At 41.6% G+C, this 144,179-nt stretch overlaps 1 protein-coding gene across 3 annotated transcripts; it reads left to right on the forward strand.

Moving 5' to 3' along the window:
* Positions 1-9,770: 9,770 nt before the first annotated feature.
* Positions 9,771-103,622, forward strand: EPC1 (enhancer of polycomb homolog 1). 3 transcript variants are annotated; one of them, XM_060006338.1, is made up of 15 exons: positions 9,771-10,038; positions 75,100-75,259; positions 85,862-86,007; positions 86,413-86,619; positions 86,996-87,144; positions 88,045-88,204; positions 89,213-89,389; positions 89,477-89,566; positions 89,650-89,798; positions 91,374-91,726; positions 99,530-99,648; positions 99,729-99,815; positions 100,648-100,789; positions 100,899-101,262; positions 103,259-103,622. In XM_060006338.1, exons 1-15 carry the CDS (start codon positions 10,036-10,038, stop codon positions 103,329-103,331), a joined length of 2,379 nt encoding a protein of 792 aa, XP_059862321.1. In that variant the 5' UTR covers positions 9,771-10,035; the 3' UTR covers positions 103,332-103,622. The 3 variants fall into 3 exon arrangements, with proteins under 3 accessions (XP_059862321.1, XP_059862319.1, XP_059862320.1); XM_060006336.1 differs by lacking the exon at positions 9,771-10,038 and adding an exon at positions 36,599-37,038; XM_060006337.1 differs by lacking the exons at positions 9,771-10,038; positions 99,729-99,815 and adding an exon at positions 36,601-37,038.
* Positions 103,623-144,179: the final 40,557 nt, after the last annotated feature.

Here is a 144,179-nt window from a genome sequence, read left to right on the forward strand (position 1 = left end):
GTGATATCTCACTGTGGTTTTGATTTGCATTTCTCTGATGATGAGCAATGCTGAAGTTTTAAGCAGTATGGTCTCTGTCAATGTATGATTTTTTTTTTTTCATCAGTAACCTGCAGTCCAGGGTGGGGTGGGGCAGTCAGGGAGGGAGTTCTAGACAGTCCAGTTTTTTAACAGCAAAAAGAATAACTTTCATATTGAATACTAGATGAAAAATTCCTTTGTTGTGTTTTTACTGTGACACTTCCAATACCATATACTACAAAAAAACTCCAACCTGGGGTTTTGCTGTTTAACCACTTCACTAGGTCCACAATAGGTCAGTTACCACAGAGCCTAGAATTCTGATAAGCCATACAGGAATAAGAAATCTGAGTGGCCCAAGACTTAGGGTTCATAAAATGAAGATGACTGCTGCTGATGGAGACATGTGCCTTGCTCTCAAAGAAGAATATAAGAAAAAGAATATTCAGAGAGGGAGTAGTGATGGAATATGTGGCTCTAGGACACTGTGTCAGCAACCTGGTTACAGGGAAACAAGTAGAAATGTAAGCTAACCATTTTTTTAAATTAATTAATTAATTCATTTATTCTTTTGCCTGCGTCGGGGTCTTAGTTGTGGCACGTGGGATCTTCGTTGCGGCATGTGGGATCTTTTTGTTGTGGTGCGGGGGCTTCTCTCTAGTTGTGGCACATGGGATCCAGAGCACGTGGGCGTTGTAGTTTGTGGCACGCAGGCTCTCTAGTTGAGGTACACGGGCTCAGCAGTCGTGGCATGTGGGCTTAGTTTACACAAAGCATGTGGGATCTTACTTCCCCGACCAGGGATTGAACTCGCATCCCCTGTAATGGAAGGCGGATTCTTAACCACTGGACCACCAGGGAAATCCCAAGAGAACCATCTTTTTTTTTTTTTTGAGAACCATCTTTAAATGAGGGAAATGGGTACTTGTCTTAGGCACTTGTATCAAAGAGATTATTGAATATTTTTTAAAAGAATTGTATCTGTCCAGCTCTTTTACAGTGTCTATATTCAAATTATCAGATCCCACTGATACAGGAGGGAAGGGGGTAGGGCACAACCCTTAAAGAATGACACAGCCATTGAGAAAAATTGGATACAACAAAAAGTGGTCTGAACAAATTAGGCCCAAGATGGCGGAAGTTTCGACTTCCAGCAGAACTTAAGCCTCATTATACGCTCAATGCAACACATCAGCACCTAAATGACACACCACAGGCACCATGATGGTTCCAAGGCTGATGATAAAAGGCCAAAAAGTGGGCAGTGGCCCAATTCCTGGAAATCCCCGCCCCTTCTCCAGAATAGTTGGAATACTCCTCCCACGCATTAGCCTGTGGAATTACAAAGCGCATAAAAACTAACCATCCCATATTTCAGGGCCGGTCTCACCTTCTGAGACAGGCTGCACTCTGTCTATGGAGTGTGTTTCTCTCTCAGTAAACCTGCTTTCACTTTGCTATGGCTCTCGCCCTTGAACTCTTTCCTGCACGAAGCGAAGGGCCCTCACTTGGCGGCCCACCCCAGCGGCTCACGTGAGACCTGAGACAGGACCATCCTCTCGTGCCCCGTTATCCTGCAAACTCTTTGCAAATGATACTAATAAATCCACTTCTTACCTATCAATCACTTTGCCTCTTGCTGAATTCCTTCTTCGCCAAGACATAAAGGACCTGAGCTTCAGTTAAGTCCTGACACCAGGCGAGTGATTTTAATTAAAAGACGGTGGGTGGGTTCGAGTCCCAGCCCATGGGTTCAAGTCCGAAACTGAGTTTTGGCTGGTTTCAAATCCCATCTGAGGCGTTCGGTTTCAGTTTCACCTTCACTCTGTTACACATTAAAATAGCTTTCTTTAATTAAGGGATAACATAAAATAAAACACATTCAGTGCACACATCAACGTACAGCTCAATCATTTTTACATATATGATATACGTGTACATATATGACACACACATGGACATAGATAAATTCATATCTCATAACTATGTAATCACAACCCAGATTAAGACAGATTTCTTGCATTCCCTAAAGTCCCCTCATTCTCCTTCTCAGCCTGGTACTACAAAGCATTTAAAAAGTAGCTGAATATAGGGACTTGCCTGGTGGTCCAGTGGTTAAGGCTCCACACTTCCACTGCAGGGGGTGTGGGTTCGATCCCTGGTTGGGGAACTAAGATCCCACGTGCTGTGCGGCACGGCCAAAAAATGGAAAAAAAAAAAGTAGATGAATTTAACAGAGAAGGTACTTTGAAGATTACTCACACTAATTGTACTAGGAATTGTATTTGGTTATGAGGAAGATACCCCACAAAGCAGTGCTTTAAACAAATTGGTGGTTTTCTTTTTTTTTTCTCTCATGTAAAAAAAGATGCAGATGGTAGGAAGGCTCCAGAGAGCCTAGCTTCCTTCTTTCTGTTCAGCTACCCTTGGCCTTGAGCTCTCCTCCCGGTTGTCAAATTAGAGCTCCTGACTTCACCCAGGTGTGGTGACCACACTCCCAGCAGGAAGAGGGCGAAGGTGATGAGCAAAAGGCACCTCCCGCTGAGTCAGCCCCCTTCACGGGCTTTCTCAGAGGCTCAACCAATGGACCTCTGATTAAACCTCACTGTTTAAACCTGTGTGGGAAACACAGGTCTGGGTGGCAAATCCAATATAAAATCCAATTTTAGGGGCTTCCTTGGTGGCGCAGTGGTTGAGAGTCCACCTGCCGATGCAGGAGACACGGGTTCGTGCCCCGGTCCGGGAGGATCCCACATGCCGCGGAGCGGCTGGGCCCGTGAGCCATGGCCGCTGAGCCTGCGCGTCCGGAGCCTGTGCTCCGCAACGGGAGAGGCCACAGCAGTGAGAGGCCCGCGTACCGCAAAAAAAAAAAAAAAAAAAAAAAAAAAAATCCAATTTTATTAGGAAGAAAGAAAGGGAGGATGGATATTGGTTAGTCAGTGAGCAGTCTCGGCCACACTGATGGTCTACAAACTGCTCCCGGGAATGACCCTTCTAGAAAATGCCACCTGGCTTGCAGTGGATGAATGCGATCTAAAGTCATCCCACAATGGGCAAAGAGGTTTAAAGTAAACACTCTTAGCCTCTCCGCCAGAGACATATTCAAACATTTGGGAAAGAAAAGGTCTGGTGAGGTGCTGCTTTAAAATACTTTGCCAAAAAGGCATAACTTTCACTATTCCTTTTTTTTTTTCTAGATTGAAGTATAGTTGATATACAATGTTGCGTTAGCTGCTTCTGTACAGCAAAGTGAATCTCACTATTCTTAAGGAAAATATGGGGGAAATCATCAGGGGTAAAATTTAGAGGATTTGTCCAAGACCGAACAAGTAACTAAAGTAATTTGTTAGTGCAGAGTACCTTCATTTATTAGGGCCCGCAAATGGAAATCTGACCATTTCCAAACTGTAATTTTGTTTATTTCTTTTTATTGGATATGTTTCCCTGTGCTATACAGTACGACCTTGTTGTTTTGTAACTCTGTTTATAATCATTAGGATTATGAGCTTTGATTTAAGCTAAGAATATCTTTTTTTGTCATTCTATTTATTTATTTATATTTTTTCTTCCAGTTTTATTGAGATATAATTGACACACAGCACTGTATAAGTTTAAGGTATATAGCATAATGACTTGACTTACATACATCATGAAATGATTACACAGTAATTTTAGTGAACGAACATCCATCTTCTATAAATACAAAATAAATAATAGAAATTTTTTTTCCCCTTGTGATGAGAACTCAGGATTTACTCTCTTAATTTGCCTGCCACATGGGTCTGTATTAAGCAATCTGGCAGGCAGTATTCTCATGTTTAGCTTCCCCTTCCAGATATTTTTTCCCTTCTCTGAAATCATAGTCCTTTATAGCATTATTTCAGATAGACAGAATTACTTTTGAACTCTTTTATTTATTTATTTATTTTTTGCGGTACGCGGGCCTCTCACTGTTGTGGCCTCTCCCGTTGCGGAGCACAGGCTCCGGACGCACAGGCTCAGCGGCCGTGGCTCACGGGCCCAGCCGCTCCGCGGCGTGTGGGATCTTCCCGGACTGGGGCACGAACCCGTGTCCCCTGCATCGGCAGGCGGACTCTCAACCACTGCGCCACAGGGGAGGCCCTGAACTCTTTTTCTTTTAACATAATTTTTTTCAAAGCTCTTACTGAGAGAGCCAACTTTTGGTTTGGCTCAACCCTCCTGAAAATAATAAAATTTAATATTCCACCTATAAATATCTACCGCACATGAAAATATTCACTATTCTAGGCCAGACTCAGGTAGGAAATATACAATTTGATTCTTAAAATATGGAAACCCTTGACAAAAATTTTAAAGGGTCATAAGAATATTTTTTTAAGAAACAACTGGAATGGGATTAAAGTCCACGGTTGCACAATCCCTTATCCACAGTCAAGGATTCTCCAAATCTTTGAAAACTGAAAGCTTCCTCAAAAGTTGTAGTATCTGTTTGGTGACAGAAGCTGACCTGATCTAATATAAGGCTTCTTACGGTCTGCCTTTACCTCATTTAGTGTGACTGATCACATATTTCATTACAATATATTATTTTATTTGATTATGGGGTGATTATGATAATGCATCTATTACTATTTTTTAATTATTTAAAAAATCTGAGTTCCAAAACAAATCTTGCTTCCCCACACAGTTCTGAGAGGTAGAGATCTTAAAAACTGCATTCCTAATTGGTTCACAATTTGATTTGTTTACAGATTCCTATTACTATCAAAGCTCATTCAAGGGATTACATATCATTGATTTGACCTACTTTTAAAGTCTAAGAACCTGCTGTTCTAAGTCTTGGAATCTGAGAAATTGAACACATTGTTTCTGCCCATGTGTGCATAGGATTTTGTTTGCTAACAACCAGTTAGTAAATTCAAAAACAATAACTGTTTTTATTCCAACTATATGAGTTAAGTTCTAGCTTTAATAATGCTTTGCCTCATTTGTTTAAAAAGAAGTGTTAATTGAGCTTCGTTCAACTGATATGAAATGTGAGGTTTTTTGAATAAAAAATACCAGAATTGGGGCTTCCCTGGTGGCGCAGTGGTTGAGAGTCCGCCTGCCGATGCAGGGGACACGGCTTCGTGTCCCGGTCCGGGAGGGTCCCACATGCCGCGGAGCGGCTGGGCCCGTGAGCCATGGCCACTGAGCCTGCGCGTCCGGAGCCTGTGCTCCGCAACGGGAGAGGCCACAACAGTGAGAGGCCCGCGTACCACCAAAAGAAAAAAAAAAAAAAAAAAAAATACCAGAATTGACACTGTTAAAGAGAAGCACAAAACTGAGGCACACCGTTGCCTTAATTCTTCCTTTTGGTTTTCCTAGTAATGTATATGGTCTTAGATATTTGTTTCTTGCTCATATTTCTTTATGAACATAGTCATAATCAATGTCTATAACAATGCAAATGAAGTGTGGATTTTTAAAAATATGATACCAGAACACCGCGATACAGCTATGTAAATTCAAAATTAGCGTGGAGGTTTTTTTGGTCACTTCACCACAGCTTCGCTGGATCTTACCCACACTGAAGCCTTCAAACTCTCAAATTCCAACATTTTACTCTCTAAATAAGATTCACTTTCTTCAATGTGGAACTCCTCTCTGTAACTTAAAAACTTCGGCAGGATGTCACTCCATTTCTGACCTCCTCCGATGTCATTTTCCCTTTCTCTCAACAAGCTGCAGGGCCATTGAGCTCATTTTACTTCCTGGAATACTCCAAGCTCCACTCTGCCTCAGAGCCTTTGCACACGCTGTAACCATTTCCGGGTCTGCTATTTCTCATGCATTTTTCTTCTCACCCTTTGGCTCCTTCTCTTCCTTCAAGTCTATCATCAACGCCATGTTCTTAGAAATAACTTTCCTTATCCTCTTATCTATGTCTTTCCCTCCCTGTTATTCTGGAAGACTGCACTCTGTTTATTTCTTAGTAGCAATTATAATTTGCAATTATGTATCTGTTTACTTGCTTGTTTCTTTGTGTTCCCACGAGACTGTGAGCTTCATGAAGGAGAGGAACTTCCTGCTTGTCCATTAATGTGTATGTAGCACCAAGCATCACGCCTGGCACACCCTAAGCTCTCAAGAACTATTTGAATAAACAACATGAGAATTATTTATCCTATGTCTTTCAGTGATAATTTTTCCAAAACATCTCACTCTACATTTGACTTTTACCAAAACAAAAGATGCTCAGATCACGTGTATAATGAATATTGTCTCAAAAACTCTGAAGAAAATTCGGCCTTTCGGAAGTGCATAACTTGAAATATGTGTATTGTGGAAAATGCATAGAATATTCTATGGACATGCACATCCATATACTTATATATAGATGTACATATATACTTACATTTACATGTATAACTGTATGTATATATACATATATGAATCTCATGCATATGTAAGGGTGGGGGAAGGGATGGGAGAGAAAAGGACAGGGCTGGGGAGGTGGATAGACAAAATAGTATGTAGTGAAAATGGCCCCTAGCAATTTTTTTTTCTGTTGGAAGGACAACTGCGTAGAAATTTCTCAAGAATTGTAATCTACTCTCTTCACTAGATGACTTCTTAAGGATGTTTTCCTGACTGATCACATAAATGTCGTTGAAATCGACTCTCATCAGGTAACTACTGATGAGATTACAGAATAAAACGTTCGAAAAATGTCCTGGTTTAGACAATAAATTGTATAGTCACCCTAGCTATTGCTCTCTAAGAATGTTACCTATTTTTTTTAACATCTTTATTGGAGTATAATTGCTTTACAATGGTGTGTTAGTTTCTGCTTTATAACAAAGTGAATCAGTTATACATATACATATGTTCCCATATCTCTTCCCTCTTGCATCTCCCTCCCTCCCACCCTCCCTATCCCACCCCTCTAGGTGGTCACAAAGCACCGAGCTGATCTCCCTGTGCTATGCGGCTGCTTCCCACTAGCCATCTATTTTACGTTTGGTAGTGTGTATATGTCCATGCCATTCTCTCACTTTGTCACAGCTTACCGTTCCCCCTCCCCATATCCTCAAGTCCATGCTCTAGTAGGTCTGTGTCTTTATTCCCATCTTGCCCCTAGGTTCTTCATGACTTTTTTTTTTTTTCCCTTAGATTCCATATATATGTGTTAGCATACAGTATTTGTTTTTCTCTTTCTGACTTACTTCACTCTGTATGACAGACTCTAGGTCCATCCACCTCACTACAAATAACTCAATTTCGTTTCCTTTGATGGCTGAGTAATATTCCATTGTATATATGTGCCACATCTTCTTTATCCATTCATCTGTTGATGGACACTTAGGTTGCTTCCACGTCCTGGCTATTGTAAATAGAGCTGCAATGAACATTTTGGTACATGACTCTTTTTGAATTATGGTTTTCTCAGGGTATATGCCCAGTAGTGGGATTGCTGGGTCGTATGGTAGAAAAATGGAGCTGGAGGAATCAGTCTCCCTGACTTCAGACTATACTACGAAGCTACAGTAATCAAGACAGTATGGTACTGGCACAAAAGCAGAAATATAGCTCAATAAAACAGGATAGAAAGCCCAGAGATAAGCCCACGCACATATGGTCACCTTACCTTTGTTAAAGGAGGCAAGAATATACAGTGGAGAAAAGACAGCCTCTTCAATAAGTGGTGCTGGGAAAACTGGACAGGTACATGTAAAAGTATGAAATTAGAACACTCCCTAACACCATACACAAAAATAAACTCAAAATGGATTAAAGACCTGAATGTAAGGCCAGAAACTATCAAACTCTTAGAGGAAAACATAGGCAGAACACTCTATGACATAAATCACAGCAAGATCCTTTTTGACCCACCTCCTAGAGAAATGGAAATAAAAACAAAAACAAACAAATGGGACCTAATGAAAGTTCAAAGCTTTTGCACAGCAAAGGAAACCATAAACAAGATCAAAAGACAACCCTCAGAATGGGAGATAATATTTGCAAATGAAGCAACTGACAAAGGATTAATTTCCAAAATATACAAACAGCTCATGCAGCTCAATATCAAAAACACAAACAAACAGCCCAATCCAAAAATGGGCAGAAGATCTAAATAGACATTTCTCCAAAGAAGATACACAGATTGCCAACAAACACATGAAAGAATGCTCAACATCATTAATCATTAGAGAAATGCAAATCAAAACTACAATGAGATATCATGTCACACCAGTCAGAATGGGCATCATCAGAAAATCTACAAGCAACAAATGCTGGAGAGGGTGTGGAGAAAACGGAACCCTCTTGCACTGTTGGTGGGAATGTAAACTGATACAGCCACTATGGAGAACAGTATGGACGTTCCTTAAAAAACTACAAATAGAAGAATGTTACCTATTAAATGCCAGGCGAGAATAGGGATACCAGACCGAGCGTGCATGCGTGTGCGTGTGTGTGTGGGGGGGGTCGGGGGAGGGATAAGTAGAATGCAGGCACTTGCCCACTCCTTTCTTCAGCCAATTTCTTTAAACCCGGTTCTACCCTTGGCTCACTAGAAATTTAGCTGGCAAAGAATTTTATACCGAATGTGTTCAATTAACACGTGTATGCAGTATTTGACATATTTCCATATTTGCTGACTTTTGTGGCTTTACATTTGCAATCAATCATAGCCTAACGTTCATCTAACGTTAATCCTTTTTTAAAGTTTTCAACTTCGTTTTTATTTAAAAGCCCTGTTGCAACCACCAAATACCTGACTCAGCTCGCTGCTAGACACAGAGCGTCAAATTTCCCAGCCCACTTAATTTGAAAGCCTGCCAAGATAGGTGAAAGGCCTTATAAATATGTAAAACAGGAAGTTCAAATTACAGTCAAGTAAATCTCTAGTGATTGATGTTCGTTTCAAAACAGTTTTTTAAAAGAACTAATGAAAAGCAGCACATTTCTAAGACACCCCCCACCCCCACCCTCGCCCCAGACCCCCAAGGCTTCACCGGAGTTCAGCCTGGACAATGTACTTTTAGTACTGTATTTATTTTGGATTTTTACCACTTCCTGGAGGCCTGGAGGAGCCACAGTGGGAGGATCCAAAAAAACTCAGTACCACAGCCATTTTGTTTGTAAGGCAGACTGGTAGAATTCTATCAGCCGGCAGACGTTTCTGAAACAATTTTTAAGAAGGAAAAAAAAAAAAGTGTGCCTATTGTTTGTAATGTAGCCGCTAAAAAGTGTTATTTTATTTTTATTTTCTTTACAAATGGAAGTTGTTGTGGCTAAGCAGTTCTATTTTTTTTTTTTTTTTTCCCAAGGAGTTAAAGCTGCAGACGACATGAATTTTGTGCAAGGCTTCTTTGGGTACCTTCAGGACGTCCAATGGGAAAAAAAAATGTTTGATGGGAATCATTTTTCACTGGCCACATTGGTATCCAAATTAGACATCGATGTCGGTGAATGACCATCTGCTTAAGAAAAGCATGCTATTCCCTAAAAACCCACATGCAAGAAATAAGAGCGTTGCCGGTCGTCAAAGGGACATTTTCCTGAGCTCACGGGCGGTCGTGGGCGCTATTGTTTTGCAGTGTCACTTCATAGCGAGCTCAGACTTTGTCATTTGGGGGGCTGTGTGTTTAAAAGCCCAGTGTAAAATGGCACTCACACTGCATTTTTTTCCGAGCTGCAGGAGGCGGGAGGAGAGGGGGACACTGGCCTCCCAGCCAATCAGGGCCTGCCTGCTTGCCATCGCAAAGTTGTTAACCCCAGAGTCTTCTAAGGCTGCCTCGGCCTCCTCTGCTTTTAATCTTCCGCGGATATTTCTCCGATTTCTCCCAAACGCCCACAGATCCTTGAGAAGCCACCGCGAGCAGCCACCGATCAGGGAAGAAAGTATGACTTTTCATTTACCCAATATTGTGAAGATGTTGGAAGATCCGTGTGCCGCCTGGAGGCTGTTGTTTCTAGGGACACAAGTGTCCAGCCTATATTGTTACAATTCTTTTTCCAGAACTGGCTTCTTCTTCGCCTCCGCTGATGGTAAGTTTGTAATTTTAAACATTTATGTCATTACATCTTTGAACGAGCCGCCAGCTAAGAAGGATTTTCATTGTGTTTCTTCTAACAAAACCAATCTTTGTATTTTTCTTTAGCTTTGATCTCTGCACATTTCCAGCTAATCTTGTCTGGCTAATTTTTACCAGAAGAAAAAAAAAATTAGTGTTTTTTTTTTTTTTTAACCCCATGACTAAAGCTAAATATTTATGATATAAATTATACTTTAATTACTGTGAGCTAAGGGAAACTCAGCTATTTCAAGATGGACTTGTTTTGTGCCAGCATGTTGGTAACGCCAAATATGTGCATATCCTCCTTATAAAAATGATGTATTACCTAATTTGTCCAGGACTAAATGATTAGCAGGCGAACTATGGATGTAGTTTGGTTTGAAACAGGCCTATTGTGGTTTTCCTGATGGATTACTTGGATACAAACTACAGAAAAGCTGCCCTTGGTATAATGAAGGTGGAGATTGACATAACCGGGTTTATATTAAGTTATGGCTGTTACTAAATAGTGGATCTTTTATTTGCTGATCAGATCTAAACTTGTGTTCCATGATAGTAATTCTCTGAGGCTCCTCATTAGATAATCTTTGCAGATCTATCTTGTTTTTTCTCCAAAAATGTATATTTGGGAGACATTTTGTAATTTGGGGCATTTTTCTAATTTTTTTTTTCCTCTTTTTGCACACGGTGGGCGATCTTTTTTGTTTTGCATGGATCTGTGCTGGTGGCGCTGTATAGCTCTCAACAATTTACGTCAGTTTCACTAAAAGAAAAAAGGAGGAAAAAAAAAAGAGGTGGGGCAAGATTTGATCTATTATCCTCTCCCTTTATTTCCTAAAAGAAAGTTCAATTTGGTCAGAGGAAATTATTCAGTTGTGTTAGTTTAACGTTTTCTGTGAACTGTGAAGGGTGAGAACAGACACGTCGTCACAGCCCGTCCGGGGAGCAGCAGGGCCGAGCATGCAGTTTGCAGTTGTGTTTTTTCTGATCTGATTATCTCTAGATCAGAAAATTTTCGATAGTAAGCTGTCAGCTTACCCTCTCTTTCCTCAGTAACATTTTGCATTTTCCTTCTATTACGATATCATCCATTGCTAATGTCTTCAATTGAACAAAACGTTTTGCGTTTTAGCTCACTGAACGTTGTAAAAGTTGAATTTCATTTTGAACCTAGGAATTTCTTAAATAACTATTCTAAGTTTCTCCTGGGAATTTTCTAGGAGTTTGACATATAAGAATGCCTACATTGTTGTTTGTTTTATTTTGAAGTGATACTTCAGTTGGATTTATGTACATCCTTGCTTTAAAAAGAGCAAATATTTTGGAATAGGATAATTTTTTTAAGAATATGGATACAACTGCTTTTAACTTTAAAAATATTGGTGTTTGTATATCTAAATGCAGGGTAAATCTTTTCCATCTTTGTTCTTATTGGGAGTTATCTGATTAGAGAATATGGGATTTAGGCCCAAAGCCTCCCAAGAACAAAAATGTATATTATGATATGACATAGTTCTTACTGGTCTCTGTGAACATTTCAGTTGTTTATGAAGATAGTAAGTATGTCCTTAATTGAAAAAGAAAGTGGGAGAAATCAGTCATTGTACCTAAAAACACATCATTTTGCCAAATAAAACAAACAAAAAAACTGAAATAGTATCCTAAACCACCTTTTCATATGATTGTAGAGATGATTTCTTGAGTAAAAATTTCTGGAGTTATTATTAAGTGTTGTTATTCACTTTGAAATATGTAAATGCTCATTTCACTAATCATTAAAATTTTGAAGTAAAAGAATGTGTGAAAATGAGTAGGAATAGTATTTCCAATTCCTGTGTCCTTATAATTTATTTATCTGTGTAGGACCCTTTCCTTGAACTTCAAAAATATTTATATATGATGCCTATATTTTGTTTATACTCTGCTATAAAAATTTGAAAATGTTCACTGTAACATTTTATCTCTTCAAAAAATTTAAATGCCGCCATCAAGACTGGTTTTGACGTTATAGATTATTTATAGAATGGAATACTGCAGGTGTAAATATATTATCTAACCCCCTGATTTTGCTGGAGTTTAGTTCCCCGAAGTTAATCTACTGAATAAAATATACTGCCCAATATGTTTATTGCTAAAATATTCTCTTATTCAGCTGGTGACGTTTTTCATTTTAATTTGTGAAAACTAAAAATGTTTATATAATGTAGCCCCTCTTTTTAAAAACAGACTGATGCTGTGAAGTCCATATGTAGCTATGCAATGTTCTTTGTTCTCCTATATCATTGACTATTACATCATTGATTATGAGTAACCATTATAGTTACATCTTCACTTTTTAAAATCACCCATAGATATTTATGTTAAAGATATTCTTCTATCTGTGACTCTTACATCACTAAATAAGGAGGTTTAAATCTATGAGGCAAAAACAACTCATTGTTTTATATTATTCTCCATTTTTAAATCCACCTTGGGCTTCATTTTAGCTCTTCATTCTTTGGACGTTAATTTTTTTTTTTTTTTTTTATTGACAACGTTTTGTAGGCATTTAGTTTGAGTTTGGTGAGATTATGATTAGAATGATTATAATAAACTATGTTTTATCAGAAAAAAATCTTTATTTATTAAATTTGGTGTACAGGGAACTAACTCAGTTTTTCATAGTAACAGTTGCTAGATCATGAACAATAAAGAATTATTTTTTTAATCTTGAAATGTCATTTCAGTCAACAATTACACACTTATTTTTTCTTGCACACCTTTTTATCAGAGATAGTAGCAAGTAGCAAAATTGACTATGTTAAAATATCGTTATCATTTTTTTCACCCTGCCCATCCCTCTGAGGGAGGGGGAGGGGTCAATGAGTAGTGAAATGGCCAAAAAACAGTTTGCAGAAAGAAGAAATAAATAATGCCAAAGACACGGAAAATCTGTAAATCAAATTCCAAACAATAAACCTCAGAAATACGAACTTGAAATTATGAGCTTGGTCAATAATGGAAATAAACTGAAAATTTTATTAAGACTTCATTTAGTGAACCAACATAATTTCCTAATTTATTAATTTGTATGCATTAGTATTGCTAAAGATTGGGGAAATTTTCAGGTTAGCAAACCTATTAGGAAAGATGAAGTAACAAAGGGAAGAAACATGTGCAGTGATATCAAGATGACATCATAAAATGCTGAAAATATCAATTAGCCAGAACCAATCTAATACACCTTGGAATAAACTTTTTTAAAAGAAGGAAAGATAGCTAAAAATTTTGCCCTCTGAAAACCAAGTTCAATAGAGACCTGAAACTGTATATATTTCTAATTCCACCCTCTTTTTGTGCGTACTTACCTGTGCTATTTCTTGGACATATCATTACATGTTTTGCAAAGGAAGAGACGGGGAAAGAAAATAAGAGACCAAATGGGTGTTTGTGTTATGACTTTGTTTTTTATCTTTCCCAAAAGATTCTCAAATGGAGACTCTGAAGGGAAAGTAAAGCAAAGATAATGATTTCTTGAAGAAAAAGATGAAAGGAGTATCCTTTATACTTGATTTATTCAGCATTTTTTTCTTTTGGGGGTATGTTTGTTCTAGTTTTTCTTCCTATTATGTGCTATGATGCTAAAGGGCTGAGATACAATATTAAGACAAAGAGGCAAGGATCCCTGCTCTCAGGGAGTTTACAGTCCAATGTGGTTCAACATTTTAAAGATACTTAAATCTAAGATCTTGGATGTGGGAGGTTCCCATCTGAGAATAAAGGCAAAGTAAGATTTCTGGGGTAAAAACTTAAAAAAAATTTTTTTAATCTATTTATATAGGATTTAACAAGTGTCCTTCTGTCCTTCTACTAAAGGACCATTATTTGGGACACAGTGAGGGGAAGATAGCCCTCAGATTTTAGATATAGCCCAAACAGATGCTATATAAATAGCTGGTTAGCTAATGCAAATTCCTATTGCAAAGTGAGAAATAAAATATTAACTTATTCGCTTGAGAAGAAAGGAGACGGGGATCACTCTGGTTGTAGGAATTTTGGATGTGTCCTTGTGAGGTCCGTTTAATGAAAACTTTTTTTTTTAACGTGGTGAAGCCTCATTTTGTACATTTTGCTCTCCTTGTCATGAAATAAATGTCAATGTCAATAAAAATGGTGAGATGAAGCAGGGAAATACAATTATAGTGTTGAAGGATTACATCAGAATTAAGATATTTATTTTTATTTTGAAACCTGAAAATTTTAATGATATTTATGTAACAGAAATTTTTATAATAACCTTTTGTATTTTAATTTATGAAGGTAATATGATTAGACATTTAGCTAATCGGTAATTAGTTAAGTACATCAGATATGGAGCAGGAAAGTCAGACTGCTGTTATATATAGATGAATTGGAAGGGAAGGAACTCTTCATTAAATCTCTATGTGTGGTTTAAGATCACCTCCAGAATAAAGTCACCAAATTAGTTTGTCACACAGCCAATTAAGATACTAAATGTATTATATCATATAGTTTGCTTTTGTACTAACGTAGGATCCTACTGATAATGGTGTGAAAAAATGAGGAGATTTATTATTTCAACTAAATTAATAATCAGGAGGCAAGCCAGTTCTAGGTTGGGTTCAATAGCTCAACAATGTTATCAAGTTCCTTGGTAGGTTCTATTCTTTTACATTGCCGTAATGTCAGCAGTGTCTTTCCTCATAGTCACAAGATGGCTGCTGCAGCTCCAAGCATCATATCCTGATATTACAATTTCCAGAGGGAGGAGAGTTTCTCTTATGTATCTTTTTAGAAGGGAAGAAATTCTTTCCCAGAGGCCCACAGCACACTGCTTCTTACAGTTCTTTGGCCAGGTTTGTAGGAAATGCTCATACCTAAACCCTTCACTGACCGGGAGATTGAAGTTACCTTAATCGGTTTAGCTAGGGAGGATCTTTTGGAAAGGTGAACACCTGCTGAGTAGCCAGTGCTCAATGTGGCTAGCTCCCATTTGTTTTGTATAAACTTTAATGGCTTTGTAAAAACATTCTTCAACGATAAAACATGAATATCTGTTTTCATAGAGAGCAGACTGCTCATGGATGCAGCTAATTTAGAAAAAAATAAACATTTAATTAGAGCTTACTATGTCCCAGCCTCTAGGTTAAATGCTACCTTTATTAAAGATCTCCTTAAATCCTCACACAAACTTTGGGGATAGGATAATTATTATACCCATTTCACAAATGAGGAAACGGAGGCTTAGAGAGGTTTGGCCCAGGTTACACAGTAAGTGAAAAAGGTGGAGTTTGAACCTGGAAAGTCTGAAATCATAGCCTGTATAACTACCTATTCTTCTATACTGTCACACTGGATATTTGTGAATTTATGTTCTGTAAATTGGCATATTTTAAATGCACTGTATGATACTCCTGTTTAAATGAATCCTCTAGTGACTAATTTTATAAATCTAATAATCTTTTCTTAAGATGAGTAGTGCTTACCTAATTTATCAGTTGTACATATCTGAATTTTTGTATTGAATTTGCAGAAGGCACATGTACTGCATCTCATCTCTTCAGGAACATCTCTGAAATTCTTTTAGAAGTTGCATTTCTATAGGGAAAAAAAGATCAGAGAGTAGAGAGTCAGTGAGGCTTTGTTGAAGAGGGTAAATTCATGATTCATAGCACTAGGTTGAAAGAGAATACTGGCTCCTATTTCACAACTTACAAGGTCAATTTTATGTACAAAATGTTTCCATCTTTGGGATGTATGGAAGTTTTCCCCTTGGGGGATTCAGTGTACCTCAAACTTGAGTGTGCACCGGAATCACCTAAAACACAGGTGTCTGGGCCCACACCTGGGGTTCCTGGATCAGTGGGTCTGGGGCGGGGCCTGAGAAGCTGCCAGCCCCCAGGTGCTGCCGATGCTTTCAGTCCAGAGACCACCCTTTGAGACGCTGCTCTAGAGGATCAGATCGTACCTGCCATGGTAAATATTCTGGCTTGAAATATGCCAAACTGTAAAGGATGTCATTTCATAAATGGCGAATATATGAATAAATACATATGCAGGATGAATAGGTGGTCAGGATATCCTGCTTGAGAGCTGAGCGATGACTTGAAGGAGGATTCCTCTTATCCTCAGCATGAACAACACATTTGAGACTTATTTTTCCATCAATTCATATATGTGTGTGTTTTTAACTTCAAAAAAAATTAGTCCATAATTTACCAATTATTTTTAAAACCAAGTAAAAATAGAACTTAGTTGTACTCGGTAGCAAGTTACATCTGAAAAAGACTTGTGTATCTGTGGCATTTTGATGGTTTTTCTCAAGATTTTATCCCACCAGCCACTAAAGCCCCACTTTCATTAAAAGGACACAGTTTTGATGAGACTGAGAAAGAGAGGCCGTCATGCCAATGACCTATATTTAGCTCTGAAACTCAGGCCGCTGCCCCAATGCACTGGAAACCCTCCATCCTCCCAAGACAGAGGTCACAACCTCCAGCTGAAAAACACTCTCACGTGCCAAGGAGCCAAGAGGGCCTTTCCAAGAGTGTAATTGCTTCACTGCTTTGAGACATAAGAAACAAGTTAGGGACTTCCCTGGTGGTCCAGTGTTTAAGAATCCACCTGCTAATGCAGGGGACATGGGTTCGATCCCTGGTCCAGGAAGATCCCACATGCTGCGGAGCAACTAAGCCCGTGCGCCACAACTACTGAGCCTGCGTGCTCTAACTACTGAAGCCCACACGCCTAGAACCCGTGCTCCGCAAGGAGAGAAGCCACCGCAATGAGAAGCCCGCGCACCACAACACAGCCAAAAATAAATAAGTAAATAAATAAATTTAAAAAAAAGAAATAATTTAGTTCTGAAGGCTTTTGCTCATTTTTCATTAAAGTCCAAGAAACAAACCTCCCACATAAATGAGTAAAAAACAGTCAGCCAATTCAATGTCCTTAACATTTCCAGTAGCCTGTGTAAGTGTTGAGTTATCCTTGTATCCACTGGAGGCCTTGGCAAGAAGCTGGGATGAAGTACCCCGAGGAGGCAGCTTTGTACTGGTTTTGTCCAGTATCAAAAAGCGTCACTTAGCACCTGTGTAATAACAGACGCACATCATTTAAAATGGCCAGGACTGCCAGAACTGTGCTGTCCAGGATAGTGGCCACTAGCCACACGTGGCTGTATGTAAATTTAAATTTGAAGTAATTAAAATTAAACATTCAGTAGCTACACCTGGCTGGTGGTTATTGGACAACAGGTTTGTGGAATGTTTCTGTCTTAGTCGTTCAAGTTGCCGTCACAGAATATCATAAACTGGGTAGCTTATAAATGACCGAAATTTATTTCTCACAGTTCTGGAAGCTAGGAAGTCCAAGATCAAGGTGCCAGCAGATTCTGTGTCTGGTGAGGGTCCACTTCCTGGTTCATAGATGTGTCCTCGCACGGCAGAAGGGGAGAAGGAGCTCTCTGGGGTCTCTTTTACAAGGGCACCGATCCCATTCATGAAGGCTCCACCCTCGTGACCTAATCACCTCCCAAAGGCCCCACCTCCAAATGCCATCACATCGGGGGCTAGGACTTCAATATATGAATTGGAGGGTGGGGGAGGACATAAACGTTCAGTCTGCAGCAACGTCCATAGTTGTGGAAAGTTCTCTTGGAACTTCAGACCACGGTAGGCAAACAATGTAGACCAGTGGTTCTCAACTCTGTCTGCACTTAGAATCAACAAGAAACTCAAAAATAAAATGCCTGCACCCCATCCTCAGAGGTTCTAGCTGATCTGGGTGGAATCTGGGCGTAAGTATTTTGCAAAAGCTGTCCACGTGATTCTATCGATATTACATAGCCAGGGTTGAGAATTGCTGAGCGACACTACGGAAGAGAGCCACTAAACCAAAAATTGGGGTGGTCAGTAGATAGTGTTGCTACTTCTCATCTCAATCTTTCAAAAGCTACAATCCATCTTCTAGGAAGTGAGGAAGGTTCAAACTGAAAGAATAATTGGACAGTCCAACCAGTTCTGTTAACATATTCTGATTGCCTAATGAGCAACTTTAGTTGGAAGAAAAATGGATCAACTGCTAGTCTTCAGTTACAAGTTACTTGATGCTCTCAAGAGTGAGTCTTGTATATTGAAAGACTATAGATAGTCTTGTATATTGAAGGACTTTTGGTCTCACTTATATAAACACCTCCCAACTTTTTATATACATTTATACATTTACTACATCTGATTGCCTACTTTGGTACTTTAGCAGACATTTTTAAGTTAAGAAAGTCTTACCTGTCTCATAAATTGAACTTCTAAATATGTTGATTCTTAAGTTCTCTTTAATGTTTATACTTCATATAACTTAGTAGGAGTTCTACTTAAATGTGTAATAAGCTAACCTCTTACTCCATTAGGTCAAATGTTCTGAAACAGAAAAATTACATAGACTAAGAAAACATTTCTGTACTTATCCTAAATCTTTCTGAAGTTGAAAGATTCTTACCTACTAAGAAAAGAGTTATCCTACCAAACAATTTGTGGTGTTGCCTTCTCAAGTTTATTTTTTGTCTGCCTTCTCAGCTAATTGAAGTTTCTCGATGAGCAGAGATTTTGATTAGAACACAATTAGATCCTTGTCTGAGACACTGATGTGACACAATGAGCCTTATTTATGTTCACTGTATCAAAAAAAACAAAAAACTATTCTCAAAGTCTACTTCCCTGAGATATTGAGTCATATCTTTACCTTTTTTTTCAAGTCATGTCAGAATCGTTGGTCCCCGTACAAGTGGCTACATCAACTGACAAATATTTGAATTTCGCATTTCTTAATCTTTTAGAATATATAACTGTCCCTTAGAGACCTTTGAACTTGGCAGGCTTCTACATTCTTTGTTTTTTTTTTTTTTTTTTTTTTTAGTTCTCTTAATAATTTTATCTTCTGTAGATACAAATAAACATGTTTCAGATTTAAGGATTTCAGTTTCCCCCACCACATAAGAACACTCCCCATGGGGACAATCTTGTTTTACTTCCCATCAGCCAAAAATGGAATTTGATAATAGACGTAGCTCAGTAGAAAAGGCAGACGTTACTTATAACTATTCAATTACAATTATGAGAAAACTTAAGAGCTGGCTACTTATACCCATTCCTGTGAAAAATAACAATCATCACAATAATAGAAATAATAGCTACCATTTATTGAGTTTTACTGTGTTTCAGGCACTGTGCTAAGGGCTTAAAGTGAATTATGCTGTGTAACCCTTAAAGCCCTGTGAATACTACCGTCCCCCCAATTTCCAGAGAAGAAGAAAATGGAGGCTTAGAGAAGTACTGTCTCAAGAGCCACAGAATTAGGGAACAGCGGAGCCAAGGTTGCAAGGCAGGCAGTCTGCCTTGGAACCCCTGCTCTTAATCACTGCTACAAGCTACAAGCACTCAAAGAACTCAAATAGAAGTCCCTCCCGTCCCAGGTTATCTTCATAAAGTAGTATGAAAAAGTGGAAGATGTAAATGAAAAAGGCCAAAAAAACCTCCGGTTATCCTATTATGGGGGGAAAACACAAAAACCCTATACTAGTTGATGTTACTTTCCTTTCTTTTTTTTTTTTTTTTTTTTTTGCGGTACGCGGACCTCTCACTGTTGTGGTCTCTCCCGCTGTGGAGCACAGGCTCCGGACGCGCAGGCTCAGCGGCCATGGCTCACGGGCCCAGCCGCTCCGCGGCATGTGGGATCTTCCCGGACCGGGGCACAAACCCGTGTCCCCTGCATTGGCAGGCGGATTCTCAACCACTGCGCCACCAGGGAAGCCCCCTTGATGTTACTTTTCTTAGTCAAGAAAACAATGCCATAGCATACAGCTCAGAGTAAGTCATATAATAAAAATACCAAGAAACAAAATAAATAAAAATGTACATATAGCATCATTAGGCTCACTTTAGTCTAAACAAATATAGAATATTCAAGAATTCTTGCAGGCTCCTACATTCTTTCACATTCTGTCTTGTAGGCAATCAACTCTTGCAGATATTAACAGATTTAACTGACACTGAGTCTCTCTCATGGCTTTCATCTGACTATATGGTCACAATTTCCAAGGCGATTCTATTGACAAGGTTTTTTTTAACTTCCAGATAGCTGACCGGAAGTCTCTCCATACACATTTCTGTTGAAGACATTATGAGAACACTTTAAATACACAGCTTTGACCAATCTGAGTTCCTCGGTCTGCCCTTTACGACGTGTGTAACCTTTGGCCAGTTACTCAACTGTGCAGAACCCCAGTTTTCTCTTCTATGAATCGAAGTGATATTACTTACTCACCTGGCTGCTGTGAGATTACAGTGGGGTTCATGCATGTAAAGCGCCTAGAATGGTGCCTGACATGACATAAGCACTCAGTGTGCGCTTTAAGTTCACTTTTTCACAGTCACTCCTGATTTTAGGGATCAAAATCAGTCTTACTTGGTGTGATGGGAATTAAAAAGACCACTCTATTCAGGTGTAAGGTTGTTGCAATATTAGAGAGGCTCCCTTTGTCCTCCCCCAGGTCCTCTACAAAAAGTCAGTGAATCAGCTATCCTCTCCAAGAATTAAGATTCCTTTGCTAACTGCTCTTCACTCATTAAATAAATCCTTATTGAGCTTCCACTACATTAAAACAACAACTATATGGTGCAGGGCCTTAAAGGATTAAAGGGAGAACAGAAGAGAAAGATTTGGGAATTGGGGTAAACCTCGTGGAGCAGGTACTTTTGACCAGAACCTTGGAAGGTGGATAGGCTTTCAACATGTAGAAATTGAGAGAAGACATGCGGGTAAAGAAAGCGTGAGTGAGCATAGGCAAGGAGGAGAGAAAACACTGTGGCACTTGGGAATACCAGCTAGAAGTCCAGTGTGGGTAGACAGTAAGCTGTAATGCTTGGGGGCTAGAGACTGGGGGGAGATAGACCCATGATGGTAGCTGGGAAACAGCACAGGGAGGACTTGGGAACCTGGATGTTGGTCATTGCCCATCAAACATCAGTTCAAGTGCTTGTAACTGGCCAGAAAATGGTGATGGGTTAAATAGGGAGGAACTACTTCTTTGATATATAAACCTGTTTACGCATTAGGCTGGTAGAGGAAAACTCCAGTGGTCTGGATCTCCGGCCAGATAAGTTTTGGTGGGAAAAGTAAAGAGAAGTAAAATAGGTTGAAAGTTTGGGACAATTTTCAGTTAAGTGTGAACACTGGGCAGCAGGGGGCAGCAGGGGGCAGCACTGAAGAATTGAAAGAATGCATAAGGGATTTATTTGCTTTTGTTTACTATTTCTTGGCAATTATGAGTTTGTATCTATAAGGCTACTTGTATTGATAATAACTGAGTATTCTTTTTCCCTAAATGAATAGAAATGTAAAGAGAAAAGAAGAAAAATAACAGGCTAGCTGATGGCAGAATGACATTACTCTTCATTTGAGACCATAAAAATAGACGGTTGTCTATGTATTATTTCCTTTCAAATGTATGGGAACTCAAATTTCGTATAAAATTTAAAAGTATACATTTCAATTGGAAACACATCTTTATTTGACTCTTTAAGATTTTGTGCTTTTTTGGAAGCACACTTGTTCAGCCACACTATGTTAAAGGAACTAGTGAAACGGGGAAATCTTGAAAATAAAATTTGAGTTAAACAATGAATAGAAATTTTAAGTACACATTCTATTTGACATACCAAATATATGGAATTTCAAATTTTGGTTTTTATGATTATGAAATTTTATTTTAAAACTTTATTCTTTAGATCTAAAATTCAAGATTAGCTACACTAAATTTCATAAGATTTTTCTGGCGTAATTCACCTCTTACTAAACTTTTTAAAAGTTTGGATGGTTAGTGATGTTAAGAGTGGAATATTGGAAATTTCCAGGTAGTTTCTTTTTAGCTCTGGAATTTACCATTGCAAATGCTACATTACACCCAACAGAGAAACTCTCTCTGTCTCTCTCTCTCAAGTGTGTGAGGAAGGTGGTATCACACTGCTTCACACACTTGGGGAGGAACTTTCTTCTCTCTGTTCCTTCGTGATTCTCTCATTGTCTATCATAGATGTTTAGGAGGTCGTGATCCCTGTGTGGGTTCCTCATGTACTGCTCTTTGCTCCCTCGTTTCACCTTTGCTGTAGGTGCTTCTTTCCATGTACTGCCATAACACCATTGTCACTTTAATAGATACATAAATTACTTACTTTACAAGGTTGTGTTAATTTCTGCTGTACAGCAGTGATTCAGATATATATATATATGTGTATATATATATATACACATATATATATAAATTCTTTTAAAAATATTCTTTCCATTATGGTTTATCATAGGATATTGGGTATAGTTCTCTGTGCTATATAGTATGTGGTGTTGTTTATCCATTCTGTATATAATAGCTTACGTCTGCTCACCCCAACCTCACTCCATCCCTCTCCCGACCCCCTCTCCTTTGGCAATCACACGTCTGTTCTCTATGTCTGTGAGTCTGTTTGTTTCGAAGATAGGTTCATTGGTGTCATATTTCAGATTCCACATATAAGTGATATCTTATGGTATTTGTCTTCTCTTTCTGATTTACTTCACTTGGTATGATAATCTCTAGTTGCATCCATGTTGCTGCAAATGGCATTATTTTGTTCTTTTTTATGGCTGAGTAGTATTCCACTGTATATATGTACCATATCTTCTTTATCCATTCATCTGTCCATGGACATTTAGGTTGTTTCCATGTCTTGGCTATTGTAAATAATGCTGCTATGAACATAGGGGTGCATGTATCTTTTTGAATTAGAGTTTTGTCTGGATATATGCCCAGGAGTGGGATTGCTGGGTCGCATGGCAGTTCTATTTTTAGTTTTTCAAGGAACCTTCATACTGTTCTCCATAGTGGCTGTATCAATTTACATTCCCACCAACAGCATAAGAGGGTTCCCTTTTCTCCACACCCTCTCCAGCATTTGTTATTTGTAGAGTTTTTCATGATGAATAGTCACATAAATTGATGGTTGACTATTCCATGATGGTTGAATATTGATTTCCAACTTCATTATGGAAAATCTGAAATGATGAATAAACTTTCGGTTTAAGACAGTTAACCTGAAAAATTAGTTCTTAAATATCATGAAAAGAGATGAAAATAAACCAGTTTGTAAAGTAAATTTATGAAACATTTCCAGTATATTTTATTTCAATCATTTGTAAATCTGAAAATATAAAGATATAAAATTATTTTAAATGTTCCTTTCAAACCAGGGTATTCCAGAATATTCACACAGGACATACCCTGTTTGTTTTTACACAAATTAAGTTCATTAAGGACAATGCCATCTTTTTCTTTGTATCTCCCATGGTTCGTAATACAATGCTTGCACAGAGATGGAGCCCCGTAAATGAAACAATGTTAGGAAAACTTATTAAAGTATATAAAACGTAACCTAGTTTTTTGATGTAAGATTTAAACGTACTCTTCATACTTTCATCATACTTTTCAAATTGTTATTGGTTACATTGTTACTATTATTGTTGTTATTGTTGCTGTTTGGTATTGTTTTCTCAGTGCTTGAACAATAATATTGTGTTAGTTACTTTCTTTATTACATAGAAATTCCCTGCACTTTTCCAGTGGTAATATCAGACTAACTGCAGACGTTTTATTACCAGACTTAATTATTTTGACCATTTCTGCTTCAGCTTTTGTTTCGAAGTTTGTATCTTTCTTTCCATATTAATTCTGAATATTTATTTTCCAGTTTTAATGATATATTTGTAAGCTACATGGATTTCTCAGACCACATTTGACCACACTTATGGCAAGACTACTTCTACTAAGCATTCTTTAAGAACTTTTTGTTTAATCATCAAGTGTTACTAATTACCAACTAACACAGTATAACATCTTGACTCACTCATTGAAATTACTCTCCCTAAGGCATATCTTCTAGGACTTTATTAGCTCTCATAACCTTCATAAGGGCCTTCTATACTATGTAAACATAGAGTCAGGAAATGCTGAAGGCATAGTTTCCATGGAAATCACATATCTCAAATTTAATTTTCTTTTCCTAGCGTTTTACATTTAGAAAATTTCATGTATCCCCATTTTTTTCGACCAACTACAGCAATGGGGAGATAATCATAAAATTTGAGTTGGAAGCATCGGAAGGGATCAGTAAGTCTTAGGCCTTTTTTTCGAAGTCGAAGATACTGAGGTCCAGGGAAATTAAGATCAAGATCACACAGCTAGTTGGTGGCAAAGCCGGGATTGGAACCTACATCTTTTTCTTTTTTTTTTTTGCGGTACGCGGGCCTCTCACTGTTGTGGCCTCTCCCGTTGCGGAGCACGGGCTCCGGAGGCACAGGCTCAGCCGTCATGGCTCACGGGCCCAGCCGCTCCGCAGCACGTGGGATCTTCCCGGACCGGGCCACGAACCCATGTCCTCTGCATCGGCAGGCGGACTCTCAACCACTGCGCCACCAGGGAAGCCCCTGGAACCTACATCTTTTAAAGTAAAATGCTAATAAATATTTAATACAGATGAGATAGCCTAGTGTGAATTATTTTTTAATTCATTGATGACTCAATTATAAAAATGTAACATGGCTTAAAAAGCTCTTTGCTTTTAAAAACTAGTCCTAAAAACTCACGTAATGGAGACAATATTATTATAAAATTAGACTATTTCCTGTATACTTAAAATTGTTTTTTTTTTATTCCCATGGGGAATTAAGAAAGACCATTATATAGAATTTGTTAAAAATTAATGCTGAAGAATCATTGTTTCTCAAGGAGAGCATGAAAGTTTATTCAAAAAAGGCACAGGTTATGGAACAACCCAAGAAAATAAAGGCAAAGAGAATTCTCTTAAGGTGGAAGGAGGGCAGGGGCTTCCCTGGTGGCGCAGTGGTTGAGAGTCCGCCTGCCAATGCAGGGGACGCGGGTTTGTGCCCCGGTCGGGGGAGATCCCACATGCCGCGCAGCGGCTGGGCCTGTGAGCCATGGCCGCTGAGCCTGCGCGTCCGGAGCCTGTGCTCCGCAACAGGAGAGGCCACAACAGTGAGAGGCCCGCGTACCGCCAAAAAAAAAAAAAAAAAAAAAAAAGAACATGGAAGGAGGGTAACGAGATGCTGGAGGAACACGCAATAGTGTCCCCTACAAGCCTGATGTGAAAAAGTGTGTGTGTGCATGCACGCGCACACAGGCACTGGTATTTTTGTGAAGGGAATGAGAAAGGATGGGGTTTGGAAAATTATTCAAGAGGGAACACTTTTTTATTTAGATAGCATTTCTTTTTTTTAAGGTTTGGGTTTTGAATGTTTTTGTTCAAGAGAAAGGAGGACTAAACAGCTAGTGTAAACCCAGTGTAGCGTTTATGTTGAAATGAAAGTAATTTGGACCTGGGTCACCCTACCCGAGCAACCAATTTTCCACCCTCCACTGGAAACTATTTCTTAGTCTATAAGAAAAATACTCAGGTTTTTTTGTGAAATAATATCCAACATTTATTGGAATCTTACTATCACGACAGGAACTGAAGCCATTGTAAGATTTTGTAAGGATTAAATGAGATCGTGCAAATGAAGCACACGGGCCAAAGTAAGAACTCAGTAACTTTGTTTATGTGGCTTATTTGTCTATTCCAAACAATACTTGGAAGTATGCATTATCTCTGTGTAGTGTAGAAGTTAAGAATTTTATACAGGTTCACAGAGCTAGAAAAGAGCAGAGTTGAGATTCACACCCAAATCGTGTCTGACTCTGGAGCCAGCACTTTTAACCACTATATTACAATCTTTTAACAATTGTTCTTAAATCTCCTCCGTATCGTCATCTGCCAGAAACCTTGAATGCTGCTTTAAAGGTAAATTAGTGAACAAAGTCAAGAAAACATTTTTATTTTCTGTTCTAAATGTGGGTTTAGATAAGGAGAAATTTGAGAAAACTATAAAAAATTATAACCATAAAAAATATAATACAGGTACATTTTTTATCTCAAAATAATTCAAACTTATCATAGATTTCCTAAATTTTTATCTTGCGCTAGACACTCTCTCTAGAATAACTGAAAAAATATGGCAAGATAAATTAAAAGTGGTGAAAGAAAGACTATTGAAAAATAAATAAAGTGGGTGAATTTTGGTGTTGTCTTGAAGATTTCCTATTTAAGAAAATGTCTAAAGGGCCCTAGACTAGCGATAAAATCTTCTGTGATCAACTGGACGATTTGAACAGCTGACAGATGTTCTGTTTCAATGTGTTATTTGGGGGCAAATATACCTATGCCCTTCCTAACCAACTATGGTGAAATGGAAATTAAATAACATATTCTTCCTTATTATATGGCATTTTGCAATTGTCAAAGATTTTTCACAATACTATCTCTTTTTTTTTTAAACATCTTTATTGGAGTATAATTGCTTTACAATGGTGTGTTAGTTTCTGCTTTATAACAAAGTGAATCAGCTATACATATACATATATCCCCATATCTCTTCCCTCTTGCGTCTCCCTCCCTCCCACCCTCCCTATCCCACCCCTCCAGGCGGTCACAAAGCATGGAGCTGATCTCCCTGTGCTATGCAGCTGCTTCCCACTAGCTATCGGTTTTACATTTGGTAGTGTATATATGTCCATGCCACTCTCTCACTTTGTCCCAGCTTACCCTTCCCCCTCCCCATGTCCTCAAGTCCATTCTCTAGTAGGTCTGTGTCTTTATTCCTGTCTTGCCCCTAGGTTCTTCATGACCTTTTTTTTTTTTTCTTAGATTCCATTTATATGAGTTAGCATACGGTATTTGTCTTACTCTTTTTGACTTACTTCACTCTGTATGACAGACTCTAGGTCCATCCTCCTCACTACAAATAACTCAATTTCGTTTCTTTTTATGGCTGAGTAATAGTCCATTGTATATATGTGCCACATCTTCTTTATTCATTCATCTGTTGATGGACACTTAGGTTGCTTCCATGTCCTGGCTATTGTAAATAGAGCTGCAATGAACACACAATACTATCTCATTTGTTCTTCGTAATGGTCTAAGAGGGAGGAGAAAAAGCGTTCTCTTAGATCAGGCATACAAGAAGCTCAAGGTCCAGTAACGAAATCATTTCTATAGGCTCATGCTGCTGGTAAATGGTAGGCCTTACATGAGCATCTGGATCTTCCAACATGGAAGCCAGCGTTCCTTCCAGTACATAATGCTGTGTCTCACTACACTATGTTGCTACTTCGAATGCAAAATGTTACATAGCATTGGACTCTTTTTTCACACAGCGCTCACCCTGAGAGAAACTGTAGCAACCTGTGCAGAGAGGCCCTGACCCCCTGGGGAGGTGGCCTGACCAGATTTGGAGATTAAGCAGTCACTGGGCAACCGCCTGGTGAATCAATTGGCAATGGGGGGAGGGGGGACAGCAGAGGTCCTTGTAGATTTCAACATAGGAAACAAAACTCCGAAATGGAAACGAAACAAAAAGATGAGTGTAAGAGTTTACATAGATTAGTTTATATATGTATCTCGGTCTCTGGTTTCATTTGAGGATTTCTTAGTTTTGTTTCCTTAGCTAAGAGTTTTGAAGCCTTTACAATGAATGTTATGTTTTAGACTGTATGTACAAAAATAAAGCTCAGAAAAGTAGAATGACCTATTCAAAGGAATAGAATAAAAAATATCCTTAAAAAAATAGCTCGGGCTTCCCTGGTGGCGCAGTGGTTGAGAGTCTGCCTGCCGATGCAGGGGACACGGGTTCGTGCCCCGGTCCGGGAAGATCCCACGTGCCGCGGAGCGGCTGGGCGCGTGAGCCATGGCCGCTGAGCCTGCGCGTCCGGAGCCTGTTCTCTGCAACAGGTGAGGCCACAACAGTGAGAGGCCCAAGTACCGCCAAAAAAACATAGCTCGTGGGGGTTGATCGTGACTTTTGTGTCAGGTCCCTGCTAAACTCTTTGCATTAATGATTTCATTGAATCAATGTAACAACATAGGTGATAGATTGTATCATGATTCCTATCTTATGGACGGAGAAACTGCAGCTCCAAGAGCATAAGTAAGAGTAAAAAATTAAATTAAATTTAATTTAAAAACCTCTCTGAATCAAAGTTCAACATGCCCTTTTTAGTGGAGACACTTTTGGAAGGAAATGTAGCTAGACATTTTAGTTAATTTAGTATTAAACACCAAATATATTGCCAAAGTATAGCAGCCTGCTCAGTTCTAGTGCCTGTCTTATTTGCACTGTTTTTACCAGGATAAAAATCTTAAGAAGTGTTAATAAAGATACATTTTTACATTTATAAGAACTTTGTTTTTTCAAAGTTCACATGTGAGACTTCTTAAGTAATTAGATAACTTGATCAGATAAAACTTCTATTTCCTTGAATTGCCTAGGTTAGAATTTCCCAAGGTGTGCTTTTATAAAACTAAAGGTAATAATTGATAGTATATGCATGGTAAGGGGTTGCAAGGTGAGATAACTTTGGAAAATACTGTTCTAAGTAAATAAATTTCTGCAGGACTTCTTTGCGCCTATACATTGTGAGCCTGTATGTATTTTAAAGAGAAAGATATAATAGGCAGTATTTCCCTCACTTACTGGTTTTATATGGAACTCTTTATGGAACTCTCATCTTAGAACATAACTTCTGGGATTAGTGTTTTATGAAACATACTTCTGAAAAAAACGCTAAGCTAACATTTGGGAAGAATATTTAATGAGGTGGTACTATCTCAAATTACACTGAGAAGTGAGGACCACAAAATAATATACAGTATTATTCCAATGTTATAAAATAAGAAAGTGAAAAACAGAAACAAAGCCAGAAAGACTGGAGGGAATAAAAACATCAAAAAGTTAACTGGCTAATGAATAAATCTATTAACACCAAAATATGTATCCAAATATATGTGTTACCACAGTGTCCTTGTGCTGCTTGTAGCTAATGAGCCTAGTGTTTGGGAAACCTAATTCAGAAGAAATTGTAAGATCTGGGTGTGGCGGATGCTCTTGTCAGTAACTCACTTCAACAAGTCAGGTTGGTCGCTTGTTTACTATTTCTGCAACTTTAAAGATGGAAGATGTGGTTCACTTCCTCCTGTCACCAGGATTTTGTGAGGACTCGAGAAATAACGCAATATATTCTCTTCTAATGGGTCACGTGGTGGCGCGGTGCTGCTGATGTGTCCCTAGCTGTGTCCTGAGGCTAAGCTGATTTCCTTGCCTTCAGGGTGCTCTCACTCCTGTGAGCGAGTACCTAGAAAAGTCTCGTAAGGAGGCACTTATGAGGCACTTGACCTCGCTTGACTTGCCTGGGAAATGACTGATGAGCACGTTTCAGGCACCACTCAGCCCGTTACTCCTTCAGTTTTCCGCCCACGTTGTCCTGTGGCAATCGGGATTGCTGCGTCTCCAGGGACCTCCTCATCGATCGCCGCCTTGAATAGTCATCTGGCTTCTCCCAGCCTCCTCTGCTCTTCTCCTGGCCCTTCCGCCTCTGCTGTCTTCTAGATGTTGGTGTTCCCCGCCGTTCCATCCCCAGCCCCTTCTCCTCATTCCATGAATCATTCTTCACACCCATAACCACACTCCTCAGGTTTGAAACCATTCACCTGCCCTTCGCATCTCTGGAAGAGAGGAGGAACCGGACCCGGAGTGCTTATCTCGGCAATCGGCACAACGTTACTCAAACTGTCATAAAGAAGAATACATGTAGTGAAAGTAAAAGTTTTATTTCGCTAATATTACGTTTCAGATGAGTATAGCAGTAAGTTCCTTCCTCGGGTCATAGGAGCAAAGGCAGTTCACGCAGTCTGTCTCTTGAATGCCTTCCTCCCTGTCAACGTTTCTTTGTCCATCACCCACTGGTAACTTTGACTTCAACCTTTCAACATAAATTTCGACTTCATTAAACAGCTTTTTTTCTTGTTCCTCTAAGTTTCATCCCTTCACCCCTCACGTACCATTTATACCATACTGATCTGTGTAACACTCAAGTAGTATGTTTCATATGCTCAAGACTGTAGGGCACCTAAAGGTTCCTACATTTCCCTCTCTCCTCCCTCTCGTTTATGTCCTTCTGCGCCTTACATTGGACCCACACGTAGGCTACAGACAGTGTCTATCAGTAAGTGCCAGTCACTGGATTAAATAAGGCAACAGTAATTTAAGGGGCTTCCCTGGCGGCGCAGTGGTTAAGAATCTGCCTGCCAATGCAGGGGACACGGGTTCGAGCCCTGGTCCGGGAGGATCCCACATGCCGCGGAGCAACTAAGCCCGTGCGCCACAACTACTGAGCCTGTGCTCTAGAGCCCCCAAGCCACAACTACTGAGCCCATGAACCACAACTACTGAAGCCCGTGCACCTAGAGCCGGTGCTCAGTGACGAGAAGCCACCGCAATGAGAAGCCCACGCACGGCAACAAAGAGTAGCCCCCGCTCGCCGCAACTAGAGAAAGCCCGCACGCAGCAACAGAGACCCAACACAGTCAAAAATAAATAAATAAGTATATTAAAAAAACAGTAATTTAACAAAATCCAGTTTAGATAAATACTACCAAATACATATTTATTTTTTATATTTATTTATATAAATACATATATATATTTATTATGAGCCTCCGGACGCGCAGGCTCAGCGGCCATGGCCCACGGGCCCAGCTGCTCCGCGGCATGTGTGATCTCCCCGGACCGGGTCACGAACCAGTGTCCCCTGCATCGGCAGGCGGACTCTCAACCACTGCGCCACCAGGAAGCCCCCGTTGCAGCATATTTAATGGGGGGTCACAGAAGCAATATCTGAACTGCTGATTTCTCTACAGAGTTGATTTATGCATGGAATTCTGTACATACTATTTAAGAACTATGGTTTGTATAAAATAAAAACAATTCAGAATATATCCAGAAACAGTCTGCCTCTACCTTAAAAGAATAAAAGGCGAGGGCTTCCCTGGTGGCGCAGTGGTTAAGAATCCGTCTGCCAATGCAGGGAACACGGGTTCGAGCCCTGGTCCGGGAAGATCCCACATGCCGCGGAACAACTAAGCCCGTGCACCACAACTACTGAGCCTGCGCTCTAGAGCCCGTGAGCCATGGCCGCTGAGCCTGCGCGTCCGGAGCCTGTGCTCCGCAACGGGAGAGGCCACAACAGTGAGAGGCCCGCGTACCGCAAAAAAAAAAAAAAAAAAAAAAAATGCTGCAACGCAATTTCAACATTTACTTTCTAACATACAACACATCATAAAGGGCTCCCAGTTTTTATTTTCTTAAATGTTATTTTGGAAGAATTATTTGATGCCATTTCTTTATAGCTTATTATGAAAATAAAAAGAAAGTGAAGGAAAATGATTACTGCAGGTGAAGATGTATTTAGTACTTTTGCACAATGCTCTCAATTAGAGCCCTGTATCATTTTTTTTAATGTTGAGATCATTGTGCATCACACGTCTTGAAGAGATTAACTGCACATTTCCCAAGTAAATACAAGCGCGGTATCTTACTTTATTCTTAGCTCTGTGAGGCTACAGGGATCATGTCTTGTTTATTATTGTTCTTCTGCACAAACGGCTTTGCCTAGCTGTCTGTAACCATCCAGGAAATATTTGTTGAATGCTTGAAAGGAGGGAAGAATCTGGACTCCTGCTACCCAAACTGGTATCAGGATTTATTATGATTATTATTTTTAATCTTTTGGCCCATCAGTGAGAGTTTATCTTCTTTGGAATTCTTCTCTGAGAGTTTAACCTCAGAGGAAGTCGGTCCTAAAGTTAATCCATTTACATGATTCTTTGCTGTCAGCAAACAAATATGCCCACGTCTCTCCCACCCTCAGAAACAACGCAATCGGTGGCCCGACACGTCCCGCTTTCCTTCTCGCTGCCTCCTGCCCTGATTGCCAAGCCTCTCTCTCGGCTCACTCCCAGTTCATGCCTCACTTCACTTTATTATCTGGTTTCTGGGGCTCCACTCTGGAGTCAGATCCCAGGGATTCTGGTCTCAGCGTTGCCTCTCACCAGCTTTGAGAGGCAGGACTTGCAACCGCTCTTAACAGGAGGCACCTCATAGATATTGAAAATTAAGTGAGATGATGCATTTAAAATGTACTTCAGGGCTTCCCTGGTGGCGCAGTGGTTGAGAGTCCGCCTGTCGATGCAGGGGACACGGGTTCGTGCCCCGGTCCGGGAAGATCCCACGTGCCGCGGAGCGGCTGGGCCCGTGAGCCATGGACGCTGAGCCTGCGCGTCTGGAGCCTGTGCTCCGCAACGGGAAAGGCCACAGCAGTGGGAGGCCCGCGAACCACAAAAAAAAAAAAAAAAAAAAAGTACTTCTGCGCTGCCTGGCACATAGTAAATGTTCGATAAGTGGTAGTTACCGTTCTTGCTCATTGAACACTCTAATAGGAGTTCAGAGATGAGAAAGATTGGCGAAGGCTTAAAAATTAGTTTGAATTCACCTAACTACTTACTCATTCTTCAGATTAGGAAATTAGAACCCAGAGAAGTGACGCCGTCAAAATTTCATGAAGGAAGATCACTGAGTTGCATTTTGAAGGATAACAGCAGTAGCTTACATCTATTGAATGTTTACTGTGGACCGGAGACCGTATGAATGCTTGACATGGATTGTTTCATTTGATCTTCAAAACATGCCTGTGAAGTAGCATTTCAGTAGCTAGAAGTAGATGGTCTGAAGCTGGACAGGGAGAACAGACAGAAAGGAATAAAGAAAAAACCTGGAGACAGGAAAGACTTGGCCGGTTTCTAACGCTGGTGATGAGATGTAAAATCCAGAGTGAAGAGCTTTTCTGTCTTACGCAGTAAGGAGAAATGATGTTGGAGAGAGTGAGGCAAAACTATAAGGCCTCGACAGCCATGCCAAAAAAACACCCACAAAACTGGCTCTATCTAATGAGCAAGATGAATCAGTGAGCTGGGGAAGGGAGGATACAGATGGAAGTGGGGCTTCAGGTTCACTGATTTGGGGGCCTGCACTGCACCGTGAATGCCCGAAGGGCAGTCTGTTCTGTATCGTCATATCCCCAGGAATCCACAGCCTCAACAAGCCACCGTTGGTTCCCAGCAGCCACCGTTAGGAGAGCATTAGCCCCGTGGCCTATAAAGTGGAGTTTCATCGAGGCTTATTGAAGGAAGGAGCGAAATCAAGGAGACTTGGACTTGGAGGTTGTTTCTAGGTGGGACGTGATGAAAGCTGAGGTGATGGTGAAGACAGTGGGAAAGGAAATAAGGAGGCAAATCCTAGAAACAATTTCAAAGAGCACTTAATGGGACTTGGGCACATACTGGGCATAAACTAATATCTAGAGCTGCATTTCAGGTTTACCATCTATAGCAAAGTGCAGCGTCAGCGCTCTAGCATTTGACATATTCTCGTTGTTGTTTAAGTAGACGTTTTGTATGTGAGATCAATCGCAATGAATCACGTTGCAAGGTGATGATCTTATGAGCGATTATTATTACCGTTAAAACGTATGTCTCCTTTCTACTCCTTCTCCCTCCACCCAGGTTCTTGCCAGTTTTATCTTATACCTGTGTTGTTATCATCTCCTACTGAACCCTGGCCAAGTCCTCCTTCTCATCTCCACACACACCTGGCAGTAGCCTCCGCCCCGCTTTCTGTCCATAGAGTTGCCCTCTCCCATGAAGACCTTTTCCTCTACCATTTCACTCCCGTTACCAGTTGGAATATTAGCCATCCGTCAGAACCGAATCACACGCTATCTTCCCCATAATGTCTGATCAACCCACCTGGAACTGACTGCCTTCTTTCTGAACTCCCAGAGCACTGCAGGCCACCATCCTGCCTGGTCATGGTCATTTTGTTAACGGGGTGACCCCTTAGCAGGATCTTATTTGTATCCCCGCCATGATGGTACTGTGTGTTGCCTACTTATTCAATAAAGATTTGTGGCGTGAATCAAAACTGTTTTAAATACCGCACGTCCCTTCCCAACCCAAAGCTTCCCTTTGGGGAAAGGCTAGTACATACAGCTTTACATTAGCATGTATCTTTTGCAACATGGCGAATGTCATCTCATTCTTGTTGTGGGTACTTAGAAAAAAAGGGAAGTTTGAGTTGGGAATAGAAAAAGTGAAAGGCAGTGCAGGATTAGCCATTTTTGCAAGGGACCTTTGGGTTGGATAAAGGATGCTGAGGAAAATTAAACCAGAGCCTTTATTGCTGCACTCCTGCCCCATAGGAGGGAGGGAAGTGAACTGAATGTAAGAGGCTTGGGACTCCAGCCTGTGGGTCTTTGGGAAGCAAGTAAGACCTACAAGTCAGAAATCCAGGGCATTGAGCTGGATGGGGACCGGTGGCAGAAAGAAAATGTCTCTCGGCAGGCAGATCACCTGCAAAAGGCAAGCAGAATTGGAAAGCATGTCTCTGAACCTGCCATGGAGGGTGAGTCTAGAATTTCTAGAGAACAGGAAATTAGTCGTATAGTGCCCATTATTACTTGTGTAAGATATGGAGAATGTTATCAATAGGCTCTTATTTTAATGAAAGTTATATATATATATATATATATATATATATATATATATATATATATATATATATTCACTTTCTTGGTGGTTCACTCATGACTTAAGACTCTATTTTAGTTCTTAGGTTCCTCAATCAACCGAATTCTAGTACTAGGATTTTCAGAAATCTAATATAGTAGGCTGGCGAGGACTGCTGTACTAATATCCAGCCAGTATTTTCGGAACTGTTCAACCTGGCTAATTAAGTGTCATGGTCCACGGTGCGGTGAGGATCCCAGAATGTGACACGCCCACTCAGGGCTCTGGGTTTTCCCACGTGCTGCTCCCCTGGCCCAAGATACCTTTCTCCTCTTCATTTTTGCAACCTTGGCCCATACTTACCCTACACCCCGATATCATCTCCTCCAAAAAGCCTTTCCTGAATGCTTTCATTAGAGCCACTCACTCCCCACGGATTGGGTGCCACTTCTGCCTGGTTCCAAATAGCCTGAGCTCTCGCCCTCACACTTACCCCAGGTGTGGCAGTTGCCATCCGCCGGTCCTGCTCCCACCATGTAATCTCCTCCGGGAGTCCTGTGGGTGCTGAGTAATTAGCAGCATACTTAGAGGGCCGTGAAGTCTCAAAAAATGTTTGTTCACTGAATGAATAAATGCATCGTCTTAGTATAGGACATGTAGATGAATGTCCATCTGCTGCATGGGAGGTAAGCTGTCAGTATTAGAGTTTGAGGATAATTTTGGCGACCTGCAATCCGTTTTCTCCCCACCCCAGAGGGTGGTAGCGAAGCCAGCCTGAAAGATAGCACTTTGTTTCTGTGCCTTAAGCCAATAACAGTTCCCATCCAATTCAGTAATTAAGAATAGTGATCATTTTTACTAGGTATCCCCCGGGGAGAAAAGTGGAGATACAGGACATTTTTGTATCTTGGCAAGTATTTGAAAATTTGCTGTCAAACCTATTAAACCCACCGCAACAGTCTTCCGGATTTTTAAAATATTCTACTGCAAAGAGCTCTCTAGATACTCATTTTCGTGTGTAATATAAGCCACATGGTAGCCATCACATCTATCTAAATTTCTTCAAACAATACATCTTTTCCTCTTTTTTTAAGTCTTCTTTTTTTGGTTTGACAGGAGCATTATAGGGTCTTCATATAATTCAATTGTATAAAGTTTTTCAGAGGACAAATGATAAGTGTCAACCCATGGCTATGTTGAAGCAGCATTTTCTTCCAGTGTAGAAAAATCATCCGGCTCTCAAATTTTGAAGTGTCTTGCTTTAAAAAAATTTTCCCTGAAGGTTACGGTGTCCAATAATAATTATTCTCTTTGCTTCCATGACAATAAAAGAGTGCGGGTCGATAAAATGCAGGATGAAAAAAAAAAAAACCCACCAAAGCCCTACTTTGGAGCAACGTAGGACGCCTCCTGTTTACACGGAGCGCAATGATGGGAACTGACACAGGATCCACGCGGAGCCCATCAAATACAATCCAGAGTTTCATTAGACGTAAAGATAATGGCTGGTAAAAGTTCCGGCAAAGTAGCATCCTGCCGCGAATGCCGTCTGCATTTTCGTCATAAGACCTGAAGCGCCGCGCCGGCCCGGGCTGGGGGCGCCCGCTCTCCCACTGCCGGGCCGGGCCGCCGGGCAGTGACAGGTGCCCGGGCCGCCGCCGCCGCCGCCGCCGCCGCCGCGCCGCGCCGCGCCGCGCCGAAAGCCGGCGCGCGAGGGGCGGTCGCTTCCCTGCACCCTCGCCTGTCAGCCAACGGCGCCGGGCGGGAGCGAGCGCGGGCGGCGGGTAGCGGGCGCGCAGGGCGGGGAGGTCGGCCGTGGCCCCCGGCGTCCGAGGGCCCCGCGCGTCCCGGCCCGGCCTGTTGGCGGCCGTGGGGGCGGGGGCCGGGCGGCCCGGCGCGGGGAGCGGGGCCGGGCGCCGGGGGTTGGCGGGACGCGCGCTCCGTGCCGGCGCCCGGCCTCGAGCCCGCGCCCCCCCCCCCGCGTGCCCGCGCCGCTGCGCGATGCAGTGTGGGGAATGGCTGGGGTTGGCTGAAGAGCGCACAGTGGAGTTTTAATGTCCGCCATGTTGGCCATGGCGTATTGAGGAGAGCGAGCGAGAGAGGAGCGGAGCGGTTCGGCCTCCCACCTCCCGGCGGCTCTGAGTGCCCGGACGGCGGGCTCCGCGCTCCGCCCCTCCAGTCCCCGGCAGCGGCGGGCGAGTGGGGACCGAACCCCCGGTTCTCCATGATCCCGCTGGCCGGGGCCGTTTCCCCAGAGCGGAGAGGTATCTGCTGCGCCTGAGATGAGTAAACTGTCGTTTCGGGCGCGGGCGCTAGACGCCTCGAAGCCGCTGCCGGTTTTCCGCTGTGAGGATCTGCCCGACCTGCACGAATACGCCTCGATAAACCGGGCCGTGCCGCAGATGCCCACCGGAATGGAGAAGGAAGAGGAGTCGGTACGTGTTAACTCCCCTGTCCGACCCACCGCCGGGCCCCGCTCCCTCCGCTGCCTGCGGCGGCGGCGGCGGAGCGCAGACCCACACAAAATGGCCGCCATCTTCTCTCCGCCGCCGACTCCCGTCGCCGGCGGGGCCTTTACCTCGCCGCCCCCGGCCTCTCCCCCCGGCCGCGGCGGCCCGGCGGGGCCTCCTGTTGGGCCACCCGCTGACCCCGGCCCCTCGGACCCGGGCCCCGCGGAGTTCAGGCGCCCGCAAGGCACAAAGGGGTCACGTGACGAGGCTGCCGGCAGCCATTTTGTGGTCGGAGCGCTTGGGCTGGGCCTTGTGCATCCGGAGAGGGAGCGAGCGGGCGGGCGGGCGGCGGGGGGTGCGGCGGCCGGGCCGCGGAGGCCCCGCCTGCAGGCCTCTCCGCGGGCCGCTGGGTGGCGCTCTGGGGCCGGCTCGGCCTTCGCGCTCCGCCGGCGCCGGCAGCGCAGGTTCCGGGCGCTTGGGGGCCGTGCTCTCCCGGCGGCCGGGGAGGCTGGCGGGGCCGGCGCGGCCCACGTGGAGCCGCCAAGGGGCCGGGCGGGGGCGGCGGGAGCCCTGCAGCGGAAGGTCGCGGCTCCCGAGCCGCCCGGATCCGACTTAGGTGGTGCGTCCTCTTTGTGGGACTTGTACCTCCATCCCTCTCCAGTCCTACCTGGTCGGACTCCTCCTCCTGACTTTTCCTTTGATCCTTGAGAATATGTTGCGGGTTTGGGGGAGGGTACTATGTGGCTCTTCTGGAGCCTGTAACGTTATTAGTTGCTTCCCTAATAAAACCTGAGTCCGCCCGATGGCTGGGTTTCTCGAGCTAGGGGAGAAAGGACCCCATGTAAGCAGGTGTTAACAGATCTACGTGTTGGAAGAGGGCTTTCTTTCTTACCCGCCACCGAACTCAGGTTAAGTGAACCCCTTCCTAGAAATCTTAACCTGGAGGTGTTTCGGTTGGGTGGGCTTCGGCATGTAAGTGTCGACGGCTCCCGGACGCCGTACCGCAGCGGCAGCTCTCCCTGGTCGTGGAAGTTGGGCTCAGACCCACGGATAATAGGCTCTTCCCCTCGTTCCCCCAGGTCCTTGGCAGGGTCACTTGATGGCTTCTCACCCTAAGGAATTGCATACCTTGGTTTTCAGGTACAGCCACTTAAACAGGGGGCAGTGTGTTGACAGTTCCAGGAAGTCGAGGAGTCGCTGGATTGGTGCTACAGTTTTGTGGTGGAAAATCGTTCTGTCATACCTCTGTTTGGTGCTGTAAGAATTTTCTAAATGCAGAAATCCTGCTCTGTAATGTCGATTTCGAAAAATAAAGCTGTTTAAACTCTTTGGGTTGTTTGACCTTTCAAAGTCAAATAGTGGTGACCGTCGCCTGCTCCTTCCGAGAGTAGCGTCTTAGCGTGTGGAGTAGTTGAGATTGTCCAGCGCGGTCCTGACCTTTAGCACGTTGCCTGTGAGACACCACCTCTCAACGTTTTACTTGTATCAGCGGCAGAGTAGAATGGTGCCGCTTGTTTATTTTTAAATAAGTGATTTGTTTTTAAAAATTAAAGTACTTGTGACTGCAGAATCTCGTCTTTTGGTTTTATTTTTGTTTCCAAGTTTTGCAGGTAATACTTTCAAGTGGGGGTGTCGTCGTTACCACTGCCCTGGAAATTAATTGGTAGTTCCTGTTTTGCAGCCGAGGAAGGGGAGAGCTTTGATAAGAACAGATAACCCTGCAGTACACTTTGAAATTCAGTGAAGTCTTGCTCCTCGGAGCACATTGGACTGTCCCAAGGGCCCCAACCTGAAATCAGAGCTGAGCTCAACTGAAGTATCAAGGCTTATTAGGTTTTTACGGATCATTTCTGTTCACTGAAATGATTTTGACATTTTGTAGTTCATTGTTTTCTAACACGTTGAGTCCCTATTTTTGAGGGATTGTTTTTTTTTCCCCCTTCAGACTGACTTTTCCCATTGTCCGTGTAGAATTTGTTTCACTTCACATCCAACCAAAACTATGACCAGTGAAACATAGACTTCAGGAATAGACACTGAACTGAACAGAAGAATGTAAACAGTCCCAGGCAAACAGCTGCTGTCCAGTCCTGCGGCTCGTGCTGGCCGGGGGTGGGGGTGGGAGGAGGCTCTGTAGATCATAGGATTGAAAGTAGCATGTTAGCGCTGAAATGTATGCCAAGCACAATTAAAGGTAATTGAATTCCGGGTTAGCCTGAGGAGAAGAAACTTTTTGATAATTTGCTGAAGAATGATGTGCTTCTTATAAAGGCGAACTCATGCCTCCGATTGACATGTCAGGGTCAGGAGCGATCTAGAAACCTGAATTGAGTGTCTGGTTTAGAAAATGTGTAATCCTATGTTGATCATGAAAGATAGGGCAGAATTAGATGAGGACAGTATTGTATATATGTCACCTCACTAAGAAGGCATTTTATGATCAAATATATCTGGAAAATTGTCATGTAAACTGTACCTGCTAACTGTTACCATATTTTGTTTCTGTGGTAAACGTGGCAGAAATGCTAGGTCTAAACATAGGGAAAATAACACTTATTAAAGTATTCCCATTTAAATTTAATTTAAGCTGAACGCACTGCCTTAATTAGGCATGCCTCTTAATTTTTAAGAAACAACTTTCAGTAGAAGTCCCCTCCTCCCCTCCAAACATGAATTATACTCAACTTTAGAACTTAGTTGTTAGTCCTTTTTTGATGAGGATTGAGAAATAACTCCAGATTGTAATAAACTGAAGGACTTGACTGCCAAATAGATGTTAGAGATTCAGTGTCTCAATCGGTATAATGTGATACATTGTAACTTGCTGTATCAAAAAGTAACAGTTGATAAAGGCTTTGATTTAATGAATAACAAGTAATTTTCAGATCATGGGAAATCAATAGGATGTCAGCTCTAAATATGAAATAAGTCCCTTAATTTAAACACATGGGGGTGCAGAGGTTGCACCATTTTAATTTTTTACCATTTTAATTTTAAGATTATAATCTTAACTTTAAGGTTAGCAATGTTGAAATATACTACTTAGTGCCATGGCTTCACCTTTAAATGAAAGGGTAGTTTTTCCAAGATATCAGTACAATTGAATGTTTTCGTTACAATTGGAGCTTTACGTTTTCCTTTATGGTTACTTCTCACTTCAGCAAAGACATTCTGAAAAAGTTGGTTTTAAAGTGATACTCAACAAAGTGGAGCTGCTTGTTTCCTCTAGTAGTTTAACTTTTTTCATTGGGATGCCAGAGTGTGTGACTCCATATACTGTAAGGGGTGGAGGCTTAACCTCTTCTCCAGCCGAGGAGAAGAGAAGGAAGTGTGACGGTAATTAAAACGTTAATGATGATACCGCCTTTAATGATGATACCGCCTTGTTACTGCCCTACGCAGCCACCTTTGGGACTGTTGGGTGTAGGGCCCAGCCATCGCAGTGCAACACCTGGTTTTAATAGGGTTCTAATCAGACGTATAGTCCCAGACCCCTGTCTTTCCTCTGTTCAAACTGTATCCTTCATTAGTGGCCAGTATACAACGTTATGAAAACCAAGTTTATAAAGTAGACAGGTAGGTGTTTTTTGTTTTTAATTAGGGGTTAAAGTGCAAATACGTACATATCTCTGTTAAGAGGAAAAGTAGTTAAGCACTACATTTTCAAAACGATAAAAATCTAGTTCGTTTTATAAAAAGAAGCTTAAATCACTTTAAGTGATACGTTTAAAAGTCCGATTTTTCTGACAGAAACTAAGAATCCTTTCTTTCCTTTAAAATTTTGTAAACCAAGATTTCTTAGTCCTTAATCTAGATTCCTCCATTCTGTCCACCGCATTGGAAGTGAAAAGAAATATGTGAAGTCGCACCTGTACTAGAAGCAAAGCTTAATTTTTACAGCTAGTTTGAATTAGAAAGGAATTGAGGATATTTGGGGTTTTCCATTAAGTAGCAAATAATTTAAGTCAAAGATAATTGAGAAGCAATAATGAAGTCTAGTTCCAACTTTCTGTCCTGCCCAAGATATTTTTGAGTGTATCAGCTGGGTTCTGAAGGTTATGTGGAAATGATGCTAGAAGTAGTGAATTCCCATGATACGCATATACAGTTTTGTGACAGTATATTTTTCTCGGGAGAAAATTCATGTTTGTCATGAGTTTCTCAAGGTATCGATAAAGGCAGAAAACCCAAGGTTAAGATTTGCTGTTCTAGAAATTTCAGCAGTCATTTTGGTTTCATCAGTATGGAAGTTATTACATAGACTTAATCAGAGAAGAAAAATTAAAGGCAAAAATTAATCGGCAACTCGGGAAGACTGAAGGCTCTTACCTACAAAAGGAGCCTCTTGAAAACTGTAGGGCCTGGTGCCTAAAGTGTTAATATTAGCTCTTGTTTCGGTGTGCTGTTTGATATTTAAGATTTTGGATTAGTACCATTTGTACTTAGACTTCATTTTCTTATAAAACAATAATGAAAACTAATGGGCTTATGTGTCTAATGGTGTTTTGTGGGTGCTTGTGATCTGTAATGGAATTTATGCAGAACTACCTTTTCTTTCTGTTAATCAACAGGACTTAATTAAAAGTGCCATCTAAATACAGGAGAGCTTAAATCTTGTAAATAAAGAATAATAACCTGTGCTTACAGGTTCATGAATTTGTGGATAGGATTAAATATTAAACTAGCCATTCCTAATAGAATCTACGACTAGGTTTGGATAAACTGGAGGTGTAGGTTTTAGTTTAGTCTGTATATTGCATTCGACCATATTGTGGTCTGTAGTAGTAGTAATGGGAGAGAAACAGATGGAAGATGTATGTGTATCTATGTACATACATAATGGCAAGAGATGAAGGTGTGGATTCTGACTATGTGATTCCATTTTTCTGAAAAGTTAAGGGTAGTTGTTATCAGCAATTGGTTAAACGTAATTTTAAAGTAGAGGGTAGCATTTTATATAATGGAATGATGGTATGGTTTGTGATTCTATTTCTTGGAAGAAGACAACCCACAAGGAAATGAGAATTTTATATTGTAATTTGGGAGTAAAATGACTTCTGAGTCTCCAAGTGCAAAAGTAGTATGAAAGTATGAAATAAATACATAGGCAGAACTAGATAGTGTCTTTTACTTTTAAAGTAAGCTTTTGAACCCTTGAAGTGTGACTTATATTAATATGTTACAATAACTCCTCTGTAAGAATAAATCAATTTACAGGGAAATCACCAAGAAAAGAAGTGATTCAGATGTTTTAAACAACTTGCTAGAACTACTTTCAGTGAATTACTTGAAGCTTAACTGTTGACTTCTGCCCATTATCTTGGTCAAGTTTACTAAAGCCTCTGATAATAGTTAATGATTTTGAGCAATTTCGGTATTTTAAACAGAGTGGATACTTAACTTTTCACCTTTAAATATATGAATTGAATTTCATCCACCAGCCCCACTGTAGGTAGATGAAAATCAAAAACAAACGTGCTGTTCATAAATCTACTGTGACCCATGATCTTAGTTGTCTCTTTGATGAGTAGGGATATAATCAGTTCTTTAAAAGATAAAGCCCTTCTTCGATTATTTGTTGTCATGGAGGTTATCCTTAAGAAGTTGGTTCAGCTTCAGATACGCCTGGTGACAGTTTGCTGAGTTTTGCAACACATTATTAAAGCAAATCATTTTGGTTGAATTTCCTTCCGTATAGCAAGTGCTGGCTGAAGAAGTATGACGCAGCCTTAGGGTAAAGCCAGGGGCAAAGGTAAACTGAGGTTTGAAATATCCTGTGGGTGATTTACTAAAGGTTCAAATCTTCTTTCTATATTGGGATGAATTATTTTGATTATGTTAGAATCACAAGTACCAGTTGTATATCCTCTGAGAAGAATGTACTTTGGCATTTGTGGCCTTTGACAAGTCAGTTAAGCTTACTGGATGAACTTTAGTTTCTTCCTGTGCCAACGCTCTCCTGACCTACCTTATGAGGGAGGTATAGCTCTAGGGAGTGAATCAGACGGTATCCGTGAAAATGCTGTACACATGCATTTCATTATTACCAAATACTAAGTGATTGTTCACGATGGCCTTGCTTTTTGTTGCTATTCAAAACTACTTACATTTGTACAATCCCTTGTATTTAGGATTGTCTGGTATAAATTTGTTAGATGTGTTGTCTATCCTCAGAGGATATGATGTAGTTGTGAAACGTTGTGTCTTTAAATTTAGGTAATTATTAATTGGGAAGAGCATCAAGTTGGGAGTTACTAGACCTGAGACCTCAACCAGCTTCTGACTGTGTGTGCACACGCGTGTGTGTGCGTGCACACGCGTGCTTGCGTGCTCTCACACACCCGGATTTTCTTAACTGCAAGATGAAGTAGGGCCGTGAGAGTTTCCTGTAGTAGTGAGCATATTATGTTACCAGTGCATTTAGGTCTGTTAACTCATGCATTTTATGTGTTTTTAGAGTAATCATTACATCTTTAATTAGTTGATGGCTTCATTTGCACTCTACATAAACACAGTTTACACAGAGGTAAAGGTAACCTGGGTGCATGGATAATTGGTTCCAGTTTAGTCTAGAAGGCTTGTGTTTTTTAAAGCACTTAAAGAATATAAGTCGGCTGCAGTAGTCACAGAATGCTTTTACTGTTATGAGAGTTTGAAATTAGAATCAGAATATTGTATTGAAGGTTGCAAATTTGTGCTTTACATATAAGATAATAAGAGTCTGAAGGGGAAACAAAATATAAATATGGCTGTTTTGAAGTCTAAAGCAAGAATTTGATCATTGTTCTAATGGCTAAGTGAAGATTTTTGAGGTATATTGTACAAAGACTAAGAAAATATAGATAAATCCAATTTCATTCACTTTTGTAGCAAATATTTATTGTGCACTTACAGTGAACTAAGGCCTCCTGTGGGCTCTGTGGATCCGACAGTCAGCAAACAGCTCCCTTTTTCATGGAGCTCACATTCTAGCACCTAGGCTCTATGAGGGCAGGACTTTTTGTTTGCTTTGTTCACTGGTGTTTTTTCAGCACCTGAAATAGTGCCTGGCACATAGTAAGTGTTCAGTATTTGTTTAGTTGAATGACTGAATTCTAATGGGAAAACAGACAAAAAGCGAATGAATGAAAGTGGCGGTGGATCAAGACAGTATAGAATTTCAGGTGGCAGGAGGAGGATAGAGATTTCTTTGTGCAGAGGGTCAAGGAACGCTGGCTCTGAAACTTGAAGTGGGAGGAGCCAGCCCTGCGAAGGCTTGCATGGAGAACGTGCCAGGCAGAGAGACTGCAGATGCAGGGAGCCCAGGTGAGGGACAGAGGCCAGTGTGGCCAGAGGGCAGCGAAGAGGGTTGAGCAGTACGAGGACCCAGAGGACCCAGTCAGGGGCCTGTATCTGGTGAGGTATTGCAGGCTACTGCACGGAGCTGGGGTAGTTTTGAGGTGAAGTAACAAGCCTTTAGAGAGTTTCAGGCAAGGCAGTGACATGATCCGATTTATGTCTTTTCAAGGTTATGCTCTCTACCATGTGCAGAATGAGTCGTACCGGGCAAGAGTGGCTGTAACTAGGGTGGTGGTAGGGAAGAAGAGAAATGGATAAACTGGAGGTATAGTTTGCGGGTAGGACCAACAGAACTTGGCTGACAGATTAGAATGTACTAGACGGAGAGAAAGAATCAAGGATTAATCCCTGATCTTTACCTTGAGCAGCTGGGTGGATGGGTGATTAGGCCCCTGCTTCCTGATGTAGGGAAATTTGGGGGAGGGAGGGTTTATAAAGGATGGATTTATTACTCAGTTTGAAGTGCCTCTTACTCATTTGTGTTTAGCTGGGTACGCAAGAATGTAAGCATTAGAGCAATCTGCACTAGAGGTGCACAATTCAGAAGTCATGGGCTCTACGATAAATTTGAAGGTCTTTGGGTTACAGGTGTTTCTAAAGCTGTTCATTGAGGCTCAAGAAGAGGAGGAGCTGTTAGAGAATTAGGAAGAAAGTGAGGGTAAAGGTGTCTCAAGAAGGAAGGACATTGGTTAAGTCCATCCACGGAGAAGATGAGTGAGGGGAGAGGGACCGTTTGATTTGATTAGATATGTGCCATTGGCCTATTTTGACAGCGTGGTGGGAAGGAAAGCCTGAGTGGAATAGAAGAAATGCTGAAAGATAAATAAAAGGGTCAGAGCAAGTATAGACGACTCCTTGGAATAGTTGTGCTGGGAAGAGGCACTGAAAAAATAGCTGGGGGGGATTGGGGGCATCAACAAATCCTTTCTTTTAAAAATTAGTTACAAAGTTTAGGCAGACGCAAAGCAGGGAAGCAAAGCTGAGTCCTCCATTGCCCAGGCCGCTACCTAGAGAGTTTCCAGGCTACAGGCGCAGGTAGGGGAGGCCCCAGATAGAGCCTGCCAGCCTCCTGGAGTTGAAGAGGCAGAGAATTCAGTTTGGGGAGGCTACAGTGGCTTCAGGGCTAGGTACCAGAGATGCACCGAGGTCTGCAGAGAGGTCCCCTGGAGTCTCTAGCCAAAAACTGGTCTGAGCCTGTCTGGGGGCGGGGGGGTGGGAAGCACCTGGAAAGAAGTAGGAGGGACATTTCTGGGAGCTCACACAGGGCTGGGAATATGTTATGTCCTCAGTGACCAGAGTGGAAAGACCTCCTAATGCAGAGGGCATCAGATAAGAGTTCTCAGAGGGTCATTTCCTTAGTGGTAGGGCCAAATTAGCTCTAGACTAAACTGTTCTGGACTTACCCTAATAAAGACTAAACACTGGCCTCAAAAGGAGCCAACTAATTTCGGATAACTGTGTCCCAGAGTAAAGCCCCACAGCGTTTAGAGGAATACTAAAAGATCCTACGACATAAAACTTAGTGTTCGGCATCCAGTTAAAAAAGAATCACCAGGTATGCAAAGATGCTGGAAAATCTAACCAATAACTAAGGGAAAAGTTAATCAACAGAGAGAGATGTAGAAATAACCCAGGTAGTAGAGTTAGCAGACAAAAATGTTAAAATGGCTATTACAAATAAACAAGTTACTAGAACTAGTGTAATCGTTGGAATGATGTCATTAAAAAGGATGAAATAATCCTATTTCCTCTCCTACTCGAGGACTTTGTTCCTAAAAACTGTTTCCTATCTTTTCCTGGATTGCTTTCATGGAGGGCTTGGTCACTGATTTAAGCAGAAGTACTTTTTCCTTTTTAGAAGTAAGGAAGGATATGATATGACCAGTGGTAGAGTTTGGCAGTGGGAGGGTGGGGTATTTATTCTATGATTCTATTGCCTGTATGCAGTATGAGGTGATGTCATCACCTGAGAGCAAGGGGGGGCCTTGAGACGAAGGTATGTGTGGGAAGCTCACCTACTAGAGAAGTGTAACAGGACTGATGGGCTAGCTGGGGGCTCAGGGTTTGTGATCATTTGAAGTGAGACCAGTCTGCTCACTTGGGCAGTTGAATGCAAGCATTCAACTTGAGTTCAAGAATAAAGCAGGTATATAATAAGGTCTTTCTAGGGTTGAGGTTTGCCCAGCAAGTACAAAGGGGGGAAAGAGGGATGAGGGCATTAAAAGTATGTGTGAGGTAGATGATCATGATAGACCTGGATCCAAACTGGTTAAGCAGGGAAAGGAAGGCCTCAGGGAGCTGGTGTGGACCGGGGAAGTGGTCGGACACACCGGGATGGCTCTGCGGGGGAGGGGTGCCGTGCTGGAACAGGGGAGCCTGAGCCAGGAGGGTGCCAGTTAAAGAGTGAGATGCTTGAGTTTCGATTTCAGCGGTGTATCGTCCACGTAGACGTCGTTACTCAGGGTGATGCCGAAGGTGTGGGAATAGTTGAGAAGACGACCGTGAGCTCTGCCTGAGCAACAGAGTGGATACGGCAGCTCCGGGGAGAGGGAGTGAGGGTGTGAATAGCTGAGGGGTTAGGGTTTCTGAAAGGACAGTGGAGAGGAATGGTGTGGCCTGGCAGTGGCGGGCAAGGAGGACACTTAGCCCATCTGTAAGTGTGTGGGATGTGGGAAGATACACAGCTTCTCCTTGGAAGGGCTCCGGGAGTGCTGCTTCTGGAAGACACTGCCAGGCTTAAAATAGAGCAAGGGGATGAGGGAACGTTGAAAGAGGCTGAGACTGTGGAGAGGAGTTTACTGATACGTCTTATTCTAGAGAACAGAGTGGAAGTGTGGGGGAGGGGGGAAGACCAGAAGATTGGGTCAGATTAGGGGACGTTGGGTCAGAGTGGTAGTAAGAGCTAGAGTGATGCTGTCAAGTCGTGAACTCTGGTAATGGGTGTGAAGAACAATGGGATTTATCCGGCCAACCTCAGATGCACAGATGGTTCAGAATCCCTTCCTGCCGCTGGGGACGGGGGGAGAGCCCAAAGGAGGGGCGGCCCCACCAGACAGACACTGGCCCGATGACCTCCGAGGCCTGTCACTCCTGCCGCTCAGGTGTGTAATAATCTGTACAGAGAAGAGCTTTTGTACAGCGCGCCTGTTTCAGGACCCAGGAAATGGGCCTTTACGGTTGTTACTGAGCGCCTGAGAACTCTCCCTCCTCTGCAGTGCTTCTCAACACTGCACCAGTCGCTCACCCTCAGAACATTCTGGAAAATGGGGGGGGGTTTGATTGTCACAGGTTTGGGGGAGGTGCTTTGGGGGACAGAAACAATGCAAGTGCCACCACGCAGAGCACAGCCCGGCAAAACAAAGAATTGCCTGTTTGACTTTTTGACTGTCCCGCAGAACATCCCAGTTGGTGAGATTTCCATTTACAGATTATCTGAGTCAAGAACCTAATTCCATTTTACTTGTAAAGTGTTTTTTGTGTAGTTTTGGTATACGCTAAAATTTCCAGGGCTGCAACTGTATATAAAGTAAGGGAATGTTGTACTTTATGTTGTAGAGAACTTTTGCAGTCACTGTTACCGTTTTGGAAATAGTAATAACTTTATCAACACTGTTAGTGGTATTTGAGTCAACAGTAGTACAGGCCTGCAAAAAGTCTGGTTTTTTAGCTCTCTGTAGACATCTCAGCTTCTGTAGTTACTTCCTTTTGTCTTCCTGGGTACATATCCCAATTATTTACATGTTGAAACACATAGTATTTTATTATAACTTACTTTCCTTTAATTTCCACTTGGTTTTGCAGTTAGATCTTTGGATTGATTATATTAAAACGTGCATAAATAGAAGAGTGGAGTAATTTGAAAAAAGGGAGCATTGGGTCTGACAGGGTTGAAAACAGCTGTTCTGCTGGGTTCAAAACACGAGCTAAGTTGTGGTCTGTGTTACTTACATTTGCCCCAGGTCTCTCTAAGTGTGGTATGAGAATGAAATGAGCCTGTGTAAGGTGTATAGCGTGGTGCTTTACTCACAGTAAGTGCTTGGATCTTTTTTTTTTTTTTTTTGCGGTACGCGGGCCTCTCACTGCCGCGGCCTCTCCCGTTGCGGAGCACAGGCTCCGGACGCGCAGGCTCAGCGGCCATGGCTCACGGGCCCAGCCGCTCTGCGGCACGTGGGATCCTCCCGGACCGGGGCACGAACCCGTGTCCCCTGCATCTGCAGGCGGACTCTCAATCACTGCGCCACCAGGGAAGCCCGGATCTTTTTTACTTATTATTTTAGTTTAATTTTTGTCCTTGAAGGATGGAAATGTGTTTTTTAGGTAGGATTTTAAAATTTCAACAGATTTCCATCATAGCAAATGATTTTTGATATGGAGTGTTTTGATAGTGAGTGGGTATGTTTTTTATACGTATCTAGTTGTATTTATGTCAGAATGTGAGATAATAAGCAAGGTATCAAAAAACAAGGTCTTAAGTCGTGTCAAGGAAGTCAACTCAAATGGATTATTTTCTCAACGTAAATACATGCTTGGTTTCCCAGCCTCAAATGTATGAAATGTGTTTCAAAGAATTTGCTGGAAAAAAATGTTTTCTGTACTTTTTAACAGGTTCTGTACATTTTAGTGATTTTTGGTTCTGTTTTTAAAAGATGTTTAAACGTTTTTAATCAATTTTTTTATTGAAGTATAGTCGCTTTACAACGTTGTGTTAATTTCTGCTGTACAGCAAAGCAATTCAGTTACATATATGTGTGTGTGCGTATGTGTATATACATAAATATATATATACACACGTGCACACACACATTATTTTTTAAAATATGTTCTTTCCCATTATGGTTTATCATAGGATATTGCATATAGTTCTCTGTGCTGTAAGATTTTTAGTTCTGGAGGCTGCTCTTTCACGTACATCCGTGCGTTTGGGTCTAAGAATTTCTGTTAAAAGATTAGGATGTGCTCTAATTCTGAAAGGTTTATAATTGCTTTTTAACCAGTCTCTGTACTCTAGTTTTCAATTTTACACCCCCCTCAAAGTTGTCAGGATGATATTTTTGAGTCTGGTTGTTATTTTGCTATCTAAAATTCTTAAATTGCTCCTTTTTCTGATAGAATAAAATGCAAAAACCTTTCAGTGGGGTTCCCTGGGCCCTGCAGGATCTGACCGCTGCCTCCATCCCCAGTTTTTCCCCTTTCCCCTCCTTCAGCCCTGTATTCGTTGTTTGTTGCTGCATAACAGATTACTCCCAAACTTAGTAGCTTGAAACAACGAACACTTAACTTTCTCACACGGTTTCTGAGGGCCAGGAACCTTAGGAGCAGCTTATGTGGGTGATACTGGCCCCGGATCTTTCACAGAGTCCCAGTAAAGTTGTTGGGACAGCAGCCCAGTAGGGCTGCAGCAGGCTTCCCCCAGAGGAATGGGTCCAAAAGAGAGAGAGAACACACAGTCTTCTGTGACCTAGTTTTGGAAGTTACACGTCGTCACTTCTGTCTCTTGCTGTTGGTCACACAAACCAACCCTGGTAAGTGTAGGGGGCGCCTCACACGGCTGTGCATGCCAGGAGACAGGGATCATTGGAGGCTGGCTACCACAGTTGACCACATGCAGAATACTCTCCCTCCCTCCCAAAGCCCCCAAAAGTCTCGTCCCCTTACAGCGTAAGGATCTCATCCAGATTGGTTTCAGGTACAGCTGAGGCGTCTCAAATGTAGTTCATTACGTATAGCTTCTCAGGTACAAATTCCTCTCAACCTGTGAAGCTAAAGAGACATCTGCTCCCACCCTCTGCCACCACCAGTATACAGTATTGGGTCAGGCTTGGGATAACTGCTATAAAACGTTCCTATTCAAGGGGAGTTCTTGGTCCACAACATTTCTGAAATCCCGCCAGGCAAATGATGGTAGTTCCTTGGCTGAGTGTCAACTCCTGGGTATAATTCACGCAAGCTGTCAGTTTTGCCCTTTGGGCATTCGGTTCACCCTTCCTTTTTCACGAAGGTAGAACCTAACCTGTTTGCTACTGGGTTTTCTTAACTTGCTTCCTGCCAGCAAAGCCCTTAACTTGTTTTTAGGACTTTGAAGGCCTCTTCTCATTTTGTATTGTCTCTTATCTCCATTAGTTCAAGCTGGTAATGTTTCTGTCTATATAATTCTTTTAAAAACTTTGTGGGTCTTCCATGCGTTGTATTGGTCTTCTATTTAATTTTATTCCACTAGCCAAAAGCCACGCCCATGAACCTCTTTGAGGTAAGCCTTTTACTACCTCCAGCTCCTGCTGAGACAACGACCTTAAGCTTCCTCACAGCCTTATTGTTTGAGTGAGAGAATCTTTGAAGCACACAGTTCTGTGTAGCAGCCTTTGGTCTGACGGAAGAGTACTCTGAGACACCATCTTGGATCTTTCTGAGGTCTTACAGAGGACTTCCTAGTCACTCCCTCAGCGTAGTGTTTAGGCCGTGTTTGTCTGTCAGAGCCCTGGATTTGATCTTGGGTCAGAATCCATTCCTGAATTTGAGCACCGTCTTCAGTCTGGTGAGACTGCAAATCGTCCAAACCTTCGCGTCCTGGCTCCTCTATAACGGTTCTTCATTTCATCTTCTCATTTTTTACCATATATGGCAGAAGAACAGGGCAGCACTTGCAGCTCTCTGGTGGAAAGCCTCCTTAGCTAAGTCACCCAGTTCATTAGGCAGATTGCCCACTTTTCACACACCTGGCGGGGTCGGTGTCAGTAAACCGTCTGCTCCTTCCTGACGGGGATACCCCTTCCTCTGGTTTCCAGTAACGTTCGCCTCACCTTGTGAAACACCGCAGGGCTTTTACTAACAGCTTCTTCGCTGACAGTGTCCTCAGAGACCGGGGCCCAGTGCCAGACCATTCCAACAGCTTAGGGTTGTGTTATTCAGTGAGGACTCTCCGTACTCACGTATGTGTGCGTTGTCCGTTGCTGCGTGACAGCTTATCCAGAGTTGCGCCGCTCACGACAGCAAACACTGATCCCGGCTTCTGAGGATCCGGAATCTGGGAGCGACTTTACCGGGTGGCTCTTGTCGGCAGAAGCTGTTGGCGTTGCAGCCATCACCGGGCCTCTCTGTGACTCCCTCCCGTGTGTCCACACAGCCTGACACCTGCACCCCGCCCCCCCCCCCCAGCAGGCCAGCCAGGAGCAGGTGCGCGCCCGCCCGACACGGGAGTGCTCTGGGCGTGGCCGCCATCACCTGTGCCACAGCCCTGGGTCACACAGGCCAGCCCTGGTACGTGCGGGAGGGCCGCCCCAGGCTGTGAGCACCAGGGGAAGGTGCCTGCATCGCTTGGAGCCTGGCCGCCCGCCGCGAGCCCGCTGCTCGGTAAGGCGGGCTCCACGCCCTCTCAGCTCTCGTAGCTCCCCTGTCCGCGCGTGCTCGCTCCACCCCCCTGACCCCACGTGCCTTTCCAGGCGCCATGTTTAGTCAGCTTTTCTGAAGCCCTTCTTGACTTAGCCTCCCCGAGTGACATCACCGAGAGTTTTAGAGAACAAATTCAGTTATATGATTGTTGCTTTCACTGCGCTTGAAGCCCTCTGAAAGCAGAAGCAGTGTTGTATCTCAGAAACTTAACACTGTTCTGGCACAGATGTTTCTTTAATCAGTGTTTATATAGTTCTGGAAAAATCTAGGTACTTTATGATTATCTGCACTCTAAAATGGTGGTCAGTTACCTGCTTTACCTGCCTTTGAGCTTTTGGAGCAGGCTGGTAAAAGTAGGATTTAAGCTATGGCTTTGCATGTTTTTCTCTGCGATCGCGAGGGACATGAGACATTCTAATAATCCAAAATTTTAAGCCAGAGAAAATGTCTTGGCCTTTCCAGTGGTAAGTTTTGTGAAATGCTCTGCTAAAAGCACTTATTTTATATGGTGTTGATGTATCAAATATTTGTAAACTTACACTTACAAAGTATAATGCTAAGTATTGTAGGGTCCACAGACATGTCTTTTCCTTTAAGGAGCTTAGACTTCATATGGTAAATAAACTATAATCTGAGGCAGTCGTTTTAAGTCCTGGTTGTAAAGATCAGAAATGTCTATTTTTACTTTGGGTAAATTGGTACGTTATCACTCAGAGTCTAACAAAACTGTGTGAGCCAACTTCTAACGTTGAGTTCCTGAAAAGTCATCTCTTTTTTCGCCCCCCCCCATTTGAAGTAAATATAGGTAGAATCATGCAAAAATCAAAATCAATTATTTTACTGAAAGTTTTTACATTAACATTTTTACATTAAAGATTTTTACGTTAAAGGTAAGTTTTTACATTAAAATTCTTTCTCTCTGATCTGAAAGTGGCTTGAAAACCAAAATTTTGGTTGCAGTTATGTTTTTATCACTGTCTTTGAATTTTCCTTTTCATCTATCATAGTGGTATCTTGACACTATTTGTGAAAATTCTGTATGAACTTTTTTTGCCTTAGTGAATTTTTCCTTTGTAATGCAATTCCAATGAAATAAAAGCCATCTTTTTTTTTCTGTCTACCAGGAAATATCAGAATCAATTCCATAAAAATATGTTCCTTGATTCCTTTGTCTTGAGATTTTCTATGCACCACTTTAGAACATCTGTTGAGTTCTACTTTATGTATCGTCTGAACTTTTATGCTGTGATTTTGTGGAATATACCTCAGAAATTCTTCCTATCTTTTTGTAGTGATGAAACATTTTTGTTCTGTTTTTTTGAAGATGGACAGAAGAAAGAAATGCTTGTGGCAGGATTAACGTTTTTTTTTTTCCTCATCTTTCTATTTTTAGGGCTGATTTTTTTCCATATAAAATTTCTCAGTTGAACCTTAACTCTTATTCATATCTAAAACTGTTTCTCAGGGGTGCCTTATACATTGTATCACTAGCCAGAGGCCAATTTTAAAACTATAATGTCCCTTAATTTCTGGGCCCAGCCATTTTAAGTCCTTCCTGGAATAAATCTTACATTTGAACTTTTAAAATCTGTGATTTCTAAGATCCTGGTCTAGAAAGTTTTCAGTAAGTAGCCTGCCTTACCATGTGGGAAGCAATGGAATATACTATGTGTATCTTTTTAAAGTGTTTCTGGGGTCTGTTGGAGAGGTATCTTGTGATATAAATGTGTTATGCCAGCCCTATCATGTTGGTGTCATGCTGTCCTTTCACTCAGTTTAATGTATTTGGGTTTACTGTGAATCAGAGTGGAGAAATTAGAGAACTACGATAAAAGTTCAGGGAGGCTAGCAAGAGTTTAAAATATCTTGAATAAAAATTCCAGTGTAGTGGTATTTAATTCCCTAAATAGTTCACACGTTATCATCTTCAGTGGCACTTCCCTAATTCAGGGTACTAACATCTCTTGCCTAGATTTCAGTACCTTCCTAACAGGTCTTCCCAAGAGTACAGTTGCTGCTTCCCTGATATTCTTAGCACAACCAGGGGTCCTTTGAAAACTGAAATCTCATTGTGTCACTTCCTACGAAAGACCTGTAAAGGGTTTCCACTGCTCTTCAAGTGGCTTATCTGTGAGGCCTTACATAATCTGGCCCCTGCCTCCGTTTTGTTCCTCCAAAGCCTTCAGGTTCCCTCCAGCAACAGGATCATTCCTCATTTATCCCATGTACCAAAACGTTACTCCCCTGCGGGTTGGCTTAGTGCTCTCCCAGTGATCCCTCACATCTCCTCTCAGGGTCACTTGCTGAGATATCTACCCATTAAGATAGGTCGGTTACGTGCTCCCATAGTATCATTCTTAGCAATTTACTTTTGTGAGCTTCCGGTCCATTTATGGAGATGTTTGATTAGTCTTTACCGCATGACTCGGAGCTCCCAGTACCTTTCAGCATTGGAGCTTAATGCCACCATTACTTGTTGAGTGAATGACTGGATTGGCCTATTGCTAATTTATTCATATGTTTCTAGTTCAGTCTATCCCAGAACTGTGTTTAGAGATTAGAACATAACTCACTCTGTAATTTAGAATTCCATGAGGATAATGATGGTTCCATCAAATTCTTGTACCATGTGATCACTCTGTGATCAGACAAGTCACTTAACGGTAGACCTCATGTTTATCAGTTGTAGAAGGAACCTGACATGGTTGATCTGTAAGTTTGCCTCTGACTCACGTGTTCAGTGGCGTTAAGGGTTTCCCTCCATTTATCAGACAGGGTAGGCAGGGTTGTACTGTGAACACACAGCCGTGAAACCTTAGTGGCATCATAACAAAGATTGGCTTCTAACTGCACTGTCGCCTGGGTTGACTTGGGGGTTCTGTTTTATGTGCCCCCATTCCAGGACCCAGCTGACAGGACAGCCTCCATTCTGAACCTTGCTGGGCACTATACTAGAGGGAAGAGCTCTTGGAGGTCTCCTGTCTTGTATCAGTTACTCACATGCTCTGGCCAGAAGCCAGACACGAGGGTTTCATCACCTCAGCTCACAACTCATTGGCCAGAGCAAGTTACATGGCTCCACCTAACCGTATCTTTGACCAGGAGATACAATTCTGCCATAATGACCAGATGGCAAAGAACAAAAGCATTTGGCAAACAGCAGTTAATGACAGACCTGCCCTTCTGGTCAACCAGAGATTTGCATCACTGTCGTTCCCACAGACAAAGTGTACTCATCTCCCCCGCAGTGAACCCAGCCTGAAAGAGACCAGCTAGACAGCATCAAGCTTGGAATATTAGGATTTCCAGATGATACACATATTTCCCTAGATCAGGTTTGGATGTGCTTCCCCTTGACCTGGAGATCTGTGAGTGAAAATATTATCTGCCCCCCTGCCCCCCATGCAGTTTACTTTGGAAAAACAGAGGCCTGATCAACGCAGTAATGCTCCCCTTTGGACAATGGAAACAGCAGTTCCTGATGCATAGCAACTCAAGACTCCCACCAGGCTGGCTTTATAAGGGTCTCCTATCCCTGGATGTGAGGAATATTCTTACGTAGGTACCAAGTGCAGGCTCCTGGAGGGGCTCCCAGTCCACTGGTTTGTGTGGCTCTTGGCATTGATACCCAGGAGATGCTTCCTTTCTTTCCATCATCTTCTTAGCCTCATCTGAAGTAGGTATTGGGGGCCAAAGCCCTTCACAGCCTGCTCCCTTCCTGTATAAGCTAGGAGACCTGAGGGTACTTTTAAATCAATCTGGGCTGTTGATTTTTGCTTGTTTGTTGGCAGCACAACATTGTAGGCTTGTAACGTGGTTCCGTTTAGCTCAGTGTGCAAGATGGCCTGTCCTCTCAGTTCTTTACAGCTGTCTGTCTGTCTCCTAAATGCTAATCCCAGAAGCCTGTTAGCTTTTGCTGGAAGAGCTGCATCCTCAGTGTCTGTCTCTGTCTCTCTTTTTTCTCTGAGCATTTTGTTCAACTGAAAGCACTTAACTGTGTGTCCAGTTTTATCTGGGTCTCTGCTCTGAGACTCTAATCCATTCGTGTGTTTTAACCGTGGGTATCCGGGCCATACCTTGGTTTGAGAGGACAGGCCATCTTGCACACTGAGCTAAACGGAACCACGTTACAAGCCTACAATGTTGTGCTGCCAACAAACAAGCAAAAATCAACAGCCCAGATTGATTTAAAAGTACCCTCAGGTCTCCTAGCTTCTACAGGAAGGGAGCAGGCTGTGAAGGGCTTTGTTAGTCAAAGGCCTTCTTGATTTGTTAATTTACGGGTTGAGTTGAGAAGCACTTTTCAAGCACTGCAAATCCTCAAATATTTGGCCTCTTCTCTTTTATTCCTCCTTACAAACTAGTCAATTTTTAAAATTTGTTTCTTTCTTGTAATATCAAACAAAGCAACCAACACACCATTTTAATATCCAGGTTTTTTAACCTCTTCTAGAGCTACAAGTTTATTAATTACATGATCTTTCCAAGATCATGGTAACTGACTTTTACCAAATATTTTGTACTACCTACTATGGAATGCCACCCTTTCAGCCTCTTGAGAAGTTTCCTTGCTGCCTGACCCCCAAGCTAATGGCATGTATTTTAGTCTTTGTGTTATAATAGTACCCCACTTCTGGGACCAGTTTATGTCAGTCAGGATAGCCAGGTTATGATGAGTGATTACAGACAGTCTCAAAAGTTTAGTTCTTGTTTGTGTCTTGTTTGTTTATCATGGATCAGCTGGGCAACCAAGCTAATGCAGCAGAGGTCTCAAACATGGTGACAGGTGGGAGGAGCGCTTTGAAAACGTTGCATCTTCCACCGGCAGTTAAATACTCTGGTCCAGAAGTAACGTGAGTCGCTTTGACTCATAGCTCAATGGCCAGCATTAGTCACCTAGCCCCAGCACCTACAGGAGGCCAGAAACGATTTGGGGACCAAAACTAAAGGCTGTCTATTACACGTTCAGTGTTCACCTTTGAAGATGAAGAAAAGAGGGTATTTATTGTAAATTACATCCTATAACTCCCTGCATTTTTGTCGGTGTGCTGGCTTCTCATGTTTAGAAGACATTTGTGAAGACAGAGGTGTAACTTCAGCAGTTAATTTGCCTTTATAGGGTTTAAAACACACACACACACACACACACACACACACACACACGGTAAATTTGGAATTCGTCTTATTAATTGATTCATGTATATAGCTACAGTAAAATAATTTCTATTAATAATTTAAGTTGTTATTATAATTTGCCTGTTAACAATAATAATACCCCAGGGCTTTATGGATATAACTTCATTTAATCCTCAGTGCAACCTGATCAGGTAGGTAGCTTTTTCTGCCCTTTACTAGTAGGAAAAAAGGTTAAATTGGTTTCATTATTTATAGTACAAAGAGCTAATAAGTGGGTGCTGGGTTCTGTGTTAAGAGGTTTCTCTCCATGTCTTATCTCATTTTATCCTTATAATGGCAGTTACCTCATTTCACTAATAAGGAAATTAGAATTTAGGGATGTTAAGTCACAATTAGTAAAGGGCAGGATTGGGATTCTAATCCAGGTTTCTGACATAGAAAAATGTGTGCTCTTAAATAGTATGACTTCTTATATGTCTTTTTTTTTTTTTGATAGAGTATTCTTTCCTTTTTTTTTTCTTTTTTGGGCTGTGCCGTGTGCCTTGCAGGATCCCAGTTCCCTGACCAGGGACTGAACCAGGGCCCCCTCCAGCAGTGAAAGCACTGAGTCCGAACCACTGGACTGCCAGGGAATCCCGAGAGCGTATTCTAATAAAGTCAATTTTTTTTCTGTACAGTATGTTTTATATAAGAAAATAATTTATGGTACCAAATAACATTAAATTAATCAAAATCACTTGAAATTATGAAATATTTATTTTCGTCTATCAATGTGTTTGTTCCTTTAAATAAAGGAGGAGTGAGTTTAAGTGAGGGAAACAAACATTAAACAAAAAAGTTTTGAGATTATCAGAGCCCCTTCTATTTTTTAGCCACTCTAGAAGACACAACTTCAGAAATTACACAGGAGTTTTATGGTTTTGGTAAAACTAGGGGACTTGATTTCGGTTAAGAAAAGGAAGGAAATTTTGTAAGATTATTTTTAGCTTTGGTCCTAAGTGAATAATAAGTACAACATATGAACTATCACCTCTTCCCGTACTAACCATGTTATAGTATTTTCCACAATTACCTTAAACTTGGACAAATCTTAGCATTCCTACAAGCCCTAAAGTAGTTTTACATATGTTTTTTTAAACCATTTTTTAAGTTGAAGTATAGTTAATTTAGTTTCAGGTATACAGTAAAGTGATTCCGTTTTGTGTGTATATATATATATAATGCATATACTTTTTCAGATTCATTTTTATTACAGGTTATTACAAGATACTAAATATAATTTCCTGTGCTATACAGTAGGACCTTGTTGTTTATGTATAGTAGTGTGTATATGTTAATCCCAAACTCCTAATTTATCTCTCTCCCCTCTCCGCTATCCCCTTTGGTAACCATAAGTTTGTTTTCTATGTCTGTGAGTCTATTTGAAGTTTTACATTTTTGATGGGTAAAACAGAGTATTAATAAAAGTGTATCAACAGCCGAGTCTTCATTGCTACATTGACTGGTAGGAAACTACAATAGGTAAATCTGTTATTTTTGATAGAATAACGGGATGGTGCAGTGTAGTCTAAACTTGACTTTATTTCAGCCTTCTTAGTTCATCACAGAGTCCTTCGCTCTCTGGAGTGGTAAATCATTTGGTATCCTCTGACTATTTTTATAGTAGATTATATAATAGTACCTAAATAAAGTACTTCTAAAGCCAAGTGAGTCCTTCATAATTTCCTTTTAACTAAAAGCTGATTCCCTTCTTTGAGGGAAACTCATATTACTAATTATTTCTATAAAAAGAAGATTATTTTGGCTCCGCATTTGGTGTATGTGGTGTCGAAGATACAGTAAGCAAAAGTGTTGGAAGTCCAGGGGAAGAAATAACAAATTTTAATGCTTTTTCTATTGCCCATACAGCAAGATAAAACAATACTTACTAGAGAAGACTATACTTTACCCTTTACTATGAACCTCCGTCTTTGTTGGCGATTAAGAGTAGTTAGTTACACAGGGGAGCATATGTACCTGGCCTAGGCTCTCCTGTGACGTAATCTTCCTCCGCTCCATCCTGCATATCCAGGTGCCTGGGTGTTGTCAGCAGTTAAGCTTTATGAGCTGTCATCTAGTAAAGTACTCAGAAGAGAATCCTGCAAGAGAAGTGAGGAAATCTGCCCTTACTTCCTTAACTTACCTGGTTGTAGCTTCCCCACGCTCCTTGTACCCACGATGCTGTCAGTCATTTCTTCAGCTGTTTAAAGTCCTTTCTGCTTCTCTCTTAGTATTCTGAGTCCTCCCCTGAGTACCAACCAGAGCTCAGCCATTCATGGGAAAGGCAAAAGAAGGCAAGAAGGAGGAATTAAACTACAGTAGAAAGACCATGGGGTTCTGGAGTCAGACCTCAAGCCAAATCCTACTTTCACCACTCGGACAAGTGACTTACCTTACTGAGCTTCACTTTCCCTGCAAAATAGGTATTATAATAATACACCTTCAGAATGAAGATTAAGTGTCTAATGTAGGGTCTAATATAGTGATTTTTTTTACTTAATGAGCTTCCCTCTTTTGTCATGTTCATCGTGTAAATAGCAGAGCGTGCTCTGTGTGTGCCAGTGATCTGCCAGACTGCTGAATCTCAAGCATTAAACAGAGCGTAAATAACTGTATCTGCATGAAGAGTCTGCAGACTTTCTGTGGACAGTCAGATAGTAAATATTTTAGGCTTTGCAGGCCTTACAGTCTCTGTCACAGCTCTTCTGCTGTTATGGAGCAAAGCAGCCGCGGGCAATATGTAAATGAGCACGTGCGGCTGTGTTCTAATAAAGTATTTACAGAAACAGGTGGTGGGCCAGATTTGCCTCGCTGGCAACAGCTTGCCAAACCCTAGTCTGTATTATTGTCCGTACAAGGGAGACCTGTTGCCAGAGATTTCATAGTCTTACATCGTAATACAGCCCTCCTTTTTAAAAATAAATTTAGTAAACTTACCTCACTATGAGTTGAACAGTGGAGTCAGGAGGTTATATTTCTCCAAACGGATAAAGTCTGTTATTGTAGAAGAGAGTGTTTCCTGTACCACTGTTTAACTGCAACTTTATTTTAATGTTTGCCTTACTCTTTCTGTTTTTTGAATTTTATTTTATTTATTTTTCTATAGCAGGTTCTTATTAGTTAGCTGTTTTATACGTATTAGTGTATACATGTCAATCCCAATCTCCCAGTTCATCCCACCACCACCCCTCAACCTTACTTTTTAATACTGAAAATTAAAGGCTTGGTCCCACCAAACATTTATATAAATCACACTAACAGTGGTCAGTACATAATTAGGAAATGTTGACTTCTATATTACTCATTTGGAAAATCATGGTGCATTTCAGCAAATGCAAAACCACTGAGGATGCTTCTGTAAAGAAACTGTTCAACGTTGTCTGTTACTGTCTGTGCGTTTTCCAAAATTATTTAATCACAGAACTCATAGAACAGCTAATTATGTCCCTAGAACTATATTCAGAAGACGGTATTCTGAGGCTCTCTGGTCTCACTGACTTAGGAGATCATGCAGTTACTTAGCAATTCTGGAAGAAGAATTTACATCTCTTGCTCTTGAGTATACAGTCTACTATTTCCCCCCTCACCATTTCGTTCTGCTCTTAGCTTAAAGAAAACAACTATTACAGTTGACCCTTGAACAACATAGGTTTGCACTGTGCAGATCCACTTATACATGGATTTTTTTCTATAAAAACTACACCACTACAGGCCTTCCCTGGCGGTCCAGTTGTTACGACTCTGCGCTCCCATTGCAGGGGGCACGGGTTCGATCCCTGGTCAGAGAACTATGATCCCACATGCCGTGCCGAGTGGCCAAAAAAAGACTACACCACTACAGATCCGTGGTTGGTTGGATCCATGGATGCAGAACCGCAGATGCAGGGAGCCCACTGTAAAGTTATACTCAGATACTCGACTGACGGGGGGGCAGGGTCTATGCTCCTAGCCCCCGAGTTGTTCAAGGGTAGTCAGCTGTATTTGGAAATAATTTCAAACTTACAGAAAAGTTGCAAGAAAAAGGGGAGTACACCCATGTATACTGATTGTTACCATCGTGTCCCATTTGCTTTGTTTATGTTTTTCCATACACCCATTCTGTCATACATACACATGCACACGCATGTATTTTTTTTCCAAACCATTTGAGATTAGTTGCCTATATCATGGCCCTTTACCCCTAAATATTTCAGCAAGTGTTTCATCTTTTATGATGTGGACATTTTTAGAGATTAGCGTCCCTTTGGTTTTTTTGAATAGGGTGATCCCGGTTCGGGTTTGTCTCATGTTTCCCGGTTACATCCAGGTGTTGCATTACCAGCTAGCACATTATATAAACGATGTTATATCCTCATGGCATCACATTCAGAGGCACATATATCTCTCTGCCCCTCATTGGTAATGTCCTTTTTTTTTTTTTATTTTTTGTGGTACGTGGGCCTCTCACTGTTGTGGCCTCTCCCGTTGCGGAGCACAGGCTCCGGACGCGCAGGCTCAGCGGCCATGGCTCACGGGTCCAGCCGCTCCGCGGCATGTGGGATCTTCCCGGACCGGGGCACGAACCTGCGTCCCCTGCATCGGCAGGCGGACTCTCAACCACTGCGCCACCAGGGAGGCCCTGGTAATGTTCATTTTGATCACCCAGTCAAGGTGTGGCCCAGTGTCTCCACTGTATCGTTGCTAGTTTTCCCTTGAATTCGTAAGTAATCTGTGGGGAATCTACATCCTTTTGAGAGTCGATGCAGTAAAGTTGTTAAGAGCTTGTACTCAAGTCACAGCTGGGTTCGAGTCCAGCTAACTCTATGAACACAGGCAAGTTTATTATCTGTGAAATAGGGGAGGTAGTTGCCATCTCTTTGTCTGTCTATTTATGAGCTTTAAATGAAACAATGAAATAAGAATGTGAAGCTCAGGCCTGGCATGTAATAAATGCTTCGCAAATGTCAGCTATTATTTTAGTTCTGGAAATATGAATTAGTAGGCATAGTAGTAAAGCCTAAGGCTTTATAACCCAAAGCTAAAAAAGACTTCCCGAAGTCATTTCTTCCACGAAGATTAACATTTTATCCAAGATGAATGTGTTTTTAAAGTATCTTCTTACTGAGTTTGTTCTTTGTCTTGGTGTTCTTTCCTACCTGCTGTACCCTGTCCCTTCTGGTATGTGTGAGACAGGTAGTTAAGGGGTGAAACCACTGTCAGGAAATATTCTTTCTGGATTCAGAGTTGTTTGGTTTCCAGTTTCATAAAGATCTTAATTGAACAGACAATTTAAAAATCAGCTGTACCTGTTTTCTGTGTTACTACCACTGTGATAGTCTCCTGTAACTGTCGTCAAAGACTTTCTAAAAGAGGGGTAGACATGCTAGTAGAATTAGAAAGAAATGAGAGAGGTTTAGATGGACTTAAAACACAGGGAGCAGCCTCACATGTAGATATTATTAGAAGGTGCCACGAGGTGCTCCCTGTGGCTGGCGTGTGAAGTTCAGGGTAGAAAGTGGTATGGTGGTGGACTGGCAGAATTAGCTAGTGCTCGACCATCAGGGACCCCATTTTGCCACACCAGGATCGTAAAGGCAGTAGAGAGCCAAGGATTAAGTGTGAGAGTATCGTGATCAGACTTTTTTTTTTGGCCATACCATGTGGCTTGCAGGATCTTAGTTCCCTGACCAGGGATCAAACGCGTGCCCCCTGCAGTGGAGTCTCAGAGTCTTAACCGCTGGACCGCCAGGGAATTCCCCATACTTTTTGAGGAAGACCACTGACGGTAGCTACAGAAGGGAAGTGGAGAATAGTGTGATGCTAGAGGTGAGAAGGCTAGCTGCAGCCTGGATGTGACAGTGGGATGAGAAAGCACTGAATAATTTCTAGACATGAAGGAGAAGTTTATAAGATCTGGTGCCTGATTTGGAAATGGGGACGTAGGAAGCAAAAGGGAGCTGGAAAAATCAAGGCTTCTGACTGGGTGACTGGATGTACGATGGTGCGATTCACTGAAATTGATAAGACACAAGGAGGAACAGGTTTGGAGAGTCGGCAGATGGGGACGTTGATGTTAACACGAGATATGTCAGTGGAATATAGAGTAAGAGGTCTTTCTACATGTGCCTAACGTTCAACAGAAATCTGTGCTAGAGAGTAAGATTTTGAATTGTGTCATCAGCGTGCAAATGGTAGTTAAAGCCATGATAGTGGATGAAATTGCAAGAGTGAGTATGTGCAGGGCTAAGGACTAAGACTTGGTATAGCATTTGTTTGTATTAGCCTATAGAAACATGTTTAGTTTTCGATAAGTTTAAATTAGATGTTCAGTTTATTCAGTGCTGTTGCTTTAGGGTCTAACCCCCCAAAATGAGAAACATGTTTGTATTTTATTTGACTGCATGGGTTAAAAGGTATTAAATAACGGCAGATGACTAGCTCTCTGGGGTACATTGGAGGTGCAGAAATCCTCAGCATAAAGATTATAAACAGAAACAAGAGCTTTTTGAGCTGTTTTAACTTTAATTTTTAGGGAAACATTCTGATTAGATTGTAATTTTATGAGAGTAGAAAGAAACTAATTTCAGTCCCTTCCCTTTCACATTGCCAAACATCACACTGGGCAGGCAGACTCTTAATAAGCACAGCACTAACAGCCCACGTCCAAAGGGATGTCAGGGGTACAAATAAGGGACATGAGAAGGTGAGGATCAAAATTAAACTGAAGGGCTTCCCTGGTGGCGCAGTGGTTGAGAGTCCGCCTGCCGATGTAGGGGACACGGGTTTGTGCCCCGGTCCGGGAAGATCCCACATGCCGCGGAGCCGCTGCGCCCGTGAGCCATGGCCGCTGAGCCTGCGCGTCCGGAGCCTGTGCTCCGCAACGGGACAGGGCACAACAGTGAGAGGCCCGCATACCGCCAAAAAAAAAAAAAAAAAAAAAGTAAAAAAGTAAACTGAATTTTGCCTAGGGCTGCCTTTCCTGTGCTTCTTAGCAACTTTAAGTCCTGAATATGTTATAAGTACCAAATTGACAAATACTTCACACTGACGAGAAACAAGAAGACTGGACAGTTTTACCCATACCTTAGCAAAGGTCTTCCTTTACTGTTTTATAGTCTAGAAGTAAAATAATTTCAGAGTACTGAGCTTTAAGTGAGAGGAGTAGAGAGTAATAGAATCTTTTACCATTTATTTCTTGTAGAAAATATAAGTATCGAACTGCTCTTTTTCTTGCCAAGTAGTCTAATCTGTCTTCAGCTATTTTAAGTGTTTACCCCGAGTATTTTAAGCACAAAAGCAAAATGCGTTTGTCTTTTTTTATTTTTTGCTTTTATGAAATTTAATCGTATTTTCTTTTAAGGAAGTCCATTCCAAACCAGAACAGTTTGTGGACCTTAAATAACTGTTGTAGGGCTTCCCTGGTGGCTCAGTGGCTGAGAGTCCGCCTGCCGAGGCAGGGGACACGGGTTCGTGCCCCGGTTCGGGAAGATCCCACATGCCGCGGAGAGGCTGGGCCCGTGAGCCATGGCCGCTGAGCCTGCGCGTCCGGAGCCTGTGCTGTGCAGCGGGAGAGGCCACAGCAGTGAGAGGCCCGCGTACCGCAAAAAAAAAAAAAAAAAATTTGTTGTAGTTTCACTGGCACATTTGTTCAACAAACATTTATTGTATACTTGTATGTGTTAGGCACAATACTGGATCTGGGGTAGACAAAGCAAAAAAGAATTCCTATCCTTCGTGCATCTTACATTTTGGGGAGAAGAGACAGACGATGAACAAAACAATAAGTAAATTCAGTAGTCTGTGAGGAGGTAAGTGCTACCCAGGAAAAGAAAGCAGGGTAGTGGGATAGAACAGGGTTGAGGGGGAGAGATTCCGTATTTTTTGCAACATTTTACTATGAAAAATTTCAAACGTACTGTGAGGTTGCAAGCATTTTATAGTGACCACCCATGTACCCCGTGGCTAGACTCCACCATTAACATTTCACTCTACTTTGCTTTATCACACATCTGTTCATCTCTGCATCCATCAATCCTTCTTGTTTTGATGCATTTCTAAGTAAATTACAGACATCAGTGCATGTTTCCCTAAATACTTCAGCATACATATCATTAATTAGAGTTCAGCATTTATTTACTGTTTTTTTTTCTTCTGAGGTAAAATTTACATGCAAAGAAATTCACAAATACTTGGTGTATATTAGCTGGATTTTGACAAATTCGCCTACTTGTCTAACCCATCCCCCAACAAGATATGGAACTTTACCATCATCCCAGAAAATTCTTTCATTCCCATTCCAGTCAATCCTTGCCCCCAGGCCTCAGAAGCAGCTACTGTTTTTCTTTTTTCTTTCTTTTTTTTTTTTTTTTTACCGTAGATTAATGTTGCTTGTTTTGAAACGTCACATAAATGGACTCAGAGTGTGGACTGTCTTGTGCAGAGCTATTTTCCTTCACCCCAGTGTTTTGGGGACTTGCCCGTGTCATGCCATGCGTAGGTGGTTTGTTCCGCTGTGTTGCTGGGTGGTCCTCCGTTGTGTCACCGAACCGCAGTTTGTGCACCAGTCCTGATGATGGACGTTCGGGCTGTTTCCACTTTGGGGCTATTACGAATAATAAAACCGTATGAACATTCTCATTCAGGTCCTTTTGTGGGCTTGCATCCTCATTTCTCCTAGGAGTGGGATTGCTGGGCCCTGTGCAACGTGTATGTCTGGTTTCATGAGATCCGCCGCCCCTTTTTCTCACTAACCGTGTCTGAGAGTTGGAGTTGTTCCTCATCCTCAGAGTTGTTCGGTGTGGTCAGCCTTCTCAGTTGTAGCCATTCTGGGGACCGTAGAGTGGAAGAGCTGGTGAAGAATGCTCTGTCTGCAAAGGGGACTTTTGAACCAAGATTTGAAGAAAGTGAGGAAGCGCAAGCCATTCTGAGTTTGACAGAGAGCAAGGAATCTAGTATGACAAGAGCAGAATGGAAGTAAGGGTTGCCTGGGCACAACAAGGAAGGGGAATGTGCACATCCTGTTGGACCTTGTAAGCAGTTTTAAGAACTTTGGCTTTTATTCTGAGTGAGGTGGGAAATAATTGGAATGTTCTAACGGAAGAATGGCATGGTCTGACTTGTATATTAACAGATTACTCTGATTATTGCATGAAGACAGACAGAAATGGAAGCAGGGAAACCAGTCAGAAGGCTGTCGTAATGAGCCAGGCAAGAGCTGGGTGTTCGGATGCAGAACCTGGGAGCCCTTGCTGGAGCACTGTTCCTGAATAGGCATGGCTGTCTGGTTCTCAGGAAAGTCGTCAGGAAGCAGCTGAGAAAGTGATTCGGCTCAGCCCTTCTGTTGTGGTGGCAGTGGAGTCTAGCCCTCCCTGCATAAATGAGCAGGGGTTCAGTAACTTCTTAGGTGGCTTTTTACAAATTAGTCCTCACTTATTTACCCATAAGAAATCTTATACAATATTGTTGCTTTCAATAACCTGTTTTTAATTCAGTAACCCAAAAGGTCTAAATGTGGTCTTAATTGTTGTTATGGCTGACCGTTAAGGCCATTATTTTCTTAAATAAATATACTTAATGAATAAGTTGATATAATTTAATCTTTGTTTAGGAATTTGCCCAGTATAACCTTGAATAACTCTTTCTGGTTTGGTAATATTTATTAGAACTTACTATAGAGCAGGTAGAAATACCTTTTTCATTTTTTTCATTCAATTTAGTCTTATCCTTATTTTTCTATAATGATATTTTTTAGAATACTGGGTACCTGCAATAAAGGAAAACATAGTTCTAGCTGCTAAGTAGATTACAAAGATAATCTTGTTTATCCCTCATCCTTAAAAGAATTGAGAGTCCCCCATACTACAAGAGAATACATCTTTTAAAGGAAAAGATATAAAGATTAGTTAGACATAGCATCTAATCTTAAGGAGCTTAACATTTTGGAGATCAGTATGTAGACAAATAAATGATTACAGCACGATTTCTTACGTAGAGGATGTAGTGCTGTAAAAGCACAGATAGGGGAAGCAGAGGGAAGATCGTTTTATTTTATTTTTTTAATAGATCTTTATTGGAGTATAATTACTTCACAATGCTATGTTAGTTTCTGTTGGCAAAGTTAGTTTCTGTTGGCAAAGTTTCTATGGCAAAGCGAATCAGCCATATGCATACATATATCCCCGTATCCCCTCCCTCCCACCCTCCCTATGCCACCCCTCTAGGTCGACACAGAGCACCAAGCTGATCTCCCTGTGCTATGCAGCTGCTTCCCACCAGCCGACTGTTTTACGTTCAGTAGTGTATATAGGTACATGCCACTCTCACTTCGCCCCAGCTTCGCCCTCCAACCCCATGTCCTCAAGTCCATTTTCTGTGTCTGTCTCTTTATTCCTGTCCTGCCCCTAGGTTCTTCAGAACCTTTTTTTTTTAGATTCCATATATACGTGTTAGCATAGTGTATTTGTTTTTCTCTTTCTGACTTACTTCACTCTGTATGACAGTCTCTGGGTCCATCCACCTCACTACAAATAACTCAATTTCATTTCTTTTTATGGCTGAGTAATATTCCTTTGTATATATGTGCCACATCCTCTTTATTCATTCATCTGTTGATGGACACTTAGGTTGCTTCCATGTCCTGGCTATTGTAAAGAGAGCTGCAGTGAACATTGGGGTGCATGTGTCTTCTTTTTTTTTTACAAACCCACAATTTATTGTTATATTGTTGCTTTAAACAGTCACATGCATTTTAAGAAAAGGGAAACAATCTTTTATATTTACCCATAATTTGGTTCTTTGTTCTCTCCTGATAAATCTGTTTCCATCTGCTATTGTTTCCCTTCCATCTGAAGAACTTCCTTTAGCATTTCTTTTTTAAATTAATTTATTTATTTTTGGCTGCATTGGGTCTTCATTGCTGCTCACGGGCTTTCTCTAGTAGCGGTGAGCAGGGGCTACTCTTCGTTGTGGTTCGCGGGCTTCTCATTGTGGTGGCTTCTCTTGTGGAGCACGGGCTCTAGGCACGCGGGCTTCAGTAGTTGTGGCGTGTGCATGTGTCTTTTTGAATTATGGTTTCCTCAGGGTATATGCTCAGTAGTGGGATTGCTGGGTCGTACGGTAGTTCTATTTTTAGTTTTTTAAGGAACTTCCATACTGTTCTCCATAGTGGCTGTATCGGTTTACATTCCCACCAGCAGTGCAAGTGGGAATTGCACTGCAATTACATTCCCTCTTCTCCACACCCTCTCCAGCATTCATTGTTTGTAGATTTTCTGATAATGGCCTTATTGTGGTTTTGATGTGCATTCCTCTAACGATTAATGATGGTGATGGCAGAGGAGGCAAGAGCATACACGGGAGAAAAGACAGCCTCTTCCATAAGTGGGGCTGGGAAGCTGGACAGCTGCCTATAAAAGAATGAAACTAGAGCACTCCCTAACACCAGACACAAAAATAAACTCCAAATGGAGTAAAGACCTAAATGTAAGGCCAGACACTATCAAACTCTTAGAGGAAAACATAGGACAAACACTTTTTGACATAAACCACAGCAAGATCTTTTTTGACCCACCTCCTAGAGAAATGGGAATAAAAACAAAAATAAACAAATGGGACCTAATGAAACTTAAAAGCTTTTACACAGCAAAGGAAACTATAAACAAGACAAAAAGAAAGATCATTTTAAACCAGACTTTGAAGAACAAGTGGGAATTTCCTTGGGAGTGGGGCTGGCGTATGGTCCATCTGTGTGAGCAAAGGCACACAACAGATGTTTAAGACACAGTACTGTCCCTTCAGATGGGTCTTATCTACCGATACCTAATGTCACTCTTAATCAATAAAAATGATATTTTCTGACTTCTCAAATTTGTGATATGCCCTGTTTATAACCAGTTAACCATTTTGCATTAACTACCAATGTTTTTATCAAAGAGACCATTACCACCTGAAAAGGCAGAAATTTTCTAGGGGTAAGCAAAAATAACAAAGGGGAAAGTAAAAGAAAAAACATTAAGTGCTGGAAAGAAAAGAGGGAAAGACGGGTAAGAAAAAAAAGAGATATGTATATAAAACAAATAATAAAAATAAGTAGCAGAGTGACTTGCTGGACTTAGGGTCTGAGGAGGAAGCTAAGATTCCTGCCTGGGTCTCTGTCTCTAAAGCCCACGCTCTTCCAGTGCGCCAGGTGGGCTGAAGTAACAAAAGTGAATATTTGGAGCCTGCAATTGCAGGGTTCATGGGGACACGAAAGTGTGCCTCTGAACTTTCCGAAGATCATCGTTCAGTCTTTTCTGATCCTCTTCTTTATTGTTCACGTTGCTATGTATAGAAAACATTATCATTACTTGCAGCGCAAGAGGCTTTTAAAGTAAATTGCCTAATCGTAAGTTACGATTCATCTGATTCCATTTTATGTAAGGTTGACTATCTTAAAATTCTTTAGATTATTTAATAGTATTTACTTTGTTCCCTGTAAGATCAGATTTGAGAGGGTATACCTTTGTTATTTTATGAAAAATGGGAATTGATCCTGGTGTTTTGATGATTAACTCTTAAATTGCACCTGAGCCTAGTTATTATAAATATTCTATGATATAAAGAAACTTTACCCTCCCAGGGTGTCAAGCTAGTAAGTGGTCTTCACACACAGCTACTTCCTTTTCTTAAAATAATCTTTTAACTCCTGTTCTAGCTTAAATGTCACTTGGCACTAGTGAAAGTGATACTGTCCTTGAAATCCCTTTCCTATTTATATTTCCCATTAACACATTGTTCTTTTCCTTCACAGCACTTATCACACTTTACAGTTTATTTTTAGGGCTGTTTTATTAGTGTCTGTCCTCCCTACTACAGTGTCAGGAACTGTGCTATTTTATTTACCATTGTGTTCCCAGGAGAGGCACATAGTGGGCAGTCAGTAAATATGGACTAAGTTAATTAATGAGAAGCTTAAGCCCAGCTGTTCTGCCCTGTATCTCCAGTTGTTGTTCTATACCAGCATTTCCCAAACTACATTACAAAAGTTCTCCATGAGCTATTAATGGATACTTTCTGAAAAAATGATTCTGTGGTCATAGATTTGGAATGACTGAACCCTCTGTCATGAGCAAACACAGTTTACATTGCCGTGTTAAAAGCTTTCATTCCAAAAGTTTAAAAATCCAACGCTCTTTTTTTTTTTAACTGTCAGACTCATTATTGGACTACCTATTGATAATTTGAAATTAAGTATTCCAGTGAACACAGTTTGGGAAGGCTGGCTTATTCAGTGCTGCAAGTAGATGTATTTAGAAGTTTCACTGACAGATATGATCTTCCAGGAACATCTGGCATTTTATATAATTGTAATTTAGGATCGGATCATCTTAGTTATTTAGTCAAGGCATTCAATAAGTAATTATTGAATTGAATTCATAGCTCATCTTATTCTAATTTATTTCATGTATTACTTGGCTTCACCATTTCACAGCTTCCTACTCAAAGCAAAAATTTCATTTTCACTTATAATTTAATGTTACTTTAATATAATTTAATGTTTTTTTCTTGGAAGTAGATGTATATAGTTTGGGGTTTTAAAAATACGTTCTTTACCTGGAAAGCTGCAAGTGTAATGTTTTACTCTGGAACTAAACTTGACTTAAATGGGAAGGGTTTTACTGAACTAAATAAATTGTGTCTTTCAGAAATTACCTTTGTTTTAGAAAATCATGTAGTGAGATGTACTCAAATATTTTTTGTCAAAAAGAATTACAAAGAATTTTAGAAAATAAGGGAAATAAAATTATAGAAGAGTATTTCAAAATTATATCACCAGGAGGTGATCTGTTAACTGGTGTACATACTTTGAAACTTGACACATATGTGTGCCTGCTTGCATCTGTGTGGTATGTGTGTGTGTGTACATACACAGATACCTACATACATATTCATTCAACAGATATTTAAGCACCATGCTTTGTACTCGGCACTGTTTTCGGGTGGTTATTTAGCAGTGAACAAAATAGACAAAAATCCCTGCCCTCACGATGCTTAGATTGCGGGGGGGGGGGAGGAAGGGGTGACAACAGTAAACAAACCAAGCATATGACATGTCAGAGGACTGTAAGAGCTTTGGAAAAATATAGCAGTGAGAAGAATAAAGGAGCATAGAGAGAAGGATTGTTACGTGTTCAGCTGCTTTTAGACTTTTTCCTATATTTGTGTGTGTTCAATTATGTCTTTTGCTTTTAAAAAAGATTAAATACAAATATCCTGAACATACAATTTTCAGATCTGTCTTTTTACTTAATAAATTGATGGGGTTTTCCATTTCATTAAATATTATTCTCAACCATTTAAAGGCTATGCATGTTCCATTTTCTAGAATATGGTCCGTTTTCTAGACAGCAGCCAGGCTGATCTTTAAAATCCTTCAGCCACTGTTGCTCTTAGTACAAGGACAAATCTGTAACATGCCCCATGTCCCTGCATGATTTGACCCTGACCCCCTTTGCACTCTCACCCCCTGTGCTCCAGCCACACCGGCACCTGTGTGTGGTCTCCTTCCCATCCTCGAGTCTTTGTACAGACACAGGGCTACAGTAAATAGGAAGGTTTAAGGTTATAGTTACACACCAGTTGTTGAGTGATTTTTAAGGCTTAGAAGAACATATTTGTTGTATATTGTACATATCTTGGCTCCTTATGTTCCTTATGAGGAAATTTTGTCGAATATTTTATAAAACAAAAAAACACATGGAAGATTTTTTTAAAGCAGTATTTACTATAATATTGATAAAAAGTTTGATTTCATGATTCTAGGAAAATGGATATAAAGATAAGGAAGTCTTTCTACAGAATGCTGTTAACACTAGGAAGAATAGGAATGGTAACAAGCGTATGGTAAATCTTCAGCTTCTCTAGTAATGAAAGGTACACATTTGCTACCACGTTTTAGGTAGGTAGTGTGTCTCAGCCATTTTATCTTAACCACAATCCCATATGGTAGGTACACAGTATACATTTATAGGTAATAAAACTTGCTGGTATGAATATCTTGTCCCAAGTCCCAAAGTCATGGAGCTAGTAAACGGTGGAGCCAACCTTCCAATCCAGAGCGCTCCCGATTACAAATCATGTTCTTCACCACCACACTACAGTGCCTGTAAGAAATCTAAAGCCTTAGTGGTCCCATTTCACACCTAGAAAGTAATTTTCATTGTGGTTCATCTAGAGAAATGAATGAAATAGCCAGGAAATTTCTGAAAAAGAATCATGAGGAGTGAATTTAGTATCTAGTCAGCACTAGATAATAAAATGTAGTCTGCGGCTGCACTTTGAAAAACACGTTAAATACTAGCAGAGGAGGCAGTTGAGTAGAGGAGGGCAAAAGAACTTGGAAATACTCCCAAGTGCAAGTGGAATTCTGAGAAAGGCACATTTTTAGTCATTAAAATAGGGAATAGGTGATTTTATGCATGACGTTCATACACCCTTCGAGATGGCTTGCTGTCTCTCCGTATACAAAAAAAAAACCGTCTCTCACATGTTCACCTACACAGAGAAATGCTAATGGATTAAGGACAAAATGCAAATGAAGAATAGTGTGCCTCACTCCCCCGCTCCCTCCTTGAGTTTGATGTAAGTAGGGGGCATAGGTCACAGAAAATTTCTCTTGCTCTTTGAGGGTATCTGAGAGGAGAAGAGTACACCTGTGATTGATTTCCCCCCTGGGGCTCAGAAGCACCCTGTGTCAGAGGGCACAAGGGCCAGTACACACGCCCATAGGCTGTTCGGAGTCACCCCTCCCCCCCTCACACTTAGTTTCTACCAGCTCCCAGGAGCCACAAGGCAGCCTGAATCAAAGATAAGTTGAGTTATAAAAATGAAAGGTTTTGTTTACACACCCTAGTTTGTGACTATACGATTTATACCTGTTACTAAGGATGACAGAATCATAAAGGAAAAGGTTAATAAATTTGACTAATAGAACTTTCCTGTGTGGAAAAAATCCTCTAAACAAAATCAGAAGTCAAACTTCAGGAAAACAGTTGTCAGTTTTATTACATGGGGGCTAATTTCCTTAATATTGAAGAGGAAAATAATCCACATATTTAAACATCAATGAGAAAAAGAAAAGCAGCACTTTTGAAAATGAGCAAACAGCAACACGTAAGGGAAGAAAAACTCATTGTAAAGAAATTAACCTAAAATAAAATGGGTCATTTTAAAATTGAAAAGAGATGTTAAGGAGTTACTGCAAGGAGTGGTAGGAATATGCGCTGTAACTTCATATACCCTTTGAGCGCTTCCGTCTCTTGTCCTACAGATGCTTTCACGGGCTCACAAAGGTGTCTCATGCATATAGTAGTACAGGATTGGTTTTTGCAGCGTTCAGGGAGAAGGATAGGCATTTAAGTTGCTTCCAGGGTTTTTTCCCTATCAATTCGTGTCTGGTTAAATAAGTTACGGTACATCCACATAGTGGAATACAATGCAGCTGTTGCAAAAATGGTAGTGAAAGTATCAGTATGGAAAAATCTCCGAGGTATGTCAAGGGACCAAAGCCCTAGGGATAAAAGCTCTGTATGTTGCGCAGCAGAATCCTAGGTGTGAATTGATATATACGTATATGTAACATTAACAGAGGCTACGTATGAAGACTGGAATTTTTTGTTTTCATACTGTTGGAATGTTTTTCATCCTTCAACGTGTGTTTTATATACAGTATTTTAAAAACTAGCTTAAATTTAATGAAATGTTTATCAAAATTCAATGATGATGGGGTGGGTGAGAACAGGTATTTCTGTGGCAGCTGGTGAAAATGTTTCTGTGTGGCACCTCAACCAAAGCTTATTTTGAGCACCTGTAACTGCCAAGCATTGTACTAAACATTTAATGCGCATTTAGCTTACTTAAATCTCCAACCATCCGTGGAAGATTCTATTTTTCTTTTCCTGGAGGAAACAGATTTAGAAGAATGAAGTGTCTTGCCAGGAGTCACAACCTCTGGAGCCTTTGCCTTCAATCCCTATGCTTTACTACCGTTCAAAAAGGGCTCCAGAAATTCAGAAGAAAGGTTATTACTCGAAACACAGACCAGGTTTGAATCCGTGTCAGCTTCGTGAATGAAAAATGGAGACAATAATCTGTACCCTTCTTTGGAATGATCATATTAGTTGATTTGTATGACATTTATGAAACACTGTATGAATAAGCAATTAGAATCGATAAAATATTTTTTATACAAAGCCTGCTTTCGTCATACAGTACGTTCGAATGTTTTAACCCTCTTTTTAAAACAGTCTCATCTGTAGAATGCAAACTTCTTTTTTAAAAATAAATTTATGTATTATTTTTGGCTGCGGTGAGTCTTCGTTGCTGTGCACGGGCTTTCTCTAGTTGCAGCGAGCGGGAGCTACTCTTGGTTGCGGTGCGCAGGCTTCTCACTGCGGTGGCTTCTCTTGTTGCGGAGCGTGGGCTCTAGGCACGCGGGCTTCGGTAGTTGTGGCACGTGGGCTCAGTAGTTGTGGCTCGCGCGTTCTAGAGCGCAGGCTCAGTAGTCGTGCTGCACGGGCTTAGTTGGTCCGAGGCATGTGGGATCTTCCCGGACCAGGGCTCGAACCCATGTCCCCTGCATTGGCGGGCGGATTCTTAACCACTGCACCACCAGGGAAGTCCCTATAAAATGCAAACTTTAATAACAGTTTTAGTCAGTTTTTGGAATCTTTTGTATAATTTAACTCTCAATTTCGGTGTAGTACCTTTTCTTAAATTGAGGAAATAGGGCTTCCCTGGTGGCGCAGTGGTTGAGAGTCCGCCTGCCGATGCAGGGGATGCAGGTTCATGCCCCGGTCCGGGAGGATCCCACATGCCGCGGAGCGGCTGGGCCCGTGACCCATGGCCGCTGAGCCTGTGCATCCGGAGCCTGTGCTCCGCAACGGGAGAGGCCGCAACAGTGAGAGGCCCGCGTACCACAAAAAAAAAAAAAAAAATTGAGGAAATATACAGTGTATCTGACAAAATCTTGTTTCTATTCAAAATGTTTTTACCACAACTGTATTGTTAGCATCCTTGCAAGGCTACTAAAATTCCTCTATTTTAAAAACAAATGAAAACCTCTTCATGAGGCTACATGTTCTGTTTGCTAGTTTTTTAATACGTAACTTACCTCTTTTTCCCTCTTTTTAGGAACACCATCTTCAGCGGGCTATCTCGGCACAGCAGGTGTATGGCGAGAAGAGGGACAACATGGTCATTCCAGTCCCGGAGGCAGAAAGCAACATCGCTTACTATGAGTCCATTTACCCCGGGGAGTTCAGGATGCCAAAGCAGCTCATTCACATACAGCGTAAGTAATTCCTCTTCTGGTAACTGTACTGTGCGTTCTCTTCTTCTGTAACTCTCGGCAGGTTTTTATCAGTTCGGGGCCATTTTCAGTACCCACTTCACTGACCAGAATCAGCTTGAGAGTTATTAGAGCCCATTTTCACCTTTTATAATTGTGCTTGAGCTCTCTGCCTGACAGAAAAGATAGCATTTTCATCCCAGATTTTTGGCTTCATCTCAATATGGGACCTTATGCTACTGTAGATGAGTAGGATAAAGAATATACCTTAGATGTAGAGATCATTTTCTTACTCTTCAGAAATAGTAATGTTAATTGCCTTAAAGAATTTCTTAATAGAAGTCAGAGGTCAGCAAACCTTTTCTGTAAGTATTTCAGGCTTTGCGGGTCATTCAGTCTCCGTCACAGCTATTTTACTCTGTGTTCCAATAAAACTGTATTGACTAAAACAGATGGCAACCCAGTATTGGCCTACGGGCTGTAGTCTGCCAACCCCGTCTGTGTTTCTACTAATATTTTTCGTTTTTTCTTTTTTGGCCGAGCTGTGCGGCTTGTGGGATCTTAGTTCCCTAACCAGGGATCGAACCCAGACCCTTGGCAGTGAAAGTGCTGAGTCCTTACCACCTGACTGCCAGAGAATTCCCCTAATTTTTATAAATATAGCATTTTTAATTGGTAACTTGTCTCACTTGGTACTGATAGGCTCTTCATTGGAAATGATCCTTTGATAGCTAATCACATTTGATGATGAACAGCTGAGAGCTTGTAGACTTAGGCAAATATATTTCATTCACTCAGTCCCCACATAGTGGACAACTTAAACAGATAATTGAAAGGTTACTAAGGTAAAATTGCTACAGCTTTCATTGTGGTCTTGCTGACCTTTATGATCAAGAGGTTTTTCCAGGGGCCTGTTTCAACTTTTTCTCAGGACAATATAAATCTGTTTTGTTCTTATTGTTCTTTCTACGGACATAGAGAAACTAGCTTTAACCAGTTTCCAGCTTGTTAACTACTTTTCTGACTCATTTAACCTCTCTCCAGATGATCTAGTTCCTGTCCTGGATTCTAAGCATTTTTTTTTTAACTATTTCTCGAATATGAAAACTAAAAGTAGACATAATGCCTGTATTGGCTCTTATCAATTCTGTATTGGCGTTTGATAGTTTTAACTTGTAATGTTTTTTCATCTTTACCTCTGACTTGTCCCTAATCTTCCTGACTTCCTTTAGAAAAAAAAGAAATTTTTCCAATTTATTAAAGGCTACTTTGAAGTGAACCAAACAAGCAGCATGTGTTTTCTTGCCCACTCACATGTTTAATAACATGTCAGACACAGACATTCTAAACAATTTTGACCAATATTAGGACCTAAAAATTAGTTCTCTGGAAAATCATGTCAGTGTGAAAGTACCAGAACTGATCCTTCCTCTACACGTGAACTAGAGCCACACTGCATTCCACAGCCACAGGCTGTATTATCTCACGAATACAGGCTTTTAGGTTGAAGCAGCACTGAGCAAGATAAAATTACATTAATCAATTTACATTATCATTACTATCAGAAAAAAAAATTTGAATGCATGTTTTACAAATAGTTGCTTATTGATGACCAAAATTCACAAACCACATTTTATTTGTAGCTCATGGATTAAATTGTGGTCAGAAGAGTCAAAAGGGACTGTATTTAAAAAGGAATTGACTTTGTTGACATTGTAATCAAATAATAGTAATAAAATGGGAGCAGAATTGTGAATTATTTTGGGAAAAATTTTTTTGCATCGGTACAAATTTGGAAAGATGTATTACATTGGAATGTTAATAAAGACAGCTAAATTAGTGTTAGCTGCCTTTGGATTTCTTTTAACATTTTGTCTTGGATGATTATAGATTCACAGAACATGTGAAGCCTTGTATAATCACCACCACAATTAAGATAATTGTACCATCACCCCAAGACTCCATCTTGTTGCTCCTTTAAATGCACCCCTAGCCCCGGCAACCACTAGTCTGTTCTCCATCTCTGTAATTATGTTTGTTGATGAAGGTAACATAGATGAAATCATGCAGTATATATCCTTCTGAGACTGACTTTTTCCTCTTAGCATAGCCTCCTTGACGTTCATCCAAGCTGTTGCATGTATCAGTAGTCCTTCTTTCCTCTTGCTGAGCAGTCTTCCGTGATCCATGTGCACTGCATGTTTCACTGCTCACCCACTGAAAGACATTTGGGTAGTTTCCAGATTTTAACTATTGATATTTCAAATAAAGCTGCTATGAGTGTTCATGTACAGATTTTTGAGTGAACATAAATTTTTATTTCTCTGGCTTAATTACCTTAAGAGTAGTTGCTGGGTCATACATTTTTAGTTTGACAAGAACGTCTACACTGTATCCCAGAGTGGAGGTACTGTTTTACATTATCATCAGCAGTGTATGTGTGATCCAGTTTCTCCTGTATCCTTGCCAGCATTTGAGGTTATCACTTTTTAATTTTAGCCATTCTAATAGGTGTGCAGTGATATCTCATTGTACTTTTTTTTTTTTTTTTTTGTTTGCGGTACGCGGGCCTCTCACTGTTGTGGCCTCTCCCGTTGTGGAGCACAGGCTCCGGACGCGCAGGCTCAGCGGCCATGGCTCATGGGCCCAGCCGCTCCGCGGCATGTGGGATCTTCCCGGACCAGGGCACGAACCCGTGTCCCCTGCATCGGCAGGCGAACTCTCAACCACTGCGCCACCAGGGAAGCCCTCTCATTGTACTTTAAATTTGTGTTTCTCTAAATGGCTAACATGTTAAACGTCTTCTCATGTGTTTGCCATCTATATATCTTATTTGGTGAAATCATCGCACAGGTCTTTTGCCCATTTTCTAATTAGATTGTTTATTTTAATGTTGAGTTTTGAGGATTTTGTTTTGTTTATATATTGTAGACACACGCCTTTGTCATATGTGATCTGGAAATATTTTCTCCCAGTATATAATTTGTCTTTTCATTCTCTTAACAGATTTTCACAGAGCAGAAGTTTTTAATGTTGATGAGATCCATTTACCAATTTTCCTCTTACAGTTCATGATTTTGGTATCAACTCTAAGAATACTCTTTGTTTTGCCTGGGGTCCAAAGATTTTGTCGTATGACCTGTTCTGGAAGTTTCACAGTTTTACATTTTACATTTTTTTTTTATTTAATAAATTTATTTGTTTTTGGCTGCGTTGGGTCTTCGTTTAGTTGCAGCGAGTGGGGGCTACTCTTTGTCTAGTTGCAGCGAGCGGGGGCTACTCTTCGTTGCTGTGCGCAGACTTCTCACTGCGGTGGCTTCTCTTGTTGCGGAGCATGGGCTCTAGGTGCGCGAGCTTCAGTAGTTGCGGCTCGTGGGCTCTAGAGCACAGGCTCAGTAGTTGTGGCTCACGGGCTTAGTTGCTCCTCGGCATGTGGGATCTTCCCGGACCAGGGCTCGAACCCGTGTCCCCTGCATTGGCAGGCGGATTCTTAACCACTGCGCCACCAGGGAAGTCCCTTCCTTTTACGTTTAAGTATGTGATCAATTTTGAGTGTGAGGTTTAGGTCATGGTGTTCCCCCTGCCTCCATTCTGGGTATCTAATTGTTCCAGCACCATTTATTGAAAAAGTGATCCCTCCTCCGTTGATTGCTTTTGCTTCTTGGCAAGAAATTAATTATGCATGTTGATGAGTCTCTATTTCTGGCTTCTGTTCATCCACTATTCCGCTGATTTCTGTGTTTATCCCGAGACAGTACCACTGTCCTGATTACTGCAGCTCTATGATAATCCTTAACATCAGGGAGAGTACTTCCTCCTTTATTTTTCTCCTTCAAGATTGTTTTGGGTATTCTAGGGCTTTTCCCTGTAAATATTACAATAAGTTTGTATCTGCAAAGAAACCTGCTGAGGTTTTGATAGAAATTGCACTTAACCCTATAGATCATTGTAGGGAGAGCTGACATCTTTCCTGTGTTGAGTCTTCCAGCCCACGACCACTGTGTGACCCTCCAAGTATTTAGGTCTTCTTTGATTTCTTTTATAAAGTTGAGACTTTTTAATTTTCATCATAGAGAGCCATGGTTTTTTAGTACTTCTTTTTAGATTTATACCTGTTTTCTTTGGAACATTTGAAAATGGTATTGCACTTTTGATTTTGGTTTCCACTTTTTCATTGTATACAGAAATGCAGCTTAATTGTGTGTTGAGCTTATGTCCTGTGGCCGTAACTGAAATTACATGTTAGTTCTTGGAGATGTTTGCAGATTCTTTGGGATTTTCTGAATGGAAAATCATGTCGTAGTCTGCAAATAGAAATGGTTTTGTTTTTCCTTTCCAACCTGTATGTCTTTAATTGCTTTCTTGCCTTAGTATAGTGGTTAGAACTTGAATATGATTTTAAAATAAGAATGGTGAGAGCAGACATCCTTGCCTTGTTCCTGATCTTAGAGGGAAGGAATTTAGTCTTTCACCATTAAGTATTATGTCACCTGTAGGGTGGTTTCTTTTTGTAGTTGCTTCTATGAGATTGAGGAAGTTCCCCTGTATTCCTAGGGTACTGGGAGTTTGTATCATGACTGTTGAATTTGTCAAATGCTTTTTCTGCAATGACATTGACATTGATAAGGCCATGTGATTTTTTTTTTTCCTTCTTTAGCCTTTGATATGATAGGTTGTATTGGTTGGTTTTCAAATATTGAACCAGCCTTGCATACCTGGAATAAATCCCACTTGGCTGTGGTGTATTATTTTTTTCATACATTGTTAGGTGCGATTTTATTGAGGAGTTTTGCATCTAAATTCATGAAAGATATTGGCCGGTAGTCTTTTGTGTTTGTGTGTGTGTGCTCTGCCTTGTCAGGTTTTGGTATCAGGGTAATACTGGCCTCATAAAACAAGTTGGGAAGTGTTTCCTCTTATTTTCTGGAAGAAATTGTGTAAAATTGATGTTAATTCTTTAAAAATTGGTATTGGCTTTTAGTATACTACAATACACAAGAAAAGGCTAGTTATACTGTAAATTTCTGCAAAGTTAAAATTGAATCTTGAATGCCAGGTGGTCTAAGAAGTTGCTTATGAAGGGTACATTGCCTTGAATTATGTATGTAGACCGGTTCATTTCAATTCTCATAATTTCTATTTTGTAAAACTCTTAAACTAATTTACACAAACTGCTCCTTGGAGTTTTAAAGATGATAATTAGTATTGCCTAAAAAAGTAATGATAAACACGTTTGAGAATTATTGCCTGTTATATTCTCCTTCCACCCCCAGAGTTACAATGCATATTACTTATAGGCTCTGGGAATCTCACAGTTAAAAAAGAAAGTTTCTTTTAACCCAGCATTTTCAAAATATATTCATTACATGTTATCTGTTAACATTTCATTGAACATTTATTTGGAAAATCTCAACGTTTTCCTTGTCTTTTAACAGGCTTAGGAAAGAGAGCATAATTTTCTCCTATCAGAGCTGTAAAGGAAGAAACCTGTATTAAAACCATCATCCCCTTCTTATAGTTCCAAACTGTGGTTACTTCTCTAAACTATTTCAGAGTGCTATTCAGCATCTCCTGCTCCACAGGGTCTTAATGCTGTTTCTCTTTTGATTGGTGATCTGGAAGCCTTCTAGATTGTACAGCTAGGACTTCTCCTTTCCTATTCATACTGGCAGAAAGGACAAAAACAGTTCTGACCAGGATAGGCAGGAACAATTCTCTCTCCCCCTTCCCCTTTGCACTCGGGTCTCAAGGTTCTCTCCTGTTAATCCTCAAAGGAAATCTTTTTTTATCAGGCAGTCTTGGTGTATATTTGAATATGTATATATGTGTGTGTATAGATACAGATCTGTGCATTTCCGGTTCTGTCCACTGGTAGAGCCAAGAAGCAAAAAATACTCAGTAGCAATAAGCACACCTAGCACCTATTCCCTGATCTGTTCCCTGCTAAATAGGGCCAAGAATATGCAGAGAAATGGCTGATCCCAGGGCTGGGGCAGGGTAAGTACAAGATAAACCTGGAACATCTTGTTATGCCAGAAATTAAGAACTCACAAAAATGGCAGAGGCATATTCCACTGGCTAATTTAGGGACATTTTAAGCAGTGAAATAGTTGGGTACAGTGAACGACTTACAAACATGGAAAAAGTAGGAATTCATTATCACCACACTGGTAATAAGCCGTGCTAAATGGGGGCTTATTACTATGACCAGAAGTGTAGTCTCGTGGTTTTACAGTACAGAATGTCAAGAGCTGAACGGTGCTGTGCGAAGAGACTGCTGGAGAATCATCTTCGCACTAAGTGCGACCGAGATTGAGCCACACGAGAATCGCCAGTGTGTGCTCTCTGTAAGGGGAAATTCTCATGAGGGTCAGGACATTTCCATGGCCTTAAACTCTCCCCACAAACTGCTCATTAGTTACGGCGGCAGGTGGGGGCGGCAGTTATACGGTGGGGTAATGGGGCAATATCTTGACTGGTGGTCACAGTTACCACCACTTATGAGAAACAGATGAACATCATGTGCCTCTAGGTGTGAGACCCTGGGAAGGACTAAGAATAAAGTCGAGTGGTGTGGCAGCTAAGAGAGTATAACCTAATCACAGTGGGGAAAATCCCACAGACACAGAGTGACCAACCTGCTAGTAGCGGGAATGGTAATACTCCTGAAACAGACATCATCAGTGTCCTAAAAGACAGCGAAAGGCTGTGGAAATGTTCCAAAGTAAAGGAGGCTAAAGAGACGTCAGGAAAAATAATACCTGATCCCAGAGTGGTCGTGTACTGTAGTGGGAAATGTTATGAATTATTGGATCAGCTGGCAAAAGTGGAATATAAAGTTGATGACTGTACTGTGATTATGTGGAAACACACTCTGAAGTATTTAGCAGGAAAGAGCCATTATGAAGGTAATTTACCCTCTGGTGGCTCAAAATAGTGTGTGTGGGGTGTGTGCGGTGTGTGTGTGTGTATACACATGGAGGGGGAGAGGACACACACATGCAAGTGACAAAGCAAATGGAGTACAATTTTAACAGCAGGTGAATCTGGGTAAAGGATATGCAGGTGTCTGTCCCTTGTGCTGTTTTTATTTGGAGGCTTTTATAAGTTTGAATTTATTTATAAATGAAAAGATTTTTAAAAAACAGATCTTTATAGAGCCTCCTTTTGTTTATTACCTCTCAGAACAGAGGTGTCCTTTCTTTATGCCCTGAATCTGAAAGATTACATTTTCTCCTTCCCTTTCCCCATTATTCTTCTGGTTTTACTTTCTCACAGATAAAATCTATAGCATCAACCAACCGTGCAGATATAGCAGAACTTTAACTACAAAGGACTTCATATGTAGGATTTCAAATCTTTCAGATCTGGGATTCTCTGTTTACTGTCCCCAGGTACATTCTAGAAGTGACTCAGTAGTTTATAAATATAAAGAAGTTGAAGAATTTCATGATCTAGCTAGCCAGTGATCGCTTTTGTCTTCTTAGGTCCAAGCAAGGATGTCAAATAACCTACCACCGCACAGTAAATACCACTATTACGATGGTCTTTTCTGCTGCCCAGAATTTATTCCAGGGTCTTTGCAAGTAGCTGTTACCAGTCACGGGGAGCTAGTGCTTGAGCGGAAACCTGTGTGCCCTCCCTGCTGTGGGAGGTTTCTCCTCAGCCTCGAATACTGTGCCTTCTTTTCCATCAGGAGTTCTATTCTGTTCCCAGTCTACGTTTTGTGCCATTTTGGGGACCCAAATACCCTTTCACTATTTGCTTCCTGTAATTTAAAAATGCTGCTTGGAGTTATGGACATACCTGCCTGTGCACACTTAGTATGAGCTGTAATATGGCATTTGTTACATAGACTTTTGTATGCATTTCACCTTTACTACTGGACTCTAAGCACAGTGGTTTGTACCACTTTGTATCTCCTTTAAAATAATCTAATCAATTTACGTGTACTGTTGTGTTCTTTTTATTAGGTTTATTTTCTATAGAATTTTCTCCTCCATCTCTATAGAATACTGTATTTTGTTTACCTGTATACATATCTGGGTTTATCTCTAGCAGAATGTTTTAAACAGAGTCAGCTTCTACTGTATGTCTCCCATAGTTAACAATTATTGGCTAACTAGGGCTCACTGTAATTGGTAGAACTCAATTAGAAGAGGCAACTCATTTGCCTGTTTCTCTTTAGACCTTGTTTTTTGCACTCAGTAACATGGCCCAGGAAATTTGAAGAACCATGATGCATATATGTTACTTTTTTTTTTTTTTTTTTTGGCGGTACGCGGGCCTCTCACTGTTGTGGCCTCTCCCATTGCGGAGCACAGGCTACGGACGCGCAGGCTCCGCGGCCATGGCTCACGGGCCCAGCCGCTCCGCGGCATGTGGGATCTTCCCGGACCGGGGCACGAACCCATGTCCCCTGCATCGGCAGGCGGACTCTCAGCCACTGCGCCACCAGGGATGCCCCATATGTTACATCTTTATCAGCTGCAGCTGAGCTGTCAGTTGGACATTTGGCTGAAGCCAAATTACACTTCAATCATTGGCTGTGGTTTTTTGGTCAAATGAAATCCTAAAGTGAGATTTTACATGTTAGCTTTTCTCTAGGGTTTTAATATTTTATATCTGAACAAGATTTGGTTCTCCTCATATTTGAAGGTCTTAGATGTGTTTGCATTAACTAAAGAAAAGCTTCTGGCACAGGCAAGAGCAGCCTCTCAGGTACTTGGTCACTTCAGTGGCGAAGACATAGAGCTCCCTAGGGCGGGAATCTTCCTTTCCCATCGCCTTAATTTGTTGGATGTGACTTGTCATTGATGATATAAGGTATGCCAGGAGTATGTCAAGTGTATCTTGATAATGCATAAGTAAGGTGATACTAGGTAGGCTTGTTTAGTTTTTATGAATAATTAAGCTTTGTAAATGTGATTTGCTCTAAAAGAAAAATAAATTTTATAGTGGAGGGTGCCAAAGCAATGTATGAACGAGACCCTACACACGTATAAAGTACACCCTTAAGTAGGCAGAACACTGATAGTTGGGCCCTATCAGTTTGGCTTTCTGGATTATCTGGATCACCCTCTTTAATAGAACTTCCAGTGATGATGGAAATGTTTTTATAATCTGTAGCGTCTGGTAACAGCAGTAACCACTAGCCACATGTAATACTTAGCACTTGAAATGTGGCTACTGAATTTTGCATTAAGTTAATTTAAATCTAATTGGTCATACGTGGCTAGTGGTTACTCCACAGATGTGGATTTTTTTGGTTAGGGACAAAACAACAAGTGTGTTTAATCCAACAGTTGGTTTTTTTTTGGTTTTTTTTTTTTTTTTTTGCGGCACGCGGGCCTCTCACTGTTGTGGCCTCTCCCGCCGAGGAGCACAGGCTCCGGACGCGCATGCCCAGCGGCCATGGCTCACGGGCCCAGCCGCTCCGCGGCATGTGGGATCTTCCCGGACCCGGGCACGAACCCGTGTCCCCTGCATCGGCAGGCGGACTCTCAACCACTGCGCCACCAGGGAAGCCCATTAATCCAACAGTTTTAAACCACTTGGGAATCTCCAAAATCTCTGTTTACATTGCAACAGCAAACAGAATTAGATGGTGGAAAATCATTGAAAGGGCTGATGGTGCAGGAAACATGGGTGCAGAGAGGGTAACTTATAGAGATTTTTATGAAGGATCTGAATGTTCATTTATTTTAATTAGGAATGTTACAGAAGTGTGATACAGGTCAAAATGAAAATGAAGCATAACGTTATAGTTGCACAAATAATTCGTTGGGTTCCTATGGGCCAGATACTGTGTCAGTCTTGAAGCAGGGATGGCACATGTAGGGCAGGCAGGGTCCCCCCCCTTGTTCCTGTCACAGATGTCACCACGCTGACTGCAGATGTTTTCAGGGTTTTTTCCCACTTGAATAGAGTCAATATCCAAATGCTTTTCAGTAGAGTACTGCGTGCAGAGTTGGTGTACAAGATGAACATGTTTACTGCCTCTGCACTGACGTACAGAGATGGATAAGACACAGTGCTTCCTCTCTGGGAGATCAAGCACATTCGAGTGCTTAACAAATAAGATTGTAAAGTAAAAAGGGGAGTGATCTAGAACAGGCTTTTTTTAAAAAAATTATTTGTTTATTTATTTAAATTTGGCTGTGTTGGGTCTTTGTTGCTGTGCGCGGGCTTTCTCTAGTTGTGGCGAGCGGGGCTACTCTCCGTTGTGGTGCACGGGCTTCTCATTGCGGTGGCTTCTCTTGCTGCAGAGCACGGGCTCCAGGCGCCTGGGCTTCAGTAGTTGTGGCATGTGGGCTCAGTAGTTGTGGTGCACAGGCTTAGCTGCTCTGCGGCACGTGGGATCTTCCGGGACCAGGGCTTGAACCCGTGTACCCTGCATTGGCAGGCGGATTCTTAACCGCTGCGCCACGAGCGAAGTCCCTTCTTTCTTAAACTTTAAGTGTGGGAAGCTTAGATTGTTTGTGAGTCTGAAAACACAGTCTTTCAAAACTCTTTCCTGTTTCTTTAGAGATTGTCCAGACACCCGCGAGAGGCTTTGCCCGTGTGTTCACACAGTAAACGGTTGCTTGTGGTTTTTTCTGTCAGCTTTTAGTTTGGATGCTGAGCAGCCCGATTACGATTTGGATTCGGAAGATGAAGTCTTTGTGAATAAACTGAAGAAGAAAATGGACATCTGCCCACTGCAGTTTGAGGAGATGATTGACCGTCTAGAAAAAGGCAGTGGTCAGCAGGTACAGCTTCATTGTATATATATTAAGTGTGTGTATATGTCTATATATATCTCTCTTCCATATGGAAACAGTGTAATGCTGGGGAGAGGGTAAGCAAGCAGGCTCCGGACAAGCATGAGTTCATGTCTTACCTCTGCCCGTTACTGGCCTGTGTAATATTCAGCATGTTTAAATTTCTCTGTGCCTCTCTTTCCCCATCTGTAAAATAGATGGATAAACATTGCAGGATTGTTGCAAAAATTAAATAATTTATATACAGCATCTAGCTCATGGTCTGACATGTACAAGGTGCTCAGCATGTCTGTTGTTACTGCTGTTGTTTTGATTATTGTCATTTAAATTTGCAGGTACTTTTGAGCCTTTTATTTGTATTATGTGAAAATGACGTAATGATTTTACATTTAGCCAGTCAGCCTGCAGGAAGCCAAACTACTGCTGAAAGAAGACGATGAGTTAATTAGGGACGTTCACGAGCATTGGGTCAGACGGAGAAGAGACTGCCGAGGGCCGGCCCTCATCCCAGCAGTGAAACAAGAGAAGCGGGATGGCTCCAGCACAAATGACCCTTACGTGGCCTTTAGAAGACGTACTGAAAAAATGCAGACTCGAAAAGTAAGAGAACCTGGGGAAATTCTGTAGTAATGTTTTTGATGTAAGAAAATTTATTTATAATTATCAGTATCTCAGTATCTGAAGGCTGTGTTTTAATTTGTGTTTAGACAGACTTTCTATATATTGTAATGAAAAATATTAATTTAAAATGTCAGCCTTAAAATTCATTAGAGTTATTAATGATATATTTTAATGTTAATCCATTAAAAACCATATTCAAAATTGACTTCCTGGTAAACCGTGTTCCATTTCAGTGTCTTTAAATTCTCATCTCGCCCTTCAAATATATATATTCTTATATATCACTAGCTATACTCAGAATGCCAGTAGTCAGAAATGCTTATTGACATTAAACAAAGCAAATTCACATTTACAGAATCGTAAAAATGATGAAGCCTCTTACGAAAAAATGCTTAAGCTGCGTCGAGATCTGAGTCGGGCTGTTACTATTCTAGAGATGATAAAAAGAAGAGAAAAGAGTAAAAGGGAGCTATTGCACTTAACACTGGAAATTATGGAAAAGAGGTAAAGTATATTTTAATAGCATTAGCAGCGTGGTACCATTAGAATTTTGTGTAGAGTTAATTTATGTCCTAAGCAATTATCTGTAACTCCAGAAATATATTCTTTTAATAATAGAGACTACTGAAATGTGTGCTGTGGTATGCTTTGTATATTTTTACATACGTTCCTCTCTTTATTTTCACTTTTAAAGTGACTGGGTTCAGTAAAATTAAGTTATTAAGTTATGCCAGGTATTTACATTTTGGAATCATATTCTTTTGCCCTTACTTGAGTTGTGTGCAGGGCTGTGAGGGAGAGAACATTTGTCACTTCTAAAGCTTTTATTTTATTTACTAGATGGTACTGAATTTTTTCTTAACACTTAACTGAGCTTTTTAACAGGGAAGTATAAAAAGGGGAGAGGGCAAGGCCCATAATCTTAACACTCAGGTAATCCTTTAGCAGGGAGCACAGTGAAAACTTCAAGCCTTACTCCCCTATTTCGTAGTCCCTACTCCCAAAGAAAACCACTAATCAGTTTATTGTGATTCATTTCAGAAAAGTTAGTTTTATAGCACAGGCAACTCAAATTAGCAGAAAGTTCCTCCGCACCATTTTAGGCATGAATTTCAACATCTCCACCGAATCTTTCGCCAAAATTGCTATGTTAAAATTTAAACCTTTGTTTTCTTTCCCACAGTTACCTATTAATGGTGCCAAGATAAAGCTATAAGCCAAAAAGCAAAAGAAAGAATAGGAATTATGTAATCTTTAGTTTTAATAAGCATTCAGCAAATAGTTTACCTGTAATGTTACCTTAGGTCTAATCAGGATTTATAGTTATAGCTCAGTTAATTAGTCGTCACGAGGATGAGTACTTCCTGAACTAACGTTTTCAACTTCCTTTCTTTGCCATTTCAGGTATAGTCTGGGTGACTACAGTGGCGAGATCGTGTCTGAGGTCATGGCGCAGAGACAGCCCATGAAACCTGCTTACTCCATCCCCGTTGTCCCCCTCACCAACAGCGGCCAGTTCAAACACCAGGAAGCCATGGACGTGAAGGAGTTTAAAGCTAATAAGGTGATAAAAATTTCTGTGGGCGGTAGTAGCTGATAATGTTGAGTGGTATTTTATCACTAGATTCAGAGTGAAAAAGAAAAAATATGTATACAAACCCTACCGTGAAAGCCAGCTTTTGGTTTAAGACTGGCCTTTAGATATAGCAGTAGAACTTGTAAAGAGAGATACCTTATAGTTGAATAATTAACTTTTCTTTAAAAACCGTAATGCCATAAACTGCATAAATCTTGGTATAAATATTTATGTCAGCCGTGATACCTGCCATAATCTTTTTCTTCCTAACAAATATCATTTCTGCCTCTGATCTTTCTTGCCTGTTGCCTGTACCTCAAATTCATACCTCTCCTGGCCTCTGCCCTCACCTGCCGTACACATTTCTAACATGCACTGTGTTCATTGCTCTGTCACTCTTGCCTCTGTGTTTTATTCCCGTGTTGTTTCCCTCTATAATGATTTCATATCTTTATCCTCTAAAACTGCTCGCAATTCTCTCTCATTGTTTAGCTAGCAAGTCCTTACTACTCTTTATTTTTTTAATATCTCAGCATTATGGATTTATTTTTCACTATGTTAACAGTTATCTGAAGTTTGCTTTGTGTATATGTTTCATTATTACTTTGCCAATATTGATTTGTTAATTCTTTAGAATAAAGACTAGACATCCCTTTTTAAAAATGCTCCCCTAGAATTTTCATAGAAAACTAAGAAACAGATACAGGAGCCAGCAGTAAATACTAATTGTTGTTCAAGGATTTCAGCAGCTGGAGAACTTCTGTTCTCTTCTTTTACTTGATTATGATTATGTTTAGGTTGTAGAAACATACTCCTGTTTTCACAGAGACCAACCTCTAAGACTTTACAATAGAAGATGACAGAATGTTAAGGGTCTTGTGTCTCTTATGAGTGGGAATGCCTTCATTTTAGCAGTAAACTTATTTTTAAAACTCCCCCCAAACTTTCAGTTTGTTGAACATGGTTTCTAGTGTGTAATTCATGACTGTATTGCAGCAAGATAAGGCCGAGCTTATCCGACCTAAGCGTAAATATGAAAAGAAGCCCAAAGTCTTACCTTCGTCTGCTGCCGCCACTCCTCAGCAGGCCGGCCCCGCCGCGCTGCCTGGCTTCAGCGCTAAAGACCTGAACCAGTATGACTTTCCCAGCTCGGACGAAGAGCCTCTCTCCCAGGTCAGTGTAAACATTTCTGATTTCTCATGAACACACACGAGGAATGTGGGAAGGCACATGTTCTGACGCACTTCCTTTTATTTAAAGGTTCTGTCTGGCTCTTCGGAAGCTGAGGAAGAGAATGACCCCGATGGTCCTTTTGCTTTCCGTAGGAAGGCAGGCTGTCAGTACTATGCTGTAAGTTTCGGGCTCTCTTTTTAAGTAACAGACTGTTCACCTGGAGCTGACAAAAAAAAATAATCCAGATTTTCCTTTTTAAGCCTCACTTAGACCAAACTGGCAACTGGCCTTGGACTAGTCCTAGCGACGGAGGATTAGGGGATGTGCGATACCGCTACTGCTTGACCACCCTGACCGTGCCCCAGAGGTGTATCGGATTTGCACGAAGACGGGTTGGGCGCGGTGGAAGGTAAGGCGCTTCTGTGTTCCTAGCAGAGGGATGTTTTAGATGGTGGGCAATGGGATCTAAAGCTTAAAGTGAGGTGGTCCTTCTAAAGAGCTCGTTTTGTTCCTGTCTGCTATTCTTAACTGATTTTTTTGACTGAGATACTTCACCACTTTGTTACCTGTTTCTTATACAACCGTAGCTTTTAATGCATAACTAATGGTTCCCTAACGGATCTGCTTTTCTTCCCAAGATCGAAAGCCTCCGAGATAGATGAAGGCAAGTGTAAATCAGGATTACAAAAAATCGTTTTAGGAGTTCTGAGAGATATTGAGAAAAAGGATTAAATAAGCTCAGAAGTGTCATATAACTGGTACACTGAGTTAACTCGCCAGTGGAGAGGCTCCAGGGCCCATGCAGGACCTGATCTTTGTTTAGACCTGATAGAGCCCTTCATACTCTGGGTGCCTTTATGTGTGAAGTTGTGTGTGGGAGCGGGGAGGAGTTGCAGAACACATGAAAGGGAAGGAAAAGAAAGGCACTCGTATAATATTAGTGGAAAAAAATTAAAAGGCAAAGCAGGTAAATCATCAAGGTGCTTTGAGGAAGAAAGCTAAGGGTATAATTTACAGTCAGTTAATGACTTATACACATTTCTTTCATTTTTGAATCTTTTTTTTTGTTTTTTGGTTTTTTTTTTGCGGTACGCGGGCCTCTCACGGTTGTGGCCTCTCCCGTTGCGGAGCACAGGCTCCAGACACACAGGCTCAGAGGCCATGGCTCATGGGCCCAGCTGCTCCGCGGCATGTGGGATCTTCCCGGACTGGGACACAAACCCGCATCCCCTACATTGGCAGGCGGACTCAACCACTGCGCCACCAGGGAAGCTCTCATTTTTGAATCTTGATTGCAGTTATTATCACTTCACCGTTAGTTTAGAATTATCCAGTCACTAAAATACATTTTATTAAGCGCTTTTTCAACCCCATCATTATGTTTACATCATAGTAGTGAAAATTCTCTACATTGGCTATATTTTATTTGATACTAGCATGAGTCAGTGTTAACATCCTAAGATGGAATCATTTATAAGGTTTATATAAATAAAATGAAAATATATCCTCTCGAGTGGTAGCTTCAAATATTTTGTCTATAAAAAATTTTAATAGCGTAAAATATCCAAAGATCACATACCTTGTACTGCTTTTCTCCTACCCACCCCCTCGAAAAAAAAAAAATGAAGTTTTTGCTTAAATAAAGAACAGATATGTTAGCAATATTTCATGAATGTTTTGGTGCTTTGTAATGGAAGTGAAAAGTCAAATTCGCTTGTATGCAGTAAAACCAAATGTAGAACTGTTAGAAGACTCCAGCTGTGTAAGATGGGTCGTATACCTTATTCTCTAAGGCGGATTACTTTCTTCTTTAATCGAATCATTATAAAGTGAAAGAACCTTAACAGAAATTGAGATTTTAGCCCATAGAGCCAAATAACGAAGTAATCAAATTTATAGCTCTTAAATGTTCAGTATGAGGTGGCTTTGGGGGACTTGGGGGAGTAGCTGTTTTACATGTCTGTTTGTGCCTTATTTTTAACAGGGTCTTACTGGACAGAGCTCACTCGGACTATGACAGCATGTTTCGCCATCTGGATTTGGAAATGCTTTCCTCACCACAACATTCTCCAGTCAATCAGATTGCCAATACCTCAGAAACAAATACCTCGGACAAATCTTTCTCTAAAGACCTCAGTCAGATACTAGTCAATATCAAATCATGTAGATGGCGGCATTTTAGGCCTCGGACACCATCCCTACGTGACAGTGACAGTGATGGAGTCTCCTGTAGAAAATGGTATCGGAGTGTAAGTCGAACAGGAGCAGCACAGCCCGGGACCCAGACATGCAGCGCCTCTGCGCAGAGTAAAAGCGGCAGTGGCTCAGCGCACTTTGGTATGTTCATTCGTTACGACGTGCGTTTCTGTAGAAGCACCGGGTTCATCAGTTTTTGGAATATGTGGTCTATTATACTTACAGCTAAAAGTCCTTTTCTCTTAAAATAGAACTTGTTAAAAATCAAGGTTTAAGTATTTATTTGAGTCCTGATTGTACGTGTGTCTTCATTTAAACATTTCCACATACGTAAGATGTTTACTGCTATTTAACATATAACATTTGTTTCCTGGATATACTTTGTGAACTGCCAACCAAGACCCAACTATTATGTTTCAAATAATAAAAAAAGAAAATGGACCATAAGTTGATAGTGTTTTATATTTGGACACTTTTCTGGTCTTTTACTTAGACTGCTTTAAAGTAAGCCAGCAAGTCGATAGATATACAAGCTTTCTGTGCTTACACATTCATTCAGAATAACTTGTAAGAGGGAAGCTAATTTTTCAAAGAACAACGTTTGTGTAAGGATTATTTTAATAATTTTGGAAACATTTTCAGGTAATACCTACTTTAGCATTAGGCCTACATTGTGAAATGTGTCTAAAATAAATGCCATCTACTTAAAATATTCTTCAAAGTTTAGTTTTCTGTTTTAAAGCAAATATCTGTTGTTTGAGGCTTGTAGATTATAGAAATTCACTGTTAAAATTGTCATACAGATTTTTATAAAGATGTTTATTCTGTCCCCCTAATTATCTGGTAAGGCTACAGTTAAACCTAATAAATATGAAAATGTGCTTCTTATTCTTGAAGACCTTCAGAAAAGGTTCCATAAACTAATTTACTTTGTGGTTAGAAATAAAGTACTTCTGCGGAGCGGAAGTCGTTCAACTCATAAGAAAAATAATAACATTTCAGAAATCAAGTAGAAGATAATCTAACTTAGTCTGAGGCCTACCTAACAGATTATTTATAATCCCATTAATTTCAGAGTCTATATCATGAAGAGTCAGTTTCTCTCTGCTTTTATAGTCTTAAAAATCAAAATGAATTTTTCAGTATGAAGGAAGATATATATTGGTGTGAGTGTAGAGATTTTAATAGTATAAACTTATAATATGTTTCCCTGATAAAGATTTTTCAGTTGTTTAAAATTCTTTTGAGACTAGACGTAGAAAATTGGCTTGTTCTGTCAATTCGTCTTCTCCACCTCTTAAAATAAAGTCATATAACTATCCTAAGGCTCTTACAGTGATTTTTTTTTAATGTAAATTGTTTGCCATACTACCTAAGTAAGCGTTGATACTGTAAAACTTACTTGATTTGTGTTTGCCGAAGAATATTAAAAGGTGAACATGGAACAGTAGTATTACCAAAAGTGTAGCTGAAAAAAATCTTTAATAACCGTATAATTTTCTTTTTAATCATTTCCTTCCCCTGTATATGTGATAAAATTAAATGGGTTTATCAATTTTTTCCTGTTGCATCTAATTGTTTTCAATTTTCCCTTAAATTTTACCAGATCTTCCTGTATAGTTAGAGAATAGATACCTGCAGGTTGCTTTAGGGTAGTGCTTCATTCTTTCATGTTTGTGGATATTCCAGAAACCTAAAGCTTTTCTCTTTGTGCTCTATAAAGTATGTAACAGTGGACTCATATCATGTGTAGCTTTAACTTAAGGGAATTCAGCTATAGGCCCCTGGGGAAAAAATTAAAATTTTAGCAGTTCAGATATTATACAGGATTCTAAATAGAGTTGAACTAAAAGAGTGAGCCACGCTGGCAGCGGGAGAAGTGAGTCTATTACTGTTCCTCTTGCAGCGTCAGTGCCTGCATTGCTGCCTCGCTCTGTTAAGCATCTCATCTTGTCGATGTAATTGTAGTTTTAAAGATTTTTTTTTTTCATTTGGTGTAGCCCCCAGATACAAACCAAACTGCTCCGTCTGGCATTCAGCCACAGAAACTCTGATCTAGCGTGATGCCAAAGGAAACGCGGCTGTGTCGGGCTTGTTGAAAGGAGGAGATGGACCCGTCGTGGTACACGCTAAAGGAATTTTTAAGGCTTAATTTTTACCACACTGACTTTAGAACTTAACCAGTCATTATATGACCTACGAGTCAGCTGATATACTTGCCTGCCGCCTAAGCCAAATATGTGGGTTTTGATTTAGCCATTTTTGATTATTCTATCGTTTTAAATATTAATATTTATGTGTATGCTGTGACATAGTGATGCCCTCTGGACTGATTGTCCCTTTTCTAATAAATAAGCCTCTATAAGGGCCTGTTCTCACTTTGAAATAGGAAATTCTAATGAGGCCGTCAGGAGCCATGTTTTTGGTAAAGGCCTGAGTTCTAACACGCCAGCTTTCGTAGCCTCTGTGTCAGCTGCTGCTTGGAGTCTTTTTTGCTTGCTTCCCTGTCTTGACCATTTTGCAGAGTTATGCAGTCAGACCAGTAGCCTGGTTAGTCAGTGCTAGAGTGCTTGGGCCTCTGGGTACTGTACAGCAGAATGACACAGTGTTAGAATTTTTAGGACTGGATTTTAGTACATAAGGATAAATTGTGTATTTTAAATAATCTTTAGTTAATATGTGATTTGGACAGTTTCCAAATACATTTTTGTATTTTTTTTTTTATCTACAAAAATATCTTTGGGGAATTCCCAGGCGGTTCAGTGGTTAGGACTTCGCACTCTCTCCCTACCGAGGGCCCGGGTTCAATCCCTGCTCGGGGAAGTAAAATCCCACAAGCTGGGTGGTGCAGCCAAAAGAGAAAAGGAAAAAAAAACTTTATTAAAAAAATCTTTGAAAGCTTAGTGTTTGTTCAGTGACTAAGTATTCATTTGCATGTGTTTGAGGGGATATCAGATTCAGAATTAATACCTTTTTTCATAATTAGGAAGGACTCTGTAATTCAGAAAGACTGAAAACAGAAAAGTGATTTTTTTTTTTCCCAGAAAAGTGATTTTAAAACTATTATATGTTCAGGATTTGAATTCCTAGTTCCCAGTGAAATTTCATCAGCATTTTAAGTCATTTTCCCAAACTCCCATATCTACAGTATAGATTTGGATTATTTTCATAAGTCAATAAGAAATTGTAGCAAGAATGATAGGTTCTAATAAGTCTCAGCATCTGTAGCTTACTCAGCAGTGCGGTTTACTTCTATTTGTAGCATAAATTTTTAAAACATTTTTATTGGAGTGTATAGTTGATTAACAATGTTGTGTTAGTTTCTGCTGTACAGCAAAGTGACTCAGTTATACATATACATATATCTACTCTTTTTTTTTTTTTTTTTTTTTTTGCGGTACGCGGGCCTCTCACTGCCGTGGCCTCTCCCGTTGCGGAGCACAGACTCCGGACACGCAGGCTCAGTGGCCATGGCTCACGGGCCCAGCCGCTCCACGGCATGTGGGATCTTCCCGGACCAGGGCACGAACCCGTGTCCCCTGCATCAGCAGGCAGACTCTCAACCACTGCGCCACCAGGGAAGCCCCTATCTATTCTTTTTTAGATTCTTTTCCCATATAGGTCATTACAGAGTATTGAGAAGAGTTCCCTGTGCTCTACAGTAGGTCCTTATTAGTTAGCATAAAATTTTAATATTACGGTAAAAAAGGAGCTCTAGATTTGAACACTGAATATTTTCATTGTTAGATTTTGTAGATTTGTGGGACCTTATCCTTACCTGGATGTGTTTCAAAACTCAGAATTACTTCCTCAGCAGATTCTGGAGTAATACCCATAGTGAAATACATTAATAGTTCTACAGTTGTGTAGTGAAGTGCGAGAATAGTCACACTCAGTGGAAAGTTTGACCACAAATAACCTCACATTCAAGATGTTTGCAGCCAAATGAATTCAGGTTTGGTCGTGTTTTGCCATCATATGAATTACAACAAACTTTTGTTTTCAGATTGGCTGTTTTAGGTAACTGATACGTGCTCACGAACCTCCAGTCTGTCAGTTCAGGCTTACTGATGAGGCGGTCGTACTGTAATACTGTCTGGAGTCATTTCAGCTTATGTTTATTTCTTTATAGTTACCCTTCTCTCCTGTATTAAAATAATTTTCTACCTGTGTACTGCTCAGAGAAATTTCTAATTGAGGAGTATCTTTTAAAGCAGGTGTTTGGGTTTGTTGGTTTTTTTTTTTTTAACAAAATATACATTTTGGTAATCTAGAATCCATCTTCTCAAACTGAATTTTCAAATTGTTTACTTTTTCCTAAGTACCTGTCACCTTCCTCCCCCCACAGCCCTGCCGCCCCCAGTCATTCCATTGATCTGCTCCAGCTACAGTAATGTGACTTAAAGGCCAGCAGGCTGAGCACTAGGCCATTCCTGGCGCTGGTGTACCTACTGCATGATAGGTCCTTGCATAGGACGTGGACTCGTAAAGTTTTAGATTATTTCATCTAAATTCCTACCCCAGAGGATTGTTAGAGGCTACCCACAGAGCGGTGGTTTCTGGCCTCTGCCTCGGCACCTCTAGGGACAGATTAAAATTCAGCAACTTTCTAGATCAGGTTATTCTGCAGTTGGGAGTCTTGTTTAGAAAGTTTGTCCATATATCGAGCAGAAGCTGCCTCCTTAAATTTAAATCCGCAGGTCCTGTTTGCCCTTGGAAGCACACTGAGTGCGTTTTCTTGCTCTCCCACATCATAGTGTCCTCCAGATATTTGAAGTCCTGTCGTGCTCCTTCCCTGTTCTCAGCTTTTAATCTTGTCCCTCCCGTGACTCTGCTCCGCTCCCTAGACCCCTGTCTGTCAGATGCTCTATAGATGAGATTTCTTTTAAAGCATGATGCACACTGTTGGTACCTAAAAAGTTTGATTATTTTTTGTAAATCATATTAAATCTGAAACAAACTTTTGTCTATTTCTTTTTATATTTAAAATCTCATTGGTTTGGGGGTAGCTTTATTTCCCCTTCCACTACTAAATATCTTTGTGACCTCGGATGAAAGTTTCTTCATCTCTAGTGTGAGATTATAGAAGGAAATCACCAAGAATCCCTCCTGATCTAAAATTTTTTGGTCCTTTGAAATGATTCTGATTCTAGGTCTGGTGATCTGTCCACAAAACCACCTTGTCCATCTTTATGTGAATTGCAAACTTGACTACCACACAATATCTGGAGGTAGACATACAACCTAAAAACTTTACCTTGATAGAGATACAGGGAAATATGCTCATTTTTGTTTATTTCCACTTAGCATTTGGTTAGACTTTGCTCAGTTTCCTGGGTAAGTAATAGTGCAAAACCCAGCTCAGATTTTATTTGCCCAAATTTACTGCCTTACCTTTGTCCAAGCTTTCCTACTCATTCATACAGCCTTTTGGATTGGAATTTTATTTCTCAGAAGAAGTATAAAATCTTAGCATCTCATGGCTTGAAAAGGACCTTAATGATGACCGAATTTAATCTCGTGTATTTCAGATGAACATACTGAGCCCCAAATGATTAAATAACTTGCTCAGGTGAACTCAGCCAGTTATGACAGAGCTGAGAATGAAAGAAAAATCAAGATCTCTTGGCCCCTAGACCCATGGTTTTTATTACCATCACTTCTAGCTTATGTTACTCTGTGCATTTCTTCTAGAACATCTATCAGAAATGGCCAGGGGAAATTTTTATAACTAGACTCTGGAGTATAGAGATATGTAAGAAATAGGCTAACATAGGGATCTCCATGAGCGTTAGTGATCTAAAATGTCAGTTGCATTTTTATTTCTAAATCTGTATTTGGAGGAAGTTAACAGTTGTTAAAAAAAAAGTGAAATTCACAAAACCCTCAGAGACTGAGGACTGAAATGTGGATTTAAATTGGGAAAAATATTTGGAAACTTTATTCAAATCGATTTCCAATTTAATATTGCCAATGTTTACATTAAAACAAATACCAGCAGAATTCTGCAAAAGAATATTTTCATTCATATAAATGGAGTTTTGTATATAGATCTTTACAGTGAATGCTAAATTATTGTTTTCTAGATGTGTAATGACGTGACCTTCCAGAAATGGTCCTTTTTTTCTTCTTCTTCTTTTTTAAGTTTATTAATTATCTCCTACCAGGAAATTCAAGGTTTAGGCAACGCACTTAAGCTTAGGAAATTAAAGTAGAAATCACAGAAACATATTAGCGAACCTGTCTAATAAATTAAGGATCTTTAGTTTTAAACAGTTGCTTTTATGGATTTTTTTCCAACATAGAGATATTATTTTAATTATAATCACTCTTTCAGGGCAGCTTTTTTTTTTTTTTTTTCAAGTTCTGGTTTAACACGTTTCTGTTATATGGAAATGGTCACGTTGACAGAAAGTTTATGTCAGTATTTAGGGATTATCCTATTATCAATATAAGCTTTTTCCGGTAGAATTCAGATCTGAGAATTACAAACATAGTAGGAAGAGAAACTCATCAAAGGACATATATCAACTAAACAGATTTGTAACACCCAAAATAAGAAAATGAAAAGTAGAATTTTTCCAACAAGAAATTATTTTTTGCCTTTGTAACCCAAGAAATTAGTTCAGCGCAAGTAGAAAAGCCTGTGTAAATACTAATAACTTCTGAGGTTTCCTTAAACATTATTTCACAGTTTTCTGATGCGTTCAAAACGTGGTAGAATTTCTACTTAACATCTATCTAAGCATTTTGTAGGTGTCCTAGGCAGAAGCTGTATCCTGGGGGATAAAGATTCTTATGAGTTATAAGTGAAAATTGCAAAACTTGATGAAGTAATACTCTAAAGAAATTTTCAAAATGTCTTTAACTAAAGACAACAAATTAGCTGACAGTATTTTGAAAACATTAAACTTTAGATTGAGGAAATATGCATGATTTATAGATTCCCTAGTACCCAGGGATGCATGATAACCCTTTTTTTTCTGTTTTAAATAGTTCTTACGCAACCATCACAGGCTTCTTAAAAGAAGCCTTAAAGTCAGATGTTGTGATTGTATGTGCTTTTTTTTTTTCTTTTTTTTAAATTGGCAAAAAAAAAAGGAAAAAGAAAAAGAAAAAGGTTTCCTTTTTAAAAACTGCACACACTTTTTGGGGGAGTAATAAATGAACATTTTTTTGTTTGTTTTTTTTAGAACTGAGCTCTCCATAGACAAACATAAGTAGCATAACACAGTGTCTTTCCTCAGACATCATTCTGTACAGTAAACCAACATAAACATCTCCGTTCTTATTGACTGGATTTTTTCCAGGTGGGTTAATTGGGTGGGGAAAATTAATTAACCTTTGGAGCCTCTTTTCTTCCTGTTAAACTTAAAGGATGGGTTCTTTAAAAAAAAAAAAAGTAATAAACCAACAACCTTATATTTCATATGAAGGAAATTTTTGTAATGACTAAAATTAGAAAATATGTAGAACAATTAGTATTTCTACACAGAACTGCTAGGGATCATCTGAATGCATTGGGACAGTAGTATGAATAAACTAGAAACTAAATGGTGATTATCAGATTTCTTCTCAAGCTCAGTGCAAAGTTGAATTTCAAATAATGCGGATGAAAAAAGCTGGTATTACCTTTTACACTGTCTAGCACAAGTGTCACAGCTTACAAAAAGTAATGGTTTTGAAACTTGGGAAGTGAGCACTTCTCTTTCCTATGTGCAGCTCGGAAAGTTTCATTTTGTTTTTCTTTAAACTCAAGCCACTCTCGTTAAGTGTGGTTATAAAAATGCTGAAATTTTCATTCGGAAGTGATCTTTAACAGGATGCTAAAATGCTTTAATTCTGCGCAAATTTTTTTTAAATGCTAAAATTTGTTTTCGTGTTCTGTATGATGCATGCGATAGCTGTGCCTTTTTGTAAAGTGTTTTCTCATTTTATGTTCAGCATTTACAGCCGAACAATACCAGCAACATCAGCAGCAGCTGGCACTCATGCAGAAACAGCAGCTTGCACAAATTCAGCAACAGCAAGCAAGTAGTAATTCCTCCACCACCACGTCACAGGTGAGGGATTTGTCTGTCTTATGATTATCCCTCATGGTTTCCCACCAGAGTTCATCTCTAATTACCAACTGTTGTCATAGAGCCTTGCATCTAACCAGCAGGAAAGTGGCTTTCACCTGAATCTACATCATAGCCATTCTGTACAGGGTTTAGAAAGAACGTTCCAGGTGAGTATAGAAGCTGTTGCCCTCTGCTACCTATTTTAAAAAGTAAAACTAAAAAGCATAGTCAGATGAGATGAAGACCCTGTCTTCAAGTCTGACCTGTAGTCTGTGAATGTACCTCTTTAATATACAACCCCACCCAGCTCTCTATGTGGAGAGTTTTAATTATTATTAAAATTTATGCTAAAATAACCTCTTTTACTATTAAATCACTTTTGAACTTAAAGCATGATAAATGTTTGCCACTTAAACGTATTTAAGGCTTAACTAAAGGCTGAGATTCGTGTCTCTAAGCATCTTAGAGGAAAAATTCATTAAAAAAAATTCAAGACGCTTCTTAATTTCTAGGCTGAGTTAGAATGTGATGTTTTGTTCCTTCTGTTCCAAAGGGATAGTTATCTTACTGTCCCAAAGGTGCCTTTGGTCACGTGTGTATATGTATGTGTAAGTTAGATGAAGGAAGTTTTACATACTTATTCAGATTATATGAATTGATTCATTCATTGACTCATTCATTGCAAATCACTGAAATGTTTTACTAGCATATTTCGTGTCCAACACTTTGTGTTGGAGGTTTACTGTTTCCACCTTATAAAAGGTTTATTTTGGTAATTCCATATTATATATTGTCACATAAGAAGATCAAAATTCATAATCCTTGAGTTATAAGATGATTTGAACACTAATCCAATTTATGCCTGTCAGAGAGATGAAGATATTTCAGTGGTTTGCAACTTTCATTTATATTCAGACTGATTTTGGTAACCTGTGTAGCTTTAGTAATAATTTGAGACTAAGTGATGCTGATTAGATTTGTGTTGTATTTTCTTTTTAGGGTTTTGTTTCCAAGACTTTGGATTCTGCCAGTGCTCAATTTGCTGCTTCTGCTTTGGTGACATCAGAACAACTGATGGGATTCAAGATGAAGGAGGATGTGGTGCTTGGAATCGGGGTGAATGGCGTCCTTCCAGCCTCAGGTAAAAGGATAAAGACGTTTGAGGTGTTTTGATAGTGTTTGTAACGTATGTCTGTAGTAAACAAGGAGCAGGGTTGCGGTTGTTCAGCTGCTTCTTTCCTTTTCCCTAGGAGTATACAAGGGCTTACACCTCAGTAGTACTGCACCCCCGGCACTTGTCCACACGAGTCCGTCGACAGCAGGGCCAGCTTTGCTACAGCCTGCGAACGCGACGCAGACGGCGGGTTCCCACAGTGCACCGAGTCACCCAGTGACTGCTGCCAGTTCTGCAACAACTCAGGTTCTGATTGGGAACAACATCCGATTAACTGTACCTTCATCAGTCGCCACTGTAAACTCTCTTGCCCCCATAAACGCACGACACATACCTAGGACTTTAAGTGCTGTCCCATCGTCTGCCTTAAAGCTGGCTGCCGCAGCAAACTGTCAAGTTTCCAAGGTCCCGTCTTCATCCGCCGTAGATGCAGTTCCACGGTGAGTAGTTATTTAAACCCAAAGTGTTTGAAAAATACGAAATCTGACTTAAATTCTGTGGCATTGCTCTCTACTTATTTCTTTGTGTTTTTTGCTCTTTTCCTTATATACATTAAAAATGTATAGATGAGAATTCCTTATTTATGTAAGAACTAAACAGATAAAATGTTGTAATTCAATATTGCTGAGAATTTGAACTTTCAAGGGAGTATAGTGAATATTGCATGTATGATTGGGACATGACTTAGTATAATAAGAGCTTATAATAGTCTCACTCTTTATTTCACCTTTGGATCGAAGGAGTTCTCTTTAGAATGTTTCTCTTGCTTATGATTTCTTCCACAGCTTCTCACATAGAAGTGATAAAACCCGCCATGGCTAGTACACTAATTAAGCCTCTCTTAATAGTGTAAATAATGTGAAGGGTTACAGTATTCATGCCGGGTCAACTTTTAATCAGACCGTTATTTTCTATGCTAACTTGTTTTCTTAGGTTTCAGTAGACAGTTTAGAATGTTTGCTCAGGCTCTATTCTGTTTTAAATATTAACGGGAATTAAAATCTTGCTGTCTACTTGAGGGGAAACAAAAAGAGAAAGACAGGAGATTTCAGTTGAGTTAGAAGATGAGCATAAAAGTGTGAAAAGTTAAATAATATTAATTGTAAGTAATAGGTAAAAATCGTTCTAGAGGTATCACAAAATATAATATGCTTGTCAAATTAGCACGTATAGAGTGTGGCTGTAATTTCCATATAAGAGATATTTTTTACACCAGGGATATTCTGGGAATGTTCTACCAAAAAAAAAAAAATGAGATTTCATCTTGGCTGGGCAGAAGGGAGGAAGAAAAGAGTTGGGGAAATACGTATGTGTTTCAGAGGTTACCAAGTAACCTAGTTTGTCTAGAGATTTGGGAAGATTAGTGGTAGAGGTTGGAGTGGTTGGCGGCCGGACTGTGAGGCGTCTTGGCTGCCGCTCTGACGCGTAGACTTCCTCAGCTGGCAGTGGCCCAGGGCAGGAGCAGGCTTCGTAGCAACAGACTGCAGCTATTGGTTTCTGGACCCGTGCATCCCTTCTGCTTCTGAACTTATGTGGTAGTCACATCTGCTCAGTGCTTATCCATTCTTAATATTCTGGGTCTAGTCATAGCTAGCCAAACAACTATAGCTCTTACTTAAATATATAATACGTGGTTTTCATCACGACAGAATTATATAACCACGGGAGACTCGAAGTGTAAGGGAAACGTTCGCATCACTTACTTTAGCCCCTCTGTTTAAAGATGAGGGAACTGAGTTTGCAGGGCAGAAGTTGAGACACATGTAGAGAACAAACGTATGGACACCAAGGGGGGAAAGCCGTGGGGGGGTGGGGATGGTGGTGTGATGAATTGGGCGATTGGGACTGACATGTATACACTGATGTGTATAAAATGGATGACTAATAAGAACCTGCTGTAAAAAAAAGTAAATAAAGTAAGTAAGTAAGTAAGTAAGAACTGAGACCCAGAGGAGGAACTGAGCTCCCAGAGCACGTCAGCAGTCGAGGGGCAGGGGCAGCGGGGACCCTGGTCTTCTGATTGCTCAGCTCCACGTAGAGAAAAAACTCGGACTTAAAAGTCCTGACATAAATGACCTTCACTCACATTGTTCCTTTTTAAAACTCTTAGGAAAGGTTTAATAGAGGAAGAGATTGAAACTATAAACTGAAGCTTGGTTATTCTTTATGTGTTGGAACATCTAGCTTGCTTGGGTGCTACTACAGGTTTGTTGGTAATGTAGCTGACCATGGAGTGTGCAGCGGACCCAAGCCTGACTTCCGGTTGTGTGTTCCTAATAATAAACCGTAAAAGTTCAATTCCTCTACTTGCTATCCTGTCCCAAAAGAGTCAGATCTCTTTCTATTGTTAAAAACATGTAAACTTTTTATTAGGAAGATCCTCTTGATTTGTTAGATTGATTGCAGATAAGTAATTTATGGAACTTTTTTCAACAGGGAAAATCACGAATCAGAAAAGCCAGCACTAAACAACATAGCAGACAATACAGTAGCGATGGAGGTGACGTAGCTTCCTCGGGATGGAGCCGCAGCCTGGGGACTTGATTAGGTGCTATGCATCAGTAGCATTTTGAATGCAAGGGATGATGGAATGCAGCACATGCGTTTCTGTGGCAGCTGTGGGGACTTGACAGCAATGCTCATCTCTCATGCTTCAATTTTTCTTTTCTTACTGTTAATAGGGAAAAAAATCAGCATCTGTAAATTAAGAATACAGCAGTTATCTGTACAGTACTGCATATTTGTAATACCCTGTATATATGTTACTTGAATACAGAGATGTCCATTTGTGATGCTTTGCACTTGGGGGTGGGGGGGAGGGAAATAAATTGCAACAAAGAGTGTGAGATGTGAGAGTGTGTAGAGATGAGGTGTCATCACATCACGTGCATGGTGCAGAACCTGCTGTTTTATCTATTTATTGTGCCGTGTTTACAGTTTTGTACACTGTACCTTCATTGGTTCCTGTGCTGTAGTAAACGTGTTAGGTAGCTGTGGACTCCTTGGTATTTTGTAAATGGTATAACATAACTTGGTTCCCCTCTGGGTCCCTGAGTTTTCTGTGTATCATGTGAAAAAAAATGGTGACATACATACAGAATTTTACAAAAAAAAAAAAGGCATCAGTTTTTAAAAAATGGGGAATGTACTGTTAAATGGGGATCTTCCTGGTCTACTATCATTAGGACAAGTAACGAGCTAAAAATGAAGTCTCTTGAATCTTCCCATCCCCACCTGCCCACAGAGCTGTGGGCAGTTTCTGGTACTTAAAGCACTAATGTTATGTTGCTGCTCTGCAAACAGCCCAGTAGTCCCATTTCCTTCCACACCAGAAAGTGTTAAATCAAGTATGCAAATGGAGTCCTTACAACTGGAGTTTATGTTGTCTTGCCCTTTTTTTAGCACAAGAAAAAAAATGTACTTTTTTATTGTCGAATTGTTTCAAAGACTTCATTCTTTACTTGTTCTTACAAAAAGGATATAAGGGAGAAGAATGCAGTAATTGCTGTACGTGTATCATCATTCCAGTTTCTAAAAACAGCCAGCCAGCTTTTTTCCTTCTAAGATTCTCCAGAAGGCTGCGAGGCCAGAACCACAAATATCGGGTGCCTTCCTTTGGAAATATTTGACCTCTCTTCTGTGAAGAGAATGGTACTTAACAGACTACTACTAGTGCTTTGTCAGTACCGAAGTCTGAATGCCCAGTCCAATGGCATACATTATCCTTAAGGTTTTTAATCCCACCTGGAAAAATTGTGATAGAATTCTCACAAAATAAACCCAGGGCATTACATGTTGACAAACTAATGTGTAGTGGTCGTTTGCTTTTCTTTTCAACCCAAGAACTTTTGTGTGACTTTAATTAAAATCATTCAGTAAAGGCGGGGGCAGGGCCGGTCATGGGAACGTGAGCAATTACTTTCCAGTTCATTTTTTTCAACAATTATTTATTGAATGATTACCCAGTATGCTTGGGACTGTTTTAGGTCCTACTACAGTGAAAAAATTTCCTGCCTTCATGGAATTTATAATTTCATTGAGTGATAAAAACAAGATGAATATGTAAAATTTAAATTGTATTAAGGTAAGTATTTGGGGGGAAAGTAAAGCAAGGAGAGGGGAGAAGCAGGACCAGGATGGGGTGGAGGTTGCCGTTTCCGGTAGGGTGGGCCGAGAAGCTCCCACAGAGATGATGGGGAAGGGGAGGTGGAGAGGATACATACAAGGGTCGGGGTGTGCCTGGTTTGCTGAAGGAACAGCAGTGTGGCTCTGGCGCACAGGCAAAGAGGAGAGGAGTAGGCAAGGTAGGTCAGAGGGCATCGGGGAGGCTGCTCGTGGCGGGCCTGATAGGTGACTTTAAGGACTTAGGATTCTGGAGCAGAGGAGTGATGTGGTCAGCACAGGCTCACTCTGGCTTAGGTGTTCAGAATACAGTAAAGGACCAAAGTTCCTCCAAGTGTGATGAAGACAATCCACAGACCTCAGGAAATCAACGAACCACAAGCACAGACACGAAGAAAATTTGTTAAAGCATGTAATCAAATTGCTAAATGTCAGTGATAAATAGAAAAATCTTTAAAATAACTAATTTTTAAAAAGACGTATTACAGAGAAGAAGAGTGACGGCAGATGTTCACTGGATGACATGCAAGCTGAAAGGCAGTGGAGCAATATCCTTACTGAACAAAAAAAACTCTCAACCTAGAATTCTAAACCTAGCAACATTGTTTTTCAAAAACGAAGGTGAAATATTTCTTCATACATACAAAATCTGACAGTTCATCACAAGCAGACGTCCGATACCAGAAATGTGAAAGGATGTCCTTGAAGCAGATGAAAATGGTATCAGAGATCTGGGTGCACACAAAGACCATCAGAAATGGTAAATATATGTGTACGCATTAAAACTCTTTTCGTGATCTTTTAAGTCTTTAAAAGATAATCAGCTTTTTGAAGCAAAAATAGTAAAAGTGTATTATGGCATTATAACACAAGGAGAAGGAACATATATGAGAAAGTAGCACAAAAGTCAGGGAAGGAAGAGGCCTAGGGGCCTGATCCTACACTCAGAATGGTATAATATCCCTTGAAGGTAGACTGTGCTAAGTTAAGGATGTATACTTAAGTCCTAAAGCAACCACTAAAATCACAAAAAAGAGGTACGGCTAATAAGCAGGAAAGAAAATAAAGTAAAATCATAAAAAATATTCTATTGACCCAAAAGAAAACAGAAAAAGAAGAAAAAGGAAACGGAGGACAGTTAATAGAAAACAAACATGAACATGGTAGATTTAAACCCAGCCACATCAATAATAATATTAAATGCTGATGGTCTAAACAACCCAAGTGAAAGGCAAAGATTGTCAGATGGTATAAAAAAAGAAAAACCCGTCTATATACAGCCCTCAAGAAACCCACTGCAAATCTAAAGACACAAATAGGACAAAAGTAAAAGGATGGAGAAGGATATACCATATTAACACTCATCAGAATCTAGAGTGGCTATATTAATATCAGACAGTACATTTCGGAGCAAAGAATATTACCAGGAATTTTAAGAGGTCATTTCATAATGATAGAAGGATCACTTTATTAAGAAGACATAACATTCTTAAACATTCATCTAATTACAGAAATTCAAATATACGTAAAACAAAAGTGATGGAATTAAAAGGAGAAATAGGCAAATATGCAATTAAAATTAGAGGTTTCAGTATCCCCTTTCCAATACTTGATAGAACAAGTAGGCAGAAAATCAGTGAGGGCTTGAACCACGTTATCAACTAAGTTGCCCTAATTGACATTTTTAGAACATTCTATCCAACAAATGCAGAATACACATTTGCTTCAAATGCACATGAAATGTTTAGCAAGGTACACCATACTGTGAGCCATAAAGCAAACCTCAATAAATTTAAAAGGATTTAAATCATACAGTGTATTTGCTCTGACTAGAATAGAATTAAGTTAGTAGTATTAACAGAAAGAGCTAGAAAGCCCTTAAATATTTGGAACCTAATAACAAACTTCTAAATATCATATGGGTCAAAGCAGAAATCAAAAGGGGCATTAGAACATATTTTGAACTATGGACACTGAAAACTGGAAAATGGAAGTATACATATCAACAGCTGTGAGATGTAGCTAAATCAGCACTTGAAGGAAATTTATACCAAAAATTAAGAAATAAATCAATAACCTAAACTTCTACCTCCTTACAAAACTAGAATAAGAAGTGCAAATTAAACCTACAGCCGAAGAAAGGAAATGATGAACATCAGAATGGAAGGAAAATTTAAAAAGTGAAACAGAGAAAACCAATGAAACCAAAAGCTGGTTCTCCGAGTAGATCAATAAGATTGATAAACCTCTAGCCAGACAAATTAGAATAAAAAGAAGATACAATTGACCAATATCAGGAGTATAAGAGGAAACATTACTACAGATTCTACTGAAATTCAAATACAAGGAAATATTAAAAACTATATGCCAATAAATTTGACAACTTAGATGAAATGGAAAAATCCCTTAAAAGACACAAATTACCAAAGCTCTCTCCAGAAGAAAGATTTAAAAACAAAAAAAAACTACAACAAAAGAAAACTACAGGTTAATGTGCCTCGTGAACATTGACACAAAAAATGCTTAACATTTTTTAGCAAGTCAGTTGCCACAATATATACAAATGATACGACATTATGACCAGTAAGAATCAAAAAGGACTGTGTGGCATATCTAGGTGACTAATGCCTGAGATAACTACATAGTTTCTCATGGTCCAGGAGTGGCATTGTAAAGCAGCTGAAATTTACCCCATGCTTCTAAGGAGGTGTGGATAGAGCTTACTTAGATGGAGCCAGAGCTGTAGAGAGTCAGCACCGGAGGACAAGGGACACAGTTCTGTATCAGCATCCAAGGATCAGATGGGGCACCATATATCCTAGCATGTGCCAATGTGTGTTCAGATGACGAAGCCCAGGCAGCTCTAGTTCAAATTCTGGTTGTACGCCTAACTGTGTGACGTTGTGTAAGTTACTTAACCTCTCCCAGTGTCTTAATCTCTAAAACGAGGAAAATAATAGCACCTACATTGTTGGGAGATTTAAATGAGACCATGCAAGTACAGTACTCACTCAGGCCAATGTTTAAAAAAAAAAAGATAAAAGAATGTAGTCCCTGTCCCTAAAAAGAATTAAATTTCATTTTATCAAGATGATGCAGTCAGGTGGGAACTGGGAAAATAACTCACAGCTTAATACTTGTTCTGGGGTTTTGTTTTTTGTTTTTATTTTTTGCCAAATAAGTTGACACGCAGAGGTACCCTTCGTTTCTTGCCCTTCCTATTATTATGAGAAAGTAAGTAAGTCTCTCAATTTACTGTGGCCTAAATTGCAAAAGGAAAAGACACGTGAAAAGTCGGGACAGTAATATGCTGGAGCCAGCTCACATTGACTCATGAGAATCAACTTAAATTTTCGGGAATTTTATGAACTGGTTGTTAAACAGCCATTATTAGAAAGTAAATTATATAAACTTACAAGTAAATAAATTATACAAAGATGATGATACAAAAAAGGAAAACTACAGAACAATGATGAATATTAATGCAAAATCTTCAACAAAAGATGAGCAAACAGAATTCAATAGCACATTAAAAGAATTATACACTGTGACCAAGTGACCTGAAATGCAATGAGGGTTTAACATACAAAAGTCAATCAATATAATGCACCACGTTAACAGAATGATGGAAGAAACACGTGATCATCTCAACTGATGCAGAAAAAGAATTTGACAAAATGTGACACGTTTTCATGATACAAACACTCAACAAACTACGAATAGAAGAACACTATCTCAACATGATAAAGGCCTATAGGACAACCTCAGAGCAAACATCGTACTCAGTGGTGAAAGACTGAAAGCTTTTCCTCTAAGATCAGAAACAAAACAAGGATGCCTGCTTTCACCACTCCTATTCAACGTAGTACTGGGAGTCCTGGCCAGAGCAATTAAGCAAGAAAGAGAAATAAAAGGCATGCAAATTGGAAAAGAAATAGTAAAACTATCTCTGTAACAGATGACATGACCTTATATAGAGAAACCCCTAAAGATTTCTCAAAAACACCTGTTGGAACTAATACACAAAAGTAGCAAAGTTGCATGATACAAGATCAAAACACAAAAATAAATAGTGTTTTTATACACCGACAATGAACAATCTGAAAAGGAAATTGAAAAAAAATTCCATTTACAATAGCATCAAAAAGAATACAATACTTAGGAATAAACATAAACAAGGAAATGAAAGACGTACACTGAAAACTACAAAACGTTGCTGAAATAAAGACATCAATAAATGGAAAGAGAGCCTGTGTTCATGGATTGGAAGACTTAATATTGTTAAGATGTCAGTTCAACCCCAAACAACCTACAGATTCAAAGCAATCCCTATCAAAATCCCAATGGCAGTTTTTGCAGAAATAGAAAAAATCCATCCTAAAATTCATACAGAATCTCAAGGAACCCTGAAGAGCCAAAACTATCTTGAACAAAGTTAGAGGTCTCACATTTCCTGATTTTAAAACTTACCACAAAGCTCTGTGATCCAGCAATCCCACTCCTGGGCATATATCTGGAGAAAACCATAATTCAAAAAGATACATGCACCCCAACGTCCATTGCAACACTATTTACAATAGCCAAGACATGGAAACAACCTATATGTCCATCAACAGATGAATGAATAAAGAAGATGTGGTATATATACAATGGAATACTACTCTGCCATAAAAAAGAATGAAATAATGCCATTTGCAGCAACATAGGTGGACCTAGAGATTATCATACTAAGTGAAATAAGCCAGACAGAGAAAGACAAATATCATACGAGATCAGTTATATGCGGAATCTAAAAAACTGATACAAACTTATTTACAAAACAAACAGACTCACAGACATAGGAAACAAACTTGTGGTTACCAAAGAGAAAAGGTGTGGGGGGGAGGGATAGGTTAGGAATTTGGAAGTAACATATACACACTACTATATAGAAAATACATAAACAACAAGGACCTACTGTGTAGCACAGAGAACTCTACTCAGTATTTTGTAATAACCTATATGGGAAAAGAATCTGAAAAAGAATGGATATATGTATAACTGAATCACCTTGCTGTACACCTGAAACTAACACAACATTGTAAATCAACTGTACTTCAATTAAAAAGTATTTTTTAAATAAAAGAATATACAGAGAACTCCTATAACTTAACAACAAAATAATCCAATAAAAAAATGGGTAAATGATTTGAATAGACATTTCTCCAAAGAAGATTACAAATAACCCCAAGCGTATGAAAAGTTGCTCAACATGCCTATAACCATTAGAGAAATGCAAACCGAAACCAGAATGAGATGCTACCATCTCATACCCATTAGGATAATGACTCTTAAAAAAAAAAGAAAGAAAAAAACAGAAAATAACAAGTGTTATTGGCGAGGACACAGAGGAATTTGAACCCTTGTGTACTGTTGGTGGGGATGTAAAGTGGTTCAAATGCTAAAGAACAGTGTGATAGTCCCTCCAAAGACTAAACACAGAACTACCATATGACCCAGCAATTCTACTTCTGGGCACATGTGTATAAGAAATTGAAAGCAGAGTCTAGAAGAGCTCTTTGCACACCCACATTTACAGCAGCATTATTCACAATAACCAAGAGGTGGAAACTACCCAGTGTTCATCAACAGAAGAATGGATAAAGAAGACATACTATAGACATACAGTGAAATACTATTCAGCCTTTAGAAAGTAGGAAATCCTGTCATATGCTACAACATGGATGAATCTTGAGGACATTATGCTAAGTGAAATAAACCCGCCACAGAAAGACAAATACGGGATGATTCCACTTACATAAAGTATCCGAAGTAGTCAAACTCATAGGAACAAAGCAGAATGGTGGTTGTCAGGGGCTGGGGGAAGGGAGACATGGGGAGATATTCTTCAATGGGTACAGAGACTGGGTTTTACAAGATGAGAACAGTTCTGGGGCTTGTACAGCAATGTAAATATACTTAACGCTACTGAAATAAATGGGTAAGATGGTAAATTTTATATCGTGTTTTATCACAAAAATTTTTTTAAATCAAAGATAATAAACAGACCTCGTCATTTCCTAGTTACTTTGCTCTATCCAGTTTACACTCTTGAGCTTACTTCTGCTGTGTTTATGAGGTAGACATACTATGTACAGCTGGGCCTCTGCACATCACTTCCCAACTCGGCGTTCAATGATATCTCGTTGATAGCTTGGAATCGGCCATGATGGGAGAATTTACCCCCGCAGAAACCGGGAAACACTAAAAATTGTTTGTTTGTTTGTTTGGAGTGCTGGTTGCTGAACATGTACCAGCCACCACTAGGCTCAGCATAGATGTTGGTCTCAGTCCTGTCTGCCACTGAACGATAAACTCACCACTGGCACAGGTCTCGGGATAATGAGGGTGAGTGTTGAGACGTGTGAAGAGCTTTGCTTCTGCCACTGGCCCCAGGGGAAAGGGATGTAAAAAGAAAAAGATCACAAGGACCTGATGAGGAGAGTGTGTCGAGCCTGCAGTTCTGTGTCTCAGCCTCTACACAACTGCTGCATTGCTCACGGTGGCCTTGCTGCGCAGGACAGCCCAGATCAAACCCCTGCAAACAGGACCAAGCCTGCACACCCAACTCTATGCAAATAGATCTCTCTATTATCAGCAGAGAGACAGCCCAAAGCAAGTGGTTCTGGATTCACCCTAATGCCACCAAAGGCAAAAAGATCCAGATCGTTGAGGACATAGGTGGTAAAGTCCGGCTGATAAGGTGTCCTATGCCTCTTTCTTCAAAGACTTGCTACTTGTTTGCTAATTTGGCAACTTTGACGAGCACTATTATTATATTAGCACTAGGAGGAAGTCACTGGTGCCCCCTTGTGGCAAACTTTGCAAAAGAGCAAACCCCCAACTGCCCAGAAGACGCGGAAAAGGAAAGGTGACAACACCAAGCGCAGAACAGGGCGACCTGCTGCTCTGGCACTTGTGTTATGAATGGGGGCAGTGGTGGGACGCAGGTCTACACTGTCTCTAGGAATGTGCTGAGGCAATGTAACGCTTCAGAAAATGTTTTTAAGAAATAGAGGCAGCTTGTCCTTGTAGAAGGAGGATTGCACTGCAAGTGTTAACTGAAGCTGTACCAGCCTCACCTGGGCATGTTTCTCAGAGTCTGGTCCTCCATCCGACTGCCTGCATCATAGTTCCCAGTACGCTGATAAAAAAATCACATTCCCGGGACTTCCCTGGCGGTCCAGTGGGTAAGATTCTCGCTCCCCATGCAGGGGTCCGGGTTCAATCTCTGGTCAGGGAACTAGATCCCACATGCATGCTGCAACTAAAGACCCCACACAGCCTAAATAAATAAATAAATATTTTTTAAAAAATGCACATTCCCAAACGTCACCCAAGCCCTACAGATTCAGTTTCTCTTGGAGTGAACGTGCTAAACCAGCTCCCCAGGTGTTTCTTATGAACACTGATGTTTGAGAACCACGTGAATTCAAAGATGAGCAAGAAATTCAAGCGGGTTGTTAATGTTGTCATAGCCACCTGCCACTGAAGGGCTCTCATTGACTCTGTCCCTGATCAAAGGAAACTGAAGGGGCAGGACAATTAAGTATGATATGTGCTCCTGGATGGATCCTGGTCCAGGAAAAGGGTATTCGTGAGGCAACTGATGACATTTGAAAAATGTCTGGGGCTTCCCTGGTGGCGCAGTGGTTGAGAGTCTGCCTGCCGATGCAGGGGATGCGGGTTCGTGCCCCGGTCCGGGAAGATCCCACATGCCGCGGAGCGGCTGGGCCCGTGAGCCATGGCCGCTGAGCCTGCGCGTCCGGAGCCTGTGCTCCGCAACGGGAGAGGCCGCAGCGGTGAGAGGCCGGCGTACCGCAAAAAACAAACAAACAAACAAAAAACATCCAAACCGGGTGAGTAGAGTCAGCGCCACCTAGAATCCCGCCTGCACAGTTTCACTTCTCCCTCCCCCCTCCCCCCATCAGGAGACCTCACATTCTAGAACCCCGTTCCCAAAGGGGAGGGCTGGGCTGCTTTTGGGGCAGAACTACGGCAACACTTGTCACACTGCTTTGCCTAAGAATCATAAGAGGTAATCCTCCTAGTTCTTGGGCAGGATCCAAAGAGGAGCATTTAAAAAAAATTTTTTTTTTATTAGAGTCTAGTTGATTTACAATGTTGTGTTAATTTCTGCTGTACAGCAAAGTGACTTGGTTATACTTATATATACACACTCTTTTTCATATTCTTTTCCATTATGGTTTATCACAGGATACTGAATATAGTTCCCCTTGCTATACAGTAGGACCTTGTTGTTTATCCATCCTGTATATACTAGTTTGCATCTGCTCATCCCAAACTCCCAGTCCATCCCTCCCCCACCCCACTCGCCCTTGGGAAATTCTCTATGTCTATGAGTCTGTTTCTGTTTTGTAGATATGTTCATTTGTGTTGTATTTTAGACTCCACATATAAGTGATATCACATGATATATGTCTTTGTCTGACTTACTTCGCTTAGTGTGATCATCTCTAGGTCCATCCATGTGGCTGCAGATGGCATTATTTCATTCTTTTTTATGGCTGAGTCGTATTCCATTGTATATATGCGCCACATCTTCTTTATCCATTCCTCTGTCAATGGACATTTAGGTTGCTTCCAGTGTCTTGGCTATTGTGAACAGTGCTGCTGTGAACATTGGGGTGCATGGATCTTTTCGAATTAGAGTTTTGTCCAGGTATATGGAAGATGCATTTTTAATAAATATTCCCAGGCAGGTTGGCTGAGGGGCATCTGAAGAGCACCCTCTAGGAGCAGTGCTTCTCAAACTTCAACATGCACTCCTAGGGAATTGTTAAAATGCACATTCTGATTCAGTGGGTCTGGGTGGAAGGTCCTGCATTTCCAACAAGTTCTGAGAACATGCAAATATTGCCTGACACAGAACCTGCTCAGAGAAGCATGTTTCCCTGGTTTTCAGTGTTGGTCTGTTGTACCTCTGACTGCTGTGTTCTCTGATACCCTGATACCATGGGCTTTGCTCTGTTCTAAGCTTCCTGAGTTCTCAAAACTACAACTCAATCTAGGAAAGCTATGACAGTAATTTTGTGTAGCCTTCTCCCCGCTAAAAAATAAATAAAGTGTTGTGCGGTGGCTTGAACTTAGATAAAATTGCGTTAGACGACCAAACAGAATGAGATCTTGCCAGTCAGCTCAGAATGAGCCTATTTTTGAAAGCCATATAAAATTCAATAGAGAGTCTGCTGGGACCAGGTGCCTTCCGGTCTTTGGAGACAAAACTGCTAATTCAGGCTCCAGCTGCGAACATAGTTTTCTTCTTAATTTTTCTTTCCCTCTTGGGAAAAAGGCTTTTCAGTTCAGTGACAGCGGAGCTCCAGAGCCCATTCAGAAAGAACTTAAACAGTTCTCCAGTTTGTTTTCTGCTGAACTGTGTGCCTTCCAAAGGCCCTAGTAGGGGGGCACCTTCGCTGTGTCCATGGCCATCCCATGTGTCCATGGGAGAGATGGCACCTTGGCCTTGGATGATCACGCAGAATCAGGGTTTCAGAAAGGCCACAAGAGGCCCCTGAGCTTCTTTAGTTGTTAAGGTTGTTGGAGATTTTCCTCTTATTTTAAAAAATTTTTACTTTTTTAATTGTGGCAAAATATACATAATAAAATTTACCATTTTAATTATTTTTTTAAGCATATAGTTCAGTGGCATGAAGTACATTCACGTTGTTATGCAACCATCACCACTACACAGCTCCAGAACTTCTTCATCTTCCTAAACTGAAACTCTGTACCAATCAAATGAGAACTCCCACTTCCCCTCCCCCCAGCCCCTGGTAACCACTGTTCTACTCTCTATCTCTATGAATTTGACTACCTAGATACCCCATATGTCTTTGTCAGCTCAGGCCACCATAACAAATGACCACAGACTGGATGGCTTATACAACAGACATTGATTTTCTCATGGCTCTGGAGGCTGGAAGTCTGAGATCAGGGTGCCAGGATGGTTCTAGTGAGGGCTCTCTTCCTGACGTGCAGATGGCCACCTTCTCACTATGTCCACACCTGGTAAGGAGTGGGAGAGGGAAGGAGAGAGAGAAGGAGAGAGAGAGAACTATCTGGTGTCTTATAAGAACACTAATCTTATTGGATTAGGGCCCCATCCTTATTACCTCATTTAACTTTTTTTTTTTTAAGGCCACGCCATGCAGCATGCAGGATCTTAGTTCCCTGACCAGGTATTGAACCCATGCCCTCTGCATTGGGAGCGTGGAGTCTTAACCACTGGACCACCAAGGAAGTCCCGTTTTTTCTTATTTTCCCCCTCATTTAACCTTAATTACCTTCATCAAGGCCTCATCTCCAAATACAGTCAGATTGGGGGTTGGAACTTCAACACGAGAACCGTGGGAGGACTCAGTTCAGTCCATAACATCATGAAAGAGGGATCAGACAGTATTTGTCCTTTTGTGTCTAGTTTATTTTGCTTAGTATAATGTCCTCAAGGTTCACCCGTGTTGTAGCATGTATCAAAATTTCATTCCTTTTTAAGCTCAAATAACATTCCACTGTATGTATATACCACATTTAGTTTATTTATTCATCTTTTTAAAAATATTTATTTATTTTTGGCCGCATTGGGTCTTTGTTGCTGTGCACAGGCTTTCTCTAGTTGCGGCGAGCAGGGGCTACTCTTTGTTGCAGTGCATGGGCTTCTCATTGCGGTGGCTTCTCTTGTCGAGGAGCACGGGCTCTAGGTGCATGGGCTTCAATAGTTGTGGCACGCAGGCTTCTGCGGTTGTGGCATGTGGGCTCAGTAGTTGTGGCACACAGGCTTAGCTGCTCCACAGCATGTGGATCTTCCCGGACCAGGGCTTGAACCTGTGTCCCCTGCATTGGCTGGTGGATTCTTAACCACTGCGCCACCAGGGAAGTCCTATTTATTCATCTGTTGAGGGACATTTGGGTTTTTCCCATCTTTCGGCTATTGTGAATAATGAACACTGTGTACAGGAATCTGTTTGAGTCTCTGCTTTCAGTTTTTTCTGTGTATACCCAGAAGTGGAACTGCTGGATCAAATGGTAATTCTGCGGTTATTCTACTGAGAAACTGCCATATGTCCTTAGACTCCTGAGGATGGGCACATGTTGACATGTGGTTCCAAGGCCCCATCATATCACCTCAACCCAGGGCTGACCCTGGCAGAATCATAATGGGAGAATTTTATCCTTCTCTCTCTGAAATGTGTTCAGCATCTCTAGTGCTTCGTGGCTGTCTGGGGTCTAACCTCTGGTCCCCGACCTTCCTTCAAGGCCCTCAAGAAGGCAGCTAGTTACTTGTTATTGTTGTTCATTTTTTTAAGTCTTTATTGAATTTCTTACAATATTGCTTCTGTTTTATGTCTTGGTTTTTTGGCCATGAGCCATGTGGGATCTTAGTGCCCCGACCAGGGATCGAACCTGCACCTCCTGCATTGGAAGGCAGAGTCATAACCACTGGACCATCAGGGAAGTCCCTTTGTTCATTTTAAAATGGAAACACGCACTTCTTATTTAGAAGACAACGTGACAACATCTCTCAAAGCTGGAAACTCAAGAGGAGTGCAACCCAGTGATGCCATTTCTTTCACTGACAGGAATATTGTGCAGGACGTTTCACCCTCAGGCCTGTCAGCCTTTCCTTTTTGTCTTATGGGTTTCATCTTTCTGGAAAAGTGCTTTCCGTCCCCAAGATTCTACAATTTTTCTCCAACAATTTTTCTAATATTTTTATACTCATTTTACCAACTCTTCTGGAACTTGCTTTACGTAGGGATTTGTTTGTTTTCAAATTGATACCCAAATGTCCCCCAAACAATGTATGGAATGAACCATATTTTCCTCACTGATTGAGGTGCTATCTTTGTCACAGGCTAAACTCCCTCATGTACCTGGATATGAAATGACAAAAGTGAAGGAGAACCCTGTCTGTCAGGTTTGAATGGTATATCAGTATAAATTCATGATTGTGTGTGTGTGTGTGTGTGTGTTATTTCCCAGCTCTGTCCACAGAAAGGGTCTAAAAACAACAAAATTTCAGAACATTGAACATATCTAATGTCTAGCTCTTGGTTTCTATACCATTGCCCATTGGAAATAATTCGGGATCTTTGGAATCCTCCAGCTGATTCCAAAACCCAAGTCAGGGAAAGTCCGAGGTAACATAAACAAGGTAACATAAAACATCAAATGAGATAATGTCAAAGGGACATAGAAGTCAGTTTGAAGGAGATCCCGCAAACCAAATCTGAAACAATCTGAGAAAAAGAAAAGATAAAGAAAGAAAGAAAAAAGAAAAAAAAGTTAAAGTTATGGATTATAATCTATTGAACTTTAAAGGTCCAGGAGTCCATCGTGATAGTCACAAAAGAGATACAGAAAAGAGAGGGAAAGGAAGAATTTTTCTTTTTTCTTTACTGACATCCAGCTAATAAAGGTAGAAGAAATGATAAAATAGAAAATCACCACTTTGTAACTCCCAGTGTGATATCAGTGGATGCTAAAACCATCAAGTAAAAAGTTGAGAAACAGGATTCACGTGGCTTCAAAGACTCATCCCCCACATTATGTATTAGTACAAAGGAAAAAGATGTGTCTTATGGTAGATTGTTTTGACATGACCACTATAATCCCCCTCCCTGTATTCAACTTACACTGCCGCTCCCCTTCCACGCAGGTCCTAAGCAGAGGCCCCACCCCACGCTCAAACGTCACCCCCCCACCAACCTAGGTCCTGCCCTACCTTAAACCCCACCCCTGCCTATGTTCCACCCCTGCCTAAGCTCCACCCCCATAGCCAGGGCTTTTTTTTTTTTTTTTTCCTTTCTTTTTTCCTCTTTTAGATTGGGGTTCTATTTTACCTTGTTGATTCATTGTTGTTGATTCTTTTATATTTTTATTTTTCCTAATAAATCTTTATTTTTCTAACTTTATTTTATTTTTTATACTTTGTTAGTGATCTCTCCTTTTGCTTGTTGCCGGACTCCCTCCTGGCTCGCAGTGGCGCACTAGCCCCTTCAGGCTGTGTTCATGCAGCCAGTCCTCTCCCTGCGCTCCAACTGAGCCTCAGCTCCCAGCCCCGCCTGCCCCGGCGAGGGAGCAGACAAGCCTCTCGGGCTGGTGAGTGCCGGTCGGCACCGATCCTCTGTGTGGGAATCTCCCCGCTTTGCCCTCCACACCCCTGTGGCTATGCTTTCCTCCGCGGCTACGAAGCTTCCCCCCTCCGCCACCCGCAGTCCCCGCCCGCGAAGGGGCTTCCTACTGTGTGGAAACCTTTCCTCTTTCACAGCTCCCTCCCACTGGTGCAGGTTCCATCCCTATTCTTTTTTCTCTGTGTTTTCTTTTTTGTTTTGCCCTACCCAGGTACGTGGGGAGTTTCTTGCCTTTTGGGAGGTCTGAGGTCTTCTACCAGCGTTCAGTAGGTGTTCTGTAGGAGTTGTTCCACGTGTAGATGTATTTCCGGTGTATTTGTGGGGAGGAAGGTGATCTCTACGTCTCACTCCTGTGCCATCTTGAAGGTCTCCCCAGGGTCTCAACTTTTAAGAGCTCATGGAATTAGATTACGTTCATTCAGATAATCCAGTTTAATCTCCCATTTTAAGGTCTTTAACCTTAATCACATCTGCAAAATCTCTTTATCCATATAAGGTAACATATTCACAGGTTCTGGAGATTAGCATTAGGACATCTTTGGAGGGTCATGATTCTGCCTGTCACACAGAATATATTTCAAATGTTCAATAACTGTCTTTTTTTGCCATAATTCTTTACAAGTGTGAGAGTGTACCACAGTGGGTCCAGTTCACTAGGAGAACTGTTATGTCAGTGACCACATGTTAAACCCAGATAGAGCTAAAGCCAAGAGGACTTGTTCCATCTATTCAAGCTATCATTCCAGAATTACAATCTAAAATCTATGCACTAAGAGAAACACAGAGAAGCCCTCAAATGTCTGGTGGTAAAGAGAAGTACTTAGATATTTAATCAAGATGTTTAAATGATTAAATTTGTCCATTTTAACTGAATTGTCAACTTTTATTTTTAGCTTTGTGTAGAGATGGGCAGTGACTCCAAACAGGTACTGGTTCACATTGAAGCTTTTGGTTTTTCCCAGTGTCCATCCAAATCAAAAAGAGAAAGTCATTCTGAAAGATACCTTTTTTTCCTCTGAGTTAATATGCATGATTGGATGACTTTGCAGATCACCATAACCTGCAGATACATCTGCTCATCTGAACAACTTGAATTGATTCCTACGAAGCAGTGGTCCACAGGTGAGGCAAGGTGTACACAACGGCCCGAAAACTGGACCCAGGGAGGGGCACTCCGACTACGGTGTGCTTGATTCCTCTTGTTAGTTGAGCACACTGGTTTTGAACTCAGCCCAAGTTCAAATCTCAGATCTTGCTGAGAAAATTTTGAACTAAAAAGAGACTCTAACAACTTAATAAAAAGAGATTCTCACAAGTGTTTTTCCAGTCCCCTTGGCAGCCTCAGGTGAATAAGGAATGTGTTTTCCATCACTTTGCGCGTCATGACCAAATAACTCTACACAAGTACAAATTTTGGCAATCTCTTCATGTGGCTTCTTTTAACTAAAATTTGTTGAACAAAAATCGCTTTCATCACTTTTGTTAGGAACTGTCAAAAGAGTAATTATGTGTGATCACCTCTCAAACTATGAATGCACGTGAATGAGAATTCTTGGTGCAAGTTTACCTCAAAACTGAAACATTGCTGTAGATCCTCATACTTTTTTCTTAAGCTAGAGAAACTGAGCTGAATATTTATTTCCTGACTGATCTTAAACACTTTTCTTCTTCTCATTGGAGAACATTTTGACAAATTGATTAAATACACGTCTGCTTATATTACGTGGCTTATTTCTTTGTTTGTTTACGGCAAGTGACGCTATTTTTTCACATGTGGTAGTCATACACGTTTTTCTTTTAAAATACATTTATATTAGTAAACATGAGTCAAATTAAAAAAATGTATACATTGAAATTTGGGAAACACTGACAAAACAAAATAAAAAGTATTGGGACTCCCCTGGTGGCGCAGTGGTGAAGAATCCACCTGCCAATGCAGGGGACACAGGTTCGAGCCCTGGTCCAGGAAGATCCCACGTGCCTTGGAGCAACGAAGCCCGTGCGCCACAACTACTGAGGCTGTGAGCCACAAGTACTGAGCCTACGTGCCACAGCTACTGAAGCCTGTGCGCCTAGAGCCCGTGCTCCGCAACAAGAGAAGCCGCCGCAATAAGAAGCCCGCGCACCGCAACAAAGAGTAGCCCCCGCTCGCCGCAACTAGAGAAAGCCCGCGTGCAGCAATGAAGAACCAATGCAGCCAAAAATAATAATAAATATTTTTTAATATGAAAAAAATAAATAAACAAATAAAAAGTATTTACCCAAGTGCCTGCAAATAGTAAACACAAAATGAAAGGTAGCTACTATTTTTTAAACATTTTACCTTATGTTTTTAGTTAAATTATGGTGAACTTATACATTTATACTATTTATTTACAATTTAAAGTTGACCCAACAAATAGATATTGCCTGCCCGTAGCGTGCTAGGCCATGGGAATTCAAAGATGAAAATGAAGGAGATAGCCCCTGCTTTCAAGAGGCTTTCATTTTAGTGGAGAGAGAGACACTAAACAACTAGTGACGTCACAATGCTTTATTTCTTATTATGGACTATGTACTCTGAAAGGAAAGTACAAATGGAGTGAGTATTGGCAAGAGAGCTCTCTAAGGCGGAGCCAGGAGGCCATCGAGAAAACGTGACCTATGCGTGTCTCAGGCTGGATGGAATCTGACCTTTTGACCTGGTGAGGTCATCCAGAACATCTGCCAGAAACCCGACAACCTATCAACTTATCAGACACTTACCCTAAAATAATAACTCATGACAGTCTTCCTATTTATCAGACACCTACCCTAAAACAACTTGTGATTCCTTAAGGACAATGTATTTTTTGACTTACGTCACAGTCCATCACAATTATTGTCAGGCAACTTTTAACAACTTTGCGGCTTTTTGCCTTTATAAGCTCCTGACTCTTTCGCTTCCCCAGAACACTCTTGGGGTTACCCGGATCTGTCTTCCGAATTGCAGTTCTTAAGATCCCCAGGAAACTCTTCTGATTTGCAGCCTCCCGCGTTATTTTTTTGGTTGACATTACAAAGGGCTATAGGAGCACAGGGGAAGTGGGTCTGCCGGGGGGTCTGGAACTCTTTCAGGAGGAAAGCAATTGAGCAGAAAGGTGACTAGAAGAAATTAAGTTTCTGGATGGGGACAGAGGGGGAAGAGGCTTCGCAGGAAGGAACCCTGAGGACCTAGCGTGCCAAGCGCCACATTTTCGGTTGCCTCTTTGTGGCTAGCGGAGAGCCGCTGAACGATTTTGTTCTGGGAGGTAAAACAATCTGCATGTTAGAAAGCTCACTCAGGCAGGAGCCATGTGGAGAAACCACTGGAGGGAACGAGGCTAGAAGCAGGAGTGGCAGGTAGCTGTGTAACAGCCCACGTGGGAACCGATGCGGCCACACCAGGGCAGAACGAGGAGAGGGTGGGCAGATGGCGCGCTGGGCCAATGGAAAAGCCGGCTCCGTGGCGGCTGGGAGATGCAGGGCAAGGGAAGGCCCTCTCCAGCCCTTCCCACAAACCTACCAGATTTCTAGAGACTCCTGCAGTCAGTGCCGCTTTCTCTTAGTCGAAGCAGAACAGCATTCTTCGCAGCTACAGGATGCCACTGTCATGCAAAATAACAGGAACTGTTTGGTTTCCAAATCAGGCAACTGTTGATTGCCTTGTCTTTGGAAATCAGTATTCCATTCACAATACTGCAAATGCCTGCTAATGAATGTGACTTGAACAGATGTTAAAATAATGTTTTGGGCAATGAGGGTGCTCTGTGAACAAGGTTAGAATCTTCCCATTACAATTTTCCAACACCACACACCTGGCATCTTTGCTAATTGAAACTGCTGGATATCATTCGCCATGAATCTTCCTCATAGGGCTAATGTAGCATGAAATTATGCCAATCGAAGCAAAACAGAACGCATAATAAACACTGGCAAAACCAGTGACTGTGACAGCAGCTTGCATATGGAGAATAAAATCAAGTTTTCTTCTTGGAACACGTGGCCAATTCTTTTTTTTTTTTTTTTGCCGTACGCGGGCCTCTCACTGCTGTGGCCTCTCCCGTTGCGGAGCACAGGCTCCGGACGCGCAGGCTCAGCGGCCATGGCTCACGGGCCCAGCCGCTCCGCGGCATGTGGGATCTTCCCGGACCCAGGCACGAACCCGTGTCCCCTGCATCGGCAGGCGGACTCTCAACCTCTGCGTCACCAGGGAAGCCCTTTTGTTTTTTATTAAGTAGAATGCACAAAGCAAAATAAGGAATGTTTACTAAATTGCATTGTAAGGTAAAAATTCACTGGTTATGGAAACAGCAATAGGATCACAAAAAGGATTCTACTCAAGATTTTCTCTGGTTTCTGGAAGGTGTTTGTGACAACCTGGTGCAGCTCTTGCACGTTAAATACTCAAGGCAAATCTGGCTGTTCAGGGCCCAATCACCAAAGACATACAACTCTCCCATCAGCTGCAGTGCTTCTCTGTTTCTTTGCCCTCACCTAAGGGTCAGGCAAACCTTAATAATAATAATAGTAGTAGTAACATATTTACTGAGTGTGTGCTATGAGCCAGATATGGCCTCAGAGCTATGCATATATTATCTCAATCCTCTAGACAGTCGTATGAGGCAAGTACTATTATTATTCATACTTTTTAGCTGAGGACACCAAGGCACAGAGAAGTTTACTAATTTACTGATTTGCTGAAAGTCAGACAGGGCAGAGTCAGGACTCAGACCCGGGGACTCCTGACTGCCTTCTGCACTGCCTCTAACTGAGAGGAGAGCTTGGTGTCTTATCTTGGGTTTATACCTTAAGCAGAGTCTCCTGCCTGTGAAACTAGAAAACCTATCACACAGTCTTCGTGTCAATGAAATACAGCTAAAAGACATAATTGTAAGGTAAGACTTCATTCGCAGTGATGACCTTACTGCCACCAAAATAAGACTGAAAATACTTGGGCATTCATGTAACTTAGGAACCAAGAGAGCTAATCAATGAAAACTGCAAAATCAAAGTGGAGACTTCTTAACCTGAGTCCATCCTCATTAGAGTATTTAAAAATATTTAATATTCTTTCTTGTTTTTTGCTGGATAAACCTCATCACAAATTTATAAAGTTCTAGAAAACATTCTTTGAGAATTTTAATTAAAATGAATACTACAAAGAGGAAAATCACGTCTTCTCTCGGTATCTGGAGGGATTGGTTCCAGGACCCCTTGGAGATACCAAAATGCATGGATGATCAAGTCCCTGATATAAAATGGTGTATATTTGCATACAATCTACATACATGCTCCCTGATACTTTACGTCGCCTCTAGATTCCTTGTAATAGCTTATACAATGTCAATGCTATGTAAATAGTTGTCAGTGCGCAGAAAATTCAAGTACTGATTTTTGGCATTTTCTGGATTTTTTTTCTGAATACTTTCAGTCCACAGTTGGTTGAATCTGTGGATGTGGAACCTGAAGATACGAAGGGCTGACTGTACTTTAAAATCACAATGAAAACTAAACAAGGCTCTCCAGAAATTAACTTCAACCATTACTTGGATGTAGGGAATTATAAACCCAGGAGTACCACAGCAGAGGGGAAAAGGAAACTAATAAATACTGTTGGAACAAGTCTACAGCTGGGTAGCAGATGGACAAATCTGAGTCCCCAAACTGCAAACTATTATAAGTGGATTTAAAAAAAATTTTTAAATATAAAATCTATAAAGCACTAGCACAACCAGCTGGAAAAGATAAATAAACTTATGAATGAATAAGTCAAAGTTATCATCAGTTCTAAGATGTTTGGATATTTTAAAAATTTATAATCGCATAACGGAACATATTTTGTACATGTCAAAAAGAAAACAACAGTCAAGAAATTACATATGTGAGAATACAAGTGACATAAGTGTCTGTTAAGTACATGCAAATAACAGAAACAAAAGTATTTATTAAATGCCCATATTTCATTCCAGGAGTGATTCAAAGTAGATGAATTCAGAGTGTACAAGGAGGTAAATCAACTATACTCCAATAAAAATTAAAAAAAAAGTGTACAGGGAGGGAAACAGAAAGATAAAATCAGTACTAAGTAAACTATAAGCATACATTTTACTTTTTCATAAGATTTAGGTTTTTTTCATTTTTATTTTATTTATTAATTTTTGGCTGCGTTGGGTCTTTGTTGCTGCGTGAGGGCTTTCTCTGGTGAGCGGGGGCTACTCTTCATTGTGGTGTGCGTGCTTCCCACTGCGGTGGCTTCTCTTGTTGTGGAGCACGGGCTCTAGGCGCACAGGCTTCAGTAGTTGTGGCACGCAGGCTTCAGTAGTTGTGGCTCGCAGGCTCAGTAGTTGTGGCGCACGGGCTTAGTTGCTCTGCGGCATGTGGGATCTTCCTGGACCAGGGCTCGAATCCGTGTCCCCTGCATTGGCAGGTGGATTCTTAACCACTGTGCCACCAGGGAAGTCCCTCCAGGACTCTTTTTAATCCATGCAGACGTACCTATGAAAGCAGATTGCTGACCCAAGACCCAGCCACATAAGAATCAATTCCATAGGACTGAACTGAGGGAAATCTCACTCTGGTATTTTGTTTAGAATATTGCTGGTATTAGTTTTAATACTCTAATTTCCATGCAAAGACTAGGAAGTCCTGTCTCTGTCTTTTTAAGTTATAGCTCTCAATTTAGTATCGATGCTTTGGTAAACTGAAACATTTGTACATTTTTATTTTATTTTATTTTATTTTTTTAAAATATATTTTCATAGATCCAGGGAGTTTTTTTTAATTAATTAATTTTTTAATTTATTTTATTTAGTTATTTTTGGCCGTGTTGGGTCTTCGTCTCTGCGCATGGGCCACTCCTCATCGCGGTGCGCGGGACTCTCACTGTCGCGGCCTCTCTTGTTGCAGAGCACAAGCTCCAGATGCGCAGGCTCAGTGGCCATGGCGCACGGGCCTAGTTGCTCCGTGGCATGTGGGATCTTCCCAGACCAAGGCTCGAATCCGTGTCCCCTGCATTGGCAGGCAGATTCTCAACCACTGCGCCACCAGTGAAGCCCCATTTGTACATTTTTAACGTACAAACTTTTGTACATTTTTAATGGTATCTGATTCTCACCGCTCAGAATTCAGAAAACACTTTTACTAAATCACCTCTTTTTACACTATCATTATTTGTATAGGTTTAATAATAATTTGTCCTCCTTTTTAGCAGAAAATAATGGAAAGCTCACTTGTGCGATCAGGATCATATCCAGAGTGCTCTATTTGAGAACGATTCTGATTCAGTCAGGTCTAAATAGGTGTTGCTGGTGAAATCTGGTATGTAGAGTGTCTTAGGAGTGGTAGTTGCCCAGTAGTGTATGGTTCTGGGTTGCAGAGTAAACTCAAGTTGGCCTGACAGGTAATTAATTTTCTCGCTACACGCACGTAAATAATTAAGCCAAGCAAATCTAATGAGACCAGCTTTCTCGATTGGAAAACAATCTTGGGCGATTATTTCTGATTACAAGTGAGGGAAACTGTCAGAATATTTATGCAAAACTTGGAAACAGACAAAAGAGACTTCTGGGTGTTCTTTCAGTGCAGTGCCAGGTTTGCCCTTTGATTTTCTTTCTATTGATTGGGTTGTTTTGCAACTCTTTAAAGGTTAACCTAAAGAGGTCTGGTAGTGATGCAAATAATCTGGTGGAAGAGATAATCACGGGTTCCCGTCTATTGCCCTGTAGCATATTAAACAGTTTTTAATCTAACCCAGCAATTTCATCCTAAAAATCCTTTATTAAATTGCCTGTAAGTGCCCCACTCTGCAAATGCTCCTGGAGCCATTATTAACATCTTCCCGGATTCTTCATTAATTAATGAATTGGAAAAAATCTTTGAAATGTGTTTTTATATATTTGCATTAAGGTCATGATTTTACCTATTTTAGCAGAGATTCAAAATGTTTGTTAAATAAACGCACAGCCCCACAGATGAAGAGTCAAGCTGTGCACTTTGAAGATGGGAGAAACGAGCTGAAGTCTAGCCCAGGCTCCCACCACTAATCCTGTTCCCTGTCATGGGGCTGCATCCATCCACAGGAAACGCATCTTTTTCTTACACAAAGGTGTGCCTCTGGGGATGAACATATACACACTACTATATATAACATAGATAAACAGCAAGGACCTACTGTACAGCACAGGGAATTATATTCAATACCTTATAGTAACCTATAATGGAAAAGAATCTGAAAAAGAATACATATATAATTGAATATATATATACATACATATATACAAAGCTGAATCACTTTGTTGTACATCTGAAACTAACAAATAAACTGTAAATTAACCATACTTCAGTTTTTTTAAGAAAAGATATGCCTATAAGGCTGTTTTCTCCTAATTTGCACAAAGGCACCGATAGGCCAGTGGTAGCCCTAAATGTATCTATCAGGGTAACAAAAATATTTTAAAACCCAGTGAAGTAGGTACTGCATGAAAACTAGTATAAATAATTTGCGGGTAACCTGGAAATATTTTCATTCTCTGAAAGGAAATCGGTCAATATGTAATAAGCTATGAAACTCACTATAACTTAACTCAATGATTCTATTTTAGGGTATATAGACTAAAAAGATAGATTCTCCTCTACCCTTCTCCTCCTCAAATAGATATGTGTAACAATGAGGTACCACCTCACACGGGTCAGAATGGCCATCATTAAAAAGTCTACAAATAATAAATGCCGGAGAGGGTGTGAAGAAAAGAAATTCCCTCCTACACTGTGGGTGGGAATGTAAATTGGTGCAGCCACTATGGAGAACAGTATGGAGGTTCCTTAAAAAACTAAAAATAGAATTACCATATGATCCAGCAATCCCACTCCTGGGCATATACCTGGACAAAACTATACTTCAAAAAGACACATGCACCCCTATGTTCATAGCAGCACTATTCACAAGAGCCAAGACATGGAAGCAACCTAAATGTCCATCAACAGATGAATGGGTAAAGAAGATGTGGTACATATATACAATGGAATACTACTCAGCCATTAAAAAAAAGAATGAAATAATGCCATTTGCAGCAACATGGATAGACCTAGAGATTATCATATTAAGTGAAGTAAATCAGACAAAGACAAATATCATGTGATATCACTTACATGTGGAATCTTAAAAAAATGATACAGGGCTTCCCTGGTGGCGCAGTGGTTGAGAGTCTGCTGCCTGCCAATGCAGGGGACACGGGTTCATGCCCCGGTCTGGGAAGATCCCACATGCCGCGGAGCGGCTGGGCCTGTGAGCCATGGCCGCTGAGCCTGCGCGTCCGGAGCCTGTGCTCCGCAACGGGAGAGGCCACAACAGTGAGAGGCCCATGTACTGCAAAAAAAAAAAAAAAAAAAAAAAATACAAATGAACTTATTCACAAAACAGAAATAGACTCACAGACATAGAAAACAAACTTATGGTTATCAAAGGGGATAACGGGAAGAGGAGAGATATAAATCAGCAGTTTGGGATTAACTTATACACACTACTATATATAAAATAGACAAACAACAAGGACCTACTGTATAGCACAGGGGACTATATTCAGTATCTTGTAATAACCTATAATGGAAAAACATCTGAAAAAGTATAAATATATATGTATAACTGAACTTTGCTGTACACTTGAAACTAACACAACATTGTAAATTAACTATACTTCAATTTAAAAAACTAAAAGAAAAGATATGTGTACATAACAGCACATTAATAACATCAAAGCATTCCAAACACTATATGTAGTTACACAATGGACTGGGTCAATGCCTAGGAGTGTTTCTATAAACCAATAGTACATGAAAAAGAGTAGAATAAAAAAAAATGCAGCGGCTTCCCTGGTGGTCCAGTGGTTAAGACTCTGCGCTTCCACTACAGGGGACGCAGGTTCTATCGCTGGTCCCGGGAACTGAGATCCCATATGTGGCAGGGCGTGACCAAAAAAAAAAAAAGTAAATTACTTGATGGCAAGATCCTGTGGCCCCAGCCCTACAGCCCCTGGCACCTGGCAGGCATGGTGCTCCGTAATAATAGAATAAATTTGTACGGGATATACACACTAAAGAGAGCATTGTAAAATTATGATGTGTGTGTAACAATCCAACTCCAACGAGGCTGGAGAGGATTAGAGCTGTGTTGTCAAGGCTGATACCAGACTGTGGCGTTTGAACTTCACGCTGTGTCTAAGGAGAGCTGCAGAATGTTTTTCAAGAAACAGTTTGATGGCAACAGTATTACTGGAAGTCGTGGTGACCATTTGGACAAAGGTGAATGTGGGATAGAGTTGGCTCCAGCATTCCCAGTCTTGAAAAGTGGCAGAAGATTGAGAGTGAATGATTCTCCATTTATACAGTAAAGGGGAGTTTGAAGTAATGTAAATAGCAACAAGATTGACGTTGATTCTTTTTCTGTAGAGTTGAGTAAATTTCTAATTAATTTGGCGGTAACAATCTTTTATATATATATATTTATTGAAGTATAGTTGATTTACAGTGTTGTGTTAATTACTGCTGTCCAGCAAAGTGATTCAGTTATATATATTGATAGATAGATTAGATAGATAGATAGACACATTCTTTGTTTAAAACATAAATTTATTTATTTATTTGGCTGCGCCAGGTCTTAGTTGTGGCACATGGGATCTTTAGTTGCAGCATGCATACGGGATCTAGTTCCCGGGCCCCCTGCATTAGGAGTGCAGAGTCTTAACCACTGGACTACCAGGGAAGTCCCCCTTTTTTATACTCTCTTCCATTATGGTTTATCATAGGATATTGAATATAGTTCTCTGTGCTATACAGTAGGACCTTGTTGTTTTAACAATCTTAATTTAAAAAAAAAGCAACACCTTGGTTGACCTGGTTCTCTGTTCAAGTGGCCTTGCGCGGGATTATCGCTAGAGGGCAACCTCATCACATGCACTTGACATCTTTAGAGCGTGCCTGGTCTAGTGCAGCCCTCGGACCAGCAGCATTAACCCCATCAAGGTGCTTATTAGAAGTGCAGGCTCTGGGGCTCCCCCGAGACCCACAGAATCAGAATCTGTACTTTGACAGGCTCCCCCGTGGCTGGGGTGCACGTCAGAGCACGAGAAGCCCCGCCCGGGGCACACAGGTCTCTCCCACCTTTTTGTTAATGGTGTGCCAGCCTCAGTCACTCGTTTGCTTTATCTTTCTCATCCCTGCCCTGTGCCTCCACGCTTTCCTGTGGCCTTCGTCCACGTTCACTTTTATCCCACAAACGGTGGCATATGTCCACGGAAAAGCAGGACAGGAGCAGGTTTAAGAGCTGAGCCAGCAAACCCCACAGCTGTGCAGCCCTTTACGAGGACCAGCGCTTTTTTAAGGCCAACACAGAACAGCTGTTTCCACCCTCTTGCATTTCTGCGGGATAAGAAGATCAATTCTGTTTTTGATTTACCAAAACAGAAATAGACAACAGCTGCCTTTTAAAGCGTGTTTACCACGGAGGTCACATTTTAAAGTCAGATTTAGCTCTTGAAATCCGGAAAACCAAACAGCATCATCAGCCAACCCCCCACTCTAAGGGCAGGGCAGGAAGGGGTCTATCTCTGGATGGGGCGCGACTGGGTCTCCGTGCACAGGAGCCTCACGTGGGACTGGCTCGAGGTGTCTCTGCCCTCGTTCCTCTCCACCAGAAGCTGCCAGGTTTAGGGCAATAAGGTAACTCTTGGCTCCATTTCTGCCTCTTATGCTAGTGGAATCCTACCAGCCCACATCCGTGTTTCCCCGCATCTTAGCTCTCAAAGAGGCAGCCTTGCCCTCAACGCAGGGAGGTGGGCTTGCAGCGAGGGGTGGAAACAGCACGCTCCCAGGGCAGCAGCTAGAGCCTTGGCCTGTTCCCTCCGCTACAGTTCAACTCCATTCTCAAAACTGAACACAGCAGTTCTCAAACTTTCCAGGGCATCAGAATTCCCTAGAGGACTTGTAAAAACACGGGTTGCTGTACCCTACCTGTAAAGTATCTGATTCAGTGGGACCTGGTGCATTTCTACCACGTTTCCAGACTGGCGATCACACGTTGAACACCTAAAGAATCTTTTTTTTTTTTTCTTGGACCCATCTCTTGGCTTGTGGGATGTTAGTTTCCTGACCAGGGATCCAACCCGGGCCCCCAGCAGTGAAAGCGTGGAGTCTTAACCACCAGACGGCCAGGGGAGTCCCCGAGATGCTCTAAAGCATCCTAATGCACTACTGTATGCTCCTGCAGAGAGCTGAAGATTGTTGGGTCAGGCCTGGGGGACTCGGGTAGACATGAGCCAGCAATTCTGGCTTTTGGTCCCCACTGAGAAGCCCATTTAAAACTGTCTATAAGAAATAGAGACACAGACACAGAGAACAAACGTACGGATACCAAGGGGGAAGCGGGGTAGGTGGGAGGAATTGGGAGACTGAGATTGACACCTATACACTATTGATACTGTGTATCAAGTACACAACTGATGGGAACATACTGTAGAGCACGGGAACGCTACCTAATGCACTGTGGTGACCTACATGGGAGGGAGGTCCAAACGGGAGGGGATAACTGTATGTGTCTGCTGATTCATTTTGTTGTGCAGTGGAGGCCAACACAACAGTGTAAAGCAACCATACTCCAATAAAAATTAATAATAAAAAAAAAGATCACCACTAAAACTGTCTATAGAACTAAGTACAGATCCACCATGACCGGATCTAGCCCAAGCCCACCAAGGGCAGGATTACTCTCTGAATATTGGTCTTATTTCCAGGCAAACAGGCCTCCTGCTAAAGAACCTGCCTCTGGGGCTTCCCTGGTGGCGCAGTGGTTGCGAGTCCGCCTGCCGATGCGGGGGACACGGGTTCGTGCCCCGGTCCGGGAAGATCCCACATGCCGCGGAGCGGCTGGGCCCGTGAGCCATGGCCGCTGAGCCTGCGCGTCCGGAGCCTGTGCTCCACAACGGGAGAGGCCACAGCAGTGAGAGGCCCGCGTACCGCAAAAAAAATAAATAAATAACCTGCCTCTTGCCTCTTCCTCCATAGCCCACAAGGTGGGACTACTGGGCTGCCACAAAGAAGGCTGGGAAAATCCCCATGATATAAGGGCATCCATCATGGTTCTAAGGGCACCAAAGGCATCTTAGCTTCAGCTTACAAATGTAACTGTTTAAGGTTACCCTTAACCAAAGCACAGTGTGACTCCAAGAACTACTGATGGCCTCCTTGCATCAGGAGAAGGGTAACTGAGTGATCTGAGGTCAGCAGTCTCCCCAGCATAATTACTTCAAAGAATATATTCCTAAAAAAAAAAATATATATATATATATATATATATTCCTGCAAATATGGTTAGCTCTTAAACCTGAAATAAGCATTGTCACCAGTTAATGCTGAAGACATTGTGAGATAAACAGACATTTAACATTCAGTAAACAGTGATCACTCCTCCCGTGCAGAGTTATATGCCCGGTACTGGCTGGGGCATAGCTTTAGACAGTTTTCCCACCTAACAGCTCTTTGCTGCCCACATATTTACGTTTGCCATTATTTGGGACACAAACAAATAGAGTTATATTACTTCAGCACATTAAAAGCCACCATGTATTACAGGTAGGGAGAACCCAAGAAATCTTTTAAGGTATGAATTCGTCAGAGTCGGTTTTAGGCCAAAAGTCTGCCATCTAGTGGCACGAATGATTAGTGCAGACACAGCCAAACCAGTTGTAAGAAAAAGAAAGGGCACTAAAACATTTTAAGGGCCTAAGTTTCGCCAAGCATTGCGATAAGCAGTTCATTTCTTTACATCTTCCAGTCTCCCCCAGTCTTCTTTGTTATGACTATGTCACTGCTGTAACTTGTCTTCACGAGCAGAGGATGAAAAGCAAAAGAGAAACTTCTTGTAAATTTATATGTAAGTAGAAGAGAGAAAAAGCAAGAGAGGGATACAGAATTAGGGAGTTCAAAGACTCGCAGATGTGAGAACCTTTTTCCATGACCATGTAAATTAAATGAATTAACAGATATAAACATTGTCTGGAACATAAGAACTTCCCAAAGGGTAGCTATGATGTTGATGATGTTGGTGATGATGATGAATGATGGTTCTATAATAAGCTTCTTTTTTAATACAAATTTATTTATTTATTTTTGGCTGCGTTGGGTGTCATTGCTGCGGGCGGGCTTTCTCTAGTTCTGACGAGCGCTGGCTACTCTTTGTTGTGGTGCGCGGGCTTCTCATTGCGGTGGCTTCTCCTGTTGCGGATCACGGGCTCTAAGCACACGGGCTTCAGTAGTTGCAGCACGCGGGCTCAGTAGTTGCAGCAAGTGGGCTCTAGGCGTGCAGGCTTCAGTAGTTGTGGCGCATGGGTTTAGTTGCTCCGCAGCATGTGGGATCTTCCCCGAGCAGGGCTCGAACCCGTGTCCCCTGCATCGGCAAGCGGATTCTCAACCACTGTGCTACCAGGGAAGCCCCTAAAATAAGCTTCTTGAGGTAGAGACCACATCATATATGATTGCATCCTTTACTCTCCTCCCTTGAGCCTAAGCAAGACAGGTGTGGGTTTTCCTCTTGATAAACCTTTAGCTGAAAGTCATTTCTTCCCTGACCTACTCACATTTCCAGCAGATGCTCAAATGACGAGGCTTTAATCAGAGGGAACAGTGCTTATTTTTCAGGACAGATTTCTGGGGAATTTTTTTCCTAAAGTCACTATTACTGTAGCCTTCTCCTTCCAAATCAAAACCAGAAATTACATCACAGTCTACCTCCCTATTGTATATTTAGCTACTTTAGACATATAGATATTTGAGATGATTTAATCTAGTTTTCTCATTTTACAGGTAGAGAATGAAACCCTGAGGTTAACTTAACTCCAAGGTACCACAACTTATCAGTGGTTCCTGCCTCTGGGCCTCCAGCTTCATGTCCTGCCCTGTAATCCACACAGCCTCCCCTGGGATGGTAAGAGCTGGGATGGAACTGCTATCCTGGGCCTCTCTCCCTGGTACAGTAACAGGGTTCTGCTGCATCTTGATTATTTATTGATGGATTTGGAATCTTTAGGGGTAAAACTGTAATGGACCTGGCAAACGTCCATCCTGGAAGCCAGGATCATAAATCCCTTTGACTAAGTTTTTTTGGAGCATAGATTTTTAAAAAAGGTGTTTGAAAAGGGCAAATTAAAGGAAAGAAGGAGCAAAAAAATCCAGGGAAATAAAGTCAATTAGTTTAACCTCAGGAGCTGGGGAAATAAGATATTGATTCTGGAATCACCTTGACAGGAACCACATGAAATGAAGGAGACAGCATTTTCCCAGTTAGACAATACATCGTGTTAAATTAACCAGATTTCTTTGATAGGATTACAAAGTACCGCATAGAACAGCGTAGAACAGCATGTTAGATACTGCACTCCTGTACGTGGTGGATTTCAGAGAAATGGAGGCGATTCTCATCTCATGTCATGTGGATTTCAGCAGGTGCCTCAACTCAGACCTAGATAGGAATTGCTTGTAATCAGATAATCCTTCAAGTACAACCAGGTGGCTGCCCCCACCCCCCAGGGTTAGGTTAGTAAGTGATTGGCAGTGAGGAGGCTGGCCTCTCCTGGGCTGGGCCCCGGAACACCATTTCTGTGGCCTTGTGGCCCAGTGGGAGAACTAACTCCTCTTGTGCCCCTGCCCCCAGCCCTGCAGGGGCTGCCTGAGCAGTAGCTGAGTCTGTGGATGTGAAGTTTCCAGCTGGCATCTTTCTACCTACCAAGGGCTTCTCTCCTAGCAACCATTTGGGTTCCTCGTCCTGCAGTTCCCTGACGGGCTGGTGTGGGTCACCCCACGTTGGGAAGGTATTCTTTTTTTCTTATTTAATTAATTAATTAATTTATTTATTTTTGGCTGCGTTGCGTTTTCGTTGCTGTGCGTGGGCTTTATCTAGTTGCGACGAGCGGGGGCTACTCTTCATTGCGGTGCGCGGGCTTCTCATTGCGGTGGCTTCTCTTGTTGCGGAGCACGGGCTCTAGGCTCGTGGGCTTCAGTAGTTGTGGCGCATGGGCTCAGTAGTTGTGGCTCGCGGGCTCTAGAGTGCAGGCTCAGTAGTTGTGGTGTGCGGGCTTAGTTGCTCCATGGCATGTGGAATCTTCTCCGAGCAGGGCTCGAACCCATGTCCCCTGCATTGGCAGGCGGATTCTCAACCACTGTGTCATGAGGGAAGCCCGGGAAGGTATTCTTGATGCAGGGAACACCGCTGGAACCTTAAAGGCAAACCACGTGTGATGCTGAGCCAGGCAGGCTCTTTACATCATGATGTTTGGTCATCTGCTTCCCAAGTCTCACGGGTAAATACTCGATGATACACTCTGAGGTTTTCATTGACCAGAAGCAATATGACTGTGGATCCTAGCTTTTCTTAGGTTCCTCTGTTTTTTGGCCACGCACACGGCTTGTGGGATTTTAGTTCCCCGACCAGGGATGGAAGCCAGGCCCTTGGCCATGAGAGGGTAGAGTCCTAATCACTGGATGGCCAGGAAATTCCCACAGGTTCCTCTTTTCAGTATTTCAAAGTGAAAAAGATTTCCCCTCAGGAACCTTAAATTCATATTATTAAGTGAAAGAAGCCAGTCGGAAAAGGCTCTATCCTATATGATTCCAACTATATGATGTTCCTGGGAGAGAAGAAACTATGGCAACAGTAGAAAGTCCAGTGGTTGCCAGGGTTTGGTGGGGCAGGGATGAATCGGTGCAGCACAGGGGACTTTGAGGGCAGTGAAAATGCTCTATGTGATGCTATAATGGTGGGTACGTGTCATTATACATTTGTCCAAGCCCACAGAGTGTACAACACCAAGCGTGAACCCTAATGGAAACTATGGACTTTGGGTGACGGTGATGTTCAGTGTAGGTTCATCCTTAGTAAAAAAAAAATGTGCCTGCAGGTGAGTGACGTTGATTGTGGCGCAGGTGGCACGTGGGAAATCTCTGCACCTTCCTCTCCGTTTGGCTGTGAACGTGACACTACTCTTCAAAAAAAAGTAACCCCCCCAAATAATAATAAAATAAATAAAACAGAACCTTCCTCGATCCCAATTTCCCCCCAAATCAGGTGACTTCCAGGAAGCCGGAAATGAAATCTGATCATGATTGATGATCTGCCTGTTTCCCGAGTCCCTCGCTCCCTTCTCACCACCCGGTACATTTTCAGGCTGATTCCCTGGGCACGTGGGGACCATCCCCGCAGACCAGCCCGGCAGGTTCCCCCAGGGCCGCATCTGTGCCGAGCTCTGTGCTTCCCTCCGGCCCACGGGTGTGCCCAACACCAGGCTCTCAGATTCCCTTTCCCGACCCTGGCGGGACCTCCCCATCTTACACTCACGCGCACACACGCGCACACACGCGCGCACACAATCCGCAAACCCCAGGGGTCCCTTACAGACAAGTTCCCTACGACAGGGCTTCCCTGCGAGCCTTGCCTCAGAGTTAAGCCCAGCAGCGACCCTCAGCGCATGGCGGGGCGGGGGGAGGGGGGATGGCGGATAAACACACCACCTCCCCCAGCACTGGGGGCGGGAGGTCAGTTCTCAGGCGTGGTCCACAGCCTCTGCAGCGTCCCCAGCAGTAGGGCGGCCACGTTGCCCACAGCGGCCCTCCGGCCGGTCACTGCACCCGGATCCTCGTCTCAGGGCCTGTTTGGGGGGAAACTCAAACCACAGTGGGCCTCCCCCCTCCTCCCCAGACACCGCCCAGTCCCATCCCTCCCGCCTGCGCCTCGCATGAGGCAGAATCTGGCCACGGTCACGTGCTGTCCCCTCTCGGGACCCGGCGGGAGTGTCCCCTCCATCCTGAACCCTCAGGTCTCCTCCGAGGGGCTCCTGTCCCTCAGCACCCGGCTAACAGGCCCGCAAGACCGTCTCCACACGGGTGCTGTCTGTCTGTCAGCTGCAACCACTTGGTGTGCTGGCTCCACCCGGACTTACTGCACGTACTGCCTCCTCACCGGCTCGCTTCCCAAATCTTCTAAAGCCCATCTCCCTTCCCGCTTCCTGGAAGCTGTTCCCTTGAAGGAGACCTTGGGGTCACCCAAATCCTCCCTCTGGGTCATATTTCCCCTTGATTTCTCCACATTCTTTCAAAAGTCGACGCTCCCGGGATGTCCCTGGCGGTCCAGTGGTTAAGCCTTCGCCTTCCAGTGCAGGGGATGCAGGTTGGATCCCTGGTTGGGGAGCTAAGATCCCACATGCCTCGTGGCCAAAAAACCAAAACATAAAACAGAAGCAATATTGTAACAAATTCAATAAAAGACTAAAAAAAATAAAAGTGGTCCACATCAAAAAAAAATCTTAAACATTTTTTTTAAAAAAGAGCTGATGCTCCCACTTTTCTTACAGGCTCTCCCTTCTCGGCCGGCTGTCCCCGCTCTGCTCTCTCTCCATCCCCCTCTCCTTTCCTGCATCCTTGAGTTCTTCCTTCTGTTTCTCTCCAGCTGTGTCCCCCAGGCCTGTCCCTAACCCTCCTTCCTCATTTCCTGTGGACGTTCCCGCTGTGTTCTCTTCCTTCAACTGTCATCTTTCAAGGAGCGATTCCCAGCTTGGTGAGGCTTGTCTGGTGCCGGGCTCTCTCTGGAACCCATCCCTCTGTCTGCATCTCCCTGCAGGGAGCATGCGACCCTGTGCTCTGTGGGACTCCGTCCCCAGTGCTTTGGGGGCAGCAGGCAAGGTCATCGGGCGGAGCTGGGACGGTGGTCCAACTGCCCTCGGGCTCCCCACGCTGGACAGGTAGGCGGGGGTCTCCACTGAGGGGCTGTGATTACACAAGCCTGGTCTTGGCTTCCCCCCTTCAGTTGGGGGGGTCCAGGGGCCTGACCTGGGGGGCTTCCTCTCTGGGGACAGTGGTGGAGTGTGGGTGGGACTTCCATCCCCAGGGTCACCTCTGAGTTGCTCCCCAGAACCAGCCTTGGAGGGCTGTCATTAGATGCCTAAACAGCCCCTGGGTTTACAGCCCATCCGAACTCTTCCCTTCTTCTCAATACCCCCACACGAGAGCGCCTTCTGCCACACGTATGCTTTTGCCCAGGCGTCAATTCCAACAGCAGTTGCAAAAGCCCTCAAATTTGAATGATTTGGGGCTCACTCCTTGCTGCCTGTATCCAGTCAGTTGGCAAGACCTACTGGCTCTGCGACGTTTCCCTCACATCCATCACTTCCTCTCAGTAGAGCCAGGTGAGTGCAGGGTCCACAGGTAGACTTTGACCATGGCTTCCCTACTGGGCCGCCCAACCCCTGCTTCTCTCTTCCTCTTCGATCTCCCCACTGAGGGTCGACTGTGGGGTCCCTGAGAAAGCCTGCAGAAAAAAGCACCGATTCCACTGCTTGGCTTTCAGCCTCTTTGTGACCTGCCCCCCAACTGCCTTTTCGGGGTTTCTCCTTCTTTCTGTGAATCAGACTAAACGGCTCACTTTACCTTCTTCCACATACCTTCTCAGCCTACTCCTTTGGCTTCGCCCACCTCTTTCTGTTAAAAGCGTGTTCATCTTCAAGGCTCAGTGGAAACCTCACCTCTTCCCTGAAGCCTTTCCTGACTACATTCTTTTCTCTTCTTAATCCTTAAATGCCCCAAGTCTTAAATTCTACCTTACACAGTAGGCATGTGTTTTGTCTCCCCGACTAGACAGTATGTTCCTTGGGGTCAAAGACTTTGTTGGTAACTTTGCATCCCACGTACTAACTTAATGCAAACAAGAAACTCAGTAAATTTCCCTGGAACAAAACGCCCAATTGCCCAGAGATAGATCTACTCTAAGAAGATCTATCACCAACACCAAAGCCCAGAGACTAACACTTGTCAGTGTGACTACGTCTCGGGTTTTCTTTTTGTCTCTTCTCTGCTGTGATCAGCGGCTTATAATAACATTGACGTGTTAAGCCTCCCTATCGTTGGGTGGCTCTGGTTGGTTTCTATGAGGACTGTCAGTCAGCAGCTCTGTAGTTAAGTACAGATCACATTCTTTTTCCGCATCAGTCTCTGGCCCCTCCCGCTCCCCTGGGGCAGGAGGTGCTCACAGGCTGTGGCCGGAAGACTGTTCAGTGTGCGCACATCACGGGAGAGGCTCTGGGGCTTGGGGCTGTGTTGATGCTCAGAGACAAGATGTGGCCTCCAAGGAGACGTTCTTCATCCCTGTGTTTGCCTGCAGTGTTCCCTGTGGTTCTTGTGCCTACAGTGTATGCCTGCTGAAACACCCCTGCCTCGACCAATGGGCTGCCCCCTGCTTCATGACCTAGACTGTCTCTAACCTGGGAAGGAATCCCCGTCCCTTCTCCCCATGTGTTGCTCTTCCATCCACTCCACTGACAATAAAAACTTAAAGTATTTCATTCCATAATTGGAGATGACATTGCAAATACCAGCAAAGCCATCCAAGCCACATGGGTTTTTCTAATTGAAGTACAGTTGATTTACAATGTTGTGTTAGTTTCTGGTATACAGCAAAGTGATTCTTTTCATGTTCTTTTCCATTATGGTTTATTACAGGATATTGAATATAGTTCCCTGTACATACTATAGTTCCCCTGTGGTATGACCTTGCTATTTATCTATTTTATATATAGCAGTTTGTATCTGCTAATCCCAAACTCCTAATTTATCCCTCCCCCGCTTTCCCCTTTGGTAACCGTAAGTTTGTTTTCTATGTCCGTGAGTCTATTTCTGTTTTGTAAATAAGGTCATTTGTATCATATTTTAGATTCCACATATCAGTGATATCATTTGGTATTTGTCTGACTCACTTCACTTAGTGTGATCATCTCTAGGTCCTTCCATGTTGCTGCAGATGGCATCATTTCACTCTTTTTTATGGTTGAGTAATATTCCATTGTATACATGTACCACATCTTCTTTATCCATTCATCTGTTGATGGACACTTAAGTTGCTTCCATGTCTTGGCTATTGTAAATAGTGCTGCTTTGAACATTGGGGGGCATTATCTCTTCAAATTAGAGTTTTCTCCAGGTATATGCCCAGGAATGGGATTGCTGGACCATATCGAGCCACAGGTTTAAACTAACACTATAGTGCTAACTACTGAGTGCAGGCAAGAGATGGGCAAAGAGTCTGGGTACCCAATCCAGTCTTTGCTGACCTTGTCGAGAGCAACATATGTCATGTTTCATGGCCGGGCTAAGCAAGGGTGTAACTGAAGGAGAAGGGGTCAAAGTGCTTCAGAGGCCGGCTTGGGGAGGACCAAAATACGGCCAGGTGTTAACTCCTGACCGTTAAAGCAAGACCATTCAAGCTTCACCTTGCGGGCAAAGCTGTCCTCCCTTAACACCCTTCCATTCACGGCTGTCCCTGCTGCTCAGGGTCTCTCTTTCTGGTCTTCCTCGTTCTCTGCTTCTCTCTTGGGAATTGGCTTCGGGCCGGACATTGCTCCTGCTCTCACCTGAGAAGGGTGAGCAAACCTCCTGGAGCACCGCCATCCCCAGCTGCCCAGTTTTCAAGGGCTCCACACCCTGCCCCAGCCCACCCCTAAAACACACAGCGGGAAGAGAAGAGGCCACGCAGATGCCGTCGATTCACCAACAGCCGCGACCCTCACCACACCCTCATTCCCTGCGACTCAGATACTTGGTGGGACAGCGCAGTCGCAGGTTTTAGACAAGATTCTGTGTGGGTTTGCTGGTGAAAGTCTCCAAGGACTCAGCTTACTCCGCCCTCTGAATACCCGTGGCTTCAATTCTTTCAGAAGCCGGAACTGGGAGCCTGGACTCCGGGATCAGACGCTCCTGAGTCTGAGTCCTGATTCCCGCACTTGCCGTCTCTGTGACTAGGCAACGGACGAACCCACTCAGTTTTTTTTTTTTTTTTTGCGGTACGCGGGCCTCTCACCGTTGTGGCCTCTCCCGTTGCAGAGCGCAGGCTCAGCGGCCATGGCTCACGGGCCCAGCCGCTCCGCGGCATGTGGGATCTTCCCGGACTGGGGCACGAACCCGTGTCCCCTGCATCGGCAGGCGGACTCTCAACCACTGCGCCACCAGGGAAGCCCAAACCCACTCAGTTTTATCCTCTATCAAGAGAGAAGAAAATGGCACACACCTCCTTCGTTTGTTGGGAGGATTGAATTAAATAATCCATTTCGGAGCTCGGCACAATTCCTGGCACATGAGAAGCACACAAAGTATCTTCCTTATTATATTATTTAGAGAAGTAGATTAACCCACATTTTTCTTCAAATTTCATTAAACCATATTCATTCTACCATCCCTCCACCTACCCAAGCCCGGGCCCCACCGAGCAAACCCAGGAATTGTTGTTTGTTTTTTCTTGAATTGAAGTGTAGTTGATTTACAATGTTGTGGCATTTTCTGCTGTACAGCAAAGTGACTCAGTTGTACATATATAGACATTCTTTTTTTGTGTGTGTGTGGTACGCGGGCCTCTCACTGTTGTGGCCTCTCCCGTTGTGGAGCAACAGGCTCCGGATGCGGAGGCTCAGCAGCCATGGCTCACAGTCCCAGCCGCTCCGCGGCATGTGGGATCTTCCCAGATCGGGGCATGAACCCGCGTCCCCTGCATCGGCAGGCGGACTCTCAACCGCTGTGCCACCAGGGAAGCCCTAGGCGTTCTTTTTTTAATATTCTTTTCCATTATAGTTTATCCCAGGAGATGGGGTATAGTTCCCTGTGTTCTACAGTAGGACCTTGTTGTTTATCCATTCTAAATTTAATAGTTTGCGTCTACCAACCCCAAACTCCTGGGAATTGGTTTTGAACCCAGTTAAGGTCCTTGACGTCCTGTATGTTCCCAAAAGTGTGGTGCAGAACTCTTATGAAATTTTGTTCCAGTTTCTGCTTTTTCTGGTCATCGGGATAGATGACCACACACAGGTGGCCTTGTGTTCTTTCCCAGGAAGCCCACGGGCCAGTGTTGCAGTTACAGGTTTAGGTTCTCTGGGGTAAGGTGGGGTTGGGCACCTCTGGGGAGCTGATGCTGGCTGTAGCATCTCCTCTTTTCCAGGAGGTTCCCTCAGGGCTGATCCAGCTCTGTTGGAGGGTGGGTAAGTCTAGAAGAAACATTTTTAGGAATTCCCTGGTCGTCCTGTGCTTAGGACTCTGCACTTTCACTGCTGAGGGCCCGGGTTCAATCCCTGGTCGGGGAACTAAGATCCTACCAGCTGCGTGTGTGGCCAAAAAAAAAAGAAAAAGAAGAAACATTTTTGAGATTGTTTATGTTGTGACCTACCTGAGACAAATTGGCCATTCATAACCATCAGGCCCTTGTAAGGATTCATGGTTGTGGGTCATCACACAAAGACAGAGGTAGGTGAGTTTGTTCCATAACACCATTATCTATCAAGCAGGTGGTTACAACAAAGGCAAGTCTCAGAGAACTGTCACACCTACAAATATTTACTAGCGAGCTGGCAAATCCTGGTCGTGGAGCCCGTTCTGTCAGTTCCATGAAATGGCAGCTCTGTTTTCTGGGACATTCCATCCAGGACCTTGCATGAGAAGTTTGCCTAAGGTGGGCTCCATGATATCCTAGCAGGAGGATTCGGCAGGCGTGGTCAGGACCGGGTGTCTGGAAGCCTGGACACAGGACTGCGTCTGGAACCTGGGGCTCTGTTCCAAAGTACGCAGCAACAGGCTTGCAGGGGCAGGAGGGTCCCAGCAAGGCCACGATGTTGGAAGCCGTTCCACGTGGCTTCACCCCAGTCATTTCACCAAATTCAAGTCAGTTATAAAACCCATTATGCTAATTATCAAAGCCCCACGGTGATCAGAGAGAAAGCTAACTGAAAGGCCTAGAGATTTCCTCTCTGGAATATGGGCTTCTGATTAGTCTTTCAAGCTAAATAAACACCCCTCAATTGAAACCCCAGTTAAGAATGGTGAAGATCAGGGACTTCCCTGGTGGTCCAGTGGTTAGGACTTTGCCTTCCAATGCAGGGGGTGTGGGTTTGATCCCTGGTTGGGGAGCTAAGATCCCACATGCCTCGTGGCTAAAAAAACAAAACATAAAAAAAACAAACAAAACAGAAGCAATATTGTAATAGATGCAATAAAGACTTTAAAAATAGTCCACATCAAAAAAATCTTTAAGAGGGCTTCCCTGGTGGCGCAGTGGTTGAGAGTCCGCCTGCCGATGCAGGGGACGCGGGTTCGTGCCCCAGTCCGGGAAGATCCCACATGCCGCGAAGCGGCTGGGCCCGTGAGCCAGGGCCGCTGGGCCTGCACGTCCAGAGCCTGTGCTCTGCAACGGGAGAGGCCACAACAGTGAGAGGCCCGCGTACCGCAAAAAAAAAAAAAAATCTTTAAGAAAAAAAAAGAATGGTGAAGATCAAAATTCACACACACACACACACACACACACACACACACACACACACACCACCTTTGCTGAAGTACTTAAAAGTAAATTACAGACCGTATAACAGCTTACAGCCCTTCAAATGCCTTTTGTTGAAAATTTGTTTTATTGAAGTATAGTTGAATTACAGTGTTGTGTTAATTACTGCTGTACAGCAAAGTGATTTGGTTATACACATATATACATTCTTTTTCATATTCTTTTCATTATGGTTTATCATAGGATATTGAATATAGTTCCCTGTGCTCTACAGTAGGACCTTGTTGTTTATCCCAAATGCTTTCTGTGCTATCCAAATCAGAAAAAAAAAAAAAAAAGGCACTGCTTACATTTAGCTACCAATTAAAAGAACTAGCCACAAAATCAGAGAATGAAGGTCACATCTGGGCTCAGTCTTGTGGCCAATAAGGTAGCTGGCTGCCTGCATGACCCTCATCACTCGGTCAGCTGACCTGCCGTCTCTCCAAGTGTCCCCAGAATGACTACACATTAAGATGTGGAAAACTCTAGGGGCCTTTGAAAAGGTAGAGCTTGGGGCCTTGACCATCTGCTGCAATGGCTCATGGGAAGCTGATGGGGGAAAGGTCCTGAAAAAGGAGCCTGGGGAAGATAGTCCCTGCTCACGGAGGAGTCATGAATGAATAGAGGAGGCTAGAGCTAACAAATTCGACAACCTAGAAGAAATGGACAACTTTCTAGAAACATAGAGCCCACCAAAACCAAATCAAGAAGAAATAGGTAACTTGAACAGATCAATCAGTAGAAGTGAAACAGAAGAGGGGGCAGCCTGGCAAGACAGAAAGCTTGCAGAACGTGACCACTCAGTTCCAGCCAAACACCACAGAGGAAACTGTGGTTTCACCTTCACTCCCACCAGCAAAGGCTGAGTGGGGAGCCTAGACTACTACCCTTCCCGGGTTTGGGGTAATGAGACACCTTCTGGGGTGGTGTCAGAGGAAGCCCATGAGAGAGTCAAAACTTTCACCCCTGCCCAGAGGTAATGAGGTCACCCGTCCTGGTCTCATTAGGGGACAGACAGGGAGAGTAACAAGGCATCCCTGTGCCTCCCACCCAGGGTGGTATCAGGGAGGACTAGCGGGGGCCTAAACTCCCACTCCTGCTCTACAGTAACAGGGATCCCCTCTCCCCTAGGTATCAGGGGAGAAACAGTGGAAAACCTGAACTTCAACCCCAGGGCAGTGTCAGAGGGGCCTGCTAAAACAGAAGATTTAAATAAGATCCAATATTACTCAGCCATAAAAAAAGAAAAGAATGAAATAATGCCATGTGCAGCAACATGGATGGACCTAGAGATTGTCATACTAAGTGAAGTAAGTCAGAAAGAGAAAGACAAATATCATATGATATCACTTATGTGTAGAATCTTAGAAAAAAATATATATACACACACACACACACACAAAAATAAGATCCAGAGTTTCCCATCATAATACCTAAAATGTCCAGGCTTCAGTGGAGAATCACTCATCATACCAAGAACCAGGAATATCTCGACTTGGATGAGAAAAGACAATCAACAGGCCAATACCAGCTTTACACAGACGTTAGAATTATCTGACAAAGATTTTAAAACAGCCATCATAAATATGCTTCAAAGAGCAATTACAAACATGCCCCAAATAAATGAAAAATAGTCTGAGTAAAGAAATAGAAGCTATAA

This window comes from Delphinus delphis, chromosome 2 (assembly GCF_949987515.2).
Source record: "Delphinus delphis chromosome 2, mDelDel1.2, whole genome shotgun sequence".
Taxonomy (NCBI): Eukaryota; Metazoa; Chordata; class Mammalia; order Artiodactyla; family Delphinidae; genus Delphinus; species Delphinus delphis.

Coding starts and splice junctions, on each gene's coding strand:
- EPC1 (XM_060006336.1), top strand. CDS start 36,886: ATGAGTAAACTGTCGTTTCGGGCGCGGGCGCTAGACGCCTCGAAGCCG. Junction 89,567..89,649: donor CAGGCTGTCAGTACTATGCT/GTAAGTTTCGGG, acceptor TTCCTTTTTAAG/CCTCACTTAGACCAAACTGG. Junction 89,799..91,373: donor CGGGTTGGGCGCGGTGGAAG/GTAAGGCGCTTC, acceptor TATTTTTAACAG/GGTCTTACTGGACAGAGCTC.